The following is a 125,445-nucleotide window of genomic DNA, read 5'->3' as shown; positions in this document are numbered from 1 at the left end:
CCCCATTTTTTACTTTGAAAAGAGGTTTGTTTTGAAGTCAACCGTCATGGCCTTCTCCAAACTTAAACAGGAGATGAAATGTTTCATTCAAGATGCTTTTTCTCCCTCCTGGTATTTCAGTTTAACGAGCAAACTGATAAAATCAATTATTTACAGAGTCCTCATGAGTACAGAGCCTGGGGACCCTGCTGCCATGATAAATGAGTTGGCTCTTGCGCTCTGTACTGCTGGCCTGCGTAAGGGCTGCAGAATTTGGCCCTGGGAGACGAAGAGACTATTCTAGCCCCGGCCCAGGATCCCTCAGACCTCATGAGGTTGGCAGTGCTTTCAAAGGGAGCTCTCCCATACCCAGAGAGTCCTGGGTGAGTCTTGGCACATCTGCAACCTGCTCTGAATCCGACTCTTTTCTCTCATAAGCTCTTTTGTGGTGTCAGTCGTGAAATCTGTGCTGGCCTCTCCAGTGCTAGTGGGTGCTGTTTACAACTGCAGGCCAGAGCAGAAGGTGAAGGCAGAAGGCAATGCTCTGCCCTCCTCTTCCTTGTGCAAGGACCTGGTCACGCCTTGTCTCAAGAGGTGCAAAAGCGATCCGTCTCTTGAGTGAGGGCACTGTCATGCTCTAAGGCGACTGCTTCTCTCTTGGGCTTTGTCAGGGGTGCTATATTGGGGGAAAACTGATGCGAGTGGAGAGGATTAATAAAGCAAAGGGGTTAGGAGCTAGGTTCTGAGGCTCTTGACCTTTTCAGAGGGGTCTTTCAGTGGTAGAGTAGCGAGGTGCTCCAGGGCAGGAGTGGAGGCCTCCTGGCAGAGGCACTCCTTCAGAGGTCTGCAAGGCTGGGTTGGGCCCCAGAGCACTAATGGCAGAGCTGGGGACGCTGGGCAAGGGGTGCCCGAGGTGTCTGCAGGACAGCCACTGCCAGAACCACGGCAGACAGCTTGCAAGGGCTGCGTGGAGGTAAGTTTGCAGGGCAGCAGTCAGCTGCCTTCCTCCCCTCCTCCTATTGCTGCTCCACATCATCTCTGAGGACACAGCATGGTGAGAGCCACTGTCCTTGATGCTCAGTCTCCTCTTGGTGACAAACAAGGACTTGTGCTGCTACTGAGCCAGCTTGGCCTCTGGGAGCGAGGTGAGTTCCCATGCCGAGCTTTCCCATGGATTCTTTCCCATGCCAGGAGCTGGAGCCAATGGAGGGCGCAGCTGGTGAGACCGCGGGTCCCCCATGGCTGCATCCATCAGGGCTGAGCACGCTGATATGGCTGAGACAAGAGCGGTAAAGGACACCTGAGGAGAAGCAGCTTATAAGGTCCCTTTGGAAAATTCTGAGGGTGAAAAACCTTGTGGAAGCCTGAACACTCTTCTCCAAGGTTGAGCACGTCCTCTACAACAGAAACATTTGTTTCCTCTACCAGGGCACTTGTTCAGCATAGCTGGGGTTTTGTCTTTTCAGGCTCACTGGACAGGCCAGGCACCGCAGCAGATGCTGCATCTGGGCTCATGTGACATCAGTAATCACTCCAGCTGGGCTCTCGCGTCCCACCATTACAGACAGCATTGATATATGAAGCAGATAGGACACAGTTTGATTTTTAGGTGCTGGATTGAGCTTGCAGTGTTGACAGATAGAAAAAATGTGTTTGGAGCCTGAACAAATGTGACGTGAACATTTTCTAAGGAGAGTGAAGGGTGTGGGAGGACAGCCTAGGCCATAGCAAGAACTGGTGTGAGTTGTCCCAGAGGGTGACAAGACTGTTAATGGAAGCAAGACCTTACTTTCAGCATCTGCTACTACATCAGGCCAGGCCTGAAGGAGTCTCTACAACCTCTTTCACTGGGGACAGTCCCTCTTTAAAATTAGTTTATTAGTGGGAGAACTGATAAGTAATCTTGGGTGTCAGTTGGTTCCTGAGGACGGGAAAGATGCCATTTCCTACTTTTTTATGGTTCTGCTTTTCTAGCTTTCCTCAAAGCTCAGCACTTAAAAGGCTACATTCCTCCTAGGGAAAAATACCTGTAAAGAGAAAAAGTGCATGGGAAAGAGAGGGGAGGGGAAGAGAACTGGCAGGCATTTTAGGACAAAGGGAAAAATCCAGGCAAACTGAGCACCAGGTGTTTCAAAGCTTTCTCCAAATGGGAATTCACAGCTATGCCATCCATACATCTGATGTCATATGTCCAGTACAGGACCATGAGCGGGCAGCTTGGCATGTAGCTCAAAGAATAACTCCTGAATGGTAAGCCCCTATTCTAAATACAGTATGACTGCTGCCGTGAACTTTTGGGACATGCAAGCTGCAGGAACAGGAGCAATTGCTCCCCGTCACTGCAGAAATGCAGCTGCCTCTGGATTGAGACACACCAGCTGTGTGTGTCACCACCCCCACTACAATCATTCAGGATAGTGGAAGAGGAATGAGGAAGGTCAAGGAGACAACAAAAGCTATCATGGGGGCTACAATTTGTATTTGACACTGTTTCCTACCAAGGCTTTTTAATAACTGGGGAAAACCTGGCCTGGGAGCTTTCCAAAGGACACACCTGGAGTCAGACCAGAGCCCTCACACACCAAAGATGGTGTTCACGACCAAATGCCACAGAGAGACATCACTAGCACTAACCCTGCCTGGCCCTTTCAACCCTGCAGCTCCGAGAGGGTAGCTGAGGGCACCCTCACCCCTCGCCTGCACCGGCAGGATTTAGGACAGTGAGGGAAGGAGGGAGGTGCAGGTGCCTCCTATTATTAATGCCCTGATGCTTTTCTGTCCAGACATGTGGGGGTTTCAGTGACTTCTCTCTACACTGGTTCAGGAATGTTTCTGGAGTAGTAAATTAACTGCTCACCTGTGGCTGAGTTTAGCTGTTGCAATTGCAGCAGTCACCAGGAGCTGGGCCTGAGTCCCAAGCTGCACTTTCCCTCCTGTCCCGGCTTGGAGCAGGGTGCTCTCCAGTGGTGACCCTGGTGGGGTTTGACATTTCACCAGCCTGAGGTTTACTGAGGGTAACCAGCAGAGGGAGGAACAAGTGACAGAAGTTCTCCCCGAGCTGATGCAGAAAGCTGTCCTTAGTGCAGGAGGTGCTAGGTGGTGGGAAGGACACACAGGCTGTGTGCCCCAAAGCTGCTGATTTGCTGCCTGGTGAGCAGGATTTACCTGCTTCACTACCATGAGGAGGGTTCATCTGCAGCCCTGCCCCTCCTGAAGATGGATCACTTCTGGCTTTAGTATGTGTGAGGCTGGATATAATTTGGAAACATGCCTGAAAATTGGTCTCCTGGCCTATTGAGTGGGATTGACTCGGATGCCTTGGGACAGGCATGGACAGTGAACCCATACTCTCACACCGCTCTCCATTTTGGAAGCTACTAGGCTTCTGCAGAGCCTCTTTGTTTCATTTTCCTCCCCTGTGAAGCCCTGGCATCTCCCTTAGCATGGGGGAATGTTCTTCTTTCCCAGGTGCCTGAACTCGCGGGACGCATTTCAGAAGGGCTATTTTTGTTGTGGTGTAGGGAGGCAGTGCTTGGGACTGTTTCACTGTGGTCCGAGGTGCTGCCCAAACAGGGCTGGGTTAAGGAGAGCTCAGCAGCAAGGCAGGCTTCCCTCTGCCCTGCGCCGAGCAAGATCACTGACCCCAGCTGAGAACGGGCTTGGCATACTTCAGTGCACGTGCCCACCCTGCTCGGTGCAGGGGCAGCTCCTCCTTGCCTGCACCAGCCTGACAGCCTCGCTCTTCCACAGCTGCCAAACACATCATCTGTTCAGGGAGACAAGAGCATCCCTCCCTGCTTTGTCACCCACTCCCAGCTGTAGGCAAGCTATGGGATTGCTTTTCTTCCATCTCCTCTTGGCCCAGGTGGGACACAGCGGGACAGCTGTTCCCCAGTAGCCCCAGGAGCCCCCCTTGGTCATGCCACCAGGGTGCCTTCGAGTTCACGGCAGAGCCAGGCTGTGCTGCCCTTCCAGGCTCCATCCAGCAGCCAGTTGTTCTCCCAGGCTGACGCTGCCATTTGCAGCCAGTTTCACCTCTACACCCTCGTACTCCTCCGTGATGCTCCTCCGCACCATGCCCTCCAAAACACTGCAAGAAACACCAGCATGGCACTGTTCCTCCACCGCAGGATCTCCCGTGAAACACTGACCTAGATCAGCCCTGTGCGGCGCATGAACTCAGCCTGTGCTGCTGGGGCTGCTGGGGCTGCCGGGCACGGCGGGCCCATTCACATACCCCCACTCGTTGGGGTTTTACTCTCCCACCAGATGGTCCTCACAGCCTGTCTGGTCAAAGTCGGGACCCTATTGGGTCACCACAGCCCACGGTGCAGGACACAGCATCCACTGTGCTCCTCGCCCTGCGTCCCAGCCCCTCTGGCTGCCAAAAGCAATCAGCCGCAGCAGACGTGCAGAGAAGACGACACTGTGAGCCGTGGCTTTCACGCTCGGTGCCCTCTAGCTTCTGTGCTCCAAAACTAATCGGACCAGAAATGCCTGCACGTGCACGCGCAGAGGCTCTCTGCAAGAGAGATGCTGCCACTAGGATCTGGTAATTGCCAGCAGGTCAGGAATGAGAGATCTTCTCCTAATACTCACTAAGCTCCAATCTTAATCTTGTTCGTCGCTGTTAAGTCTCAGAGAAATCGGGCCAATGCGTTGAAAGGAGGTGAAATAAAAAGACTCAAGTGGAGCCTGAAGTCTCTTCAGGAAACTGAAAAGAAATAATCTTCAAAGGTTCCCACGAGCCCGTACGCCCAGGCCTGGAAGAGCTGAGCAGATAAACAGCAAGAACGGCAGCCGGAGCTTTGCAGGGCTTGTTTTTTCAGCCTGATATTTCGTGGGAGGAGACAGAAGATTTGAGGCTGGAATTTTAAAAAGCGCTTATGGGAATTGAGCACCCGCCGCTCAGGCCCCTTCCCTGCGGCTCCCAAAGCCTCAGCCCAGTGCTGTCGGGGGCTCAGTCCCAAGGCAGGGCCTGGGGACCCTCCCTGATGTGTCCCACCTTGCTGGGGAGCAGCGCGCGGGGCCGGACGCTTTTCCCGGGGGAGGTCCCTAAGGAGCTCAAAGGTGTCCCTCCTGCGGTTGCACCTGCAAGGAGCAGGGCAGGACCGGCAGCGTGGGGATGGCCACAAGCGCACAGCGTGGGCCGGGGAAGGAAGGAAGGAAGGAGCCGTGCAGGCAGACTGCTGGGCATTTGCACCGCGTCGGCCAGGGCTCTTGGGTCAAGGCGCTGCGGTGGCCCTTGCTCCCACCCCGCTGCCCAGGACTGCTGCAGTCCTCAGGAGCACTGCCTCTACCTTTCCCCTCCGCCGCTGGGCCCCTTTCCCATTCCCCTTTTCCTCCTGCTCGGCCATGGCACAGAGGTGACAGCAGCTGCCGGGGGAGCAGGACATGCTGGGTTCCTGTGCACATGGCCCTGGGAGGATGGCTGCCCCCGGTGCCCCAGGGTCCCTGGGCAGGTTCGGGGCCTAGGGTGGGTAATGCCTCGTGCTGTGGTGCCATGCATCGCTGCCCCCGACCTGCTCGGCCACCCTGCCAGCTAAGCCGAACCGGGCTGCATCTGTGCAACGAGTGGCAAAGTGAGCATGGTCCTGCCAGCCCCTGGCAATGGGATCTGAGGCTGGCTGGGGCCAAAGGCAGGGAGGCAAAACACCAGCTCTGCAAGGGGTTTTGCTGGCCCCAGCTTGAGGCTTTGCAGCAAATTGTCACCTTGTCATTGCATTGCCCATGTGTTTGGTGGACAGGGGACTCCTGTCTTCTCGGCGGCTGTTAGAGAATGCCTTTCAACAGCAGTCAAATTCACCAAAAAAAAAAAAAAGAAAGGCAAGCCATAATTACACCCACACAGCTCTCCACACTCCGTGCTAAGCTTCACCCCCTGTCAGAAATGCACCCGCACTGATAGAGTAGATCTGTTGATTAAAAATCCCCAAAATTGAATAGCTCAAGAGAAATCTGCCATACCCCTGCAGCAAGGGTGAAGTGCTTTTTAATTAAGGACAAAGAGATGCAAATGTCCTGAATCATCACAAGCAAATAGCAAAATAGCACCTGTCAGAATATTAAAAAACAAGCACTCAGCGTTCCCTTGTGATCAGCTCGAAGGAGGCCTTGAGTTTAAAAAAAAATAAAAAAAACCCACCGAGAGTTGAGAAAATGTAATAGGCTCAGAGAGAGGAAAGAAAACGGATAGATAAAAACAAGCGCGTATCGCTAGTGCTTTCAGCAAGAGAGAGTGCCATCGCAGCTGCCAGAACGGTCTGGTGTGTCCCCGACCGCGGACCTGCCGGCCTGAAGCCTCCCCGCCGGGGTCGCACGGGGACCTGCTCACCTTCCCCACCCACCAGCATGCTCCTTCCCCTGGGCAATGAAGTCCTGCTTCTCCCAGGTGCCCGGGTCCCCTGCCGTGGTCCAACAAAGCCCGTAATCACAAGCGCTCAAATAATCCTATTCAGATCAGAAAAATGGCTTGATGAGTGCTGGACCCGCGGCTGGAGAATGGGGCCCTGGGGGTCCTCTCTCTGCCAAACCTTCACCCACGTGAGATTTGCCTGTGTCTAGTTAGAGGGGGTTAAGTCTTTCCAGGCAATGAAGACAACAAAGCTGCATTTAATGGTCCTGTGCAAGACCCTGGCAAACTGCTTGCCTCCTTGCTGCGTGTTTGCTTGCAAGGCAGCCAGGGAACCCGAGCGGAGCGTCCTGAACGCGTTCAGAGCCTTCGTTGTCATTAGGACTGATGAGAGGGGAAAAGGCTGGAAAGGAAGCCTGACTGCCGCTGCCCGGGGAAGGACACTGCCGGGGGACAGGCAGGAGGTCTCAGGCTCATCAAGGCAGATTGCAATGCTACTGAGAGCATACACATAGCCGTTTCCCCATCTTCAAAGGACCCCATGCCCAGCCTGTCCTTTAGCCCCCGACGCAGGCGAGCCCCAACGCGACAGCCGGGAGCATCCCCAGCCCCACGCATGCTGAGCACTGGGGCCGCCCGGTCCATGGGGACACGGCTTTCCCTGTCCCCGATCCGCTGGGGCAGGGGAAGGTGGTGAAGGGAGTGAAAGGAGCAAGCGCTGGGAAGTGCGGCACAAGCCAGCGCGGTCCAAAAAGAGTGATAAAGAGCCCTGGCTGCAAAAGGGAGGCAGCTCGAAAGACGAATGCCTGGAATAATAAGTGACGGACGGATGCCTTTGAAGGGGACTCGAGTATCTTAGGTCTCCAGCCTGACCTACTTAAAACTGTCGTAATCTGATGAAGGAACGTCCTCCAGTTCTAAATATAAACCGCGCTCCTTTTGATTGAAATTCCTTCCCTTGGCCGCCGAGAGGCAGGACCGTCGTTGAGAGCTAGGTGCAAGGCGCTGTACGTGTCCTGCGGGTCCCAAGGGCTCGCTCGCAGCAAGGGGCAAGGCCAGGGACCCCTGGGAGGCTCCTGGGCTCCTTTTCTGCAGGAAAGGGCCACGCGGCAGCAGGGGGATTCGTGGGCTGCCCTGCTGCACTGGGGCTGGCGTTGGTGTTGCAGGGTTTTAACCCCAAAAGTGAGTGGTCTGCCGTTAGCTCCTTGCACATGTGTTATTAGTAGCCAAACATTTCTTATTTCAAATGAACCACAGATCTGGTGCGCAGCAGAAGCCTGAGGGCAAGCAGTTTTGCAAGCAATTTACAAATTTAGGCAGAATTTGGCAATTAGTTTAAACTAGAAGAAAACCAAAGCAAGCCACACTTCAAGAAAGAACAGGAGCAATCAAAACACTTTTTTCAACTTGTTTTAAAATGAAATGTTTTGCTTAAAAATGCCAAAATATTTCATTGATCTGTTTTCTAAATTAAATGCTTCAAGTTTTCTCCACTTCAGCACACCATTGTTCATTTAAAATCTGACCTTCCTTAGACAAAAAGGGTAGAAAAAACCCCACTGTTTTGGTTTGAACAAAATACTGAAATGACAAGATGAATTTTTTTCATTTTTCCTTTTTCATTGGAAAGCCTGAAAAAAAAAAAAAAGATGTTATGATTCAATCTAACCCAAATTTAATCCATTCTTCACTCTGCCCTAGTGCAATTTCCATGTCTGCAATGTGTATTCCCTGGAGAGCTGGGCCTTGCCATAGCCACAGCTTGATGCTCGCTCTCTCGGAGCAAACAGTCACAGCCAGAGGTTCAAGCAACACTTGGCCGGTTTTGTTCGAGCTGCTCAGCAGAGCGCTCGCAGCAAACTGGTATCTGGAACGGGGCTGGTTTTGTGCGAGAAATAGCAACTGGAGGTGGTAAAATTCTGGCAGAATTTAAGATCCCTAAATAGCAAAAAGGCCTAGGGCAGAGAGGAGGGACCGGGGGAAGATGTTCTGCTGGAAGCAACAGCAGGCAGGAGCTGGCAATGGGGCCCGTAGGAGCACCCTGAGGTGCCCCTAAGAGGCCAGGGACCGTGGGCTCGCCCGGCAGCGCTGAGCTCTCGGGACGCCAGTGGGAGAGGCGGCATCGCAGAGCAGAGCCCAGCACCTCGCACCTTCCCGCCTGCTGAAGGCATCATCCGGCTCATGATTTCCAGCTCATAGACTTCAGCACTGCACAAGCTATTGAGAAGTTTCATATGCCTTATCCAGCTTCCTTACTTTGGTGGTGAAAATGTATGGTGAGTTAAATTGGAAAAATAATTAAATTAAAAAAAAAAAGCCATTACAGAAAGCTAGCAAGCTGCACATCTCTCAATACCACCAACAGAATTAGATGAGTTTGTTCCCTTTGTGTAGATAGGTCCCATTAATTTTCTTGGCAGGATCTCCCATGTTAAAACAACAATGCAAATGTTTGCTTTGACTTTTCAACAGTGTTTGTGAACCCTTGGAAGGCTGGGCAAAAAAATAGAGAAATTCCTCTCTTAATCTGAAATGCTGTACATGTTAATTTTTGCAAAGCTCAAATTTAGGGCTGAATTTGAAATGACAGGTTCTCCTTGAAGGAAAAAGGAGGGACAGAAGATAATATTTGGTACTGAGACGAGAAAGATCAGACAGTCAAAGTGGATTTCTTTTTTAAGCTTGCAGGGACTTACTAAGCTCAATCAGAGGAGAAAGGCAACAAGCAGCTATCAAAGCAACAGCCGTTTTAAGAGCTGTACTCATCTGAAAGCAACTTTTAGTTCTTGTGAAAACTGCCGCCTTAACAGCTGTCCCAATTAGAGCCAGCCGGAAATTTCCCAATAAACCAACATTTTGTCAGAAAATAATTCGCTGAGTCTGAAATGCTCCAAGTTGGCTGAACTTTTGCTGAATCTAAAAGCGGGGCTCCAACTGGGTCCGGCACTCAGCTGGCAGGTTTGTGCGAGGAGCCGGAGCGCTGACGAAAAAGTCAATTTTGCTGAGCAGCTGCAGACTCCAGGAAGCGCCTGGTTCACATAATTTAGGTTTGAGATTGTTATTTTGGGGAAAGATGAAAAGGCAACCGAGTTTCTTATAAACCTGAACTGCAGCCAGCCAAATTCCCTCGTGGCAGGGTCCCATATGCCTGGCCCGTTTTAGGATCTGGCGGCTGGATCCGCCTGAAAGAACCTGAAGTGTCAGGAGGAGCTGCCGTTGGAAGACCCGAGTCCGACAGGAAGAGCACAGGCAGCGCCTGCACAGCACTGGGGGAGGTTTAAGGGCAAGAAGTGTCCTCCTTACCACTGTTTTGTTTTTTAATACAGCAAAAGTAATAACTATAATTACTAGCCATTTCAGCTACATCTTTGAGGACCAATGTGTTACCACTGGACATGCCACTGGATTTGTTCCAGTTGCATAACTGGATGAGAAACTCAGTAAGAGATGGACAAAGTCAAGAAGCCGAGGAGACCCTGTGCAAAGCTTTGCATGACCATAGAGGGATTTTAACTAGCAGTGAATATTACATCAAAAAAAAATCCTCAACCAGAATCCCTCTACATGATCTCCAAGTGCCATGGGGGCTCAGGCACTCGTTCTCCTTAACGTCCGCTCAGCTCTGGGGCCAGAGAGGTCTTGGGGAAACGGGGAAAAACGTTGCTAATGCTCAGTGTGATTCCTGATCAGCAGGGAAAAACCTTTCTGTGAATGGTGATGATTGATTACTAATGATAATTAACCTGTAACAACAGCTCGGCGCTCAGAAGCAAGCACACTCAGAGGCACACATCCCTTCGTGTGCAGCTCTGAATGAAAACAGAGTCCCTTCCCCAAAGGGATTTCCTTTTAGAAACGCTTGGAAATGATCATTACCGACACAACTAGAGCTTTTCCCAAAGCAAGCCCTCCCCGGGGAGAGCTTTCCCCAGCTCCTGCCACAGCTGTACCCTGTTATCACAGCGCGGTGCCTGCTTACAGGCAGTGATTTCCCCCCTGCGCTGCCTGCTTTGGCTTGTGGAGGTGCTCCAGCGCCTGTTGTGCCCCGCTGCCTCCTGCCGCACGGAGCAGGGCTGGCAGCAAGCTGCCATCCTGTCGCCTTGCTATTTACTGGGCGGCTGGGTCGCTCTGAGGGGTCTCTGTGCCAAGTCTTTTTGCGGACGAGGACAAGCCGTTTCATAAAGGCCTGGGCTGCCTGGCCGGTGCTGACTCTCTCCCACCCACACCTCCTGGTAAAGGCTCTTGCTGACCCCGCGCTGTGCCAAGGCTGTGCCAGTGCTGCTCGTTTCGTTTCTGTTCATCATGTGGTTACTTTCAGCAACAAAAATTTTGGGGCAGGGGCTTGAGTAGATCCCGCTTTGGTCCATTAAAGAGATGCTAAATGCTTCTTGGAGTTACCCTATTAGAGTTAACATCCTCTCTGAAGCTAGAAAAAAAATGCATCTACCACCTTCTCCGTTTCATCTAGCAAGCTGTGAGATCCCACCCCTTTCAACGCCTATCCCTACTGACAGTCGTGCTTCCTACAGAGCAAATGGGCTTGAAACTCTGTGATCAAAGTCATTTGCATTGATTTCCATGGCCTGGTTTCTCTGCCTAGCTTCTCCCTGTTGCCATAACGGTGCTGCCCCCTCAGTCCTGGATCACTACTATCCAGGGTTTTTAGGGCTTTGCTGTGTTCTTATTTGCTTCTAGCAGGTAGAAAAAAATTCATGCTGAACCCCAGCATTTACATGCTGGTTTAACAGAACATATGCGGAGCTCCTTTGCCTTGACCCAATCTTAATATGGGGGCAGATGTTTCTGTGCACATCACTTCCTGGCCAGCTTTCCCCAGCGCTCTGCTCCCTCACAAGTGAGCCCTGCTCCCATCCCCAGGCTCTGTTTCCTGCATACTGCCTCCCAGAGCAGCCTCCTGCTCCTGCCTTGCGACCAGCCTGCCCCAGGGAAACTTCTCCAACACCGAATTTAACCCTAAGCAGGCTTTGCTGTAGGGCCAACTGCCCTGAGTGGCTGCTGGTGTCCCCAGCTAGGTCACTCCCTAAAGGGCTGGTTGTGCTTTTTGTCCTGCTCAGAAAAGGTCCAGAACAGGATCTGCCACTGTCAGAGAAAAGACAGTCTCCAAGGCAGCCAAAAAGAGCACTATTATAGCAGTATATCTGTGCAAGAGATAGAAGCGTTTTCTCTAAGAAAATAAAACTATTTTTGACAAAAAGCCTTTTTGAGGCATGAAACCTCTTACGAAACTTCTCCCACATTAGCACTTTGCATAAACTGTTTTGCTGTAATTGTTTTATTCATTGCACGTATTTTACACCATTAACGTAAATAAGTTTATCTCAGGAAAATGGACATCAGAGCCTGGCTGCTAGGCAGGACATCCCGTAAGTCAGGTCCTCAGCTAGTCACCTGCTTTATCACTGGGGAGGTTTCAGAGGTGCGAGGCCACGAAGAAGGGGGCTGCACACAAACTATGCTTACCGCTAACAGCACATCAGCTTGGCGTGACTCCTCCAAACAGGACTGAACCGTGCTACAGAGCAAGAATAGGCGCTCACCAGCACAAACATCACCTTTAGCCTCGCAGGAGCAGAGTGTAAACAGGACAGGAAACATCACATAGAGGCACCCTGGGAGGGAGGGAGCTGCAAAGGTGAACAGCCTTACGCTGGCTTGCTCCTGAAGAGCCCGTGGCCCTGGAGTGCATGGAGAAGACAGCCAGCTCCACCCACACAAGAATTACAGGGTGAAGAGTCCATTGGTATCACAGCCTTATTTTTTTTCCCCTGGGCCTGAGTTGTCAGGGCTGATAGCAGCATAGTTTGTTTCACACCGAATGTACAGTGATAGGTCAGGGGAACAAGGGAAAATGCCACCTCTGAGGGGGAATTAGATCATTAAAATGTCACAGTAGTATCTTGGGAAGTGAACCTGAGACTTCAGCTGCAGCTTGTTTCTCACTTTGCTAGAAAAAGTAAATAAAGTCTGCCAAGTGAGGCCAGATTTTTTTTTTCCCCCCCCAAATTACTATTTTTTAATTCACTATTGTCTCACACAACTCTGCCAACAAGAGAATTATGATCTCATTTTCCAGTGCCACAAAGTGCGATTTTCGGGGAATAAAATCTCTCCTCCAAGCCTGGACTAGAGGAGAAAGGCCTGTGCACTGGGGAGGATAGCAGAGAATAACACGTGCAGTTCCACCTGGCATCACATCTAATGAAGATTAAATTAAGGACAGTGCTGCGATAGGGTTGTTCACTTTTCAAGCTTTTCACCCTCACTGCATTCTTCCCAGCAGTAATCTTACTCTGTGGCTCTTTGTTTCTGTCCCTCAGCCCGACTGCCCTTGGGGGCTCTACATAGCTCACCACCTAAACATGCATGAGACTGTTAGACCCTCCTCTGATCATGTGAAGAAGCCTCATCCATTGGAAATCATCACGGTTTAGGGCTGTTTACAGCTCTGAGGCTGACTTGCTGGGAGCCTGCAGGAGATAGCTTGGTGCCCAGTTTCCCCAGCTGCGTAATGGAAAGAATAATCCTGATCTTTACCACTTGCCTTAAGCACTGAGGAACACTGGGTTGATACTGTTCATAACTATCCTTGTTAGCTCAGAAATTTCCTTTCCAAGCACACGGGAAGGAGAGCTATCTGATGACAGGACATTTTAGGAGAGGCAACAGTGGGTCAGACCTAAGGCAGCCAGGCCCAGCACCCCATCTGCCACAGCTGCCCAGAGGTGCTAAGGAAAGGGGGCAGGTATAAGGGCTCTTCTTCCCTTGCCGGGAGGACCCTCCACGTTTCAGTAAGCCATCTCTAATAAGCCACCATTGCCCTGCTCTCACTCCGCTTTTCCAGGCTCTCTCCTTCCTCTCCCTTGGCAGGGCTGGGAATTGCTTCCCTCCAGCTCAGATTCCTCTGGGCAGTGTGGAGGGATGGAGGAGCCAAGCACAGCACATGTGGCAGTCCCAGGGCTGCAGCTTGGATTTTGACCACGTTAGGCCACCGTGGCTGGTTGGCTGTTCACAGGACAGGGGAAGGCAGCAGTTGCCACTGCTCCAGGCTTTTCTCCCCCTTTCCTTCTGTTGCTTCCTCTTTGGGAGCTCCTCAGCCAGCTGCCCCTCAGCCCACCCAAACCTTGCCAAAACTTGAGCACTCACACCCTCTAAATGATGTCCCCTCCCTTCTCTTCCCCCATGCTGTACCTCAGTGTCTAATTGTCCTAATAGTTTTCCCAAAGACTTCATTCATCTTCTGCCATAATTCAGGTCTTTGTTCCATGCTATGGCACAGAGGGAATAAAGCAGTGCAAGGACAATGAAAAATCAGACACTGAAGGGCAGATAACTCCTTCCTTTTGACTGTACACACAAGGAAAACTACAGCTACCTGGATTTTTGTTTGTCAACACCAATCTGGTCCAGGCAAGATAATAACCACAAATGTACAGGGCTGGGGTGCAAAGAATAGGAAGGAAGCATGCTATTGTGGCTGCCTGAATGGTATGACTGCTGGCAGAGCAAAGCCTGTTGTCCACTGCTTTTGTTTTCTTGCAAATTATTTTACCTTTACCTTTTGCATTTTCCTCTCTTTCCAAGTACCTTATTACTCAATTTGGAGGATATTTCCAGAAGTTTGGGGGTGCCCAGAAGAATGTAATTCAAAGCCAGGGCTTTCCTGATACTAACCCACAGGGGGGTATCCTAAGGGGGTATTAATTTTGTACTGGAGATGGACAGCATCAGTTTAATTCACACCTGGCAAAATTTTAACTCTTTGCACAGTACTTTTGATAAGCTATTTTCAGCCTGCCAGCCACAGATTAACTATTTGGTTCATTTGTCTGCAAGGTGAGCTCTGTGCTGCAGGATCGGCCAGCCAAGCCCCGGCTAGCCCTTTCCTGTCCTTGATTGGATGATTTTCAATCATGAGAATCACAGATAGCAAACAAATGAAATATTACAAAAAAAATAATATTTATGCTAAAACTCACTATGACTTTTACTTGCAAAACATTCATGCTTCAGATGGGCTGCAATTGTTTTAAACTTCTGACCAGCTATAGCCCTCAAAGGAAATAAAGTAGGAGGATTTGGAGATGTGCCATGTAAGCACGATAAGGCAGGGGGACACCTTAAAAGCCAGAATATGTTCACATTTGGGGCTTTGATTCTCCAGTCCTCCCCCTGGCATTCACAAGAAGGGGAGAGGGATTGTTTAACTTTGAAACTCAAAAAATGGCCTTGGTGTCCACAAAGGTTTTAAGAGAGCACTTGCAACACAGCAAGACCCAGGGATTAAGCTCTAAATCCATGTTTTGTCCCTGAAAAGCTGTCCTGATCACGAATAAAGCAAGCTCTGTGCTCTCAAGAAATATTTATCTACATCATTAAGACTCCCTGCTATTGTCAGGCATGACTGGCAGTCAGCAGCCAGGAGCAAAACCGTAAAAAGCCCTTCAGTCTGAGATTGAAGTGCCCCTGCTGCGTGGAGCAAGGGCGAAAAGAGGACTGGAGTAGCTGGGGGGTGCTGAGGAGGACAGAGGGGCCTCGGCAGGGCTGCTGACAGCACCATTAGCAGTCCGAACCAGAATAGCAAGAGAGCTGAGGTCAGGGCAGAGGTCCGCTGTGGAGCTGCGGAGGGAGGCTCTGGGACCATGTCTCCATGTACCACCACTGGCCCATGTAGCTCTTGTCAGCCCTGCACTTACATAAGCCTCATTTACCTCCAACATTGCAAACAGCAGAAAGAACTGCAGCATGACAGTGCTCATTCAATTGGCTTCTGGAAAAAGCACCACCTTGCAAAACAGGCTCGGCTCTTCCTCCACACCTCCTTCCAGAGGACGGAGAGCACTGAAACAAAACAGGTTGTGCTTTTCTATCCCATGAGATAGTGGGGAGAGGTGAGATTTCAGTGGAAAGGCTACTGTTGACTTCCATTGAAATTCAGGATTGTCCAGGCTGATGCAAACCCATCTTTGGAAATGCTGCCCTAGGGCACAGAAATCAGTACTCTGATGTGCTCCAACAGGAGCATTCCATACTCTACTCATAAAAGGGGATGCTCTGTTGGGAAAAAGCCACAGCCAAAGGGACTCCAGGAAGCCCAAACACAAAGTCAGACTCGAGCACCAGACCCTCAGCTCAATAATGCAGAAGGGATATCACATTAATCCTGCCTCTGTGGGCACTGGCCACCAACACCCCAAGCTGCAGCTTCACCAGCCTTTGTTCAGGAGCAGCTTTACTTGGAGTTGGGAGGAAGTGCAACACTACCTCCACCTTCCTCGCTCGGACCAGCCTGTCCATGGGGATTCCATCCCGCAACCATGCGGACCCCACATCTGCCCTGGCCCCTGAGCCTAGCTACCCCCCAGGCTTCAACCCTTCCAGCTGGAAGAGAGTCAGGTGGAAATAAGTGTATAAAGCCCAGGTGTATAAATGCATGAGAGGCAGGGAGAGGATGGATAGGGATCAAGGACCCTCCTCTTCCAATGCAAGTACCAGGGGATACCCAATGAAAGGGGAAAGACATAGCTCAGAAGACCTAAAGGAAGTGGCTCCTCATGCAATAATTGAGCCGGGCAACTCCTTTCTGCACTGCGTTATGGACACAAAGTTGGTATGAGCCCGAGGAGCAGCTGCACAAGTTTACAGAACAAGAAGTCCACCGAGCGCTATTGAACACAAGGATGCAGCTTTTACTGGCAAGTCCCCGAGCCACAGATTGCTGGTTGGGAAAGTACCCTGGGAAGTACTGCAAGATGCTTTCTATAGTCTTATGCTATGTCTTTCTCAGGCATCTGCTGTTTGGCTGCTCTCAGAGACAGGACACCATTTAGACAAGCCTGTTGGGCTCTCCCAGTATAGCTGTTCTTCTGTACCTGCAGACTGTGAGCCCAGGAAATGTTTGCACTAAAGCTGGGTTAAATTTTAGGAATACCTGCCTTTCCAATGCACAGAGCTGGGCAACAAATTTTTCAGCAAATCACTTATTTGCTTTAAATAAATGCAATTTCCAGGCATCCAAAGTGATGTGAAAATTCAGGTCAAATTCCCTGAATAGCTTCCGCCACCCGAAAAAAGCAACAGACGCTCTGAAGGATTGAGCAAGTCACATGGAGAAGGGTTGGAGTCCTTCCGAAATGCTCCTTTTTTGCTATTTCCAAAATGTTTCTATTCCAGGCACTGTCTATATTCACCAGCGATATGCTCCCTGCAGGCATGAGAAGCACAAACTCAACTCCCTGTCTGCACTGGGCTCGTGCCCGAGCTCCCTCACCAGCACCATGCTTCATCCCACTGTGGGAACCTGGTTCCACCTCACTGGGGCCAGCACAGGCAGCAGGAGCAGCCTGCAATGCCCATGGGGCTGGAGCAGGTGCTCCAAGGGGCACAAGCAGACTCCTGCTCTGTCCCCATCCCCATGCCAGCACCTGTCCTCACCAGCCTCCACCCACATCAGCTTCAGCCATGGGCTTATTTGTCTCTGTGTGGTGCCTCTGCTTCCTGGGGAAGCCTGATTACAGGGTTCAACAAGCTGCCACCTGGGCAGTCTATTTTTACAGACTCACCTGTTTTTTTTCTTTTTTTTTGTTCCTTTTTTCCTCCCTTCTCCTCCAATAATTTCTGTGCCTTCCCCCCACCCCGACCCCAACCCAACCCCATCAGTTGCAGCTCAACTTCCTTTCTGGTGTGCCTTGAAGAAAGCGGCATTTTGTATACGTGAGTTAAAGTGCCAAACAATTATTTTAACTTTGGAGGGAAGTTCTTGGAAACAGTCACCACATTTCAGGCAAAGAAGAGGTGCAGCATTTCAGAGAGATATCGATCATGCTGAAGAATGTTTGAAAAAATACCAGAACCCATACCCTGCTAATACTAACAGGCCTGTTTCTCCTTACGTGCAACAGCTGGTCCAAACAGCTTCCCTTGCAGATCCCTGCACATCCTCTTGGGAAGCATTTTAGGGTTGCAGAATCAGACCCTGACCCAAGTGATGCTGGATCCAGATGCTGGCTGGCAGCATTTACGTTTCGTGGCATGCCTTTGGTTTTCATCCAACTTTCATTTTGAAGTGAGGACAGCATTACACAGCTTTCTGCTGATTTCTCCAAACTGGGAATCTCCATTCAGAAACCCAAGGATTTCCAGTTTGAATTGTCAGGAGACATTTCCAGCTAGTATCTCTTCACTGGGCTAATACCACCCAGGCTTGATTTTCACATAAGCCACGTGTCTGCACGATCCGACTTCTCAGCTCTCCAAATGAGCATGTAGACATCTAGACCCGAGTGAGCCCTGTGGAGTATTTTGGCTAATGTAATACACAGAGACCCAGATTTTGGTAAGAGAAAGGGCCTTCGATCCAGACTGGGCACAGCACGTTGTGGGGGATATTTTTGAAAGTTGTTAAAGATTGCTCTCACCAGACCTGCTTTCCCCTGCTCCCTACCGAGCCCCTTTGCCGACTGCCCAAGCCTGGTGCTCAGAGCAGCCCCCTCACCCCAGCCAGCCGGGGAGGCTGCGTCCCCCTCAGGGGAAGGGCTGCATTTGGGGAACAAGGCAACGCTAGCACAGCCCAATTGTGTTTAACGCCCATTATTTCATAGAGTGCTTTAGGAAACCTTAGTGTAAGTATTTTCTCCAATGAAATTCCATTCCTTTTTTTTTTTTTTTCCTCCCAGCAGTAAACGGATTTTGTTTACAAAGTATTTCAGCAAGACTACAAATTTCACTTACTGAAAGTCATCCTTAGGCTTCCCAGGCATTTGAAACCATGCTGAAATATGGCAATTTCAAGCACTTACCTGTCTCTTTCGCACAAGTCTCCAAATCAAAGGTTACCATGACAACAAAGCCCACTCTCTGGCCAGCAGAATGAATTGTTTTTAAGCGACATCATTATTAGCCAGATCCCAACAAAATTACGCAAATGAGCTCCCCAGACAGCAGGATTGCAAAAAGCTCAAACAAGCAGCACAATTTCACTCTAAACTTAGCACAGGAGTGTTAAGTCACCCAAATCCCAATCACTAGTTATTTAAAAGTCATACTAAAAAGGCTGAGCTCCTCTGAACACCCCTGCAGGAGGACCACCCACTGCAGAGAGCACCCACCATTAAGGCAACCTGCGGGGCTGAGGGCAGGGAACTGGACTGCAAGATTCCCATTTCTCCCCTGAGCCAGCACCCCGCAACCCAGCTGCCCCGAGAGGCCTCCCTTTACTTGCATTGCCAGGTGACCCCAATCCCATCCTCACAGCAGCCCTGGCAGGGCAACAAGGTCCCCGACTGAGGCCGTCTGTCGCTTGAAGGTTCACACTTGAAAAATGGATGTTTTCTAGCAGCAGCTGTTTTTTCAGAAGAGGGAGAGGGCTCAGCACTCCATTCCTATAGCTGGTCATTCAAATTTAATAAACTCTTATCAACCCTGTCTCACTGCCCCTCATAATTTAAGCTGGGTTTAATAAGGCAGTGTGAAGGCAAAGGTTAGCTTTACAGTTAAACCAGGGATTACAGCCTGGTGCAGGTATCTAACGGATTCACAATAGCAAAGAGAAATTAAGAGCATCCCAGATACCTTCCCTCAAATGCTGGAGATGGGCCAATGAGTTATGGTCATTTCCAGCACTGGCCTGGCTTATGTATAACATGGCTGGGTCAGAACTGCAGATTTACTGGTCCCAGGCTTGTGTGTGAAAGTGCAACCTGCATGTGCTGAAAAATTACAGTGATTTTTGATGGGGTCTCTGCTTGTATTATATGCATTTTTATTGCTTTCAAAATTGTAATCGCTGCATGCTTTCCATTCTTTCTGTAATAAATAAAGTTAGGAATGTTATTTTGTTTCCCATTCTCTCCCCTTTTTCACAAAAGACTAAGAAGTACCTTTCCGCCTACAAGCAACTTGCCCTGCTGCACGAGATTAGGAACCTCTTCTCTAATTGCTTCATTAACGAAGCTAGCCCAGGCCAGTCCTTCCCAAGCCTCAGCCTGGAGTTTATGATATCAGATCCAAAGAAGAGCATGCAGGCTTGAGAGCCTGGCTTCTTTTCCCCAGCTGTACCATCAATGTAATAAAAAAAAATATTGCTTCTTCCAGCCAGCCTGCCTCATTTATGTCCTTAGACTATCACGGCTGCCACACTGCCTCTACTGAAACTGCTGCTGTCAATTCCTAGATTGCTATTTATCAGGTATCCCAAAGTGCTTTTATAAAATGCCTAATACTCGGCTAGCTCTTACATGCTTCCCCTTCCAAAGAAAAGCACCCATGGTTGTTTTGCAGGCGCTGGCTCTGCTATGATGTCCTTAGAGCCAAAGGATTGGGGGTAAGGCAGCCTTCCTGCGGCTGAAACCCACCCCATGGCTTCACACTTGTCACCCTATCCTCATTCAGGATCATGTCTTCATCCACACAAAGGAGAACGGGGATCGACGGGAGCTGGGAGAGCCTGTGCCAGGAGGCAACCCCTCGTCCCAGCAGCTCCGGTGGCTGTTAACGCACATCCGTCCTCTGGGTGTGAAAAGGTGGTGGGGAGAGGAGAAAAGTCACAGCTACGTTTCTGCCACCTCTGGTCTCAGTGAACGTGTGCTCCTGGCAGAGAAGCCTGGGATCCCCCTGTGCCTCCTGCTAGCCCATGAAATCCTGAGGAAATTAAGGGAGAAGAAAACCCAGCAAGCCACAAATCCATCAAGTTAGGCTGTTCTCTGTGAAGAGGAGCACCCACAAAGCCTCGGGTCATGTTGCTGCTGACACACTGCTGATGGATGAGCTCGGTCAGGAGAAATCAGGCTTTCTGGAAGAAAGCACCATTCATTCGCAGGCAGCTAGCATGGTGGTGGGCCTGAGCAGAGCCCCATGAGCAGGGCTGGTGCAGCACAAGACCTGCTTGGCTTGCGGGGAGCGGGGATGAGAGCCGCAGTCAGGCTTGCTGCTGCGGTTTCGGGTCTTAGTGCCCTGGGTATGAGCCCGTGCTTGTGGCTCCAGCCCAGGGCGCCCAACCACCGCATGAGGAGGGCGTCTGCAGGAGTGGTTTCTGCAATGACAGAAAGGCTCATGGCACAGCCTTTCCTCTAGGACTTTGCCAGGAGTTAAGAGTTTTCTAGTTGCCAGCTAAAGGAAACCAAGCTCTGTTTTAACCTGTCACGCACCCATTATTTCTTGTCTCTTCTTCCACTGCCTATCTGTCCAGCTCCGAGCATGCCCACCACCTTAGCCTGCAAACTCTTCAGGGCTGAGGCTGTGCTATTTCATGTAAAACCTCTGGAGTGACCTCTCCTCCTTGCCCTGTCACTGACAGCACAGCGTCTTCATTCGGCCGCTGACGTGGATGCCTGTCTGGGGGTACCAGGGAGGCCTGGGGCCTGGGCAGGGGCAGCAGACAACGCCGGTGCACCAGTTCCCCGAGCCCCCGCTCCAGGTCATGGGGCTGTGCCAGCCCTGGGGCCATGTGGCGCCTGGCACAGGGGCACATCCATCTGCTCCCAAACCCTGTGCACTCTGAGAGCTCCCCACTGGCAATTGCCCCTCCGAGTGCTGCTTTAGTTGTAAGCACCTAATAATAAAAACTGGCTATTGCTTTCCTGAGACACCTGTCAGGCTGAGCACTAAGTGCCAGGCTAATACATGCTTGCTGTGCTATGCCTCCTCTTCGTGAATTCTCCGGGCTCTGCATTTTTTCATTAGCATTTTTTTCACTATGGGCACTGCAATTACACTCCGTTCCTCTTCAGAGCCTTTGTTCCAGGTTCAAACAGAGAAGTGATAATGCAGAGAAGCTTTATACATTGCTGTTGATTTTTGTATTCTGAGTCAGGAAGAGCTTCTCAAGATAGGGCCAATCCTGTGTGGGGGGAAAAGGAGTGAAAACTTCTGGTTCCAGCTTTTCTTATATAAAATATGGTCGGTTCCTCCCTTGACTGTTCTTGCTGAGGTCACAAACCGTGCTCCTTCCTCGGGAAGACATGAGTATGCAGCCTGTAACTCTAAGACCTGCGGTAACTATCCATCTGCCACAGCAGCTGTGAGCCCTGGTGCTCCCAAGCCTTTTCTGTCATCCGAACCTCTGAGGAAGAGGGAGGATTCAGCTGAATACAGCAAATTCAAACACGTAACTTTTCTGTTCAAGGTTGCAATGTGTTTGGAGATATTGTCCTTCCAGCCAGTCCCTAGTGCAGCATCCAGATGGTGTTCAGGGAATCCAAGGAAGGAGGGAGGGTGTTTTGCACCTTCTTCTGGAGTGGAAAACAACTGCTGATGCCCCTGGAATTATTTCTTTCTCCTGCTATTTTCCAATGGTAATTGGGAAAAAAAAAAACCTTTATTGAAAAGGTGAGATTTAGGTACATGATAAATATTTTAAAGAAAAGATAGGGAAAAAGTGTATAAAAAAATCACAGAGTGGGACATGGGCAGTTTCAAATTTTCTAAAATAGGAAGAACTCCAGCATTTCTTGCAAGTGATTTTTCTTCTGCTTTTGTAGTTGCAGAGATTTACTCCACTCCATGCCCTCCTACCCAGGGAGAAAAAACAAAGCTCTTCATATTAGTTTCTAATAAGGGAGATGCAACTGAAGTGTCCAAGAAGCCCCCTGCCCCTTGAACTTCCATGCTAGCAGACACCACAATCACCTGGACATACGTTGTCACTGGCTGAGTGACACAGCATGGCCAGCTACGTGCCATTAAATCTCCAAACCAGGATAGTCAGAGCCAAAACTGCCTACCACTCTGGTCTCTGGGCCATGGGAGATTCCAGATCATGCCTGGAAGCTCTTTAGAAAGGTGTTAATTTTTGTGGACTGAAGTGATGCTGGAGGTCATTGTAACAGCTGGACAATACAGCAGGGTGGGTAGAACTGCCCGCAACCTTTTCTTGATTCAGTTTGCCACATGGTCAAGACATTCGGGCTAAAGGCCCAAACATCCTTCTCCTCACGCAGCATCTCCTTAAGGCTGAGCATGATTCATCTGGAAAAGTGTGTTTGGTGGATCTGGCCTGTGACATGGCCTGAGAGCAGGGGAAATATCCTTGGAGAAGGTGTCTATTCCTTGAAGGAGAATTTCCAGAAAGTGGCCCCTCTTTCCAGGCTCCAGATCCCAAAGTCTGAGCATTGCGAGAAAAGCAAGTTTTTTGAATAAGGGAATGTGAATGTAAGAAGAACCAGGCACCTTCCCGTTTGTACCTAGAACAGTAGGCGAAGGCTTGGACAACCCAGCACCTTCAGCCAAGGCCTGTTCTCATTGCACCTAGAACAGCAGAAACCTCAGAAAGCAGAAAGTTCAAGTACATGAAGAAATGCTGAGGAGCTGTCCTGGAAAAGCAAAGTTTAACCATGGGCCATTCGCTGAGGAGGAATGGACCCACCAGGATTGCTATCCTTTCAGATAAGCCTCCATGACCCTCTGTCCAGCCACCACCTTCCTTATCTTTGAGTTGGCCTCAAACTCCCTAGACTATCTGCCTTGAACATTTCTTGTGCCCTCCCCTCCCCTGCCATTTGCGGGAGAAGCATTTTAAACATGATATGATGGAAGTAATGGAATAGTTTCAAGCTCTTTTTTTTCCCCTGGAATATTTATTTTTTTCACAGGTAGCTTGTTTGCTCATCACTGGGACAAACTCTCCAGCTGCATAGGTAGCCTGAAGCCCAGAGGACTGGTTCTCCTGGCTCCCCATCCCTATGTATAATGTCCTTTGACTTTGAATGTAAGACCCTGGGAAAAAAAAAGGCTCAGACTTTTTTTAAAATATGAATTTTTATTTGTTTTGATCAGAGTTCAAGAGAGTGGGTAGAGTGGAAAAGCAGAGTGATTTAATTCAGTGAAGAGGTCTAGTCCTGCCTTATGTGTTAGATCAGCAGGTTAACGGGTGGTTGGAAGAGTCCTCCTTGTCCACTCAGCTTGTTCATCTCATTCATGTAGTTCTTGTTTCCGATGTTTTCTAATCTCTCTTCAGAACTTCACTGTAATTTCTGAGACTTTTTTTTCTTGCTTTAACTTACTGAAAATGCTAAAAGCTGAAAAAAATTGCAGGACTCAAAATCCTGCCAATTAGAATGGCAATTTTTTTCCAGCAAAGGTTGAAAAATACGATTCAAAAATACAAACAGGCATTGAACATTGCACCAAAAAGCATTTGAAACACTAATCTTAGAGAGAGAGAGAGAGAGAGAAGAGAGAAAGAGCAAGAAAAAGAGAGAGAGAAAAAAAAAAGGAGAGAAAAATAGAGAGAAAGGTCACAGTTCCCATGAGAAATCCCTTAAGAAAGTGGCTAACAGCTAGTCAATAGAGAAAATAAAGTCAACAGAAATTGGAAAATGCAGTTTTCTTTAGTTATTAATTATTTACAGGTGTAGTAACAGGATTGTCATGCATAAAACTGCTGCCAGCTAGACTCTTTCTCATAGTGGAGTGAAGAGAGTACCACAAGATGGAAAAGAAAACAGAAGACATGGGCACAGATAACATGGGCACAGACTGAGCCTGAAGCAGTGGAATGAATGTGTTCTCTGGCATTTTGTTGCAGTGTGTTCTTCCTTGTGATGGGCTGCCCTAGGGCTTACTCAAGCAAATTTCCCAGCATGGGACACCAGGGCTGCAACTAAGGAAATGGCTGGTGCCATCATCTTCAGATCAGATATTTGCCTGTGGATATCCCAGAGTCAGTCAACTGGGAGATTCTAATTGATGTAAGGATACATGTGGCTACTCGACAAGATGGCCCGGATGAGGTTTGGAGGATTCAGAGTCCCTGTCGTGCCTGCAGAGAGGAATCCTTCATCTCAAAACACAACCTGGCAAAGGGGATGTGGCAATGACTCAGGTTTCAGAACCCTATTCCCACTTTTTAGTGGTTGCAAAATTAAATTATGCAATATATAATTGCCTTTACAGTTGCTGGGTCCCCTTCAAACAGACAGGAGGAACTGACAGACATTTAAGAGGAAACGGAGTAGTGCCAGCAGTATAAAACGAGCCAATGGACTCTTCAAGTTGACAGGACCTTCAAGCAGCAGTGAAGAGCCAAGAGCCTTCGAAGACTGTGGGAGCATCCTGGCTCACTTCAGCAAAGCTGGGACCAGGCTTCCCTCTCTAGGCAGACGGGATCCTTAAAACTGTGCACAGATCTGCATGGGTGGGGGCTGGGACAGTGAGGAACAGAAAAGTGTGATGGGGAGAACCATATTTTGGCCTAGAGCCTTTGAATAAAAACCAGCATAACCCATGCTGTGGTGATAAAGCTTGCAGGTTAAATGTTAGGACTAGTCCAAGCCTAAAGAACTCCACTCTCTCAGCAGACTCCCTTCGGGGGCAGAGGCACATACAGATCCAGGAAGAGAGCTGGCCTCATTTGCTTGTGGATGGTGATGTTCTTTGCTCTGATGTCTGGGACGCCATGAGGCACAGGAGGTGAACGCCGCTGAATACAACAGCCTTCCTCCAGCAGGAGACAAAGGAACATAGAAGTTACGAGTGCAGGTGCAGTGCTACTGTCTAACCATTTCCCCTAAGATGGGGGAAGACGAAGGGTAAGCTATGGGAGCAGAGCTGGGTGCCGTTGCTAGGGGACTGCACACTCCTCACTGACTGTGGCCCCTGTGGACTACCCAGCATGGCTGTGCAGCTGCTGACGCCTAGCTTTGGCACTGCTTGCACTGAAGTGAGATCAGATCCAGTCCAGGAGACACTGTCAGCAAAGGCCTATGATTTGCCAACCCTTCCCATAATTAGCACATCAGTTTGTACACAATTCATTTCTATAGCCAAGAGCTGGCATGGCTTAGAGGGCTGGCCAGCTCATAGCTGCACACGGCTGGCACCAATGTGCCGTGCAGCGGCACAGAGGCACCACTGGGCCAAAACGGAAAGTTGCTTCCTGCGCCTCTCCCGTTCCTCCAGACAGCCTGTGCAACCACTTCTGCCTCCCCATGGAGTAGCCAGAGGGGCCTGGGTCCATGCAGCTGTAAAGGCACCACCTTATCATCCAGAACAGTGCTGGAAGGGGTCCTGCAAGGTCCTGCATCCTTTCCCCTGGCAACTTCCCTTCCCAGCTCTCTCCTCCTTCCTCAAACCCTGCAGTTGCAAGGCTCACTCTTCTGGAAGGCCTCAGAGAAGTGGTGTCACAGACCACTATCTGCACTGAGGTCAGGGTCTTGCAGGGGGTGGGGTGGGCTGTTGCTGAAGGAGAGAAACAATGAACAAATGAGTGGGTGAATGTGGACGTAACAAAGGAGTACTAAATGGGGAGGGGGAGAATGGGTGCAGGAACAGGTGGAGGTTTAACTGAGGAACAGAAAAGGACAAAGGAGAGAAGAACTGGGGTTTGAAGGAGGCTAGGGGGACAAGGCATATAGTTCTTGGAGCAGAGCAGATTTCGGAAATCACCAGCCCTTGCAGCTGGGCCAGCAGAAACAGCCCATGAACCCAGGGAGCAGAGGTGAGGCTCAGAGCTGGCCCAGCCCTCCAGCAGCACTGGAGGGATGGCTCCTGGGGTGCCTGGGGGCCGGCAGCCTGCTGCCACGCAGCCGCTTGGGCGAGCCAGTGTCTAAGGTGCTGAGCCACCTCCTCGCCTGCTCCTGTCTTGCCATCTGCCCGATCCGGGTGTTTGCCCGTTCCTGGACACCTTTGTGGGCAGTAATTGTGACATTACATGCTGCTTCCTGCCTACACGGGAGGAAAAGCGTGCTGCTGGGTCGGGAGCGGCCCCTCTCCACAGGTGAGAGTGCCACCCAGGCATGCCGGCAGCTGACTGCCCGCAAAGCCACGCACAGAGGAAGCACACCAGCTTGTGAGCGTAGCTACCACCGGCATGTCACACCTGGGTGACCCATACCAGGAGAAACTGTGGCCAAGGAAACGGTGCCAGCATTTCCCTTTCACTGTCCCCTGTAGAGAAGAGCCCAAGCGCAAGCCCCGTCCCTAGCTCTGGTGTTCCTCTGGCAACGCAGAGCCTGAAACAGATCCAGCGAGGTTCCCCATTCCCTCCTGAAATGGGCACAGGGCAGAGACGCAGGCTGCCTTTGCGGGCTAAAAGCCCTTTGCAATGCTCAGCTGCCCACAAGGCTAGTTGCTTATGGCATTCAAGACATCTGAAAGTCATGCTGCCTCCCTGGGAACACCCTGGTGTCCAGGGCAGGGACAAATGGGCAGTGTCAGGAGAAGCTGTGACATGTGCCACTACATTTCCTAAGAGCTGCTCGGTAGCGCTGCCAGCAGCGGCCATGGTCCCAGGCAGCAAGCCGCTGCCCAGGTACCACTGTGGAGGGAGACTCTTCTCCCTCGCTCCCTCACTGCTGGTGGCCCCCAAAGAGCTTTAGGAGCCAGCTCAGAGGGAGAGAAGCTGCTGAGGAGGAGACACCTCTTTGCAGAAGATTTAGCAAAGGGAATGAGAGGTAAGTAAAATAATTAAAAGTAATCATTTTCTCTTCCAAAGAGAAAACAGCTTGATTTTCAGATACAAAAGGTTTGTGAGTCTAAACACACACACATACACATAAAAACCCTTGACTGACTGAACAATAACAAGGCTAAATAGTAAATATCTATACCTTGAAGCCATCAAACTCATCTGTGCAGTGGCCTCTTGCCAAAAATGCCTTCAGGAGCAGTTTAGCTTGATATGGAGAGAGGACTGGTGAATTGTTGCTGTTTGGGTTGTTTTCCCCTACTTTGATATTAACAGAGCGTTTACAGTTGCATGAGCATGCCTCTCGCCTTGGCTGAGCTCTGCCCACTCCCAGCAACCACCAAGGATTCAGGGAACCGCTGCTTCCCTCCTCTCCCGTCTGCAAAATCCACATAGATATTTGGGGAGGGGGTAAATCGTGGCCCCGGGGACCCATAAAATTTGGAGAATTTGCTGCTGTGTGCTTTGACGGTCTGCTTCCACAGCCCATGCCGGCCTCTCCACCCCCCACGGGGCCATAGATGCAGAGGGGGACAGCTAGCAAGCCCCTGCCACCCCTTACCTGAGCCAAGCCACCGGGGGCCACCCTGTCCCCCCACCTCTCCCGCTAACGGCATCACCCGGCAAGCTGGCCAAGTGCTGCTGCTGTCTTAAGCAGCCGCTCTCCTTCGAACGTATTCTTTCCTTTAGCAGTATTGTATATTAAATTGCTCTATTACTCCAACTGCCTCATGCACACCTAGCATTGCAGAGGCTGTTTTTACAGCACTGCCACCCTTTGCATAGTTCTGCCTTTCTACCTGTTCAGAAAGCAGGCGCTTTTCCCCTAGAAAGCACCCTTACAAGTCCCTCCTCTCCCTTCCCCAGCTCTCCCAGCTTGGCCTGGGCTGCTCTGAGAGGTAAAGCTCCAGGTTTCTGAAGATTTCGGGAGAGGTTCTTAGCAGAATGGAAGGCCTTCCCAGTCAAGATGATCTCGAGCAAGAGAAACACCTTCCTGATATCTGATGCAGCCTTATAATCCTCCCTAGGGGACAGCCAAAAAGAATCCAGTATGTGGGCAACAGAAGTCAAGGTAGCAGATGAAAAACGAATGTCTTGTGCATCCATAGGATGTGCTGCTTGCAGAAATAGGCTGGTCCAAGCCCTGGTCTGGATGCCTGGCTTATGTCTGTGAACAGTAAGTGTGGGGTCTGGTCCCACGGGGGAAGGTCGACAGTAAATGGAGGGGGTCGCCCGCCAGTGCCACAAAGCTGGTGGGGATTGGGACCAGGGTGAGATATTCTGGCCACGATACTTCTTTGTAAAACCTAGGTAGTGGCAAAGCTGGCTTTGCTCATGTTGAGTGCGATGCGTGGAGGAGAACTGGAAAGCTCTCTCAGGTGATGGTGCCCTGCTCTGTGATATTCAAGCCTTTTCACAGAAGTGAGCCTGGGAGTGGGGAGGGATAACTTAACGAGCCCTTTAGAAGAAGGGCAGCATTAAGGGACTGCTTCTCTCCTGTCACCCCTCAGAAATATCACAGCACTAACACGATGCTTGCAGCCACCACTCGTTGCCTTCCCTGTCTGCTCAGAGAGCTTCAGCTGAAACGTCCCCCACCTCTCCGGGAGCGCAGACCTCCCGAAAGCAAAGCCCTCTGTGACACTACTCTTGCCAGTGTGTTGTTTCAGAGAGAAGAGGCAGGTTGCCAATGCCAAAATGGCATTTGACATTTTTAGAAGGAAACATTTCAACTTTTCCTTTGAGCACTGTCTTCTGTTCCAGTGAATTAGAATACAACTTTGTTTTCGGACTGCACTGTCTCAGACAGTAGAGGTTATAAAATAGGAGTGCAGACCGAGCAGATCATTCTGATCACCCTCAAAGACTCCTTCAGTTCCTTTCCAGGAGAATCTCATAAAGTCAGGACGGCTTTGGGCCTTGTCAGAAGAAAAACAAACATTGGAGTATCAAGGCTCGCAAGGAAATGAAACGCCCACTCTCTGCACAGCTGGCTTTCCGTGGCTTAGATTATCAACCCTTCTCAACAACAGCTGTGTACAGATCTGTTCATATATAGTACCAGTCACAAAAATGGAGCTCTTAAATAGTATCGTAACAAGGATACTATCATAACAAGGCACAAACAGCAGTAACTTATGCTAGGATAGCTCTGACCCAGAGTTCCCTTAGAAAAAGAGCCCCTCAACAGCCTAGTGTTAGCTGGGAAGGAAATGTCCCAATTTGAGCCTCTGTAAGACCTAAAAAAGAAAAAAAAAGAACATTATCTTCTCTGTGACTTCTGCTGGCAGGAGATGTTAAACCATTTATTTATAACTATCTTCCCGAAATGCTTCCCTGCTTGGAAGCCAAACTACAAATCCTGCTTGGTTTGTTGTTTCTAACCAAAGGATGCCAGTACGTCTGCTTCCAGCTGGCAAAAAGGCTTGCAGCCAGTGCCAGGCTTTGGTGGGAATAGACTTAGTTTTCAATTAGTGCTAGCACAGATCCGAAGAGTGAGCCTTTTATCAGGCAGAGAGCAGTGTCTTCAGAGTCAGGGAGAGCAAAGACGAGAGAGCAGATGCGTATCACCAGCAAGCCAGGTAGGTGGCTGTGCTACGAGGAGGAATAACTGTGCTGGAGCTTGAAAATACCAGGAGAAAAGGATCAGTGTAAGAAAGAGACAGGTAGGAAATCCACCCTGACAGCTCTGAGTGAAACAGCAAAGATCACCCATAGTCAGGGAGATTGCTTAAAAGCTGTCCTGGGAACAGCTGCCCTGACACCTTGCAGAAGGAGCCAGCTGCAGGGCTCTCCCAGCATCTCCACTGAGAGGGCACCCGGCACCGGCCCTGCTCTGGCCCTGCTGGGCAGGAGAGCAGCGCCCGGGAGCGGGGCACGCCTGGGCTGCTGCGGAGCAACCGGAAAGACCTGCTCGTTCAGGGTGAGCTCTGCCAAGCAGGCACCAAAAGACACCTGCAGCAGGTACCGCTGGTGGTGGCAGGCAGGCACATGGTAAGGCGATACATGGCAGGACTTGGCTTTGAGTCAGAGGGGATTTTGGGGAGGGCCCAGGCTAGCAGAGGACACCGCCTCCGCTCCCAGTCCTGTGCAAGTCAGCTAAGTCACTGGATGCCGTCTTTAAACTTGCATTTGATATAATTCCGTTAGTAAACACTACATACTCTTTGCTACCATTTTATTGTATTTGTTTTGCTTTTTATAGGGTTTTCTATTTCATTCACTTAGGCCTGAGTATTATATTGACATGAATGTTTTATGAGATACACTTCATCTAGGTTATTTAAGAAAACGACAGCCCCGTAGTTTCTGAAACAAACCGCCTCGTGGCTGGTTAGCGAAGTGGTTACCGCCCGGAGAGCCCCCGAAGCCAGACGGCGGCAGTGACAGCCTTCGCTCCTGGAGCGGGACGGGGCGCTGGCGCGCCGGCCGCGGCAGACACGCAGCCTTGGTGCCGGGGCCGGCGGCATGGGGCAGCTGCCGCAGCAGCAGCGGTGGGGGCCGATGCCAGGAGGAGCCGGCCACCCCAGGGTGCAAACGCAGCAGTGTGACCGCCGTTGGGGTGACCGCTCGCAGGCTTGCTGCTGGGGACCACGCGCCCTCCCTCTGCTTTTCGGACCCACGTTGCCCGTGCTGCGATGCCCAGGGCAGAGCTCCCCGCCTCCCCTGCCGTGCACAGGCGGTTGGCGGGCCCCGGCGGGAGCCCCCCGGCGAAAGGCACTGCAGAAATGTCACAGGCGGTGCGGGGTGCGGATGCGAGGGGATGTGATGGGGAGATGAGGTGAGGGTCGCTGGTCGCTTTAGCTTGTGGGGGGCTGCGCCCGTGCGCCCGGTGCTGCCCGTTGGCACGGACATGCTCTCAGACCGGACACAGGTGGGTCAGAGTTAAGCTCCCCGCGGCAGCGAGAGGCAGGGAGGGCGGCTGCACTGCTGCTGAGCCAGCAAGAGAGCTAAGAGACTGCAGGACACGCGCAAACATCACCCTCGCAGGAGGACAGGGTGCCCAGCCTGCCCCGTGCCATCCTGCTGCCCCCATGGATGCTCCAGGTGGGGAAAATCCTGCGCCTTGTGCTCTGTCCTGCTTCCCTTTGGGAAGGGTGAAATAGCCTGGCGCAGGGGCTCAGAGCAATGCTCAACACCACCGTGGGTGTGTTGGGGCTCTGGGCTCGTTACAGGCACTCAAAATATACTGGGGCCAGCTTACGGGACAGCAGGAGGGTCAGAGAGGTGACACAGGAGGACCAGTGCTGCCTGTGGGCCAGGACAAGCACTCAGCAGATGCAGCACGTAATTCCCTGTGGCAGTACACTGCGTCCCTGATTCCAGGTACCGGTGAGGGAGGGAGAAGGGACAGACAGCCTGGATCCCCTCGTCCCAGCGCTACGCCTGGAAAGGGGCACTGCTGGTTCAAGTCCCAGCAATGCGGTGGCTGTGAAGGGAGAAAAAGCCCCTCTCCAAGGCACTGGAGGGCTCTTCTGGGAAGAGTGTGCAGGTTTTAGACCTGGGTCACATCTCAGTGACTTTGTGGGATGGAACCTGCCTTACACGGCTCTCAGGGACAACAGAATCACCCTCCTGGTTAAAAGAGCCCCTTCTCCTGTCATGACAGGGCACTGAGGATGCTCAGCTGCATTGGGTTCTCCAGGTGCAGGCAGGTCTTTGGGGACTGCCCATCCCTCTCTCATCCCTTACTGGTAGCACAGTGGTCCCTAAGTCACCCCTGTCCCTGAGGCTGGAAAGAGTCTATATCTTTCCTAGCCTGCACCAACATCACTGCTGCTCCAGTGATCAAGAGCAAAAATGCTCCATGAGCTGAACTTCGCTGGGGCTGTACTCCTTTCTGCCAGTGTGGCTAATCTCAGAGGCCAGGTGCTTCACTGCCTAAATGCACCTGCAAGCAGTGAGATTAGTAGTGAGGGCTGCTGAGCAGCCAAAGGAAGGAAGATGAATGGAAATGTAGAAAAGGGGACTGGGATCGAGAAGAGATGTCAAGAAGGACAAGGGGATATGGCCAAGAGAGAGCAAAAAACCATGCATCTGAACACGAGCTCTATGGCTTCCAGCCCTGACGCTGAATGCATGCACCCTCACAGCTTCTATCTCCTCCAAGGTATTGGAAAACTCCCATCTTGGCTTCTGTCACTGACTGACCCTGAAAAAATATTTCTCTGGTAGGAAACACCCCATCCTCTAACATGAATTGCCCCAAGAGTCCAGGATGGCAGACAGACATGACCTTCCTCGCCTGTTCTTGTCTGGGTAGAGAGAGGGAGGAAACCTTAAGCTAGGTTTGGTGAAGACAGAGAGGAGGAAGCCCTGTAGTTGCCTACAAGGCACTGCCACCCTGCTCCACCCTTGCAAGGGCTCCACAACACCTGACAGTTGCTGGGTTGCCTGCAGCAGGTACTCAGCTACATGCTGGCACATGCAGCACAGTTTCCTGAACACAGCCCAGCTGACCTGCACCCACGCCTGCTGCCCTGGGGAGTAAAACCTGGCGTAAAGTGCCAGACGCTGAAGACTAATCCAGCCGACAGGCTGACTCTGGAGGCCTCCACGTCCTTGGGCTCGAGCCACCAGAGTGTCCACCATGCTAGGGCAGTCCATCGCAGAAGAGGAGGAGGGAGGTAAGTCACACCAGCAGGCCTTGGCAGAGCGTAGCGTGGAATGGCAATGGGTGGCATGCAGGCAGGTCGTATGGCACGAGGTTGAGGAGGAGAGATGGAAGCAAAGAGTGACCTGGACGGATGGGGGACATCAGACTCATGATGTCAGAGGCACAACTTGTTATGATCCTTGTTTTCCTTTCATCATCAGAGACAAAATAAAATGAAACTATATGCATATGAGATTAAATTAAAAGTTTTGTTTACATTAAAAAGAACCATCTAATAGTAGTACTAATAATATCAAATGAACAATAATAATAAAACAAAACAGGAAAGAAGAAAGCCCTGGAGAATTCCTGCCTGGATGGTGCTCACTGATGGAAGGTTTGTGTGACCACTTTTACTGTTTAGGGATCATTCCCTTGATAGCTGACTCCCGGTTTACATATGTGGCCCAGTAGACTAAGTTGAAAATGGCAAAGAGGACTGGAAAGACGATGCGGGACATCTTGTCTACCTTGCTGACACTGTTGTATGTCTTCTTACTCTCCGGGAGCTTCTCCTCTATGCGGGGCATCTTGGGGGGCACGTTGGTGGCAGTAGCAGTGGCAGCAGCACTCTTGGAGATGGTGGGCAGGCCAGGGTCCTTAGCAATGTTGAGGGCATATGTGGTGCCAACGATGTTGTAGGTGTTGTTGGTTTTCTTTGCTAATGCCACTGGCTCTTTTTTCTAGGGAAGGTGGAAGAAAAAACATAAGAGATGAGGTGACGGCAGAACTGCGTCGAAAACATTTTGTCTCCTGAGTTTACCTGCCTGTCTGGATGAGAAGAAGGAGAAGGGTGCAAGGAGCAAAAGCCCAAGAAGCCATTGTGGAAGGGAAGGAAGATGAGCTGAGAAGATGGCCAGAACCCATGACATTGCTGCCACGTGTGGGCTGCTGGAGCAGAGGGACGTGGTGGGCTAGGATGTCCCCATTACACCAGCTAATCCATGCAGGCCTGGTACGCAGCACTTAGCATAAAGTGGTCCCGGCCTGGCAGCGAGGTGCTAAGCCCTGCCATAAGTGAAATAACTGAAGTCAGCTAGCCTCATTGTGACCACTTAGATCAGACCAGTGGCATGGAGCTGCCAGTGCAGCAGCTGCCCAAGTTGGGTGACTCCTCGCCTGGCGGATTGCAGGCATAGCCAGGTCTATGCTGGTACATTGCAAGGCCAGTGTAAGTGAAAGCAGGCTCAAGAGATATACACACTCCTTGGGCTCTCTCAATTGGACAAAGTGTTATGCTGTTGCACATAAGGTTCTGACATGGGGAGCCGATGCAGGCATGTAGTCTTTAGAGAAGAATGAGACCCAGTGTGGTCAGCCTGGGGGAAGAACTTGATTTTCTGCTTAGCCCACCTGCTTCCTGGATCACATGAGAGTGGGACACAACACAGAGGATCATATTTCTTTTTCTTTTTTTTTTTGGTAGGAGAAAGACAGTAGCCTTAAGAACGTGGGTAACAACTTTATAATATTTTTGGACCATGATATTATGAGACAATATCTTACCCTGCCTTAGTGCTCTGAATACCTCATATAGTGATGCACAACATAACATCACAACAACCACAACGCCTCTGGGCCCCTTTAGAGCATCTCATGACCTACCTAGGTAAGATACAGAACGGACTGAGGACATTTCCACTAGCTCTGGATGTCAGGATTGCTCAACATGGCATTTTAGGAGAAAGGGAAGCTTTTCATCCTTTGTATCTAAGGGTTGCTTCAAATAAAGGGAGGTAATGCACACTTCCCACAGGGCTCCCGGGACAACCATGCTGTCCATGCTGAAGGGAAGAGAGCTTGTATAGCAATTGGAAAAGATGTACTAGTTATGCATTAGACGTGAGGTACTGACAGAAGATGGAGGTTGCTTAAGATAGATGGTTCAGGTGTTAATGAAGGTGAGTGGACAGGAAGACGGGGGCTAGGAAGTCATAATAGATGTTGCTTCCGCTCTGGGGATCTTTCTGGTGCTGTCAGGAACTTGAGACTAGCTGCTATATTGTATAAAGCAATCCAGGTCTACTGAGAGAGGCCCATCAAATCAAATCTATTTATACGTAGACAACAGGCACCCTATACGTCCCAGCATCTGTGTACTCCAAGCTGTGTCTATGGCAATTACCTTGCCAAGAGCCAGAGTTAGACACAGCGATGACTCATGGTGGGAATCTAAAACCTGAACTCAGAACAAGGTGTAACTTTGGATCTCATTTTCTATTCAAAACCAACCGAAACACAAGTTAAAACACGGCCAGGCATCTTCCAGGGGTGCTTTACATGGTTTTGCATGTATAAGAACGTACAGGGTAAGAGTGCCGCCAGCTCCCTGGGGATGTCTGACCCAACCTAATCTGCTCCCGGTGCCGCAGGAGCCTGGTGCCCTGGCAAAGGTGGCAGCTCAGTGCAACCTCTGAGTGAGCCATCCCGCTAGCTGGGGCCTGGCTGAAGTCTGCAAGATGAAGCACATCACAGGCTGCCTGCAGAGGGAACGACGTGCCAAGCGATGCTTCAGCCAGGAGAAGGGGAGAGTGAGCAGCCAGCAGGATCTGGCCATCCCACTCCCTCACCTGGGAATTAGTTGCAGGAAGTATCTCTGGGTAGCGCTGAGAGCCGGAAAGCCCAATTCATCCAGTCTGCCCTGCAGAGTTACTTCAGGGCTTTAGTTTTCATGCTGTACTTCCATTTTAAATGTGTCTGCAATCACCATGGATATTTCTGGTTGCCTTAGGAAATGAGTTTTCCGCAGTGGGGCACTAAAAACAACTTTTGTGCAATCTTTAAAACCCTGTCCAATAACCTCATTGCTAGGCCTGCAGTCTCATTATAATTCCAGCAATTACAGAAATTAACCTGCTGTTAGAAGGAGGTTGAAATGTCTTTAAACTCCAGATCAGACTAAACCATTGATCACACCATATTCACAGTCTTTTACGGGCAAAGCAGGAAGGGTTGTTATGCTCTTCAACGATTAACTGAGTGACTGATTTCTGCAGTCATTAGAGCCATGTTAACTTCTACCCCCTGCACAGAAGGTGAACTTTTCCTGCTAAATAGCTAACAAGAAGCAAATAAAGGACTAAAAATGTTTCACCTTCTAAAGCATTTAAGTTTGCTTAAGTATGATTACTTATTAACATAGCTACAGCAGACAATAAAATAATTAATAATTGGTAATGAAATGAAAAATAGATTGTTTGCTGTTTGCAGAATGTAATTCGAAGTGCGCTATGATAATTACATGAATAAGATGACTACGAGTGACATGACATTTTCAACCTGGCTAGCTTTTCTGCCCTAAAGCTTGGAACGTGACTCTGTCCTGCTGGGCCAAAGGCATTTGACAACAGAAGATTGAAATGGGGAAAAGTCATGCAAATGTGAACGCCGTGTGTGGCTGTAGCAAGCCAATGCTCCTCTTAGTGTGATTCAGAGTCTGAGCATCAGCTTGGGCTTCTCTGGAAGTAGTGCACAGCTTTGGGAGGCTAGAGCCAAGGACCTTTTCCAGCTGCCTACAGATGTTTTCTGCTCTGTTCAGAGCGGGAAGCCTGGGTAGCCTTTTGAAAGCATTCAGAGGACCCCGCGCCTACCAAGGCACATATGTGCAAGGAAATAAGCTCCTGAAACATCAGAAGAAATGGTTTGGCCTGAAGTTGACTGGGGTGTGCTTTATAAATGAAATGTTTTGGGCAAGATTGCAACAATCAAAGGAAAACATGTTTACTGCTTTCAGCTATGAAGTAGCCCTCAGCCTTCCCCTAGCAGTTTACCTGGGAGGTGCTCAACTTCCTACTGAAACAGAAGGAAAGAGCAGAAAATCAGGAGGAAATCTCCCATTTACATTCAAAACTTGTCCCATTTAAAACACGGTTATGTTGAATAGCACGTCCTGCGTTTATGGCCCATTTTGGGCCCAGGGAGACCAAGCCACTGCACAAAGCTTCTTCCTGCGGTGCTCTCCGGGGGGAGAAGCTGTGAAAGCTGGTCTAGAGATGCATATGTTCCCTGGATGACGTAGGTCTGACACAAGTCCTTCTACAAACACACAAACTGAGGTACAATAGCATTTTTGTTGACTCTTTTTGTCTTCAAGGCTCTCTGTTGAGGAGCTAAAGCCTGAACATCTAAAGCTACGGGACCTACTGGGTCTGCTTATGATCTATTGGAGATTTCTCTCTTTGCGTCTGTTCCCTGGCCAGAAAAGAAGGCTGGAAGCACTTTCTCTCTGACAGGGCACTCTGAGGGTCACCATCGCTAATACATGAAATACCTGTGGGTCATGGGTTGTACTGAGAAATGCAAGGTATCTGCCACTTGACATTCTTTAAAGTGACCTCAACATCCTCTAAGCAGCTCTATTCTCTGACATACTTTTGTCCTATAATTCAAAACCCAGCAACTGCAGTTGCTGTTCTAGCAAACATGTCATTCCTTCCTTGTGCCAACCAAAGTTATCGTCTGCAGCATGCCAGAGGCTTGGTCCTATCAAAGAAGAATGAAGTGTTTTACACTGAGATGCATGTACCTGGAGCAGAGCCAAGGGCTCAGAACAATGCAATCTTGCATTAACAAGCCAGCTGCATCAATGCCAGATTACTGTCACTGCTAGTGTGACCTTTGGCATCCCCCATCCCTTCCATCTTTTCTTCTTTCTGGTTATGTGAAACTCAGCCCAATGATCTGATGCTCCCTGTATCTCCAGAGGAAGACTTAGAGGTTGGATGGAGTCAGTAATAAGCCCAAGGCACCATACTGCAAGGGTTGAAAGAAAGAGGATGAAATGTATCAAAGAACGATACAGGGGGTCTAGTGAGAATGCTGAGAATATAAATCACTTGGAGTGCTATGAGGAGCCACAGGTGATGGCAAGTACAGTAGGACAAAAGAGACATGGGCCTGCAGAGCGCTCTCAACAAGGGAAAGAGTCCCAGCAAACACATATTTACCCTAGCGAGGCAGAAAAAAAGAGATAGGCCTGAACCACTCTGTGAGTCTGTACCACTTTAAACTGGTTGAAAATGGTGGCCTCTGATGGTTGTTTCTCATTCCTCTCCACTGGCAAGGAGGAGAATGAAACAAAGATGCCACAAACTGAAAGACATAAAAGAGAAAGAAGAATGATTTCCAAGTGACCTGGACCAGGGGGCAAACTTCAGAATTACTGATGAGTAGGTGGGACAAAAAGCTTGGCTTAACACAGTCAGTGGAAAAGGTACATAGGGCAAATGGTGAAAATGCCTATCACTTCCAAAACACAAGAAAGCAAACCGAGATGATTGTATCAACTGAGAGGTCTGGAGGATGCTCTTCAGCGACTTTCGCTTGGAGAAAACCCATGTGAAAAGTATATGAAAAGCCTGGACCTAACCTTCTCACCGTGTTCTACAGGACTATTGTCTTGAGGATGAGAAAGGAAAAGATCCAGGACTATTCCCCCATCTAAAGCGTGTTCCTCCTTGGTCTCATGTGTATGATTGTAGCTATTTCTATTTTTTTGGTTGGATCTTATACCTCCCAGAATTTCAGGGCAATGTCATATAAGCACAGATACAGAGCTCAGTCAGAGTTTATGCACAGCCATGACACTGCAGATGGAAGTGGGTTTAGGTTGGCATCTTCCAAAGACGCTTCATCCTGAGGAACAGACACGACTCTGGGGGGGGAAATTTCCCTGGTGAATGTCATCCTTGCAGGTTTCATGAGTTTCCAGTGGGAAAGACACTGCTAAGGGTCATCTCTCTGGATCCCAGCTGTAACAGTCATCTGGGAAGTGACCTTGTTGGCTCCAGAGATGGCCATCCCTGTGCATGGGATGGATGGGATCCAAAAGGGCCTCACTCTGTTTGGACACACTCCCTCTGTCCCAAAGCTCTGCATCCGGTAGTGAAGCTCTCCTGAGAGGTAAGCTGGCAGCTTCCCAGTGACTGTCTTGGCTGAACAGTCCCTCCAGATGCCAACTGAGAGGACCCTTTTAATGGGAATCTTTGAAAATGCTGGAGATAAGGGGCTTTGGTGGCTACTCATCTTTGATTCACTTTGGCCTCTCACTCCTTCCTGACTGCCACCACCTCCCACCTTCTGCCTGGTGATGGTTTTTTAAAATCATCTTTACTAACAAGTTTTCTACATTGCACCCAGATACTTCTTGCTAGTTTGATCTGTACCTCTAAGTTGGTCACAACCACTCTACCTCACAAAAACAGAGGAAAATCTTTTACCCACACCCAGCAATTAGTGATGGCGAGCAGGAAAGGCTTAGAAATTCTCCAAGAAGCATTTGTTAAACCTTATTAGAGTGAGAGCTACAAGGACTTTCTGGTAAGATCTATGGTGATAACTGCCTGGCTTTCATTAGAGAAGAACTGCAGAAAAAGAGTAGAATAGCTCCTAGCCAGATCCCAATAGATCAGCTGGCTGTAGCCAGGATGATCATTTATGATGCAGAGATCTGTGATCCACCATGATAAAGATCAGCCCATCATTTTAGATTCTACCTCAGAAACAGTTCTGCCCCAGAGAAACCTGTCTCAATGAAGGGATGGATGAAGGGGAGAAAGAAAGGATAGAACAAGCCCTGACAGAGAGAATGTAGCAGGAACACCTTTTTGTCACCAGCAGCTTTTGCAAGGTAGCCATTTCTTTTAAATGTGATGGGATGCTGCCTACATTTGAGATGAGGGGATGCCTGCTGATTTTTTTCTTGTTCAGGCAAGCAAGCAATTAAACCTGAAGTAAGGGTCCTTGCCATCATATCAACAAAGAGCATTCTTTTTTGGCGAGGAGGACAGTTCTCCGGGGACCGGAGCTCAAACCTGGACTTGTCACCGGTAGTTTTACTGCTGGCACATACACTTAAAAATGCCAATAGTCGTTCTTCTGCCTCCTCTTGCTTTTGTGGTTTCAACCACCTGGCTTGTCAATTGTTTTAAGAAGAGCTAATTAGAGGATGAAACAGAGCCAATGATGCACCTTCATTGTGTAGTGAATTCTCTGCCTGGAAATATGCAGTGGAATAAAGATAAAGGGCAAATACGGTAACACATTGTATTTGCAAACTCCCTGAAAACCCACCACTCCTTGGGGAGTTCTGCTTGCGTAGGTGCTTCCAGGTGGGAATATTGGCAGTGGATATAAAACATGTGATGGAGAGGACAGGGAAGAGTCAGAATTCCCGAGCTGCAGAGACATCAGAGGCAGGTTAGCCTTCTAAGTTTGGGCCTGATAAAGATCAGTATTGGCTTGAAAAGGTGCCCAAAAATTTGGAGTTCTGTCTGATTCTCCAGCCTGACTCCAATTCCAGCATACTTTCACAAGGAGTGCTCCCATTTCCATTTCTGTTCCCGCTTTGTTTTCTCATTCAATTACCATGAGTGCCAGCTTTTTGCATGGTCTTATCCTATTGTTTCAGCACTTTTACTTTTGCAGTACCAGGACAAGGACTAAATCAAGGTCCGTGCTTTTGTTTAATAATAAACTGAAACTTGAGCCTCTGGTATTTTTTTTTAACTGGGCTCTGTTCACATAACTGTCCCAGACAGTGTGAATCCTGACTTTGTGCTGATACGCCCATCCCTAAAAAGGACATAGTTGCTTTGAGGACCTGCTCTGATCCTTCATTCATGCCAATGACCTGGGAAATGGTCCTCTCGTCTCTAGAGGCCAAATAAGTGCTATTGCTCATGATGGAGGTGGAAGACCATCAACCGGCCTTCTCTGGAGCCCTTCTGCCATGAACCTGGTTCCCAGATCACAGCTGCAAAAGCAAACGGGTAGAGAGACTCCAATAAACACAAGACAGAGGCATTCAACACCCGATGATGGCTGTGGTTCTCCATTAGACCTCCACTCTCCTGCTGTGACCTCCATACCAGTGAGATGACTGGGTGTTGTCCTCCCAAAAGTTACTGCAGTTCTGCCAGATATTCGCATACAACCCCACAACAATTTTAAACAGCACATTAAAATGTTAAGGAGAAAAATATAAAGGCTCCAGAATCAAGAACAAGGACAAAGGTGATTTTCAAATTGATTCAATAAATATAAACAAGGAGCAGCATGCTACAGTAAGCGATTTCTCTGTGCAGCCTAGATTAAATCAGCTCGTTGGGAGGGGGTACGAGCATGGGGCAGTGGTGGCTGTCAGGAAGGAAGCTGCCAGAAAGGCTGATCCCAAGCCAGAAGGGAAAATGTGGGTGATGCCAGGCACTAATTTACTGCCAGTTGCTGCTTCCCATTGCTCGCTTCCCACCCACCCTCTTTGCCCGAGCGTACAAAGCAGCAGCTGCCGGCAGCTGTGGGTAATGCAGCACGAGTGGCACACCCTCCCTCGCTGCCCTGTGCTTGGGGAGACTGATGGTAGGGACTGCCTGCTGCCAGGGGCACAGCGGAGTGGGACTGTTTTCATCAGTAAGACCAGCATCCCGCAGTGTGTCTGGCTTTGTGCAGCATGCTAGGAACGTGGAGTAGGGCATTTATGAGTTAGAGGAAGAAAAATGAAGAGAGGAGGCCATCAACAGAGCAAGCCAAAGACAGGCAGAGCTGCATGCACGTTTGCACCGGGCAACGGTCATGCAGGAGAGAAGAAAAAATGAGCAGTCAGGTCTGGGTTTTTTTCTCCAACTAACCGCAGCAACTGGCGCTCCAAGCCCTCCCTCCCCTGGCCCTCAAGAACCACTGCAGTCGAGACCTGAGCTGAGGACCCCAGTAAGTAGCATCCAGCCTCCTGGAGTACTGCGGGGCTGCATACTACCCACTCCTGGTCCCAGTGCAGCTCTCTCGTGCAGCGTTTCTTCACCGCCCCCTCCCTGGCCTCGGCTGTGGTGCTCACCTTCATCTCTTGGGCCTCCAGCACCTTCTTGCCATCCCAAGCCCAGCTGCGCTTGGTGAAGTAGTTGACAGTAGCAAATTCGATCAGCGCAGAAAACACAAAGGCATAACAGACGGCTATGAACCAGTCCATGGCCGTCGCGTACGCCACTTTAGGTAAGGAGTTTCTTGCGCTGATGCTTAACGTGGTCATGGTGAGGACAGTGGTGACACCTGTGGAAACATTGCGGGAAACAGGGATGCTGACAAATCTCACACACATCATCCCCCCCTGCAAGGTCTGTCCTCTGCTTTTACTGAGGCAGAGCCAACAAGCAAATTTGTCATGGGTCACACTAGCCTGGCCCACAGCCGTGTCGTCCCCAGAGGCGTCCCGTGTCGCCACCATACTCATGTCCAAAGATGCGAGGGAGATGGGCATGCCCCTGCCCCAGCGGCTTTACTGCATGTGGACCCCACCTATGTCAGAGATGATTTGGCCATGACAGGGACACGAGAGAAAAATTGCTAAGGATGAAAGGGCAGGAACAGGCCAGGATTAAGAACTGAATTCTGTTCCCTTCTCTGTCACTGACATGCAAGATAGCTGTTAGCAAGTCATTTCACATCTTTGTGCCTCAGTTTCTCCTCAGACCACTTGGTTGGCATTTTTGTCATCCATCTGTAGGTGCTGTCCCCTAAGCTACGTAGCCCATGCTCCCTCTGTCATTAACGGAGCCCTACTCAACATGAGTCCGAGATGCAGTTCATGGAATCACAAAATAGTTTAGGTTGGAAAGAAACTCTGGAGGTCAACTAGTTCAGCCCTGGCTCAAATCAAGGCCTTATCTGATTGAGTTTTGAATAGCTCTTATTCATATGACCAGTGGTAAACACCTACATGAGGATGAGGTGAAAGGGCCCTAAACTCCTTTGACTATATCTCTGCTCACTGTAAAAGAGTTGTAGCTCCAAGGTGGACATTTCCTTCTCCCTTCCATGGAGTCTGGTGTGGAGAAGCCTGTGCTTGCTACTGTGGCAAAATAATACCAGTAAAATAATGTCTGAAGGGACAGTCATAGGAGTTTGGGATCTTCACAGAGGAGCAGAAACTAGACCGTCACACAATGTGGTTCTCAGAACATTTCAAAAATCTTGCTTTGCGAACTACCTGGATGGACAGCAGGACCCTGTGTCCTCCAGCACAACCAGATGCCAATGAGCAGCCCAAGCTGCCAGAATGGGTGTCACAATGATTTCTCTAAAACAAATCATCTGTTGAAAACTGCTTTTTAAAGCTTTTTTGTTAAAGCAAGCAACCATTGCTATCCCTTTTCCCTAATAATGTACTTTCCAAATAAAAATGCATTAAAAACATTATAAAAATATTGACTAATTCTCACTTCCTTCAAGCCATACTCCTGCTAATTGAAGAGTTTCAGTAATATTGTTGATAACACTTTCTGAGGAGAAAAAAGGAATAAGCAATTGCCATTAAAAAAAATAATGAGAACTCCAAAGTAAGGCAATTTAGCAGCTTAGATATTTTTCACAAAGGTAGGTTTTAATTTTTCAGTCAGCTCTTTCCTGCTGAATCTGAGCCGCTACTTGAGGAAACCTGTCTAATTGCAAATATCAGAATAACACAAGAGGCAATCAAACATCCTTGATGAAGGGCTCACTCCAGGCATCAGGAGTGCATGGACATCCAGAATGGGTGCAGCCACAGGAGCCTGCCCGAGGCTTGGACAGACAGTGGGATAGGGTGTGAGCTGCATGGGGTGATGTTACAGAGGATATACAAAGAGGTGAGCAGGGAAAGTTCACTGGTGAGTCTCCATATGACTGAGCTAGTCCTATTTCCCATTTGACTTCTGTCTGAGCTCCCCTTTTTCAGTCTGCTAGACGAAAACACCAAAAAGTAGGTGCTTAAGGGGCTGTACCTGCCTCTTCTCCACTGTTAACACTTCAAAGCAGTTCTCAGGGTCTGGATCGTGCAAACCAGTGTTGGCCATATGGGCCACCCCATTCTGCAGCTGCACTCGGCCCTGGGAATTGCTGTCAGATTTCCCCCGACTGGAAAAAGGGAAAGATGGAGCGCATTACAAATTTTAAAGCTTGTTACACTGCGCAGCCCCAATAAACATGGAAACCATCATGATTCCATTTTATCCACTTAGGAGGGTGCAAAACAACCTGTGGCCCTTTCTGTGCCCTGTTCCAGGCCCTTGCCTGAGAACCTGAGAACAAGGCCCAGACCTGTCAAGAAGGAAGCATATAAGCTTTGTTGGGTTTTGAAGGGATTATGACTCTTGCCACAGAGGAAATGCTTTTACACCACTTCCTGCCTTATTCAAAGGCACTGGGAGGTGGCTACATATATCCTCTCTCTGCCTAGATACTTTCGCCCAATATACGCTCTGTTAAGTGGTATCTCCAGGGCATTATTATTTCCAGGAAAAACATTCCTGCTTGGTATCAGCAGAGTAGAGTATTGGGACAGAGAAACAAGACCATAGCCAGAACCTGCAGTCTTCTGCCATAGATATGAATCTGCCATGGATATGAGAGGAGAATTAATCAGCTCCTCTGCCTCGGTGTTTCTGATGTGCCAGTCTGCATCCTCCCCTTTTCCTACATGAACGTCGTGCACAGGATCTGCCTGCTCCCACAGTAGAAGGGTGTTGGGGGAGAAGATCCTGAACTCAGGGCCTTGGCAGGAAAGCACAGAGCAATTCTATCAAACATCTGTTAAAGCTATTAATATACGTGCAATGCCAGCTTGACACTTTGCCTCCGAGCAGGATCTGAAACCAGCTGAAGAAAATAACAACAATATATTCAAGATGCAGTTGTACTGACTCAATCCAGGAACGTGTTATGTGGAGGTCTGACCAGAGGCGTATCAGCCGTTTCAAAGGGAGATCCTTAAATGCTTCCCCACGCACCTACCCTCTTCCCAGCTCAAAAGCCAACATAGATAAGCAGATATGGCCAAATGCAGACAATCAGATGATTGATACCTTGGTTACTGTTAATATTTATGGCTGGGCTTGCAGCAGGAACATGCATAGATGTGTTTCTGCAGCAGTTCAGGGGAAGCAGGAGCACAAGGAGGACACAGGGAGCTATTTTGGGAAGTGGCTGATGCCACTTCACTGATGCCAGTTGAAGCCTAGACAAGACCAGCTCTGGTGTCCGGTCCTCATCTCGTAGCCACTCCCTGGAGCTGGCCTCTTTCTCGGCCTTTCTGTTCTCATGGGCTCTTTCTCCTTCCAGGCCTGCTCCAAGCAGGATGTGCTTGGCCAGTCTGTGTTGGGGATCATTTGTCTCTTGATCATTCGTCTTTGCTGCCAGCTACATTCACGGAAGGATGATCAACTCCCGGGAGCGCAAGCCAGCGAAGTCGCTGCAAGGTGCAGCACACCAATTCCTCACCCCTCCTCACTGCGGAGTGCACACCACTGGCTGCCTTTCAGCGCTGACACCATCTCCAGCTGTCAGTGCTCCCCGCAGCCCATACAAACCACTCTGCAAGCCACATGGGTGGCGGCCAAGAGGGCTGAGCTGACTTCGGGAGTGGTGAACTTGTTCGTGAGTGCCCAGGTGCTAGAGGATGGTGGAGTCACAGATCAGACCAGGAGGCAGAGCTCATTGCATGCACAGAATTGCTCAGTGCTGCAATTCCAGGTGAAGCTACATTTTCCTGTGGTTTGCAGTGCCTTTCTTCCCCTACCTGACAGGACACGACCATGCACAGACTCACCAAAAACAGTTCGGGCAGGAACAGACTCCCTGTTAAGCCAGAAGGAGACCTGCGACAGGATGACCGTCATGATGCAGGGCAGGTATGTTTGGATCACAAAGTACCCGATCTTCCTCTTGAGGTGGAAGTGCGTAGTCATCACCACGTATTCCCCTGCAAGACAGTGGGTCATAGCAGCAGGAGAGTGGTTATTTCCCAGAACAGGGCCAGCTGAACACCAGCCCATCTCCAGAGTGCTAAGGTCTGTCTTGAGCAAACTCTCAAGCCCTCTGGGTCCATATGAGATGAAACTGCAGCCTGTGTGTCCCATTAACACTGGCTGACATGTCCTAGGACCTCACAGTACTGATGGCTGCCCGCACAGCTGCATGGAAAAGGGACACATGCCGCAGCACGTCACTAGGGCTAAACTGCACGTGGTGCGTGCACAGGGGCTGTGCTGGGCCAGGTGCCCACCTAGGCGTAAGGCCACGGTGGCTTCCACCAGCTGGGAGGACAGAGCATTAGTCCTTTCAAAGCACTTTTCTGGACACTTCTTTAATTTGCTGTCAAATGGTAGGGGGACAAAGGCAGATCAATGCCAATGAACAAACAGGCACGGGCTTTCCCTTTTCTGCCCCAAGTACAAGATATGCCTCTTGGGTTTGCTCCTGACACAGCTTCCCCTCCCTTTTCTCCCTCAGCCCAGGCAGCCACGTTGTAGGTAAGGCCCTTAAACCTAGAGAGATCTTAACATTGTGTCAATAGCCTTTCAGGACAAAGGATTTTGTTTTCTATGACAATTCTGCAAATATTCCACCTTTCCTCATTTTAACCATCCCAAAAATCAGGACAAGTTCTGTATTAACGGTTTGAGCCGTAAACCAAAGGACCAGCTGTCCCCGCTTTCCTTCATTGCCCTATTCCTCCACTCAAAACGATGCACTGAAGCTCTGGATATTTTGTTGGATTATTGTGCATTTTTGTTGTGAGCACGACTCTGCTAAGTCATTATGTACAGGAGCCTTTAGCAGCTTTCTTGCCATTTCAGGTTGTTCATCTGTATATTTTGCTGGGCCAGATATTATGATGGTTAGTTCCCTGGACTCTCCGCATTTCTCCAAGGAAGGTGATATGAGTTGTTACAGACAGACACTATTAAAATCAAGTGCACCAGAGAGGAAATATCCTCAAACGAGAGAACTACTGGTGCATACAGAAGAAAAAATAAAAGATGAGAGATATACAAGATAACAGAAGCTACCAGTACCTGGATTCAGAGGAAAAGGGAGGAGCAGCAGATGGGAGAAAAAGATGATTAACATTGGTTACTAATCAGAGGAAACATTTGTTTGGACAATCTTCTATTAGCTATGATAATATTTGTCCAAGAAGATGCAGTGAAAATTATATTGAACATTATGTTAAATTTATCTCCCCTGCTGCAATACTCTCCTGAGGGACTGAAAAGAGATCCAAGACAAATGAACCCATGGTATGGAGAACCAGTTGGGCAAGACGGGGCAAATTTTCCACACCAGAAATCATTTTTTGATGCTTGAAACTAGAATTTTCCAGAGGTATAGGCAATAAGGCTCTCCCAGTGGAAGCCACAGAAAGCTAAGCACTTTACTGCCTCTTGGTGATTGCCCCAGACATCCCCAACTACATTCTCCAAGAGCACACGGCTTGGGAAGTACAGCAGTGTTTCACTGTCTACAGGCACTGCCTCGACGTTTATGCCAAACTGTGTCATTAAAAGTTCACAGGTCCATCCCACCTGACAAAGCACTCAGCCCAGGCATCTCTTCCTGGTCCCACAAGTACCTGTGCTGGATCGAACCATCTCTGTCCCAACAACATGGCCCAGCAGGTCATACTGGTTCAGGCGTGATCCACCCTTTGCTACTTCTACTGATTTATCCTTCCCCAGTGTCCAGGTGTAGATCACCTCTGTCTTCGTGTAGGCATCTGCAGAGCAGAAAGAAGAAAGAGGTTCATGCTTCTGGCTGATCTAAAATATACCAAAATTATCCTGCAGCCAAATTAATCCCTACTGCGTATTCCTTGGAACCACATGGATGAGCACAGCCAAGCACGGCTAGAGACAAAGGCAGTTTAGAAAATGTTAATCAAATGAGCAAGCGGGGGCTGGAGTTTTCGGAAAGGAGCTGGAAGGAAGAGAGAGGCAAAATAGGAAGCTGTTGAAGCCAGCAGGTTGTGAGGGAGCAGGACAGCCACAGCCCTGCCTGGCCAGAGCCTGGAAGAGCCATGCTGGCAGCTGCTGGTGAGAGAAACATCAGCCTGGGGGTGATGGATGCTCCATGTAGATGAGTCCTTCCAGCCGGAGCCTGGCTGTCTCTGGGCCCTCTCATTCCCCTGGGGCAATGGGACTCTCCACCTTCATTTCCCTGCATGCTGCCTTTTGCGTGTACTCGAATGCCCATTGTGGTAGGCTTCCCTCAGCTCCAGCATCCTCCTTTGGGCTTTGGGTGCAACATCACATGCAGAACGCAAACCCAGGTAGCCGAGGTCTCTGTTTTTGCCCAAAGAAGAGGTCCGAAGCTTAGCAATTTGTTTCTGGAGACTGCAGGCTCCTAACTCTCTTTGTCCTTTGGGAAGCCCCACTCGTGACTGAAGTAATGTCATGGATGCATGCATGAAGCATCACCTTCATCCTTGCAAAGAAACTCAACTTCCTCTTGCTCCTGGACTTTCTTCTCCAGGGAGGCAGCCTGCATCCGGCACCGATGGGTGCTTGTTCCCTGTGCTGCTCTGCCCCCATGCATCTGCTCCTCCAAGGGTTTCCAGTTCCTGTAACTCCTGTTTCGGTTAGGCTAATTCACTTAATAATCCACAAGTCTGTGGGATACATCCACTAAAGGTTGAACGCAAATGGAGTTGAATTTTAGGCTTTTTAGTTAAGGAGAGAAAGCTAAAAATCTTTACCCTTGCACAGAAGCAACCCTCTTCCAAGCCACTCAGCCTTAGAGGCAGCGTTCCCTTCCACCAATAGGCTTTTTCCATGCCCCTATGCTTGCTGGCCTGCAGGCCAGTCTGCCAGGCAGTGAGGGAGCACAGCGCTGAGACGAGCCTGCCTGCACACTGCTGCAGAGACAGTACGCAAGAGCTGCTGAGCCAATGCAAGAGGCAGTGCTGGGCCCAGAGCCGGGGCAGCCCTCCAGGGACTTGCAAATTCCCCCCTCTATCCCATTTCCCCAGCTCACCATACAGGCCTAAACATGCAGACATGTCTAAAACACACATTTAAAATCACCTTCTCAAGCATTTGTGGCCAAACCCCTGCTTGTCCCCGTGCCAGCTCCCTTTCCCAACGTCATCCACATGCTCTCTGTACTGCTAGCCCTATGGTGTTCAGAAATAGGGTCTCTCAAGACTTTATTAGGAGCTATAGACTCCTCATAAAGTCCAAGCCTCATCTCCACTCTGTACCACCTTTTTAGACAGGAACAAAGTTCACTGTTCAAAGTTCAAGAGGTTTTTCATTCATTTGTTCTATCAGTTTCTCCTGTTAAGACATTAAGGCGTTATCTGTGTGGTTCACCAACAGGTCAGTTCTGCTCAGGAAATCTCTCAGATCCTGCTTTGTGGAAGATTGTTTCCAGAGACAAACAGATTTCTTTGAAATTTTTAAAATAATCATTGTTACGTCTGCACTGTAGGTTTCGGCAAACCTGTCAAATGCTAAGCAGGCACTGTGAGAAGCAGGGCAGAGTGGTTTTGATGATCAGCCAATGTTTCTGAGCACGCCACAGTGCTGCCTAAGCGCTTCTGATGCAGGTCAGCACCTCTTGCCTGATGTGCAACACTTCTCCAGCCCCTCCTTTCAGCTCTCCAGATGCTCCTGGAGAACTCGTTTCCCCTTCAGGCTTTGCTTTGTACAGCTCTGCCAATGCACCTCCACACTGATGGGTAGCACTCTCTGCCATACAGGTCATGGTTCACCCAGAGCCAACCCTAGTCAACAGAGGAAACCTGCCTGCAGTTTCACTGCCAGCCACTTTGCTGTGATGCCTGAAAATACCGTAGTCTAGTAATCTGGTCCTCTGGGACAGAAGTGTCTCTGGTGTCATGTAGCCAAGGCATGGGAACTTGAATCCATTCAATGCCAGGAAGCTATTTGGTTCTGTTTAATGCCTAAGCTTGCAATGCAGACTAGTCCAATCCAAACAGGGACAGTTCCCTGGCATTTAGTCGAGATAATTACAGCAACCTCTTCTGCTACTCTAGTGTCAGGCAGTTGCTGTACAAAACACCTCTACGACTGGCTCAGAAAGAGTGGCTCTCTGCCGTGTACACCCACCTCCTAGGGAGTATGGAGGCTGGTAAAGCCATCATGTCCACTGCACCTCTGGTCCAAGGAACAGTGCAAGCACAAGGCCTGCAGGGGGGCACTGAAGCTGCTTTAAACGCCTGGCCCCCTTACTTCCCCAGTGAACTCTTTGCCTTCACTCTCTGTGTGGCTACCACCATGGCACAGGGCCAGGAGGCCACTGAAGGGCCATTCAGCTTGCTGGGATTGGTGGAAAGTGGTCACTGAGGCAAATACAGCTATCCTTCGAAGAATATGTGTGGTGAAGTAGAGGCACACTGGCAGTGCCCTTCTATGTACAAATCTAACCCACCATAAACTTACTGCATATGAACAGCTCCTAGCTGTGGAGGGCTTTTCGGTGTGTACACTGCTTTAATCCTACTCCATTATACCAGAAGTGTGCTCAGATGCTATTCTGATGGGCTCTTTAGAAATACCCATGCAAATATTAATCAAGGGCAGCTCTCTGAGCTGCTTTTGTCAAAACTTCCATCATTCAGAGGCTGAATCAATAAAAGTACCCAGAAGAACCCCAAGGGGTGTTCCAGCAGAAATACACATATTAATCTCTTTTCCTCACCAAGAGACATTATAAGCAAGTAGATGTGCAGTAATCTGCCTTCATGAAAGTCTTATAATAATCCCAGAGTTTAGGCCTGAGGTATGAGGTTTAACATCCCTTCTCACAAGGTCAATTAACATTAATAATTCATCCTTCTCTAAGGCTTGCTAATTTACTGGCCTTGGTGATGTCTTGTGGCAATGAGTTCCACATTTAATTAGGTGCTGCATAAGAAATTACTTCCTTTTAGTAGTTTTGAACAATCCAGCTTCACGGATGCCTTGTGTTGTGAGGCAGAGAGCAGATGCACGTGATAAACATGATCTCTTTTGGTGTCAATCAAACTTTTCAGCTTTCTCCTTAGTTAACTACAAATCCAAAATGGTTATAGGATGGGAAGTATCAGTTTAGAAAGGCTGTGCTTTCTCAGAGTTCAGAAGGGAGCTTGTTGGGGGGGGGGGCTCATTCAGCTTATTTAGCCGTAAGTAGGTAACGCTTCCATGAGAGTAGGTAACTCTTCAAGTCAGGCGTAGGTTGAGAGTGGTGCTTCGTTCGTAGGACCTGCAGAGCTGGACCTGGAAATTATTTCCACATTATGGTGAACTACTGTGGTTTGGAATTTGGTTCTCACTCCCTTTGGATCAAAACCAAAATAAAAGATGTGTAATTTGCACATAGGAGAGAGGAGGGAACTTTGTTCCCATTAAAGATATGGGGAAACCCAGGCAGACAAGCAGTGGCAAGCCTGGAAAGCCGGGAGCAGTTTTCAGTTTGCCATAAGCCTGCGAATCCTCCCTAAATCAGGACCCTTGGGTGCTGGGTCCAGGATCAGAGCGTCCAAGCCTTTCACTTGCAGGCAGCCTGCCTTACAGACTGGAGTTTGCCAGATCCACTGGAGCGAGCCTGCAGCCAGAGAAACCAGAGCTTTCAGATCCCCACCAGATTGGCAGGAGTGGTGCAGGGAAGCTGGATGGGACACCAGGCAGCAGATAACACTGCTGTTTTCACAAATTTGAGCCCAGGCCCCAAGAATCGTCTGGTGATGAAAGAAAAGCATTTCAGTTTTCTACCAACGCAGATACTGCTGAGAGGGTACTGAGAGGCGGCGTTGCCTATAAAGGCAGGGAGGGCACTGGGAAGCTGCTCTTCCCACTTACTTATCTAGTAAACTTACAGCAAAATCAGAGGTGCATAACTCATCCTGTGAGCCTGAACCACCCGTGGGTATGCTCTCTGTCCATTCCTCATGATGCCAGAAATTGTATGTGTGAAATACTTTGGTTGTGTTATCATTAGTGATAAAGCCAACATTAATAACACTGTTAATAAAATACGAGACGACACTAGCCACATAAAGGACTGTTCTTTAGCTCTGTACACTCCTCCTTGCAGAGGCTGATCAGGGTACTTACAGCTCCCAAATTTCAGAGGGCAAGCATGCACGTCCATTGGGAAGTCCTCCAGGTGCATGGGGCACTCTGCATGAATCGTTAGCCTACAAGACAAAGGACAGGCATGATCAAAAACACATGGCTGCGGAGGCTCCCACCTGGCCCTTCTGCCATGCCATCTCTGCCCTGCATCTGTCAAAGGCGGCAAAAGCTTCAACATGGTCACTAACCTGTGGGTCTCTGGGCAGCAAGCCATCAGCTGTGGAGAGAATGGTAGGCATGCAGATTTGGCCACCTTTCCTATTTTATAAACTCAGCCCTATTGACTGAGTTCATCTTTATCTACTCAGTGCAATCAGAAAATCTGCCAAAGCCCAGGACTTCTGTTTGCTTATGCACTGTGCACAAAGAGCTCATTAATGCCGGGTGCAACTTGTGCCAGGGGACACCTCATGGACCACGCTGGAAAGCAAAAGGAAAGGGCTTCCAGCGACACAGAACACGGCCTTTTCTTCCAGATGGTTGGAAGGCGCCGAGGGCTGATAGACTATTTAATCAGGAAACTACACTGTTGTTGGGCTTGTTGAACAAAGTTAACCACTGGAGCAAAACAGAGTCATGAAGTCACAGCCGTTGCACCAAGGTGCAACATGCACATGGTGGCTGGTGGGAGAGGAGCAGCTTAGCCTCCCTCCCCGCTCTTCCCTTTTGCCGGTAGCACTGCAGAGGATGCACCCAGGAAAACGCACAACTGTGTTGTCCTTGTGCTGTCTGGGAGAGCGCAGGACAGCTTGTGCATGTTACACATCCACCAAATCTCTATGGGATACCTTGTCATGAAGCAGTTGCTTGAGGGAGGCACAACCATGACAAGAGCAAGGCAGAGAATGCAGGGCCAGACATAAATGGATCTATTGCAAAAGCCTCTCAAAAAGAGTAGCTCTAAACTCATGCTCTTTCTCGGGGTACTGTAAAATGTGCAGTTTTGGAAAGGGAGTAGGGCATGTCAGATATGATCTCCTCTAAAGGATCTGTTTGGTCAGTAAAGGAAACCACTTCTGATGGCTCGGCAAAATAACAAATAAAATGTGGCAGGAGCAACGGACAGATGCAAAGGGCAAGCAAACAGAACTAAGGCTGAAGGTGGCTTGTGGAAAAGTCAGGTCAAGAGGAACAGCGGAAAGCTTCTACTGAGACATTTTCCTTCAGCTGGAAAATGGCCTTATAACAACTGGAAAGTTTCGGGTAAGTTATTCTTCACAGAGAAAAACTGAGGCTTAGGAGAATACAAAACAAACCCTGCAAAAAAACGAGCAGTTTAGATTTTGCTTAAGCAGGAAAAAAAAAAAGGTGTGGGTTTCTTTCATGTGGACAAACCTTAAATGATTTGGGAAAAAAATGAAGTTGTTTTTTAAAGTTGGCATCAAAGAGTTTTGCTGGACAAAAACAAGCACTCCTCAAATCACTCTAAAAATCTCTGCGGGAAAACAAAGTAGAAACAGTGCGGCTTGGGGGCTCTGTGGGCCTCTGTGGCCGTGCAGGCTAGGTGCCTGCCAGCTGCCTCGCGCCCGGCCAGCCTGCCCGGCTTGGGCCCTGCGAGGACAGATGCTGCAGCGATGGTTGTTGCAGGGCGGCAGATGGTGCTGTGACAAGCAGGACCTGAGCTCTGTACAAGGCAGGAGAAAAACAGCGAATTGCCACACGACCGCTTGCTGAGGCTGCGAGTGCACTGAAGAGACTGCGCTGGAAACTGCCAGCTAGAAAGTTTGCTCCAGCAGGTGAGGACGCGAACCTTGTGATTTCAGAGCTGGGTATTGACCCACATCCAACCTGAAGGTTATGGTAGTTTTAGCCCCTAGGAATCCTTATCTTCCTGCAGGGCTAAGAAATGCTCCTGGACAGAGCTTCAGAGCATCCCTACTCCTGCACTTCCCTCAGTTGCTTTTCAGCTGGTCCCAGCAAAGCGCAAAACACAGGATGCACCACCAGAGAAACCTAACTTCCTCCAGTCCTCCATGTCTCCCTTTCACCCCATCAAATCTCTAAGACTTGAAGACACATCTGCTGCTTTTAAAGGAGCAGGTATTCCTGACCAGACCTCCCCGCAAAGGACAGGCAGAGACATTACATCAAGAAGAAGAGAAGCAGAGCTGGAAGCTCCGATAACTTTGATGGGGCCAAACCCTCCTGCATGACCAGGAGCCCCTGCAGCACCCACAGCAGCAGTTTAAAGCCCAAACTGTGCCCCAGTGAATCTGCTTTCCACAATGTCAGAGAGGTGAAGCATGCCATCCCCTTGCAGTGGTCACAGGGGTACAGTGCAGCAGAGCAGATTATACCGCGGGGAAATCTAGGACTTATTCTTGTACAAGCTCGGCAAAGGAAAGGAGAGGAAAGTACAGTTTCCTACTGTGCTTCAGTGCTGCCTTCCTGTCTCTTAATGCAACAGAGGTAAATGATCATTTCTGCTCTTTTCAGTGCCAGATATCACTGCCCTGTCTCCACTGGGTACATCCACCCCACAGGGAGAACAGGCACCACTGTGCATGGGAGAGAGCTAGAAAAAAACAGCTCTGCAATAAGGACTGGCTCGGTTCTGGTAAATGGCTCTTAACTACTCAGCAACAGCAAGACATGGTCCCATAGCCCTCCCAGGGACTAGCTATGCTGAAGCCCCGAGGGGCTGGCTGTTGAGTCACTGTTCACTCTTGAGTCCCAAGGGCTCTCAACCAACCCAAGCATGACTGAAACAGTTCTTCATACTCTGGCCAGGTTAATCAGAGCAGGTTTAACGAGTCTACACAGGCAGTCTCCACTTCCGGATGCTTACAGAGGAGTAAGCATCTCCAGAGGAGTAAGCACTGATCCAGACGCGTTCAGAGCAATCTGCTCCTTGCTCTCCTCTCCCAGTACCCAGTGGCTTATGGTTTCGTGACTCAAGGCTGCATCCAGGCTGTTGAGTGCTCTAGAGACCAAGGGCCTTCCCTTCTCCAAGTTTGACAAATCCTTTCTAAACCCATGTATGTGGTTAGCAACCACCCTGCCCTGTGGGAATTGTTCTACTAACCAAGAACTGACAACAAATTTTTGGCCTGCATTACGCCCTGCCCAGCTCAGCTACCTCAGCTTGCCAGAGACCCACTGCGTGGTCCAAAATGGCTTCCTTGGAAACAAACCCCTCCCCCTGACTTGTGCTATTCTTCACCTCTGGATCGAGGGTATCTGTTTCGCGTGACAAAGAAGCAGAGCCGATCTCTTCAGATTCTCCTCCAAAATCCACTAAAGTCAATGGAAAGACTAACAGTGATTCCACAAGCCTACAATCACACTGCTGAAATGATTCTCTTCTCAAATACCACCACCAACCAACTGGTCCTTCCATTTGATGCCTCTCTTTAAGCTGGATGAAGATTAGGATTTCAAGAAGCAGGTATAAAAACTTGGCAGCAAACAGTAGAATAGGCAGCTTTGCTCTTTGTGTTCTGTTCCTTGCGTGACGCTTTCTTCTGTCAGCTAGAAACTTACTTGGGGAACGTCATCGTTTGTAAGCGCTTTGAGCACGTCCTCACAATCTCGCTGTTCAATTCTTTGTTTCCTTTCCAAGCGCAATGGATTTTTTGCTTCTAATATTTGTCACTGTCATTGGCATAAAGATAATGTTGGTGCCTTTGCGCACAAAATACAGTATTCCCCCTGCCTCCCTCAGGAGGTCACGCAGGCCTTTTCCTTCCTTGGTTTCACTGATTGCTTTGTCGTTTCAAAAGGATCTTAGCTGGGTGTCCCCAAAGTCAGCCTTTCCAAAGAGCCTCTCCTCCTGATCAGCACTTTTCTTCTGACACGTTCTGAATTCCCAAAAACCAGAAAGACCTTTTTCATCCACTGGTCTGGCTGCAAATTTTGGCTGTAATCAACAGCCCCTGGATAAAGCTGAAAACAGAGAGCTGAAAGGCACCAAGGGGCAAGTCCAGTGCTAGAGTGCCGTTTAGTGCCACCAGAAAGTGCCGCTGAGGCCTTTGGCCTGGGTCTGCCCTCACGAGGGCCAGGACAGCAGCAGCAATCAGCTGGGCACAAGCCAGCCCTGGCTATGCCCTCCTCTGCCTGCTCTGGGCCACGTCCGACAAGAGCAAGCACTGACAAGGGAAGGGGACAACTTTATAGTGATGCTGGAGGACTCCAGAGTCGTGTGGGAAAGTAGCAGTCACCATTTTAAAACTAAAGTGTGTTTTATTAGCTGAACCAGTTAACAATGACAAAAACACAATAAACTCATCAACAAACCACTAAAAAAGCAACCTTATCTGCCACCTTCTCCACCCGCAACTGCAGGAGTTTTTAAGTCTCCTGAAATTAAATAAAAAAGAAACAGCCAAAACACTCTAGCAATATGAGTCTGTTCAGCATTTTTGGCCGGTCAGAAGTCAGCACATTTACAGATAATTTGCGAAGAGAGTGAGCTTTCTTGCCGAAGGGGAAAGGCGTACAGGCGTTCCCTCTCTTGGATGCTCTCCCTCGTCCGTCCTCCCTTTGCTGTGGTCCCGCGTGTGCAGGGCATGCTGGCTCTCCAAAACGTCTTTCCCACGGTTCCACCAGTGCGTGCTGTCACTCAGTCCTCTGTGGCCCTCGGCCCCTCACACCCCTCAGCTACCTACTACCCCACCACCGGGTCCTTCTGCTCCAGCCCTTCTTGCACACACTTAGCTTTCAGAGCACTAATTAGCAGAGGTATTTATGTGGGTTGGGGAGTCAACCACTGCTCGGGAGCATACACCTCACCCCCCTTCCGCTTTACCCCCAGCCTTTTCTGCCCCAGCTGGTTTCTGGCTAAGGAGTCCTCAGCACCATATGCTTCGCCTAATGAAATGTCAAAACTTCAGACTAAGAGGAACGTGTCTCACTTCCCAGGCAATTACCACAGCCTCTGCAGTATGTGGGCAAAAGAGCCTGTTGCAGAAATGTTCTTTACCCCGACCCTATACAAGGGAGCTTATGGCCAGGTAGCCGCAGAGGTTTGCTTCATTGCTCTGAGGCCCTGTTCAGGTCCAGACATCTGAGCCCTGACACGTCATTTTAAAGCCTAAACAGCATGTGAAAAATGGCCAAGCTGCTAGCAACCGCATAATCCAGCTGTTCTATCCTTCGGCTCATCTGTCCCAGTCTTATTCAGAACTGTCTTGAAATCAGACTGCAAACTCTTTGTGCTCTCTCATCGCTTCACTGGCACAACTGCACTAAAAGTGGAACATCCAGGAAAGAAACCATGTTTTTCTCTTTAAAGTCATGGGAAGTCCTTTGAACTGCTCAACACAATGGCAAGAAGCGTGAATCAGGCTAAACGTACCTCTCCCAGGGCTGACGGTACAACAAACCTCTTCAGCTTCGTTCTCATGGTTACCAGGAGCTTAGCAAAGCCTTTGATGTGTCATTAGAGCCCCTGTCGTTACCTGCGTCGTGCTGCAGGATGAGCTAGAGTCTCAGTCCAATTTCTGGGACGCAAATGTAATAATCCCTTGGTGTATACGTGGTACAAAAACATGACAGCACCCTGCACGGCAGAACTCACTTTGTTTATGCCAGAGATATTGCCTGAGCCTTGTCCTGATTTCTCCTCTAGGAGGTCTGTTAATAACCAGTCAGGCTGAATAGGTAGTGTTTATGGTTTAGGCTGTGTGCAAATCTAGGTTAGGTTTAATTGCTCAGGTTTGAGTTTGAAGCCAAATTGCTTCTAGGATCCCTGAGCTGGATCTGACCACACTGAATTCTCACTACATCCTCCCCCAGCCCCAGGAGATTTCAACTCATGATGGCAGACATGCAGGGAGTTAAGGAGATCTCTGAAGATTCCTGCCTCTTGGGATGACTTATTTTCAAGAGTTTGCCTGTACAAAACCAAACCTAGAAAATAGATCACTTCTGCCTTTGGACCCACTCTGGAAACTGTATGGCAGAAAAAAGCTTCAAACTGGCTGTGCACATTTCATATATTCAAACGCTTGTGTGGTCAGCATGCTAGCTTTCGTCTGCTCAGGTCTGTTTACACTATTGTCTAGAACCACCTCCAGTGAGAGCTCAAGGCAAACTAGCTGCCCATCCACATTACCAAAGAGCTGGGGCGGTGATGTCTGAGCTGGTATTCTTGAAGAAGGTGAATTATGGTTGCACCTCAAGTTTACAGGCCCCTCCGTCGTGTGGATGGGTTTTGCATGCTGCAGCCTCCAGCTGTCCCCAAGTGCCCGGGGTGAAGACACCAGGCAGTAAAGGCAGCCTATGACCTTTGGTGGCAGAGACCCAGCAAGGTCCTGGGATTTCAAAGGGTAGTCTGAAAATCACAAACTTCTGAGCATGCTGCAGCAGGTACAGGACTTGCTGCCAGGGGTGTAACGGCACCAGTGGGTCTGCCCGCGTGACGCTGTTATGCTGGGCAGAGACTGGACGCATTTGTGTCAAGCCTTCTCTGCTATCCTGCCTCCACCTCAGCAAGGGGTTCACCGACTGTCCTTTTCATGTCCTCACACACTGCCACTAAGGACTTTGCTTTGTCTTTAGTAATACAGGTTCTTAAGGCAAAGTCTTTGGGCATACAGTTGAATGCATCAGCTCAGCAGTTGGAGAAAACATCCTTTGAGTGCACAGCTTGAGCACATATTGTCTGGGAACCACTCTGACAATAACTACAAAGCCTCAACATGGCACTGTGACAGTCGCTGTGAAGAGCAGAAGAGCTCTTTAAAGCCTAGATTCACAAGTTGAATCCCACTGGTACAGCATCAAGCTTTCACTATTTTCATGTGTTTCAAGGCCAGGAAGAATCAGAAGATCATCTGTGTGCTTCACACAATCTGAGCCAGAGATTCCATCGAGAGACTGCTTCAGCAGCTGAGTTTTTGTATGTACCTTAAGTAAATCCACAAGCAATTCCCAGTTCGTTGCACTCAACTCTGACACCAGAGCGCTGAGGCCCTACCTCGGCTTTTGTGAACTACTCGGATCTTGTAGAAGCTCCAAAAACAAGCCTGCAGAAGCAGCAGGGCTACATAATAAAAATATGTTCTTCCCCTGACCCTCTGAGGCATGCAGAGTAGCAGGGAAGAGGCAGAGGGAACAGTAATCCTGTCCATTACTAAGCAGCTGGAGGGGGAGTGGAATAGAGAAACAGTTTTCCAGTGCAGTCACAAAGGCCATCTCGTCATCCAGGTGCCAAGGCCTGAGTCAGTGATCAGAAGTTTGCACTGTGACGTCGCACTGAGCTACAAGAAGGTTGTGTTGTGACAAAAAGAAATCCTTGGACGCTCAGCTACAGCTGGCTTGTAACTTCTTGAAGCGCAGGTCAGTGATAAAGAGGCTCTCTGCAGGATCTATAAACATTGTCACACAGGTGTAATTTTGTTGGATGCCTGTGTCAGAGCTGCTGTTTCACCAGAGCAACTTCATCTATAAATGCTAGTCTTGACTAAGAGAAGTTGGCTCTCACAGCAGGATAAATAGCAAGACATGTACCTCTAATTGCTCATCAGCAGAGCTGATCCCTCAAGGGTATGGGCCAATACAAGGTAAAGGAGCGGGAAATATCTCAGGAGTCAAACTGCATGGCAATGTACACCAGCAATGTACCGGTTTAGACTGAACCTGCAAGGCACAGCCTGGAAAAGGGCAGCACATGGTCCTACCAGCCCAGGGAAAATCTGATGGAGGTGCAAACTTGCCCCAAAACTCCCTAGTCAGCAGGACAGAGTGTGCCAAACCAGTGGCAAAGCCAGACGGGACCCTGGTCTCTGAGCCTCCATCTGATATACAGCCCTGGATCATGCAGCCCATGTCCTTATACCTTCTTCCTTTTGAACCTCCACCCCAAAAAAACTGCAAAAAAATTTGTGTGTGACCCAGGGCAGGCCTTTCCTTCGGCAGCACAGAGAAGAGCAACCATCACATACGCCTGTCCCGAATGCCTCAGACAGGAAACCTCGCGAAGCCCTGCGCTGTCCCTGACACACTGTCTGGTGCGGTGGGCTGTGCTTTCCCAGTGTGCTGTCCGGCTGGGACTAACCACACCTCCAGCTGTGGGTATCTCTGTGTGGCTTCTTAGCCACTTGCAAAGCCTTAGAGGTAACAAAGGAAAAGCTACCTCCCAGGTCACCTTGCATTTAAGGGGAGGCAACAGCTGACACACAGGCCCAAACTCTCCTTCATCCACCCATTCCTTAGCAGCGGGTTAAATTGAAGGGTTTGTTGAATTGATTTAAAAATCCTATGACTTCACTTTCTTTAAGAGGTTCATTCTCAATAGTCTCGTGATGCTGCCATCCCGACACCTTCCAGCGTTATTGCCTAGCCCTAAGTGCAAGAGCAAATCCAATACTTTCTCAGCCACGCAACACTTGCTAAAGCTAATGGTTGTTTGTTGAACAAAAAACAAATGAAATGACATAAAAGTCCTAAAATTAGGCTCTTTTTTGCTACCTTCTGTCAATAGCTCCTGTAAGATTTTACCATTAGACAATGATACAAACAGGGGGAGTTTTAGTCACCCACATGCAGACCAGACAGCCAGGAGCAGTACTGAGCCCTTCAGCTAAAATGGGCTTCCCCCTTCATTTACCATGTCTGCCTCAGTGCACTTATCTGTAACATGAGATCACTGACGTTCAGAGACCTAAGCCCCCAGGGTGCTGGCAGAACTAGCTCACATCAGAGAACTGCTGCACAAATGCCTGTGTTGTTTATCAATGGTACTTGTAAAACTTGCTGACATTATGTAGATTCACAGCCAGCTCCGCCATGCAGAGACGAAATTCTGTCTGGTCCTTAAAAGCAGGTGAACGTGCAGCATCTCAGCACACAGAATCCTCAGTGAAGTGTGTTCTGAGTTAGGATCTGCTTGGAGATAGATGCACAGAAAATAATTTTTGAAAACAAAGATTCACACCTCTCTATAAATACCTCAATATCTTTCTCTTGTGTCTATGAGTAGCTTGTTGTTTCATTTATAGGCCTGCTTACCTTGGAAGGTAAATCAGTATATCAACCACAAGTGGCAAACATTATTTACGTAGACGAATAGCTTTCAGGCACACAGGAACATCTGACGAACGTGTGTGTGCAGGGACCTGGAAGACCCTGGCCCAGGAGAAACAAGCTTACCTCATGGTGTACAAGAGGGTGCCATTGTCCACCAGACGCAGCAGTTTGTTAGGTGTTGTCATGTTATGGGCTACAGACTTCTTGCCGTTGTGAAAGAAGGTATCAGGAGTCCAGATCTTACTGGCCAGCAGGTTGTTCAGGGGAAGTATCTTCATGGGCCCATCAAACTTCAGCCTCTCATCTCTCCAGGATTGCCGGAAAAAGACATCAATGGTGTATTCCTTTGTGGAGAGAGGAGAGAAGAATAACTCGTTTTACCCAGCTCTTCATTGCAAGCAAGGTGGTTGAGGAAACGATAAATGTCTTCAGTCACTGGGTATACCGTGTTCAGGCACCTTCTGGTTGATAATGAAGCATGATGCAACAAGAACTCAGGATCAACAACAGCAGAGAAAATTGTAGAGGATAAAAGACATTTGCTGCCTTTGTAAAATGACTTTAACACAACACCAAAATTTGCATCTCGGTGTTTCTGACAGCAGTGGAAAGCGGCCAGCCCTGGGGTAGCCCTGCTTCTCCCTGCTGCACTGGCACCTTTATACAGACCTCGCAAGAGAGGGAACCGTGGTGTGCAGCTGCACAGGAATTTGAACAGGCAAAAATCAAGTTACCTAGGATGGAAATTGGGCAGGATACTGGTAACTCCACCCTTATACCTAAAATAAACAAAGTATCAGGACACCTTTTAAATGATGTGCTTCCCCCAGTCATCTTTGCATCAGTGCCTTTCAAGCAAACCACTGAATGAAGGCCTTCACAAACTTGTCATTACAAGATATTGCAACTATTTTTTTTTTTAAACCAGCATAAGCATAAAAAACTACTTCTGAGCCCAAATTCCAGTTGGAGTGGGATGTCACCTCAACCCCGCAGCCAGGGCAGTAGCCAGTGGTGTTGACAAATTTGATTTTTGCCATTTGAGCAGAAAGGCAAAAAAACCCCCCAAAACTCTGAAACACACCTGAGCCTACGGGAACAAAATAATGCCGTGGGCTGGGGGTGAGTGAAATGGCTGGTCTTCAGAACGTTGCTCTGCGCCTTTGCCCCTCTCCTACCATCAGGACGCCCATTGACTGCCACCTCTTCCTCCCACACTCTGGTGCCAGCGCAGTCCTCGCTTCAGTGCAGGGGCAGGACATTGGGGCACCACCATCAGTGGCCCTGCAGATTCACCCACGGTTAGGATCTGAGGGCCATTGGGTGGCCATGTCCCACCGAGCTGCTCACTCCTCTCCTCTCCTGCCTGCCTCCTGAAGAGGAGCTATGCCGAAGGTACCACAGCCATGCTGGGGCAAAATTAATATGAGGCACACGGGAGTACCATTCCCACTAACCCGAGCCAGCCCCATACCCGCCCAAGGTTGGCGTCACTTGGGGGAACCGCAAGAGCTGGTTGGCATCAACTTCACCACTGCCCAGGCAGGAAGGCAGCCTGGAGCCGCTCGCCTGAGCTACATGCACCTTGGCTTGCTAACGAAGCAGGGCTCATTAGCTCATGAGGCTGGCAGAGAGATATGAGGGCTTTGGAAAATCTATTCCAGTTCTTGTTGCAATGCCGCTGCGGATTCATAGTTGTTATTTATGGGTTCCCGGAGGCTACTGGACTAACTAAACTTATCTCTGTGAATGATTTCTTTCCTGCAGCTCTTCTCAGCAGAATTTAAGAGCTGCAGCACATCAGTTTCCTATAGGTCACAGAAATTTCTGCAAGATTTTGCAGCAGATGGTAGCTAAGTGAAAGCATCTAAGTAAAGAAATTCATCCCTGCTCCCTGGCCATACAGGCGCTCCTGCCCAAATTTGAGGTTTCTGCATTCTGGCCTGAGGAAAGGAAAGAGAAGATCCTACTGTCTCACAGACTCTGCTCTGTATAAGATACTCTTCCCCTTCATGGAAGGTTGTCCTCCCCTTGGGGTTTTAAGCTCGGTAAAAAAAACAAAACAAAAGAACGAGTCTGTGTGCAGCCACAGGCGGTAGGTTTGGGAAAAGCCCTTATCAGGAGAAGGGCTATCTTACTCAGAACCTTCTGCTCTTATTAAAAAAATCAACCAATGAAACAAACAAACAAAAAACTTGTTATAAACAACACCTTCCTAGGTCCTAGTTTTCTTCTTTTACATTAAGGAATCATTCCTGAAGGAAAGAGAAATCATACTGAGATCCTACCCCTCTTCTCTATTCTTCTTTCCAGGAGAGCATCAATTCCAAGTCCCCACTTCCAAGGAACATGCCTAGCTCTAGGTCATGTTCTTCTTCCCTCTACAGAAATAACCAAAACCATCAAGATCCAGTCCTCCTTTTGAGTCTGCCCTCCAAAGCATAAAATTTCTTTGACTTTCTTTTTTTTTTTTCATTTCCTGGGAACTAAGGCAAAGCTGAAAAGCTTACTACTCAAGATTTGGGCATACGTCAGGTCCAATCAGGCTTGACTTTACAAGCCAAATGGAAAGTGAGATTAGAAGTCCCTCGGAGCATCTTGGGGAAAAGGTCTACATGTTCTCCTCCATGGTTTGTAATCAGCTGCTCTCCTCCATTCTCCACAGCAACTTCACCTGCCTCTCCTCCATCATCATAATTGCAGCCTCTGTATGCATCAAGTTGCACAAGAAAGGCTTTCCATCGCAGTGAGTAATGGCTGTGGGAGGGATGGGATCAAGATCATCAGGCAGATGTGAGCATGGAAGGAGGGACTTTCCCACTTTCCAAGATAAAAGGAACCACAACAGAAGAGCGGGCTCTCCCCACGCTTCCTGAGGAGATGAGGTTTCTCTCTCTCACATTTCTGACTGCATTTAACACCAGGACTGCATGCTAAAACACATTCGCTATGCATTTGTAAAACACACGGAACTAAAGCATGCAAGGGGGGAAATAATTTATTATTCTTTAACTGTCTTCCTAATTTTAAATTCATTTTGTCAAATCACATTGCAGAGAATACCTTCCTCTTTTCAATACCTCATATTTCTTCTTCACAGTTCATTATACACACTCCCTTAATCAAATATGCTCCACCTTGGAAGTAATTATCAGATACTCCCCAAGGGGTGAGATTGCTGAATATATTATGTGTCTCTGCTGTGGTATGAAAGAAAGCGAGATAGAGAGAGAACTCAGATGAGATTAATACTCTCAGCTACAGTGACAGTAAGTTAGCCTTTAACCCTGGAGGGAGTGGTCCTTCCAAAGCAATATGGGATTGTGTGATGGGGCTAGCACTGGCATGAAATGCATTTAATTCTCTTCAAACTCCTCCGCTCGCTAGAGCAAGACTGTCAGTGGGGTGGTTAGAGAGATGTTCATGGCCAAGGGAGCACAGAAAATGAAACCCTCCCAGCCTCAGAGGGGCTGCAGAAGGCCTCAGGACACTGCTCCTGCCTGTGAGAGCAGTGCCTGCTCCCCGCCTCGCATGGGCTCCCTCCAGCTCCAGACTCCCCTTGGTGGGTCCAGGAGTACTGCAGCATCACGTAACCTCCAGGACCGGGCAAGCAGGAGGGCCTCAGCCCCTAACGCACGTGCCTGGCCTCACGCGGCAGCCTTGAAATGTAAAGCAACTACCACCAGCCAACTCTTGTGTGTGGGTCTGGCTGCATGTAGAATACAAGCTGCAAGAAATGCTTCCGAGAAAGCTCTCTATTAATTATGCTCCACAGTCCTGCTTTAATTAGAAGACAAACTGTTGTGGGAATACAAGCCTAGATTCAGACCTCAGGCCTTTTCATTAATAATTTTCCCCAAACATGTCAAAATATTCCAATCAGTTCACTCTTTTTTTTCCCTCTTTTGCCTCCCTTCTGGTTCAAGAACTCAGGACAGTCAGTGGGGGGGAACTCTCTTTTGGCACCGTCATCAAAACAGGCCAGATTCGGACATTCTCCCTTCTTCCTATGAAGCACCTCCCTTCCTCCATGCGGTCTGACTAAGGAAGACTGGCTACAATGAAGGTGCTTCTCAACGTATGCGAGCAGTGCAGTGTGCTACATACTGTTTTTGGTCTCTTGGACCTGCCTCCCCATTTCATTGCCTCAGGCTGCACTTACAGGAAACAAAAAGACCCTAAAGACTCCAGAGTGCTCAAATGATGCAAAGGTGTCAACCCTCTAAGTTTGGATTTGGCATTTTCATTTGGTTTTCAGAAGTTAAAACACATCTAAGATATGATATGTTTCTATTGCCTGCACCAAGAGAAGATGACTAGGCACGTTCCTGCCCAGGCAGGCAGGATGCTTCGTTATGTTCCTGCCTTTACAGAAGTCCTGTTTTTTCCTAGATCATTGGAGCTGAGAGTGGGACACCTCCGCCATCAATGCCACACGTACTGCCCACCCCCTTGGGGGCACACCTGCCTGGCCAACAGCACCTACCATATCCGTGTCCGAGACAGGGCCGAAACTTGTCACGTAAATGTCTGTCTTGACTTCAGTTACACTGTCTGGGACAAAAACAGAGAAAAAAGCAATTAGAGAATTGAATGCATTTGTACAGGGAAGGGTTTTGCATTTTTTCGTGTGTTGTTTTTTCATGTCAGGTGCCACCCTGGCGAAGCCCTCAACAAGTTGGTATTGCGCTCAGTAGCATACCCTAAACAATACCTGATTTGACCATTCATAGTTGGGCAAATTCATCTTTGATGTAACTATACTGCTTTCCACGCTTACACCATGGATGAATATCCTGGTATAGTCAGAGTATGCATATTTACAAATTATATGCAGCTGTACAATACATAACACTGTAGAGACTCACATATCTTCAATACAGAGGTAAACCCCGATGTTGCGAAATTCTCTTTAATTTGAAATCCCTTTGTGTCTCTCAGCCTGATAAATAGCCTAGGAATGTCCCACCAGTTTTAGGAAACCCAGGTTTTCTTACAGCTTCAGGCTTATCTGTATGTAAAAGAATCAATATTCTGATTGCTTTTACTCCCATCACGTTTGCTGCTTTCCTAAGTGCCTCAACTCCTGAAGAACAGCTGCTCTTGCAGAGGTAGTATTTATATGGATCCTATAATCATCTATAGACAGACTATGCTCCTCTTGCAGATGCTGAAAAACAGTTTCCCTCCGGACACTGCCCCAACAAAATCAGGAGACCTTAATTCCTGCTCCAAGCACTAAAACTCACGGGCAATTTTAATCATATGCCTCCAGGTAAAGATACACTGAAGTGCTTTCCAGAACGTGGCTATCATCAGGTATTATTCACACCGAATAGCACATGCAGCTCTCATTGTGACTTCCATCATTATCATCTCAGCACGCCTCCTAAAGGAGATCTCTATCATGGCCCTATTTTGCAGGGAAATCAAGGCACAGCAGGATGGGGTGACTTGCTGTGGTCACCTGTCAGAGAATACTCTGCCTGCTAGGACATACTGAAAGAGCCAAATGAGGTGCCTTGAGTTTAGCACTGCCACCGTAAATCTTCATCACTTTAGGGACAGAGCACATGATTGTGCTCCTTTTGTATGTTGTTAATTGGCTCAGAGCTGCATTCCCAATGAAAGAACCTCTTCAGAGCCCCAAAGAAGAGTTTGCGTTTTATCGGTAGTATCCTATTTTGGCCACTGCAGCAGCTATGTTACTTACTCGACTGGATGGCCCATTGCTCAATTCAGTTATGGGAATTCCTGTGTCCTCTGATAGTTATTTTGAAATATCACGAAGCTTAGTCTTATGCTTCAAAGTTTTGCATATAAAAATAAGATAATGCATTCTGGCAGAGTTTTCTCCTTAATGGCTAAAACATACATACACATGCCTTCAGTTATTATGGCTGGAGAGCTTCTGACACAGCCTGTGGCTGATATTGCTGTGCTATATATGTAACCCTTGATCTTGTCTTGATGCGATAAAAAGAAGGTTAAAGAGAAATATGTATGCAATACACTTTCTGAAATGCATAGCAGTCAATGAGGCAGCTTTTTAAACAAAAGGAGATACTTTTGTAAAACTTAAACACTCCGGGTTTTCTCTCTGTGTGCCTCCAAGCAAGCCCCTAAAGGAGATATTCAGCAGAGAAGACAATTCTAGCGAAGTGATGTTCTTCAACACATGCAGCTAGAGAAAACTAACTGTGTTTTAGAGAAAAAATGAACTCTCTCTCTGCTCCCCTCTCCTTCTCCCTTTTTGGGTGTTCAGATTGCCCAGCACAAATAATTTACATCAACAGATATCAGATCAGGATACGTAGCCACCCATGACCAGTGAAGTCAGTCCTTGTGATGCGCAGAATGAATTACCTTGCAAATCCAAGAGGAACTGAGCTGGGAAGAGGGACGGGGGGGTCCTCGAAGGACCTGTGCTATATGACATGACCTGCAGGATCCAAGCATTGGAGAAGTGATTCAGGAAGCGATGAGCAGGTGAAAAGGCAGAACTAATTTTGGACACTCTTTTATATGACCCTGCTCTTTTTATTTGTTAGCTGGTATTTGGCATAAACCCAAGAAAACGGAGCGTGCACAAGTTTAATTTTACAAAAAAGGGGGGGTGGTTGATTGATTTTTGCTGACGCTTCTCAGAAAAGCAAGGGAACTAGGCAAAGATATTGTCACTGTATTCTTATGAAGCAGAACAGCAAAAACTGAGAGAAAGCTGGCTGGTTATGATTTAACCCTGGATGGGTCTGATGTCATCTTGGCTTTTGTCCCAGTGCAGCATACTGTAAGCTACCAGTCAGAGAGCTTCAAAGACCCGTTCCTCCCTGCAGCCTACTGGCAAATCTGATTAAAGACAAAAGAGATAACATCAAAGACAATATCAAGATCCTGTGTTAGAAAAACTTGATGTAGATTCTCCCGTTCTGTTAAATCCCTGCTGACCATCGCTCGCGGAGACTTGCAACGCAGGATGGAGCCATGCGCCCAGTGCCAGACCTGACACATTGCTCTGAGGAAGACCAAGAGATTGCTTACAGCAAGTCACTCGCAGACATGCTCCTGCACAGCATGGCAAAGGAACGAGATCCCCTGTTCGTGGAAGCCCTTCAGGGAGCCCAGTGAAGAAGGGACCAAACGCACTTGGAAACACGTCATTTCCAACTTTTCAATATGAGCTGTCAGGGTCAAGAGGTATTCCTTGTCCTGGGTATACTCCTTCCAATCTCTTAGCACAAATAATGCGTATTAACAGTGCCTGCAGTGAACAAGACTTTCACTGTGCCAGTGATGGCAAAGCAAATCATAACAGAGACAGACAGAATCAACCGTCACAACATGTAACTGTCGCCTTCCACCACCGTAACCCAGGGACCGTGGAGAGCATCTGTTTAATTCAACCTGTGAAACCTCATTCAAATGGCATTAGATAAAGTGCTGTGCAACCTTGTCAGCTGGGACTGAGCTACACTCGGTGCCATCACAGGAGTTAGATGATAGAGTTAAATCCAGTATAGCCATCTGCAAGGTCTTCAGCCCAGGAGTGGCTGGGACATCAGCCTGGCTTCCAAAGCTACCTCCAAAATATCTTCAGCTGTCCCTAACTCTTGGAAGAGGTTTTAATAGAGAGACTTGGCAGGGTACAGGGCCATAGCAGTTACGCAGTCTGTTTCCCCGAGACATCTTCATCCAAATCCTCTTTAATCCGTCACAGTACCAGCACTCGCCTATCTTTCAGCATGGGGGACCACAAAACGGTGTTTCCTCTGCCCAGCCAGCCACGGAGAACAAGCTCAGTAGGAACACCCTACTTCAGCTACTGTCCTTTTTGGAAAGAAGGGAAAGAGAGGTCAGATTTGCACTTCCCAGCTCACAGAATAAAACCCACCCGATTGCTCAGCTCTTCATCCTAACACCACAGATGTCTGGAGAGATCTCCCATTTCCAGACTCCGTTCTGCCACTCTCGCCTGCCTTCCCAGTGGACAGACATGCCACTCGGGCAAGGCCATGTTGACCCACTGAAGTCAGTGAGATCCCTTTGCACATGCAAGGGCAGCTGCAGCTGGAGACAAGCACCAGAAGGCTGGAGCTCTCCTCTCTCAGGCCACTTTTTCTATGGTACAGACTTAGGTAGAGAGGGCACAGACTTAGGTAGAGAGGCTCCTTGCACCCTTGATGTCAAAAACGAGACTAAACTTCCCAGCTATTTTGTGCTCCCAGGGCAGGGCAGGATCGGGGTGGGATCTGGAGGGATTTCTGGAATTAAATCATTGCTGTGCAAGAAGGGATTCCAGTAGAGCAGGCAAATCCAGAAACCAGTAAAAAACAAGCAGAACAGAGTGAGCTACGGTCTTAGAAACGCACTTCCCTTGTGTTCCTATAGCAGCATTACATGAGCCCAAACTTTCACATTGGTCATGGCACTGCATGAGCCCATCAGCTCTGTAAAAGTGAGACGTTCCTCGTGAGAGATGTCACAGGCTGCTCAGGCAGCTTCCCCGCTTCTTACCCTCATATGCACACACTCTTAACCCAAACAGGAAGAAATCGTACCTATTTTTGCAACACAAGAAAACTAAGAGAGGAGCATTTCCTGCCTAAGCCCAGGAGACATGGCAGGGAAGTCCTTATCCCCTTCCTCATCTGCAGACCCAAACATCTGTTTGCTGCACCCTGACCATCTTGCCCAGTTCTCACCAAAGAATTAATAGCTGAGGGCTGTACCGTAGAGGGTTAGGTATTTTCCCTAGACCTGTTACAGAACGTTAAATAGCACTTCTCCTTCCCAAGCACCTTCCTTCCTTGTATCTCAAAGTTTTTCACATGCATAAGTGAATCAGCCTGCTGGGGGGCAGGCACATGCTGCTAGTGCTATTTTACAGGTGAGGAAACAAGACAGGAGAGACTTGAGGCAGGAGGCTAGTACAGAGCAAGGAATAGCATCTAGCTCCAGAGCAACAACCCATGCTGGTACACAGGGGCCTGGGGGAGGACCCAGTATTACTCTCGGCATATTACAAAAGCACCTCCAGCTGGGCTGTGGAGACTCACCATGCCCCCAGCTGCTGGGAACCGGGAAAGAGAAAAGACCATAAGGCACTTAAAGAAACTAGAAGAGCAAGGGATTTTCAGGATCAGCATTTAAACATAGACAGAATTTAGACACCTAAATGCTGTGTCATGATCCTAGAACATTTGTGCAAGGGTGACTCCTATCCCACTTATTATTACAGGCTTAGTTTATTCCCAGGCCTCAGCGTACTTGAGCTTCTAACCCCATCTGTAGCCAGCTTGTGAGCGAGGGCAGGCCGCTGTGGGTTGAGCAGAGCGGCCCCTTCTCCCACACGGTGCAGAGCTCTTCGCCAGCCTGTCCCTGCAAGCCAGGCAATGCTGCTTCACTCCTGCGCACAGAAATCCCCCACAATTGGGCAGATCTGCAATGCAAATGTAAAACTAAAGCTGTAACATCCATTCCCCCAGTGTTACCATGGCACTCCCTACACCTGCCTGCTCTTTAAAAGCTACCCTTCTCCAAGAATTTGCTACACCAGATCTGGCTGCTTGTACAGGCAATAAACGTCCCTATTAGCACTGTGTGGAGGGCCGGATCCTGCCACCCTGATGCAAGCAGAGCAGGTTGCCTCCCTTTCACTCACAGAAGGTGTAAAGCAGCAGCTGCCAGGATGCTTTGGGGTTTCCATTTCACAGCATCTGGGGACATGCCTCACAGAGAAGGCTGCAGACTTGCCCTCCCCCTGCCTCTGCTGCTGCGAGCAGCTCCTCCGTGTCCCGGTGTCCCTTCTTCGTGGGCGCTGGCTGCCTGCAGCCCTGTGCACGACAGAGAGGCAGACACCCCCCCGGTTCCCGCAGTCTCCCTTTTAAGTGCTCATGACTCCCTGGGCCAGTGAGGAGATAGCTATTATTTACAAAATGACTGAGTGCTATTTTTACTTGCTTCTTGGAAGCACTAGGAGCCGTGGCAGAGCTGGAATACAAATTACCCTGCCTCTCTCCTCTCCCCGCTCTGGCTGCTGATTGCAGGGCTGCCTCCACAAGTGATTACAGGAGACGGGGGACATGGGGGGATGAGAAGGCTCTTATTAAACATCCCGCTGCACTCATCAAGTGCTGTTTATTTAAGAATCTCAGCCATAATATAATCTACGCGTCCGGTTGTGTTTCAGCTCTTGAGGTTTGTGGATGTACTGAACACAGTCACGTTTCCCAGATGGGGTTCCCAGAGGCTATGCTGTAAACGAGCAGAAGTGATGTGCCTGCATCTAAGCACTGGAGGTTCCCAGATGATGCACGCTATTAAAACAGGAGCAAAACCAGGGGATTCCTGTGACTGTGCTGACGTCGGAGAGGCTACATGGTCTTATCTCATAGACAAGCTGACTATGCTAGGGGACAGGAACATCCCTGAGGCTGTGCTGCGGGTAGCAGCGGTCCCACTTGGCCCTCTGCTGAGCTGGGACCGACGTGATCTCGGCCAGCCTTGTCCCCATGCCAGTGCCCCTGGGTCCTGGTTGGGCGGGCAGAGGCCCCTGCACCGAAGAGCGAGGCTGGGGCCATGCCCTCTGGAGGCTCAAGCAACATTGGAGGGAGGCAGGCTCGCGAGGAAGGCACCAGCCCAAGGCTGTGCTCAAGCCTGGGTGCTGTTCGAGATGGCCAGCATGAGCTGAAGCAACCCATGGAGGGAAGAGCCAGGTTAAACCGCAGCTGTCTCACAGAGGGTGACAAGTCTGACTGTACTGGAGTTTCTGAGATGAAGGCCCAGAAGAGACTGGAAAGGTGCACAGTGCTGCTCAGGCTCTGTCACACCTGGGTACAAACCCTAAGTCTGTACTAGGGCTAGTTTCTGGGGATAAATGTTTCTGCACTGGGCTCCTAAGCACAGCTTTACTGGTTCAGATTAGGGCTCCAGCTTGCCCAATATCATGTCTCCAACCGTGGCCACAACCTAAAAAGGTAAAAACAAGCTGATAACACCCCTTAGCACTCTCTAGGCTGGGATTAGTCTCAGCTCAAGAGTTTCTCAGCTTGATGAGAAAGTACCTCTTCCAAGTACTTGTCCAGTCTCCCCCTAAGCACACAAGCATCCTCCAGGAAGAACCTGGGCTCTCTTCTTGGTGGTCCTGGAGGAGGGCCATGCTGTGCAGGTAGAGCCTGACACAGCATTCCTGCGAACAGTCGCTGGGTTGTTGCTGTGTCACATAACCCAAAGCAAGCACGCAGCACAGGATGGTGCTTTACAACGAGCCCAGTGTCCCCAGGAGAAGAAACATGGGAAGAGGAGCTTGTATTACCAATTTCCAGCTCCTGCCTTCTTCCAAGCCCTTGCCACGCTAATTAATAAGCAGCAAAAGGTAATTTTTGCAGCTGCACACAGAGGCTTTCTGGGTGTCTCATTCTTCATTTTCTCAGCCTCTCACTGTGGGGATTTAATTTCCTTCCAATTTTAGCCTCTGGAACAAAAGAAGAATAGAAACATCTCTTCCTTCTGCGACCTTTGCCGCAGCCCCAGGAGAACAGTCTCTGATGAGCGTGTCAGAGCCTTCCTGGAGCCGAGATTGCACTACAAAGCACATGGGAAAGATGGGGTAGCACTCTGCCTTTGGAAGAGGTGCTACAGCCCCCAGCCAAGAAACTCCACCCTCAGCTCCCTCCTCTCTCGCTCTGACAAGTCAATCCCATTTCACCAGTGCTGCTGTTTTTGCCATCTCCTACCTTCCCTTGCACCTGTAGTTTAGCACAGCATCAGTTTGACCTCCAAGAGGCCTTCTCAGGGTGCAAGCTAGCTCTCAGGGCAACAGACTTTGATCCCCAAACCAGCAGGATGCCTTTGTCCCCCTGTGCCCCTCATCCCAAGAAGTCTCATTGCAAGCACACAATGCATCATAGAATCACAGAACAGTTGAGGTTGGAAGGGACCTCTGGAGATCATCTAGGCCAATCCCCCCCTGCTCAAGCAGGGTCTCCTAGAACACATTGCACAGGACCACGTCCAGACAGCTTATGAATATCTCCAAGGATGGAGACTCCACACCCTCTCTGGGCAACCTGTTCCAACGCTCTGTCACCCTCACTGTAAAGTTTTCCTTCACGTTCAGACGAAACTTTCTGTACTGCAGTTTGTGCCTGTTGCCTCTTGTCCTGTCACTGGGCACCACGGAGAAGAGACTGGCCTCATCCGCTTGACACCCCCCCTTCAGATATTTATACATGTTCATAAGATCCCCCCTCAGTCTTCTCTTCTCCAGACTGAACAGGCCCAGCTCTCTCAGCCTTTCTTCAGAGGAGAGACCCTCCAGTCCCTTAATCATCTTAGTAGCCCTCTGTGGGACTCGCTCCAGTAGCGCCATGTCTCTCTTGTCCTGGGGAGCCCAGAACTGGACACAATACTCCAGGGGAGGCCTCACCAGGGCTGAGAAGAAGGGGAGGATCCCTCGATCTGCTGGCAACACTCTGCCTAATGTACCCTGGGATAGCATTGGCCTTCTTGGTCACAAGGGCACATTGCTGGCGCATGGTCAACTTGTTGCCCACCAGGACTCCCAGGTCCTTCTCCGCAGAACTGCTTTCCAGCAGGTCAGCTCCTAGCCTCTACTGGTGCATGGGATTATTCCTGCCCAGGTGCAGAACCCTGCACTTGCTTTTGTTGAACTTCATGAGGTTCCTCTCTGTCCATCTCTCCAGCCTGTCCAGGTCCCTCTGAATAGCAACACAGCCCTCTGGTGTATCAGCCACTTCTCACTGTTTTGTATTAGCAAACTGGCTGAAGGTGCACTCTGTTCCTTCATCCAGGTCACTGATGAATAAGTTGAACAATATCGGACCCAATATTGACCCCTGGGGGACACTGCTAGCTACAAGACTATCTAGACTTCGTGCCTCTGATCATGACACACTGAGCTCTGCCATTCAGCCAGTTCTCAATCCACCTCGTTGTCGACTCATCCAACCTGCACTTCCTGAGCTTGCCTATGAGGATGTTATGGTAGACAACGTCAAAAGCCTTGCTGAAGTCAAGGTAGACAACATCCACTGCTTTGCCCTCATCTATCCAGCCAGTCATCCCATCCTAGAAGGCTATCAGGTTGGTTAAACATGATTTCCCCATTGTGACTCCATGCTGACTACTGTATGATTCAGCTATGGGCCAAGCCCCCTGCAATAGTGGGTAGCAAGAAGATAGTGTCCAAGAGGCTGCAACCTGGTTGTCTCACGTGGTAAGTGACCTTCCCCGTATACATCACCCTCTTCCCTGGCAGCAGGGTGCTCCAGTGGGCCCCTGTGCCTCCACATACCCTGAATGAGGCAGAGCCCAGGGCTGAGGAGATCCAAACTCTCAAGGCCTTTTCTTTCCTCATTACATAAGCACCAGCTACTCTGCTGACTATGTGAGCTCTTCTCCTGCCCCCCACACCAGCCCAGCCAGCCCTGCCTCCTTCAAGCGCAGCATTAGCTGAACGCCATGGGGAGGATGGAAACAGCACCTCATGCACCAAACCCAAAGATAGACCTCCAGCATACTTGCTTGTTCCAGGGGTAGTGAATGCGGCGGTTGCACGAGGCCAAACGATTGTGTGACCCAGCTTCCTTGGGTCCCAGGGGCTCCACCCTCATTGCTGATGTGAGAGAACTGCAAACTGGAGCAACAGTCCAGGCAGCCAAGACACATGGATCAACCACTGTCCAAAGGCCAGATCTACAAATTTCCTTTCAATAAGAAGAAATTGATCTACCACTGCCACAGGCATTGGAGAAGGGAGAACATGTCTCCAGATGGTTTGGCACAGGGTACCCTGTCCATAACTTTGGCCTTGGGCCTGCCTCTGCAGCGCTGGGAGAGGACAGGGAGGCACAGTCAGAGAGGGTGGACGCACAGAGGTGACAGGAGCCTTGCCTCCCCGCAGAGCCCCCCTTGCCCCGTGCAAGGGCTGCAGGAAAGGAGACAAGGAGACGTGCTGTCTTTTCCCCCACCGCTGCACACAAGAAATCCTTGATGTTACCTTCACTGCTGTCCTCCCACTGTGGGGCCAGTGAGACTCTCCCACAAACGTTAGAGATGCTTTTCTTGTATTTTTTGCCAAGGACCTCAGGAATAGCAGCACTGAAGGAATCATTTCAGCAAACATTATTGCAACGCTATTAATGCCTCCCAGATTTGTTCAGCACAGCCAGAGGATAAAGCTGACTCTAGAGGACACAGATTCATGGAGCTCCAGCCATCCAAGCCCATGAACCAGCCTGAACTACTGATAATGCCAGGAGCATCCCAACTGCACCAACGAGTAAGTTTTTCATCAAGAATCCTGGGACAGAGGTAGTGCACAGCCTTCCCCCTCACCCCCACCCTTGGAAGGGAAGGCTGGGAAACGGAAAGAACAAAAAAAAACCCCAAAACAAAAAAAAAAACAAAAAACAAAATGGTATTTCCTCCAGCATCAAACCAGCATCTGCAAAAGGGAAAGAAGAGCTGGAGCTCAGAAAGATCTGGACAGCTCACAGGGCTGCACCTTCCTTCCCCTCGACCAGTTTTGACTTGGGAATCTTTCCTGCTCTTGCCCTGTGTGCCCGTAACAGGGGGAAAGCATTCAGATCAGCCACAGGACCTTGTGAGGAAAGGTCTCTGGGAATTAATTCAGCACTATAATTTACTGGAATCTTCCTTAGCTTATGTTAGCAGGGGATCATTGACCCTATTCACCCTACTTGCCCTCTTTCCTTAGAAGAGCGTTGGGTAAATAAACGGCTTCCTAACCCACACAAGAAGCAGAGCACATAGGTACTCTGGAGACAATGCCACATCAAAGGGCAATTTGTAGGCTCAAGAGAGGAACAACATCACAAGCCACTTCAGATAGGCACAGCTGTGCATCCATCCCGACCTGCAATCATTGCTTGCTAGCCAGCGACCTCACACAGATAGTGGTAGGAAAGCGATCCATGAATGCAGCCCCCTAATTGAAATGAATAAATAATTGTTTAACAAGTCCTTTCATTGCTAGCCCTCCAAAGACCTCTAAGCCTTTCCCAAAAGGGCACGTGTCCCTACACCCTAGATGAGAAACCAACACGTAGAGAGGTCACAGTCAACATCTTCAAACTCTCAGCCCCAACGCTGGAGACAAAATATGCATTTTCAGATGTCAATCGACTGCTTTAGAGCCTCAACATCCTTGAACATGAAACTACTTGTTTAGAAGCAAAAATCGGTCTCACATCACAGAGCCTCACCCAAGTTTTGACAAGTTCAGCCTGCGTTTCTTTTCCAGAAGTGGACTGCAATGTGCACATGTATGTGAGAAAAATTATCCAGAATATAGATAGATTGTTTGGTCATGCCAGCAGCCTTCCGTTACGTTTGAAAGCCCCTTACATGAGAACCAATTGTAACCACCTGCACAAAAAACACAGAGACAGCAGTACTTTGTGACTAACTGTGCCATCAAAGTGGCCGTGTGCCCTTGTCTGCAGTGCCATGTGGCGGTCAGCAGGGCAGCCCTACCACAGAAGGACCAGAGGTGCAGAAGGATATGGAGAGGTAGGCAGGTCATGTCTACTCACCATCTCTTACAAGAATATTGTAAGAGATATTATATAGAATTGAACCAGCTGAAACAGCATAGAGTGAAGGATTTTGGTAGCATACCACACAACTGACCTGCAGAGCTTCATGCCCTCAGGCAGTGACCATGGCCAAGAGAGTCTGGCAGCTGGCCCAGCCCTTCACCAGCGACACACAGCTAATGGGAGAGTCACGCTCAATTCCCTGACCTGTATGACACCAACAGGCCTTCAGGAAGCATTACATGGGTGGAAGGACTGAGACACAGTAGAGGCACTTCAGGCCCCTAGGTTGCCTGTGGAGGGGGAGGACTCCAGGAGGCCAAACCTGAACCTCCCTCTGGTTGCATCTTGCTCTCTTTGCTGAGTATAGAGGGAGTGGAGGGTGACCAGGGTCCCAAGGATGAGCTAGCCTTGGCCTCCCAGCTCCCACCTGTAAAGGGCAAGCAGGACACCAGGGTTAAAGATGACAGGACGCTTGCACACTGCAAAGTGGGGTCAGCTGAGGACTGTGCACTGGGAAACTTGTACTCTGCAGAATTAACCATGCAGTGAGGAAGGAAACAATATAAGTGTTTGAAAAAAATGTCTTATCTCAGCAAAAGAAGGGGTGCGTAAAAGCCTCCAGGGAACTACCAATGAGACCTTTGGATCAGATCCTGATCTAGCTTTGCTATGTATCATGAACTACTTGTCTGATGCAGTTTGGCTTGGTGACTATTTGCTAGCTTACAGAAGAAGTCACGCTGTGTCACTAATAAGGCTGGAATAATTCAGTCTGTATAATGGATCTGACCTCTTCCCCTAGTTATGCTTCCAGTGACTTCTGAAGACTTATGATCAATAAAGTATCATATTTACATAGGAAACAGGGCTACCTACTGCTCTTGGGGAAAAAATCAGGCCTGTGCCTCCAATCCCGGGGTGCCCAGGCATCTTTTCACAGAGGTTAGCTTATCACCCACAGCTGCTAGAAGAATCCCCTTGGAGTGCCAACATTATTACAGTACAGCCAGTTCCCAAGAAGCTGCACTGTGAGCTGCAATGATTAATCACTACCTTCTCTCTGGTGTGATGGCACATCAGTGTCTAGAATTGCATGTCCTCCAGCCAGACTGGAGAGAAGTGATCAAGTCTGTAAACACAGATACGTATGTGTTACCACTTCTAGCTGTGCTCTCTCTCCTTTCTCCCCCCAACTTGGATATTTTGGCGCAAGAGGAGCAAGAAGCTAAAAAGAATTTCAGGAGGTGTCTCAAGAGATGGCTGACAGTGAAGCCAGTTAAACACGACAAGAGATATCAGCATGTTCTACAATTACACATTGTTAATTTTTCAGACCAGAGGAAGTGAAATGGTGTCTGTCAAACCCCTCAAAGAGAGAGTCTGCTGCCCTGGCTCTCTTGCTTTGCAGGGCCACGGGAGAGCTGATGCAATGAAGAGATATATTCCCTATCTTATGCAGAACGCAGCATACAGAGCTTTCTAACTGAACTGTATCCAGTGTCCTCCACTAGAACTAGATGCAGTGCCAAGAAGTAACCTAACTGCTGCTTGGACACAGCTAGTCTAGGATTTACAGCACGCCACAGCTCCTGGATGGATGTCTAATTCCAAGGTGGTCCCTACTGCCACCTGGAGCACAAGCTGCTCAGGCTAAGCAGAGGAAGATGAGCTCTGTTCTAGGACAGGAAATCACTAAGCGGACTCCAAATGCACTATAAATGGGCTCATGGCTCTGACCCAGGTCATAGCTCTCTCTATGCCTAAGTTATGTTGGCTGCAGAGTTCGGATCAAAGCTTAACTACTGACGACAGCAGCTGAGTCAAGTGACGACTTGTCCTCCTTACATTCATGTGAGCAGTGAGCCAGTATCCCAGTACAGCAGTAACAGGGGTGCAGGGCACCTGCTCATCCTCATTCATGGACAAGAAACAGTGCTCCTTTCCTAGCCTTTTCACATGAATAATGGCATAGGGTAGCCTGGATTCCTGGTCTGAACTCTCTGCACAGCCACACAGAGCATGTTACACGGCCCCCTTGTCTCCACAAGCAACAGTAAAGGGATTCCAGACTTACCAGGTCCTGTTCGTAGGTCCATATGCTTCTGTAGAAGGTGCTGTGGGGATTTCACACCCTCCCATACTTGAGAAAAAATTGTTTTTCAAGGTTTACCAAGACTGGGGGATGCTGGCAAGACAGAGGCTCTAGTCTGTGGAACTCAGCCTAGGGGAGGTGTTGCTCCATCGCAGCAGAGCCAGTGAAGCCGGCTTTCCCGCAGATTGGTATCTCCTGCATGGTTGTTCTCACATCTAAAACTGGTTGATCCCATACAGCAACCTCGCTCTACTTTGGGTCTTTTCCTACTCAGCTGCATAATTTCACAAATCTTGCAGGGACTTAAAATCTTTGAGAAGAAGAAAGGCAGAAAGAGAGATGTGATAAGCCTCAGTCCTTCAGGAGCCCAGGCAAAACTACCATGAGACTCACAGAGCTCAAATAGTTTAACTTAGCTTTCCCTCCTTTCTCCATGCAGACATGTGCATGCATGTATTCTTATTACTGCATTAGGTGAAATGAGTGACATTCAATACATATCCAGAGGTCAAAATGAGGATATAGTGCAGATCTTTGATAAACATAAAGGCCAGGCAGAGTAGAAGAGAGGCAAAAGAAGTAAACGTGAGAGGATGTGCTGTCATGGAGGCATTACACACACTCCTCATTCTCGCATACACAGACTACAAACAGAGACTACAAATTAGCTGAGCTATTTTTGCTACTGACAGAAAAGGAAGAACGAACAAAGCTACTGTAGTTACTATTTTAAGGACTTAGGACACCCTCAGATGCTATGAAGACAGAAGAGGAATATGTATGTATGAGCATGCTTTTTGAGCTTCTACAGCGCTTTGAGACCCGGTGGTAATGGAAAAGAGATGCTACATAAACATGTTTATTATATATTATAAATACAATGAGAAAATGTGTGAATATAAATTAGCATACATAATTTAACATATTCAGTATTAAAGTCTGTCCCTGATTGCTAAGCTAGAGACACCAGGGGAAGGGAATCCCTGCCAACCCCAGTGGACTGGGGAAGAGCGTACGGACAACGCTGCACTGCCAGCTGGTATGAACAGCTGCGGCCCTAAAGAAGCCAGGACGTTTTTGCTGAGCACAGTTCTACCGGGTGCCTGCATGTATGAGGGGCATAATGAGGTATGGGCAAAAAAGCCCAGATTGATACTTTAGCATTAGACAAACTGCACCTAAAATTTTCCATGTTACCTGCAAAACATCTTGTGTTTTAGTCTGAGGCTGCTTTCCTGATCCCATGTTAAGTTTATTGCCCTCAATAAGAGTCAACGGTGACAGTCCTGGTGACCACATCACAGGATCTCCGTGAAGAGCACCCTCAAAAGAAGGACCTGCCCCAGTACTGTGGCTGGAGTCACATACACAGAATAGAGATAAGGCGCCAGAACAAACCAGACTTTCACATCATATATAGCTCAGCTGAGAAAGAATCAATCATTAGACCATGCTTACTCAAAACCTGCACAAACTTCACGCATTTCTGAAGCACCTCCATCAAGGAGCAGGTACACTGGTCCTAGCAGGTTATCACACAATCTCTTTCCTAAAAAACACAGAAGCTTTCTTAACTCATTCTCAGTAAGTCTTTTCGTAGTGCGAGACATCACCTCTGAAGTCCGGCTAGGCCACTCACCTGCTTGAATAGGAGCTGCAAAAGCTTGAGATCACGTCTAGTAAAATCGTTAGCATTTGTAAAGCAATTATCGTGCTCTGCAATTCATCAGAACTACACGCAGATCCCCAGGAAGAACGATAACAAGAGCCCAATACAAAACTTGTATTTCTAACCTAAGAACTGCTGATACATAGAAAACGATGAGAAAGCTGGAAAGGAAGCAAGGAGTGCAAGAAAAGTCAAATAGAGACACATGCTGCATTGCATTAATTATATGTCATCACAGAGGAGAGAGAATAAACAAAAGTGCTAGGCCATGTGGATTGCAGGCCGAGCTCTGGGCTCCAGCCTCCTCATCAGTGCTGATCTGCACTACGGGACTGCGTGTGCAAGGCACTTCTGCCATGCCTCAGTTTCCCCATATGCCTTCTGGCCTCAGCCCTGTTTTCCCACGTGTCTTGGGCATACTTTTGTTCCAGGCTGCTCTGCAGGCTGAAGATTGCATGGTGGACTGTAGTGCACAAAAACAAACAAACAAACAAAAACCCCAAACCAGAAAAACCTCATGGGGTTTGCTGTAGAGCTGAGAGCAGGAGCCTAATTCTTAAGCCTGTCCCCTGAGACCAATGCCAGGTACTGAGATGAAGATACAAGAAAACATTGCTGGGAGCATCGCAGTAATTTGCAGTCTAGTTCCCTTATCGCCTCCTGTAGCTCCTGGCTGGTATTTCCTTCAGTGGGGGAACTTAATCAGCTCTGGAAACCATGTGCCACAGGTGACACTTCTGGCATCCTTCCCCCGCTCTCGGCAACAGCGGACAGATGTTTTCCCTTCCTCACAAACCCCAGGGTTTTCTTTGCCTTTTTGACTGCTGGGCTGCACAGAGCCAAGGTTTCCACTGAACTCTCTCTCCTCCACGGGTCATTTGGCCTGCATGGTCACTGCTCATTTAGATTTCAGCAGAGCCAACACATCATACAAATAAATTCCTCTAACTCGCATGGCCTTGTAATGGTCAATTTAGCATTTCCTCTGATGCTGGAGTCCCGTCAGGCAGTAGGGTAGGCTCTTGCGCACTCCTTGCAGCCCTGCCTAGCCTGGAACAAGCCGGCTGCCAGCGTAACCTCTGTGTATGTTGTCCATGTGCCCACACACCGGGAAATATGCTAGAGAGCACCTGCCCAGCCCAGACTGCGACATCCTCTCCTTCCCTTGCACCAGGATAACTCATCCTTTGGTTTCTGTCCTAGAGCTGCAAGGGTAAACAGAGAGCCTCCAAAACGCAAGATAAATCCCTGGACATGCGCTACGCCCTCCTATCGTGCTCCTCCTTGTCTGGCTTCCCTGTGCCTCCTAAGAAAGTCCTTGGCTAGCAAACAGGGCAGGTCGTCCGCATCTGTTAGGAATCGCCGGGTAATCAAAACCCTGCGAGACAGGCTTATTTGTTTGCTTGGGCTGTTGTTTTACCCCCGAGTGAGCAAAAATCCTTTTAGAGGAAACTCCATTATGGCTCTAAATCTTTCAATCCACAGCAATTTTTGGACAATAGCATTGTCTGTCCTGCAGACAGCAAGGCTCTTTGTTTATCACTATTACACAGGGCAACAAATACCAAATTTTCAGTTCTGCCCACTACATGAATTATGATACGCTGCATAACGCTCTGATACTCCCATCAGAGACAAGGAGAGGTACCTCTAGACGTAATTTTTAATTTCCTCTGCTGGGGATGTTGTCTTGTTTTAGAGACATGCATTCAAAGCGTTCCAGTTCCCATGGCAACTCTCTGCTTCCATTTGGGATGTCATTTTTCATCCCATCCCTTCAGAATTAGACATCTCCTAGCAGAAGTTTTGAAGAAACATCTCTCTCTCTTAAATATATATTTATTAGAGAAAGTGAATGCAAGTATGCTTTACTGACAGGCTTCTTAACTGATCCACAGCCTGCTGAGGAGAAAGCTCCAGAAATATGCTGGCTGCCAGGCTGCCTTTTCTCAGCTTCTGTTTTCAACCAGACCTCTCTATTTTCTTCTGCCACGTAAATATTAGCCAGCACTCGCTCTTTTTCCTTCCTTTCTGTTCCTATCATTCCCTATTCCACGTCCACTCTCAGCCCAGCTCCCTGGCAATGCAACCGCAGCGGGAAAAGTGCCATCCGACTTGGTGCACTCCCTGCCAGCACAGACCCCGCTGGGTCTGGGCCCTGCAAGACAAGCCCAGTGGTTGTCCCACAGCCTGGCTCCTGTCTCCTCTGGGCACGGGCACAGGCACAGTGAGCCAGGGGGCACCAGGACATCAGCACTCGGGAAAGGTGTTGCACTGGGGGGTCCGTTGCCAGCGCCAGGGGAATCCCGGGTGCAGTGCTGCATCGCCCTTCCAGTACCTCTCCGACCTTCCAACAGGGGCACGTATGGACACACCTCCTAACATGCCTGGCGTTGGTTCCTTCCAGGCAGCCCCCGGCCCCACCGGGGAGCACAAGCTGGGTTTGTCCCTCGCACGCGAGGCATTCCCACACTCCCCAGGCTCAGTCACACGTGACCCTTGCTTGCACTGCGCTCAGCTCCCACGAGAGCTCCCAGGCCTCTGCTTGTTGCAGGGATGCAGGCCTGACCCAATGGGAAACTATAGCAGAGCTTTTTAATAGAGCTGTGACACTAGAGTTCCAAAGCGTCTTCCTTCGGGAGGCAAATCCAACCAGGCAAATTGCTTGGAGCTGAGTGAATCCAGAGGCTGATGGAGCTAATCCCAGGTGCATTAAAATGCAAAGGCCCAGGGAGCATCTGTCAAACCCTGCACCATCACTAAAGCTGTCTGCTTAATTCCCAGGTGCAACCTTCTAGGTGTATGTGAAAGCACAGAAAAAGGCAGAGAGTCCTGGCACCAGAAGTCACACCAGCTGCAAGGCCAGGACAGGGCCTTGCCTCGGCCTTCTGCTCCAGACTGGGGCCCTGTGATAAAACCACACACCAGCCAAACAACGGTAAGGGAGCAGTTCGTATTCACCCTCCCATGGAAACCAAGTGAATGAACATTGCTGTTGTACCTCCAAGACAGTTTCTAAACATTTTCTTAGCCCAGCCTCCAGCAGGGACATGCTGGAGCTCAGGGGACGCTTCTTGCTGACTCTAGACTTCATGTTAATTGTACTGTCCCACCAGCCATTAATCAAGTGTCTTCCACAGGCATTTTTATTGAAAATCAATTTAATAAAGTAGGTGGGAGACCAACATGCTTCCATAACATCAGATAAATATTCATGGGCGCTTGTGCTGCTTTAGCTAAATGAGTTTTTTAAATTTAACTTGTGCAATTTCCTTGTTCCTTAATATATAGCTTGGCTTGCCCTTGTTCAACGAATACAGACTAGGCAGGACTCAGTCCAATGTTGGCTGGCCCTCCAGTGTACCAAGGAACAATCCTTTGTTCTCAAGCCAACAGCTTTTTGCAAGGATGTCGTCATCTGTAATAGGAAATATGAGTTTGCTGGGATCAGGGTCACCTGGTATAAATTCACAGTGCCAAGGCTGACTTCAGAAAGGCCATTTGGAGTTCAAAGCTCATTTACATCTGTTAGGAACATGGCCACCATCTCTACCCTTGCAGGGAATGCTGTTTGATTTCATCTTATCCTTCCCTGTCTAAGGAGATGCGGTTCCACAGCAAAAACAAATGAAAGCCACTGAAAGCTCTTCCTCCCTTCCCTAGATGCTTACTCCAGGGGAGTAAAGGGCTTCCAGCAGCCAAAACATTGAACGCATTGGGGAAAGAACCAAGATAGACCCATATAAAGCTTCAACATCTACAGGAAACTCCTGTCCTAGGAGGACAGGCGAGTCCAGCTCACCCTGGCAGAGCCAAGCTCCCTCTGAGACCTGGGAGCTGCTTTTTGCAGCCCTTGCTCTGAGTACCTGCTCTAGGGGAGGGATAACAGCAGCACAGGCTAATCCCTCCTCCCAGAGTAGGTGCCGAGGAGCAGCAATCGTGGCTCCTTTACTCAAGTGCTCCTTCTCAAATGCGGTTATTAGTGTCCAGATGAAAGAAAGTAAAATCTGACACAATGATCAAATTTAGTGGAAAGGCAGGATTCAGACAGCCCTTATCAGTGAGAGATTTTAGAGCATATAACAGCTTCTTTGTTAACTGGAGCAGTGAGGATCTGCAGCTTCCAAAAAGCAGCAATGCAGGGCAATTTAACCACCGCCAGCAATCTTGTCATGTTATCCTAGTGATACCCTTCTCTTGAAAGCGAGTGCTTTAGAAATCAAGTGCATCATCATTTTGCCTTTGTTATTAATGCAAACTGACTTGTTTTCATCTTTAAAGCCTCGATCTAATTCCCCATGCACACGCTCCCTACAGCAGCTCAGATCTCTGGACAGGATTTGCTTTCTCTGTGCTTTGCAGTGCTTTAATGACGTGAAGGTTGTGGCTAGCCCGCATATGCGTGCAGAGAGGGTGGGCCCAGGAACAGGGTGCAAAGAGCACTCTGCCCCATGCACCTCTGCACACAAGGTAGTGACAGTCATGTTTCTTGTGCCCCAACTCCAGGATGGAGATAACATGAAGAACAGGGCCCATAAAGGGCCATCGCAATCATCTCCCCCATGAAGGGCCACCATAATCATTTCCCCTTGTCCCCAGCAGCTAACGACACAGCAGAAATGGAAGATGCCCACCTTCTGAACGCAACAAAGAGACACTCTAGTCACTTGGTTCCTCCAAAGATACAGACCTCCTGTTGGGACAGTTCTGCAGACCTCTGAGCCTCCTGAAACTGGCCACAACTGGCTGCAGAACCTCACCCTGCTGCAATTATTCATTTAGGTTCGGAGTCTGACACGACTACACATAACAAGTCCATGGGACAAATACATGTTCTTTCTCTAATACCTAGGCATAGAAGTTAGGCAAGAACATGCATGCGTCTGTGCACATATATTCTACACTTTCCAGCTTGGATCTCTGATTTCTCCTCTATTAAAACAGCAATCCCTCTTTTGAGAGATCACCCTTGCTGGAGACAAACTGTCAGTCAGTCAACAGCATTAAATACATGGTATCATACTGGACAGATAATGGCATGCTTTTAGTTTATTCTCTTGGATGCAGGTCACACAACTAATGTCATCTCTAAACACTGAAATCCTTGATGTGAAAAGGTAAAGCTTAATTGCCTTGAACAGCAACTCTTGTATTGACTCCAACAGAAGGTCCATTAATATTAATACAGCTATATTTAGCCCCTTTCAATTATATATACAAAATTAAACATCTTTCTGGGAACAAATCAGTCAGGACAGGGTTTGGGCTTTTTTCTTTTTAATGCATTTTGCATAAAATAACAACAACTCTAATGGAAGTAAGGTTTTAAAAAAGAACAGTGGATGGAGGCAAAGGCTTAAAAATAGTTTTGCCTGGCTCAACCAACTTGCTCTGCAAGTATTAAGAGGCCCTTGCACGCTCCTAACCTTATACCTGCCCCACCTTGTCCCCCATTTTCTTAATGGTTATATTCAGTCCCACTTCTGGCTGGCAGTGCCTGGGGACATGCACCTCTTGCTCTGTAAAGAGCTGAGTGCATGGGGGAACTGGTACCTCCAGCACCACTGGAAGGAACACACTAGAGGAGGACCTCCTTGCTCTCCTGCTCCTGCCTATCCAGAGATGGGGAGGTCCCGTCTGCAGTGCTGCCATGCCAGAGCATTACCTTCTGTAGCTAAAAACACTCTTTTGTATAAAAATCACATCCATTTTCCTGATTTCCAAATTAATTATATGTTATCTTACCAGTAAGTCTATTTCAGCAAGGAATTAACATTACATGATATAAGAAGAACTGATCAGAAAGCTTCTCTCAATGTCAGGGAGATTGATGAAGAAAGAAGAGACAAGGTTTTCTTGCTTCTACTCTTCAACCCTTCCTCATGCAAGGAGACAGGATCTTTGTCTATGAAAAGGCTTCTCCACATTCTCAATGCTGAGATCAGGTGCATCTCTCCAAAGGGGAAAGAGCTCTGATCTTTCAAACATGAGCTCTCGCACTTCAGCTCCACATGTGCACCGTTCGTTTGCAGAGAAGAGGATGACTCATGTGAAAAAGAGAAGCTTGCACCTTTTTTTTTTCTTTTTTTTTTTTTTTTAAATCCAGGCAGTGGCCTTCAATGACTAAAGCAACATTCACAGTTGTACCAGAGACATGTCTTCGGTGAGTAAATAGGAATACACAACTGCAAAAATCTGATCTGTTCTGTATGGACACTAACAGCTTCCTCGACAAGAGTTCAGGTAACTGCAGCAAGCCTTCTGCAGAGCCTTTGCCACCTTCCCCTTTGCAAATTGCCAGGCTTTTATTTTTATGGTCATCAAATCCTTTCTTGACAAGGTTTATTGTATCAGAATTGCAACTGATCCTTCCAACAAGGAGGTATCTGAAGCTACTATTACAAGGTTGAAATAGCGTCTCTTAATTTTCAGACACAATTTACTTTGCTCCAATCATGAATCATCCCATCCACTGATTCAGTCTGAACTTTGTCATCAACAGGAGTTTCCAGCAGGTTAGGAAAAAAAAAAAAAAACACACACACATTTTTTCCAAGCCTGTATTTTCACTTTGGTTTGAATTATGTTCTCCCAGAAGGTAAAGTGAACAGGGTGTCCTTTTCTCACAATGCAAATTGCGCATTAAAAACTGTCTCTATGCTATAGCCTGTGCTTGCCTTTCCCAGTACTCCACAAAAACGCTACTTTTTTTTTTTAAACCTTAGCTGTGCGTCCTTCAAAAGGCACATTTTTTAAAGTTGATAACAGGTTAGCATACACAGACATATAACTCATTAGAGCAAATTCTTGGCCCCTAACTCAGTGAGAGTTTTGTCATTGACCTCGACAGCGTGATAATTTCACTCCTACTTTTAACAGTATTTCTTTATGGGATCCTGTAGGGTTCAGTCTGCATAGTTCTGCAGCAGTTCCCTCCCCAAAGCCCTAGGCACCTTCCAGAGCCTCACTAAAACTCAATGCTTTTATTTAATCAAACAATAAGCTTTAACCAAATGAAACAACATTAACACTGTAACAGATCTGGATCAGCAGCATTAATCCCCCCACAGCGGGGACTGAGGTAGAGGCAATTTGATCTCTCCTTCCAGATGGAATACGTCTAAAATTCACCAACACAATCAATGACTTCGCCTCAACAGACATGATCAGTGCATCTATACAGGTCCATGGACTGCTGTAAGCATTTCATGCTCCTGCTCAATGTTGTTTGTCTACTAGCTTCCCAGAATAAACTAAAGCTGTTCTTAAACTCAGTAATACCTAAAAAAAAAAAAAAAAAAAAAAAACCTAGAGAAAAAAAGAAGTCTTACTTCACAGTCTGTATTAAAGACACATTATAAATCTTTTACATGGGATGAAATGAAGCAAAATTCTAATAAATGGATAGTTGCCATAGTCCAACTGATCAATAAAGACATCTTTGCAAGCAGTTTATAGACCTCTAGGACACCATCTACTTATATTCTTAAAACCATTTAACCTATGTTCAACATGCTTAAACATCAGCTAACCCCTTCCAAACTCATTAGAAACAAACGCTGTCATCCTGTCTCTAGCCCAGACCCACTGTATTCCCCTTGGAGCAGACATGAGCTGCACAATGCTTGCTCTGGTCCAGTGCTGGCATCTGATTTAGGATTAAAGCTCTGAGATGCTACAAATTACTGGGGTGAAAATTCCTCCCAATCAGTTCACTCTCCTTGAACAGTTTCTCACCCTTTGGGAAAATCTTACTTCTTATCTATATACACACATAAAGGGGTTAGAGGCTTGGAACAGGCTCCTCAGAGTGGTTCACTGGAAACATGCACAGCAAATTAGGTATTATCTAAAGAAAAGCATCCAAAGGAGCACGAGAAACACCATCCCCTCCCCAATCCCTGCAGCCCTGGAGGCCTGGATATAGCCTATCTGCAAGTCCCAGGAGAGTGGAGCCCAAGGACAACCTCGTCTTTGGTGACCTGTTTGGGCTCTGTGACTGCCTCCTGGAGGGAGCTGGTGGGCTCAGACCTGCTGCAGCGCCCACAGCCCCTCTCGCACTGTTGTGGACGCTGCTGGGGCAAAAGCTTGCCCGGTGGTGCCGCTGTCCCGAGGGATATTGCGGGGACCTGAGGCCCAGGTGTTGCGTCATGCCAAAAGCAATGAATCTCTTTCACAAAGGGTTTCTGACCCCTCCGGAGTGCTTGTGATATCCCCAAAGCTTTCATACAAGCTTGTTTGCCCTAAGCAAACTCATAACTTATTTAAGAGAAGACTTTCACCCTTAGGCATAGCTGTCAAGCCTGCATTGCTCACATGCCTTCTGATGTGTACATGCCTCCTCACACAAAACTCCCTCGCCCTGTACAATGCGAATTTAAACAGAAGCACAACTGGGATTTGCACATAAGAGAAGGGAACATCAGGGTCCGTGCAATGCCACGGCAAAGCTGCCATCAGAGAGCTGTACCCCAGGGGAAGATGACCTTTTTCTATTTGTTCATAGACTTTAACTTCAGCATTTGACAAGATAGAGCAGGGTCCCTACTGCCCTGAAAAGTAAATAGAAGAAAATGCTGTTCAGACAATGCCTCGGCTTCAAATTAAAACTCATCAAGGAATCCCACAAAAAGACAAAAGTCTGAGATAAGACACGAATTTTCTCTAAGAAAGACGCAAATTCCTCCCTGGAGTAATCAATATAAGGCATGAAGTCAGATCAGAAAGAAAAGATGAGAAGTTAGGAGAGGTGGAACATTAAGCCAGAAAAACAGATAAAACACATAGTCCTGAAATCTGGGAAGTCATAACAAAACACAAGGGACAACTGGGTTTGACATCCACAGTTTCTAGAGCACACATAGTAGATATAGATAATGCTTATGATACAGACCATGGGTAGCTTCATGATGCACAGGTGAAAAAACACTTTTGTGAGGTCATTCGTGGGTCTCTGCAGTGAGTCGAAGAGGAAAGTACCTGGGTGCTTCATTCAGCTGAGGGACAAGCAGGCACCCTACCCCAGCCCTCAGCCTGCCACAGACACCAGAGAGCTGGCCTGCTGCACCCCACCACTTTCAGCAAGCATCTGTCCCACAGGGAACTCTTGACATTTCATCCACAATTTAGGAAAGAAAACTTCGATTCTTCAACTTAAAATTTCAATTTGGACAACTTAACTTCTACTGGTATCACGGCCAAGGCTACTCCCATTGTAAACGAATGGATCTTGTCAGGTAGATAGGGCCTCACTAACGGTTTCAGCTTCAACAGGTTTGACAGCGGGCAGTCCTATAATTGTATTATTCCAACTATTTCAACCCGTCTGCCCTGATGGCCACAAAATAACTGGCAAGCCCTTACCTGCAGGAGATAGGACAAGACAACAGATGCACCAAGGTGTGACACCCTGAGAACCACGTGTCTCAGGGGAACACCTCAACTTCAAGGGAGCCACTGTAAACCCAAGACCAAAACCCAAGCTTTGGACATCAGCACTGGATCACTGAAATATAAATGTCAAGGCAGCAATACAGAAGTTTCTTGCTTAAAGCCAAACTACAATATCATTAAAAAAATAGGGAAAAAACACTGCGCCTTGGAAAGAAGAGACAAAAAAAACTCCAACTGAGGTGCACTTCACTTACAAAAGAATAAAGGGAATATATCAGCAAAATAAATATTAACAGGTGGCTACAGATCAAAATCATTAGCTGGGAAGAGCTGACAGAGCAAGGCCAGATAAAAGGCACCATAGGCCCATGTTGGGCATCCCTGATTTGAGCCCTATTGCTACAAGGTCTGAAGCGAGATCTGAGAGAGGCAGCACCAGCCGGCAGCACCGCAGCCTGCCTCAGTCAAGGGGAGTCTGCAAAGAGGGATGGGACAGCGGGATGCTGGCACCAAGACACAAAGGGCGATCTGGCGGGGGCGAGGAAGAGGAGGCAGCCGTGAGCCCTGGCAGCTCCCGTACTCTAGATACCCCCAGCTGTTCAAGTACAAACTGGGGCCTCCCCTCTGCCCCGGGGGAGCCTCTCGGGGCTGATCCTGAGGAGGAGAAAGGGGTGCCATGCCCCATCCCTGAAGAAGAGGTCGAAGGGCCAAGTGCCATGTTCTGCTTAGCAATTGCATTGCTTTAATCCAGTTGTAACCATCTGTCTGTGCTTACTGGCCCCAGTAAACCTGTGCTCTGAAGATATCAGTGTGCTCCTAACCCTCATCTGTCCAGAATAAAGCACATCAAGTGGACACCAAAGCGCAGGACACTTGCCCAGTGACCGCTCCACCAGTCAGGGCAGAGTCAGTCATTCAAAGACTCCAGAGAGATGTGGCAGGGCACTTCAAGAGAATACTATGAGTTACCTTGTAAGCAGTGCTGCATCCAAGAGGGAGCACAACAATCAATACTGGCCTATCTGCTTAACGTGGTACAAATTACTTTTTAATTGCAATTAGAGAAATCAGCTCATTTAGAAAGTTTAAAGCCCATCTTCTAAATAACTGCAAACAGCCTACTCTCTCCTTTTGCTCGCGGCAAAACCTTTTCCCCCTTGGCAACCCCAGAAGGGGGGCTGGTGAGGAGACTTTGTCCAGCACAGCTCCAGATGCTCTCTGGATACCTCACCCTTGCACCAAATGGCATCTCAGAGCACCCCAAAGTAGAGAGCAGGCTGAGATGGAAGAAATCCCTGTCCTGTTTTGCAAAAAAGAAGAAATATAGAAAGATCCTGCATGCCTTCTCCCAAGTAACTTGTTCCTTGATTGCAAAGAGAAGAGAAGAAACATCAGAACATTCAACAGCTTTGCATCTCCAAGGTATGTTAAAAGGATTCTCAAGACCATAAGGAAGGCTAAGACAAATCTGGCAAATCCTCCCTCACATCCTTTCCTAAACATTTACAAGCTGGCTGTGTTTAGCCTGCAGCCCAACAGACCCAAACTTCCCCATCTAAGAAACGAGGCTCAAGAAAAAAAGCTGCATGAGGACCAACACTGAACCCCCAACAACCCAGAGACTGGCACTACATACCCTCTCAGGAGAATGCTGCAAGGCACCACACGAGCTGTTTAAGGGCTACAAAAATTCCAATAACTTTTTACAGTAAGCAGCACAAGAGTATATGGGGTGGGGGGCTATGCATCAGTCATTCTCTGAGGGCCACTCCAGGTCCCATCGCTCATGTCTCTCTTCCTGACCATCCTTTCCTTTCAGATAGATGAGGTCTCTCCCTTTCTCCGTCAATTTTACCTCATTCTCTAGCCACACCTCCTCTCTGCCTCTTGCAAGCAAGGCAACCTCCAGGTTCAAAAATGAAGTCTTCTGCATGCTAGATCTACAGGGAGCCTCAGCAGCAAAGAGGATTTGTGAGCTATAAATAGATTTGCCCTGCCCCTCACTGCAGCCCCTTCAGGCCATGTTGCCACGGGGCAGGGCAGAAGATCCGCATGATCTCACAGACCCAGACTGGGAGAAGAGGCCAGGATGGTCCATAAAAATGCTCTCAGTGGGAGACTTTTTTATTCTGCAAGGTTGGCCATTACAACAGATGTCTCCATTCCCTCAGGGTCTGCTTCTGCTCCTCTTCTGACTTAATAACCAATCTGCACTGTGTTTCCCAGGGGAAACACAGGTTATCCACTGACAGCTCCTTCCTCTCCTCCCCACTCCATCTGAGTCCCATAACAGGACCTATGTATTCAGCTACCTCTTTCCAAGCCTAAACTGCATTTCAGTGGTCATGGGGCCCTTTTGCCAGAGCAGAAGACCCAGCTTTGTCCCTCAGAGCTAGACAGCTCCCTTCTGACCTGGCCAAGATAGGAGAGAAACCTGAAGAGGTGATGGCAGAGGGGAAGCCTCATATCAAGCACGGGAAACTTCTCTTTAGTGACATAAAGAGTTACGTCCCCCACTGACACAGAGCACTCTCCACACCGGACGGCATGGAAAGGTGCTTTATAGCAAGCACATGATCCAGGATCCGAAGAGTCCACTGCAAGGCTCCCTACAGGAACGGCTCAGCTCAGCCCACAGAGCAACCTTTTCACGTACCCAGGCCTTATTCTTTCACGGGAAGTTCTGCCACAGCCCCACAACGCGGCCATCCTCTCGCCATTGGGTCCTGTGGGCAACGATAGCCAGCGAGGCCCCTGGGCTTGGGCAGCAAGGGATCCAAGGAGGAGATAAGGCTTTCTGATATGATTTCCCTGCCATGCTAGCCCCAGCTCAGATAGGCTTCCATGGTCAGGACCTGCCCTCTGCAGGAAGGACAGCTGCCAGTGCTTACGCAGCACTCCTGGTGCCGAGCTGGCTACTGTGGGCTGCGAGGCTTCATCCTCCCTTGCCTTGCAGAAGAAGGGGGCTGGCAAATACCTTCCCGCTCTCTGCCAGGAAATGGCTTTTCCCTTCTCTAACCCAGCACTGAGCGCTCCCACAGCTGCACATGCCGTCGAGGCCGCAAAGATGTGACCGCAGACCACGCACTTGAGAAGACGCTGGAGCCATATCGGGGGACAGAAGCGGCAGCCAGGGACAAGATTGCCACCCCGGAGCTGGCTCTGCAGCGCCGAGCACTTGAGAGCAGCCTCGGCACTGGTTTGCTTCAGCTTGCTTCGGCGGCATCCCAGTAGGATGAGGAGCTCTGGCATGGGAGCTATTGGAGTGGGTGGCAGCAGATGGTGAAAACAGAGGGGATAAGGAAATAAATACAAAGAGGCTATCTTGAGGGGAGAAGTCAACCACACCATCACTCTGTTGCTTACACAGTCTCTTTCCCCAAAGCCTAAACAAACATTGCTCGGTTCCAGGCAGGCAAGGAAAAGGCTCTGCCAAATGCGGGAGATGGGCAGCCCAGGCGCACGAGGCACCGTGCAGCCAGGAGAGGCAGCCTGCAGCCTCGTGCCAAGCTCAACACTTCATATCCTGACCAAGTGTTTTCCAATTGGACCTCTAAATCTTTGCAGGAAGTTTGCAAACATTTCACATGATGCTAAAAATCAGATGCTGGCACCGGTGCCTTGCTCTCACTTCCCCCCCTTTCACTCCTCCAGCTCCTGCTCTGCAGGACTGAGCTGGCCACAGGCAGATCTTGCATTGTTTTCCTGCTGGTTTCCCTGTCCAGCCACAGCTCTGGCAGTCCTGGGCTGAGCCCTCCACACAGCCATGCCTGTCCCTCCGGGTGCGGGGCCAGCCCTCCCGCTCCCGGTCCCTCCAGGTAGTGACCCTGCACAGCGCGTTCCAGTTATCACAGCCCTAAGTTTCTGCCCCACTGCACCATGTGGCCAGGTTGTGAACTCAGGGCTCCAAAGGCCTTTTTAAAAAGGCTGACTTATCCCCCTTACACAAAGGGCACCGTAATGAGATTTCAATTTTTATTAATGAGCCACCGCTTACCTTCAAAATAGCTTCCCAGAGGCCAAAACTTGGAGATTTGCCCATCTGTCCATTTATGTTTCCAGTGATAATGAATACCTCTGTGCTACTTTATTGACTTTCTGGATTTTTAAATTCTCAACACATAGTCGCTGAACATCACCATGACCTAGTGGACAGGCACCATTTTCCTCCACTTACAACTGAGGCTAAGAAGTGAGCCTGCACATCCCACTTCCCAGTTACCCACTATTTCGGTCAGGCCCTCTTCCAATCAGCCTGTGCACAGACACAGCAACACAACAACATCTGGCCTTTCCACAAACACCAATGAAGGCTTTCTCCTGGCATCTGAGAAAGAAAATCCAGGGGAAGACATTCCTGAGGGAATATGGGGAGAGTCAGTGGCGGGTCTGCAGGGACTGCACATTGCTATCTTACCAGTAAACCAAAGTACCTTGTAAGTCACCGAATCAACTAGTAGTGCACTCGCTAATTTAAACAGAAGCAAATCGATCCCTTTCACAGTGCTCAGCTAACCTGGGACAACAGGAGCCTATCTTTTCTGACCATTACCCCAAAATATTTCATTATCTGCCAATACTCTCTGTAGTCTGCCATAGGATCATTTCTGCCTCTTGGGTCACCGGAGGCAGTGCGAAAGGTCTCTCTGATGCCTGTCCTAACTGTTGGCAGTGGTTCCTGACAGACTTCCAAGGAATGAGCACCCAGATCCAGGGAGGGAGCAGATCCAGCTAAGAGTGGAGGGAGCCTGGCTATCCGAGCTCCCCCATACACACTCACATGCTGAGAACAACTCACTGTCAGCCCAGAGCCCCCCAGACCTGTAGCCTCTGTCAAAACCTCCCCGCTGGTGCTGCTGCAAGAGTCCTCCACGAGGAGAGAGAAGAGGTGAAAGCAGCCTTTGACTGAACACACGAGGTGTGGTTCAGGTAAAGGCAATTTATTATGCTAAGCACACCATTAAAGGATCTAAAGCATCAAAGCAGAGATGTTCCAAGGAAGCTTTAACTTCCCCAGCAAGGGGGCTCCTGGGAGTCCTCCTGTTAATAGTTTGCATGGGTGGGGGGGTGCCTGCAACTGAGCCGAGAGTGAACATAAATGCCCCTCAGTCCCCTTTCAGCACTCGTTTCAGTTAAATCAATACAGCCATTGGGGAGACTTGAGAAGCAAAGCTATTAGTAGGACCGCAGTTAATTCTGGGGGAAAGAAACAAGCAACAAAAGCAATAAACCTGATGGATGGCCTATGCAGATACAGTAATCGCCTCCCTTCTGGGCCCTGCAGCTTGGCAGGCTGTTGAGGTAAGGATGCTCACTAGAGAAATCCTCCTCACCTAGATTTTGCATGGTGTCTGCTTGGGGCTAAAGCACTCCTAGACAGATGAGAGGCAGTTGGCCACAACACGTGGGTGGGCAAGGGGCTGGGAAGAAGGAAGGGCATCTCAGGGCAATGCCCCAGGGAAAAAATCCACCAAGATAACTGAGCCAAGCCTCACTGAATAACTCGCTCATCTTCCAAGATGCTCATGCTCATCTTCCCCACATATCCCCTTGTTGCTTCTACCTCCTCATCTCATGCTACATGCACATCAAGCACTGGGAGGAAGGAAGGGAAGGTGACTACCGTCGTTTTGCTCGCCTTTCTAAAGCACCTTACACATCTGTGGGTGCTTGCAGAGAAACTTAGCAGCAGTAGCAATAATGGTGGGGATGTTAAAGCCACGTCAGGACACGTCAGTCTGGCTGGCTGGTACCCAGACCCATATGCAGAGAACTCCCCAGGCAGCTGCTAAACAGGAAATAGCTGAATAGACATTAAGATAAAAGCTCTGCAGCAAACCCCACTGATGCACTTCGGTAAGAGCAATGCCAACAGGAGTTGAAGGACCTGCAAACTGGGGATGTTGTCATTTTTGAAATGCTAACCCTTATAGAAGTAGTGGTATTATGAGTAGTATTATACTTGCTCCCTCTACAAGCCTATCAATGTAACATCACAGAAGGCCACAACAGCTGTAGAGACTTGCACCTCTCATCTCACAAAATATCAAAGAATCGCATAGCACGGACTGAAAACTGGGAAACCAGCAACAGACTGGCTGCAGCACTGAAACAGCCTCTCCTCCATGCAGGACCAGGCTTGTTAGAAACACCTCCAAGTCTTGTCGGTGCACACCCTCGTTTCTAAAGCTATGCAGCAGAAGAAAACATCATCCCCTCCACTCAACTGACCTCCGAGCCCAGGCCTCAGGCGGTTGTCGTATCCATCCAACAGCCTGTCCAGGATGCGGGTGAAAATGGTGATGTTATCTTTGCTGTCATCAACAACATCTGAAACATGCTTCTGCGAAAGCCTGGCACACAGGGGAAAGAGGAGAGAAAAAACACAATCAGAACAGAAACCTATTCTTTATACGCTCTGAGCACTTAACCACAAAATAAAAGGACGGTTGTTCACACCACGGCCCACCACTGCGGCGCAGCCTTGGACCGCAGAATGCAGCACACCCGTGGCAGGGTGATGGGTGTGCGAAATGCACCGCAGGGCACCCCAAATCTACTCCCGTCCCTGCCTCGGCCACCACCGAGGAGGCAGAAGGGTCCCGCAGCTCCCTTCCCCGAGCTTCCATGCTAACCGCGAGCGGCACCACAGGGCACGGTCTCAGAGCCCTGTTTTTAAAGACACCTTTCCCCTGCCCCAGCATCCCTCAGCTAGCACCCAAAGAGAGGGAATTTTAGGAGCCAGAGGCTTTGTGAACCTCAGAGCTACTCCAGTGCCAGCTTCTCCATATAGGAGACACAGCATAAATGATACCAGTCATTTACTGGGCCAGTTATTTACCGTATCAAGTAATTCTCAAGTACTCTGCTCCTGGGAGGAAGGGGGGCAGGCAGAAAAATAGGAAATAAGAAAAGCAGGCTGGGAGCTTGAATCCATCATTAAAACTCCCTGTGAACCATTTCTGCAGTTTGGTGAACCTTCCCTGTTTATAAAATCAAATGAGTTTGGTCATGTTCCTATCTCTGTTCAATGCAAGAAGCCTAGAAGCCTCCAAATAAGATGATTTCCTCAGAGTATTTTCTGCCCCAGGTGGAACAAAATAAGTAGCAAATTTCTCAAACAAAACTCATCTCACCAAACAAAATCTCCAATGCAATTTTGCAAGCCCAAGAGGTTCAAATAACACATTTGCATTTTGCGTCTCTCTTTCAATCAACAAGACAGGAGCCTACAAATCCTGTGGAAATCAGCTGTCTCTAAGAGAAGAGGCTAGGAGAATTTCGACAACCCAGAGCCCCCGCGCTGCGCAGTTATAAAGCCTCTTGGAAAGTCCTGTGGCTCCAAGCACAGCTTTCCCCAGCAGAAATAGCTGTTAGGATCAAATCAAATGGAAAGGGCAGCAGATTAAGTAATAGAGAAAATCAGAAGGAAAAATCTAGAGACACTGCAGCAAAGATAGAAAAGGGAAAAAAGAGACACCAACAAAGGCAAAAAAGATGAAGCAGTGCAGACAGGCAGCACGACGGCTGCAGAAGCCGAGTCAGGTAGGATGAAAGGCTGCTGGGGCTGATGGCTTGCCAGCAGTAGTTCAGGGACCTCCTTGGGTCGGGGGCAGCAGGGCTGCCAGACCCATGCTGCGCTGCTACCAGAGAAATAAGTGACAGGGGAGCATCACCTTGATTAACGCGAACAAACACAGCAAAAGCCATAGAGACACTGGTGCCGGTAGTAGAGGTGGCATAAGGCACGAGGGCGATGGCCAACCAGGGCCCCTACAATGTTTTCAAGCAGGGTCCCCCTCCCTGCAGCTGGTCAGGTAGAGACCCCAGAGCTGTGCTAAATCATTGCTTCCCAACTTTTGCATCCCTTCCACCCCTGCAGCCCCAAACCTTTCTTGCCCCCATCGATCTGCATGCAGATGTACATGCGCAAGCACTGTGCTGTATTAGCACTGCTCCGCGCAAAGGACGGTTTCCCCTCCGTGGTGCGGAGAGCACGATGAACGACAACATGATGAAACCCGGGCATCGACTCTACTCACTCCCTCACCACGTGCCTGCCCGGGAGGCGCTGGCAGCCCCAGGAGCGCTGTGCTCCCAGCGCGGGGCTGTGCTCCAGCCTGTCATCTCCCCGAGCATGCTGGACGAGTCACTGGTTTGAGCTAATGACTTCTTGCCCAGCGAAATCCTCACTGCCACAGCTCAGGGTGACTGGATGGGCTCGCAAGGGTTTCCAGAAAGTGAAGGTCTCTCCGAACCTCCAAGTTGCCACAAATCACAGCCGTGGGAGCTGTGAACCAAAAATTTCACAGCAAACGTTCCCTCAAGAGATGTTGATCTGATTTTATACATATACATACATATATATAAATACATATAAACCCTTTGTTGTGTCATATTTTGCAGTTTCTGAGTAGGAAAAATCAGAAACCAGGAAGAAATTGGGGGTGGGGGGGAAGGAAGGGGGAATATCAGTTAAGCAGGTCAACACTTAATCCCACAGTATCACCTCTAGTTAGACTAGTTACCCTTGACATTACAGGTCTATTTGTAAATACTCTGTGAAGGGTTAGTAGGGTGAGAAGTAGCAGAGGTGGCTCAGAATTTTCTATCAATGTTTTACCAACAGAAAAGCCATCATCTAAAAGAAAAAATATATATATTTTATATCAGAAAAAATTGGGAGAGGGGAAGGCTGTGAGTATTTTTAGAGTCAGACTGAATCAATACTGTTCAGTGTGCTGAACCTAATTAAAATATTTCATCTGGGGCAAGTTTGACATTAATTTGTGTCTGCAACAGTGACCACACACTCGAGGAGATTGCGTTTCAAATGCTTAAGGCCCGTTTCTCCACGGGCCAGATCCCACTTCTCACAAGACTTCTTGGCCTCCAATTTTTAGCCAGGCAATACCCACTACCACAGGAGAAGCGGTCAGGCCAGGAAGCTCAGCCGACAAAAGCTGAATGGGGGCATGAGGTGCTCAAACTACAGCTCCCTTAAGGCATAGTGGAGAAAACACCAGCCTCTGGCTCTGAGGCAATATGTCAGCTCTGAAACATCAAAACACTTCGATATTATGAGCTGCATCACAGCTTTTGAGAGTTCCCATTCAAAACAGAACAGTGATTCTCGCTTTTCCTCTGGCCTTGAACATAAAACAACCTTAAAATATCTGAACTATCTGCGGAGAAGTAGAATTTTGAGGAATCCCAACAAACACCAACTGGAACTGGTGAAGTTTGCACTGTAGCAGCTTTCAACAACATCTGTACCAGTGTCTGCTGATGGGTACGCAACAATCTACAACTTATGAATAGCTAGCTTGCTCATGAAAACTCACTTGTTAATGTTTTATAACATTATAACATATATATAACATATATAATGTTTTATATCTTTAGAAATGTTCTGTAATATAAAGAGCAAGAGGACACATTTTGTGAAGGAACTCCTGGTGGAGGTTCAGCAGCAATGGGGGAAATGAGTTTACAAATTGCAAAGCTGTTTTACTTAGCTTCCCATTTGAGATTTCAACTTCAGCGTAAGCACCACGGGATTCGCTCAGAAGGGACCGGGGTAAAGCAGCACGTGCAGGGAAAAGGATCGGCAACGACAGCAAAGAGCCAGCAGCATCTCCACCTGCACTGATTCACAACATTTCCTTGGTCCAGCTGAAGCCTGGAAGGGCTCACCTCACCTTAACATAAAGCTAAAGCTGACCTTTAGCGAGGGTGAGAACGGGTCTCATTTATCCCTGGCAAAGCCTCAGCAAAGGAGTCAAAGGAACTGCCAAGTTGTGTGGCTCATGGTTTTAAAATAATTAAAAGCCTTCAGGCTTTTAACTTCTGTTAAGAAAGAGGTTTACAGTGAATTTAATTAGGAGAGGCTCAGGTAGAAGTCATTACCCCTCCATCTGCCCCCTGCGCACACGCTCTTCGGGGAGCCGGCTCCCACAGCGGCGCGTTAACCTCTGAGCGAGGGTCTCCTCGTATTCAATTAAGGAAACGAACGCGAGAGCCGACAGGAGCTTTCCCTGCGCAACGAGATGGGAGCCGGTGGAGGGACGAGCTCGCGGAGCTGCAGCAGGGCCGGCAGGAGCAGCGGGCTGCCCGGCAGGCGGCACGGCACCGGGGAGGGCACGCGCGGCCACACGCAGTGCATCCCCCCGCCGCCGGCGCGGCGGGAACCGGACCGCAGTCCCTGGCCCGGCGCCACTGCAGCAGCGGCAGGGAAGGCGCGAGAGCGAAGCCACGTACAGGTGCGCGCAGGATGCGATTGCTCGTGCACAAAGAGGCGCAAGCAGAGGAAGCGGGGCCGGCAAGAGCCGGCCGGAGGGCGCACCTGGACGGACGACCGCATGCAGAGGGGTGCAGGGGTAAGGGAGAGGGGCGGCACGGACACTCTTCATACACGAATATCCTTGATTGCTGCTGGACGTGTACTCAGCAGATAGTTTCGGTGTCCGCACCCAGCACGCTCAAGGCTTAATTTTTTTTTTTTTCTTAAACAGAAGTCATGTATTATCTGCACGTCTCCCTTGGTGTGGGGCACCTTCCCCCCACCTCGAATAACGCTAACGTACATCGGCGACCCCCATGGCAAGGGAGCGCACCGTCCCCAGGCACGGGGACAGGGAGGAGGAACACGTGTTACGGTTTCATGGCCACGAGAGATGCAGGAGCCCCACCAGCTCCCCTTCCCCGGGAAAGGCCAGCCGAAGCCAACTACCAGCAGGTCTCGGAGCAGACAGGGACGAGAGTGCGTTTATACCCCGGACTGCTTGGAGCAGACCCAGACGGGGCCTGGCAGGCCCTCGCCACCTTACCCGGCGTGGGCGGGGAGGGCAGCGACGAGCAGCAGGACGCCCAGGCTGACGAGCGGGAGCGGTGCCCGTCCCGGGAGCCGCGGCGCCATGGCCTCCACGGGGCAGCGGGGCAGCAGCGTCTCCAGCACCTGCTGGCAGTAGAGAGGAGAAAAGAGGTTTTATTTTCTAGGAGGAAAGAAACCAGCTTATTTCATTTTTTCGGTCACGCAAATGGTGTTCTGTCCAGGTGGCTAGAAATCTGCATTTCTGGGGTCTGGCGTTTGACGTCCCAAAGACCCCAGAGCAACCAAAGGCAGCGGCACCCGCTGCGCGCCGCCAGCCCTGGAGAGCTCGCAGTGCAGGGGCAAAGCCAAGCACCCGAGAAAAACCACCTCCCCACCTTTTACCGCCTTACGGGCACTGATCCAGTCCTTCCCACCCCGTTGCAAGCCTGGAGCTGGCTAAATCTCGTGGGGATGCAGCAAACGGGGCTCCTGGCCACGCTGCTGCAGCGGGAGCAGCCAGACACTGCTACAGATCGAGCCAGGAAGGCTTGCATGGCACAGGCATGCACACCCACCCACCCACGTTCACACCACAGCCAGCAGCTCCCAAGGGCCTTCAGCACCTTCCAGCAAGGGCAAAAATCCCCTTCTAGAGTGGGTGTAATCGTCCCAGCCTGCCCTTGCCTCGCAAAAACCCCCAGCTGCGTGGGGCCGTCACCTCCTGCCCCAGCCTATGCTGGCTTGCGGACACCTATATGGCAGAAGCTTTTCTAAAATCTCAGATCCACATTTTCCAAGTGTCTTTTTCCAGACGGTTAGGCCCTCACTTCATCCGGTGATGACTCTGCCAGAAATTATTAAGTTTGCGTGCTGAGGCCCAAGGTAGCGGGAGTGTTTGACTGCACCACATTTATAGTATGTTCAGATTTTTCATTAATGGTCAGTTTTACTTTTATTGTGATGTTATTGAGCACTTAACTGCCTTTTCTCTTTTATGGATCTCATTACATTGATGCACCTCAGAACAGCACTGCCAAGCAGCAGCCGGCACAAACGCAGCTTGTCATGATGTATCTCCTCCGCGACACCTCACATTAGGCACACCTGGACAACGCAGCCCTGGGGACGCTCAAAACCACAGCGGCCAGGCACGACTGGTGGGCACGAGCCCCCGGCCACTAACTCCAAAAGGCTGAAAAAGAGCTGTCAAAAATCTTTTTTTCCTTCCTTCGACATGTCAAGAGGTGCAAAGAGCTCCAGTACAAATGCAGTAACTATAGGTAAGGTGAGAATAAAGCCCTCCGCCTCTGGGAAGCAGTGGTACAGCAGGGTCAGGAGGCCACTGTGCTAAACACACTGCTATCCAGATTATGGCCTTTGCAGGGACAGGGAGCCGTCTCACAGCCAGGCAGCTCCGCACCTCTGCAAACGCGTACTGGACTAAACAGCGATCCATGCCGAACCCGAGGTGCCAGCAGATACTTACATATTACTCATGCTGGCCAAAGCGGAGGGAACCAGGAAGCACTTTTGCAGCGCTCCTATACCTGATCATCCACTGACCATCTTTCCTGCATCACCCAAATGCTGCGTGCCATATCGCAATTCTGCATTTAGCTACCCCATGGTTGTCCTGCGATGCTCTGGCCCTATAGTTCTCCTGGATGCAGTGCATGATCCCTGCTGTTCAGCTCAGTACGGCTCTAAGAGGACATATGTCAGTTGCCATGCAAGCAGAAAACAAGAGCCAGACACTGCAAGCTCTTATTCACCCACCCCAGGTTTTTTTCCGGCAAGTTATTCACTTGTGGCAGGGATAGTAAAAATTGCATTGGGCCCCAGCGCTGCCTTTGCATAGAGCACATTTCAGAGGCACACATTGTGTTTGTTTCCTCCCCGTTAATCACTTAAAGCCTCAGCAAATATCAGTGCATGGATTGATTCAATGCACATGAGCATTTATCAGGGGATTCAGGGGCTTATTTAATCAGGATGTTACCTAAGGAAATGCAGCCCTCACACCACCAAAGGAGCAAACTCGTAACAGCAGCTGCTGGAGTGTCCGGGCACGGGTATTTCTGCGCCGCTGGGAGAGGAGAGCCCTAACTCGCCAAGACTTTGCTGGCTCCTCCAGCTGAGGAGGGACACAGTCTTGGAAACTGAAGTATTTGCTGATAAAGCACAAATTAGGAACTGAACATCTGCTCTGTGGGAAACCCAACAGTTAGGGGAGACTCATTCCAAATCAGAACAAGGAGAGCTAAAATGTTGATGTTTCTTACAAGGCAAATTCAAAACTCCTTCAATTAGCAGCTCCCTCAACAGATTTCCTTTCAACCTTATCCTTTCAATTCACTTAAACTTGCATATTGTACAATACGATTTAATTAAAATATTTTTTCTAAGGCAATTTCGAACACTAGCCAAAAGCAAAAAACACTGCTGGCTTCCCTCTCCTCTCTTCTCCCCCCCATTGAGAACTTTCCTTGAAATCAACACTTTCCCACACTTTTTATCGATTTCAATAATCTGTTTGTTTGGGCAGAATTTGCACCTACAGCAGTTTTTCACTAGCAATATGCACACAAACCAGGACCCCCCCATTCTGCAGCTGGTGCCTCCTGGCTCTGCGGAAGCTCCTCTGTCCTCTGGGACATCCTGGATCGTCTTTTGCAGATTTAAGACCAGGACAACAGTGGGATAGAGCAGCTAACACAGAACAGGACGAGGTAATGAGGCGGCAGGGTAATTCAGAGTTATGGCCAGGAACAGTGACAAAAGCAGGAGGCGCTTACACCTTCCCCGGTTTAACCTGCCTGTTTGTACCAAGAAGCTCACAGCAATCATGCTTCCACCAAACCTCGTTTGCGTCACCTTCGTTCGTTATTACACAGAGGTGACCGCTGACCTGACACTTGCGCAGCCCTGCTGAGGAAGGCGCTAGCCAAGGATAATAGGGCTACCTGAGTAAAGTTAAATATGTGCTTAAGTCTCATTTCAAACCTCGGAACGAGTTCTGTACACCTTCCCTGGGAAAACAGTAGCTTCCACCCCTCGCCCCAGCAGCTACTTTGCCAGCCACAGCTCAGTTTTCTGGTGCAGAGGATGCCAGCAAGGTAGGGCCTGAGACTACGCGGGTTGGTTACGGGAATGCTGTTCTTATGGACTCAGGAAGGACTGCATAGCATGGAAAATAGCCTGGCACTATTTTCTGCTTGTCTTTCCTGTGGTTCTTGTCTCATATTTTTACTGGGACAACCCGAGAGAAGAGGTTGTGTTGCATTTAGCTTCCTTGCTCTTCTGTTCTCTTGCACTTCTGCTTAAAGACGGAGAAGCAGACCCAGTCCTGAGGATCACGATTGATATTTTTGATTAACACAGGAGCTTTAACAACTGTTAGAGCAGTGGAGACTGGCAGCCTTGTGACCCTGAGCAACAGCCGGCCCAGCGGCGCTGGGAGAGCTGCAGCCAGCCTGCTGCCTGGGGCAGCCGCTGTGGGAACGGCCGCCCTTCCAGCGCTGCCGCTCACCACCCTCGTGCCCGGACACAAAATCACAGAATGGCTGAGGTTGGAAGGAACCTCTGGAAATCATCCAGTCCAAACCCCCTGCTCAAGCAAGGTCACCTAGGGCACGCTCTGGAGGGCGCAAGGAAGCCTTTACAGATGAGGTGGTTTTCACCTTTCGTGTGGTTTAGGGGATCCTTCAAATCTCCCCAGACACACACAGCTTAGCCAAAGCCTTGCGTGATCACCATGGCACAACAGCTCCCAGTGCCACCTCTCCCCACTCCTGGGGCTCCTCTGCCAACTGCAGGGCCATGCAAAACTTCAGCTGGTTCAAACGCTCTATAAATCTAATAGCTACTGCCTGCACAGCCCGAATAGTGGCAAGGCTTCTGGACTGGCCGCGTGTTAAAATCCAGCCTGATTTCAGCAGATCAGTAACTGGGCTTCCCAGATTTTAGTACAAAAGTCTTTCTTGGAGAGGCCCTGCCCCAGAGCAGCCACCGCTGGAGGCAGACGAGGCAGCGAGGAATCCCTCAGTGCTCAGCCGGGATCTCTCCAGCACAGGCAGGGAACGGAAACACCCACGAGTCTGCCTTGGGAAAAGCAATGCTGGGGTGTCTCCAGCCTGAACTGGTACGACTCTGGCAGGAGATGCTTAAACAAAATGCTATTCAGCCATCGGTTTTCCATCCAGGAAGGCTCTAAAACAGACAACATCTTGATCTGAAATACCTGCAAGGATCCCTGATCCTCTGAGGAGGGGAGGAAGGATGCAGGGGTGGTGCAGGGAATGCTCATTTATAACCGTGTGTAACACAGAGCAAGGGTTTAGGAATGTTAATTGGATGGTAATAGTCCTAAGGAAGAAAAAAAACCCAAATCTCTTTTTAGACCTTGATGGAAAAGAAACTGCATAGTATCTGTGAAGAAAGCAGAATGCGAAGATTTCTAAGATCAGAAAAGATTGGTACGCTTCCCTAGACTGACTCCTCTTTCATGCAAGTTAAAAGAGCATCACCCTCTAACTGCTGGGCCCCTTCTATGCCTACCCAAGATGGAGTCTGTCAGGATAGTACGTGTTCACAACAGCTCCGTACTTCCTTCCTCCATCTGCCCATTGCTCATTTCTTAATGGTACAGTTAGCGCATGCATTCATCACTAACTCTGCAGTTGCTGGTAACCTCCACCGCTGAATCAAATGCAGATTTTCTAAGGAGCCCTGCTAACACTTTGCAGCTGGAATTCAGCAATAGTTGAAGTTTACAATTCAGCGCACTCTGGATTTTGGCAGGTCTCTCTTTATGATCAGATACCTAAAGGCATCATAAACATACCCACTCCTCTCCAACACATGCAGTCTGTCCAATCTCTGGAGCATCACAGCACAGCAACACTTCCAAGAGATACAGCTTTCCTGCTTGAGGTGCAGTTTCGGAATGAAGAACTGGAAAAGCCTCCTTCTCCCCTCCTCCAGGCGGCAACATGCTCCAGTATCTGCTCCTATGTAGGTCTGGGAACCATAAAGGTGCTGGTACCTTTTGGACCAGCAAGGTCCCCTAGTCACTATATGGACATTAGGTATATCCCGATTTTGTATAGTGGGCTTGATCTTTCCAGAAGCCATTAAATATTCTGAAATGCCTTCTTAGGAAGGAGTGATTAGCACAGGCTTACTGCTGACAAGGGAAAGACAGATAGAGCTCTGGAGGTGGAGACTGAAAGGTACAGCTTGCAAAAAACCTGGGAGATCAACCCAGAGAGATGGAGATTGCAAGCAATGGAAAGGGAGTGACGAGACAGAGGCCCACAGATCCATTCGGGCATACGTGGGCATTTGTGAGGGAGTCGCATTTGATCTCTCCCACGTTACTGCCTCTTTGAAATGCGTGGCCAAGGGAGCAATCACTTAGTTATGGCCCCATTGTGCAGGCGGCGTTCATGAAGCAGCAGCCCCAAGGACACATCTGCCTCTGTTATTACACCAGCAATGCCGTGCATATACAGCATGATCAGGCCAGTGTGCCCACATGCCAAGCACCTACGGAAGCAGCCTCAGCTGTAGGACTGCCAGTCACTTACAGCTCCCATAAGGTCACAGCCCCCAGGGCCCACAGGTGCTCTGCATCACAGCCAAATCAGGTATCTCCATGAGGACTGTCCAGAGAAGAATTAGATGCTGGGATGCCAGCTGGGAAACAGACTTGGATATAGAGGCAGCCTCAGTCCACAGTCCCAGATACAAGCACTTCCACCCAGGGAGAGGAGGCAGATCCAGACACAGTAGGTGCTAAGCACATCCGCCCACCTTTGCCCTGGCACATCCAAGCAGAGCATGCTAGGTGACTTCACAGCACCTGCATACTCATCCTGTAAGTCAGGTGCATTTGCACAGCACAAGCAGGTCCTTAAAGCCCTTCCTTACCGCACTGGAGCCTCTGCAAAACAGGTTCAAGATAGGTCCTCTGACATCTCTCAAGGACTCCAAAATCGTCCAACCTGCAGCACCTCCATAATCCTCTGTGGAAACACTAGCCTTGTGGTGATCACAGCTATGCCTCTTCCAGTCCCCGTTCTGGGTAAAGCTCTAAGCTCTGCAGAGACGGGCAGTCAGCAAGTGCTCAGTGCTGCAGCAGCAATAAATGCAGGAGATGGACCAGCTGCACTCTCTCCCCTTTGGGGAGGTTTTACTTCAGTTCGCAATAATTTCAACTAAAAAGGGCTGTCACTTGGACCAAAGCTATCTTTTTATTTAGGGGAAGAGGGAAGCAATGAGCAGACATGGTTGTCTGGCAGCCTGGAAATGGCAGATTACAACATCCCGGGTGTTTCACAGGACCCTTGTCCTGCTGGTTCTCCCCAGCCCTTTGCTCTAAGATTACCTGGGATGTACACCACACAACACAATGCAGGGACGCACAAGCTAGTGCATGCACTGGATGCAATCCAGCCACACTAGCGTAGCCACACTGCCAGTACTGGCGAGCACGGGGGAAAGCTTGGTTTGCTGCCTGGACCAAGGGGGGCATTCTGCTTCCACCATCCGAGACAGTCCATAGTTCTCTGACTGGGCTCCCTGTTTAGCACTGCCTCGTGCTGTGCAGATGCACCCTGGAAGACCAAAGCTGCAACAGCATTTATGAGAACCGGAGGACAAGAAACAGGCAGCAGTACCTCTATCTACCAGAATCAAACTTGCTGTTTATCGTCTACGTACAGAAGCAGCACTGGCTCACAGCAAGAGGCACATGGCAGAAGAGCCAGAGTCTTCCTTTCAACTCACTAGCACAGAAACGTTTGTGCTTTCCTACCCGAGAGATGCACATTGACTAGTCCCCCAAAACACACTGCACAAGCCATAAACAACCCTCCCAAGGATCTGCCACACAAATAAGGTACAAGGCCCACGTGACCATTACCAAATGCCTTGTCTGCAGCTCTGCAAGAGATGCCAGGAGAAGAGGACACTCAAAACAGGAGGCACAAAGGAAATAAATTAAAGGTTCAGATCAACATAGAAATCTTGAGAGCAAGCCTTAAACGGGATCTCTTCTGCCGGAGGCTGGTGATAGAGTTAAACAAGCTCTGTGCCCGACTCAAAACCAGCTTTAATTTTTCAAAATGAGAAGCTGCTCGACAGTTTCTCTCATCAAAACAAAACTAATCCCAGTATTGCATTTCTCTACTTGAAAACACTTCCAGAGGGACTGTAGAGAGTGATTCACACCCACAACCGCTACAGGAAACCATTTGCACTCACAAGTGTAACAAGCCAACACTGATTCACCCACATAATTACAGGCAGACACTGATTCACAGCTACTGCAACTGCAGACAGACTGACTCACAATCAAAGCAACTGCAGACAGACTCAGGCTCACAAGCACAACTGGAAATACAACAGTGCTGGCAACGCTCACAGTCTGCAATCATAATGTGTGCATATGCAAAACCCTGCAAATTTATCTAGCACCCTGACCATGCAAATTCAGCAAACCAACCCTGCGCGTTTTGCTGGTGTTCCCGACCTTCACCCCATGGCTATGTTTCCCTTGCTGATGGAACAATATCTACAATTCAACAATAATTCTTTCCCAGACCTTGCGTTTCCAAAGCTCTATCGTTACAGTGAGAACAAGAACAGTACTGTATGATGCATATTCAGACACACAGTGCATGCATGCACAGTACATACATATGTTGTCAGACATCAATGCGTGTTCACTTTGATACCATATATATGTGCACTGACTGTGCTGACTTAGTGTTTCCAGAACGTAAGTAAATGCAAGCCAAGTATAATACATTTAGCCCAGGGGCGAAGGAGAAGGCAAAAGACTCACCACTGGGCAAAAGCTTGAAAGGCAGGATTATTTACTACACTCTCCGGCTGGGTATGCAATTATGTCAGCGTTCAGCCTGGGTATTGTGCTACTTTTTGTAAACAGTTGGCAGGAATACTCCTACTGAGATGAGGGGCTGGGCTTCCTCTCTAGTGCTGAGAGGGAGCAAACTGAAGAGGACAAGGTCTACTTAGAGAACAAAAAACTGAGGAAAAAGAATGGATTAAGCAGGAAAGAGGAAGGAGAAGGTGAATGGGAAGTGGGACAGGCAGCAGCCTACGGAAAGAGAAGAAGAAAGGAAAGGAGAGGAACAGGACGAAAGCTGCATGATGCAGACTTGAAAAAAAAGAAAAGCTCCAGGAACAAGGAAAAAGCAGCAATCTCCCAGTGCTGAGCTAGTCTCGCAGCAGTGCAGGGAATGCATCTGTGCATACCCATGCATCGAGCTCCATGCTGTGCACTATGAACCCAGAGCAGATTCTTGAGGAGAGGATGCAGCCTCCAGCCAGACATGTGCGACAGGACCCAGGTGCAGCCACTACCCCTGCAGCTGCTCCAATCACTCTTGGAAAAGACCAGGGGTGAAGGGTTTGCGCTCTTCTGCCTCTGTGCATGTGTGTGTGTGTGTGTGTGTGTGTGTGTGTGTGTGTGAGAGAGAGAGTGCATGCTGCAGGGGACCCAAACACCACAGGGACAGTCTGAAGGGCAGTCAAGCAAACAAACTCTGCCAGAACAGCAGCATCACCTGAAGACAGTCTGAGATCCTTCATCCTCTAGGGTAAAGACAAAGTTAAGAGACAGACAACAGAGAGAACTTGCCTGAACCGCACCTAGCATCTACTAGTTGTGGGCTGGACTTGCCTTACCACCTGTTCTATTTCTTCTTCACACTCCCCATATGGAAATGTGATGATCCAGAGGTTAGGGAACAAGCCTGCTTTTTAGCCACTAAAAAATGACTGAGGTGAGCAGTGACTCAGAGCTGCTCTTGCCAGCTGGCCCATGAGAACAGGAGTCTCACCAGAGGGTCTCTGTTTCTGCCTGAGGATGCTGCTGCATTTGCAGCCAGCCAGCAGATGCAGGGGAGAGACTAAGAATGCAACTGGCCAGGGAAATGAACTATTTGTTCAGTTACACTTCTCTAGTCCAGATAAGAATTGCTCTGGCAGAAGGCAGAACAAAAAACAATAGACAAATTTTGCAGTGGGGACTGTCTACCTAATGCTTAATTGCATTACACTGCTCCTTTTAAAAGATCCATACCACAGTCTCAGTAACTCGGGGGGAGGGGGAGCATCTGGAGCCCTTCTCCCCTTTCTCCCTTCCCAGGCTCAGAGCTGGCAGCTCTGGAAAGCCCCTTTGGAAGGAAAAGGAAAAGGGGGGTTCCTTCCCTCCCAACTCAGCATCAGTGCTCATCAGGCCTGGCTGCAGGATTCAGGGGGAAATTTGACTTTGCTTTACTACGCTGTTCTCCCCTCTAAACCCTTCCCCCGTATTTGCCATCCTGCTCTAGGAACCGGGCTCAGCATCATCCTCGTCCAGACGTTTTCCATCACAGCCTCTTACCCCTCTTCCTGCTCCTTAACCTGCTGCCACCATCGCTCGGGCTGCGAGCTCGGGTAACCCTCGGGGCGCTGCCCGGGCCCTGCGCCGGGGGCTCCCCCCTTCCCAGCGGGGGGACCCCGCGGGCACCGAGCGGGTCCCCGGCGCTGGGGCAGCGGCACGCTCCAGGGTTGCAGCGAGGGAGCGCAGGGGCTCGGCCACCGCAGCGGGGACCCCCGCCGGGGCGGGCGAGCGGGAGGAGCCCCCTCTCCGGGGCCGGGCGGGCGGCGACCCCGCGCCCCCCCGTCGGTCCCCGCCCCGCCGACAACAGCCGAGCGGGGGCGGGGGCGCGGCAGCACCCGGGAGCCCGATGCCCGCCGGGGGTCTGCACGGCCCCTTGCAGCCCCCATCGCCCACTCCCAGCGGGGCGGTTAGCGCAACTCCGCACAGCTGCCCCGGCCCCGCGCCGCGACCGGGGGGGCACCCGGGGAGGGGGGAGCAGGCACTCGAACCCGCGCCCGCCGCGCCCCGCGCTCACTCACCGCTGCCCCAGCCGGGGCGGCCGGGGCCCGCGCCGCGCAGCAGAGCTGCGCGCACCGCACCGCACCGCGGGGCTGCGCGCCCCGAGCCCGCCGCGCCGCGCCGCCCGGCCGGGCTGTCAGCCGCCGCCTGCGCGCTCCTCCGGCCGCGGCGCGGAGTGAGGGAGGGAGGGAGGGAGTGAGGGAGGGAAGCAGCATCCCCCCGCCTTCCTCCTCCTCCTCCTTCCTCTCCTCCCTCTCCCTCCTCCTCCTCCCCCCCGCTACGCTCCGGAGGAGGGTTTAACCGCCCGCTTTGTGCGGATCTGCCTTCCCCGCAGCGCGGGCGCGGAGCGCGGCGGCGGCTCCCGACATCTACCTGTTGAAGGGGGGAAGCTGCCCGAGGCGCTGGGGCACGGCCAGGGGCTGCTTTGCAGCCCCCCGGACAAAACAGCGCTGCACAGCTCAGCCCAGCGACCTCTCCACAGAGCGGGCTGCACGGCCTGGCCAAAACCTGGGGCCGCAAAGTTTGGCCCGCAACTCGGGATTACCGAGGTTTGTGTTGCAATAAAACAGAGGAAAAACACACGCGGAAGAAGGAAGGAGGAGGAAGAGAGGTTAACACGCAGCAAGCAATAGGCAGTGAAAATGAGGACCGTTCAGCGTGGCAGCATGGGGATCCCAGAGGAAGGGTAACGCAAGCCACGCTGGCCAGAGCTGTCTGGGCTGGGGAGGTTTTGCCAAGCTGTGCAGTGGTGAGCTGGGAAGACGAAAGCTGACAGCAAGGCACACTCAAAATATATTGTCCCTGCAGAGCTCTCCTTGCGAAACGCGCACTGTGAGACTCAGCTGCAGCTGCGACTCCACGCTACATAACTTCCTCCATCACTGAGGATTTGGGATGAGATAAGGTAAAAGGACCAATATTCCAGCCACCCCTGACCACCTCAAAAATACCTCTAAAGTACTCAAAAACAAGGGTATTTAAAAATAAGACACAGGCATACTTCAGAGCAGGGGACCTGAAGGAGGGACACAAAAATGGTTTAATCTAGTCCAACTATCTGTTCCCTCCATTTTGATGTCTGAAACATGACCCAGTTCTTGCTTCTAGGAGAAAGTTAGAGCAGTGACTGCCCTACCTTATCCCTACAATTTCCATCATCCCAACTTTTGTGAGACAGGAGCATTCACCATTACTTGTGCCTGGACAGCAGAGAACATGAGCTCTCTTTCAAAGCAAAATTTCAACAGCTTACGCTCCCCAGCATGGTCTTTGCTAATCCAGGTATCCAGAATTATTTCTGTTAGCAGCTGTTCAAATGCCAGGAGATTTCTGCTTTCCTCTACTGAATAGAGGCCAAAGGCAAGAGAGCTATGGGTCTCACATGGCCTCACCACACAGACCTCAAGACCAACATCTCCAGCAAGGACTGAGCTTGGACCAACACAGTGCCACTACAGTCAAATCCAACAAGCTCTTAGAGTAGAGAAGGGAGAATCCTCCATGTTATTGCAACACTTGGGTGACTTATAGGCACCTCGTGGCTATCACAAACCGTAAGTGGTTGAGATAAGTTTCTTCAGCCCTCAACACCACATCCAACCCTAGCCAAAGGAGGTGAAACACCCAGAAGGTGATTTTGGAGCAGCAGCAACCAGGCCTACAGAAATATTTTCCGACATGTAAAAGATTTTGTCTGAGCTGCAGACACCTTACTTCTGAGAACCCGTGTGGACAGCTGGCATTCTCATTGTCCTTAGACTGCTCCTGCATGAATGACAGCAACCACCACATGATATGAGGCTGTTCCCAGTAAAAAAAAAAGTCTATTTCTGCATTGGATTCTTCCTGTTACAAAAAATAAGATGTCATGCAAGGAGCTGTGCGCGCATGCCAGCAGAAGGAGCTTTTTTATTATCCTCCTCAACTGTAGGAAATCAGAGGATCTTAGGAAAATGCAGAGGTTGGAAGAGATCTCAGGAGATATCTAGTCCAACCTCCTACTCAAAGCAAGGTCAGCCAAGGAAGGGCCTGACGACGAACACAAGTTGGCCATACTTATTCATGCTTAGTTTCTGCTTATTTCAGAGTCTCTTCCAAGGCACCTCTCCTTCCTTTCCTGATATCTACCTTTGTGAGTACGAGGGCAGTAGGAAGGGAATAGGGGAGAGCTCAAAAGGAGTCCCAGGGCACAGTCATTCCCTTGGCTAAAAGCCGTCGGCTCTGGTCTACCTCTTTCCTCGTGGGAGGTAGCACTCCATCAGACATCAGTGAGATGACTATGCTCGGAGGTGGGACTATAGACAGGACCTGGCTAACTCTAGAATATTGGTTCCCCGCAGGCTCAAAGCAGAGGTGGCCCTAATATTTGTTCTCCCTCCTTTTCAAACTGACTCAGCTGCTGGCACGACCCACCTTGGGCACGAGAACAGGCATGAAACAGAATCAGCAAGACAGGCATATCCGGAGACAGAAATGACTCAGGATTTCAAATGGCTCATATCGAGAAACATTTACAGGATTTATGGATTTAAGTAGCGCTAACAATAGCCACAGACAACGGAAACCGTGGTCCTCTTGAGGCCTGTTCATCCATAAGCAAGAGCTGTACAGAGTTCCCCAAGAACAGCATATCTCACTCTACCGTCAGAGGTGCCCTCCCCAAAGACTGCGTCCTCTGCTTGTTCAGTGCCTCGTGGTCTCCTCTGACACAGCCAGCAGCTTGAAATAGTCTCAGACACCAGGCCTAAATTTTATCCTCTTATCCTACAGGGCCACCAAACAATTGCAAAATCACAGGCAGCTCTAGGGTGCCCCAGAGCAGAAGGCCCAGACATGGCCTTGCAGCAACAAACTTCACCCCAGCTATTGATGTCTGTAGCCCTGAGGAGCCTTCCTTGGTAAAGCTTATCTAAGAATCCAAAATCAAACGAAATCCTCCCCTTGTAGCCACACCAAATGCTGAGTCCCCCTTGCAAAGGTGGGGGAAGTGGCCTCAAATGGGGTTAGACAAGGCAAAACGCAGGCTAAAGAATCACACAGATGTAGCCGCACAAACAACACGTTGCTACCAACAGAGCACGAGACACAGTACCTGCAAGCCCCCTAAACGAGGACGACGCCAATGAATGTGCACACTGCAACCCCTTCCCTCTGTGCCACCCCTCCAGATGCACTGGATCCAGGCGAATCACATCACACAGACCCTTGGCAGAGCAGGCACCTATACACCATAGCAAGGCCTGCTTCTAGCTAGCCAAAGAACAATAACCAAAATCCCTGCTAGCCCAATCGCAGCCATCTCCCCTCCTGGATTGCAGAAGCCGCCCCTGGCAGACTTCAAAGCTTCCTTTGAGCTCTGCCCCTTACAGTTTGGCCACAACGCCAAGGGCAGGCTGGCTGGCTGGCTCCCTCTGCCAGCTAGCGCTGCAAGGGAGGCTTGGGTATCATGTGGGCACCAGGAAGGCTGTTTCTGAGAGGTCTTCCCTCATCCCAGTGAGCAGAGAAAGCCAACTAACCTGTAATGGAGGCAAGTACTCCTGGCATCTGGGTGCCTTACGGTGACGCAGTTAATAAAAACACAAGGACTATTCAGCAGTGGTACAGCACGGCTGCTAGCAAGAGGGGATGCTGTCAGGGGAGAGACTGACCAGGGAGAAAGGCACTACCTAGCTTGGGAAATCAAGGTTTTGGGCAACTTTTTTGGGGAGGAGGAAGTGTTATCGATAGCTAGTGAAAGCTAGCTGCAATTATCTTGATCTCTGCCGTCTCTGGAGGGAAAGGTAACCCTCCACTAAGTGCAACAGTCCCTGCAGATACATCCATCAGTTCAGGAGGCATAAAAACATCTCATGAAACCTATGAGCAATTATCTTTTAATGCATTCCTCCATCATAAGGCTTTTTATTTCTTTCTTAAAATATATAACCTCCCTCCCTGCCCCCTCCCTCGCCCTCCTTTACCTACTGGAACACCCACCTGAACTGTAGCACGTGCCAGGGGAGATGGCTTTGAGGCAGAACCCTTCTTAATGAGGATCAAGGTTAAACTTCAAGGCTGTCACCCTATAACTGAAGAGTAATCTCTCAAAATGGAAGTACAGCAGCCTAGGAACGTCTTGCTAATAATTAGCTAAGCCTCTCCCTCCCACCAGCCTGCTCGAGCAGCCAGAATAAAAGTAAGCTTAGTTTTGGGGCCATGCTACAGGTACCCTTGAGCAGGGTGGGACTGCAAATTTAATAACACCTGGTCTGGCAAAAGATTTGGACAGGACAGTCCTTTCTGCAGGTGACGCCGCACTGCTCTGGCATGTCAGGCTCTTTGGAGACCAGCCCATGCTGGCCACTGCTCATCCCGCCGGACACCCAACTCTGCGCCCCAGGGAGCCGGCGGTGTCACGCTGCTGAAGCAGCCGGGCGGCAGGAGCAGCGATGTGCCGAGGGTGACGCACCCGGCGCCACGCAGCTCCCGGGGCGCTGCCCCTCGTGTGCCTCCTCCGCCGAGGCCGAAGGCTCTTGGGCTCGGGGGCTGCGGCAGAGAGAGGGCACCACAGCCCAGGAGAGGTCCCCAGGGCCTCACTCGCAGACACCCACCTCAGCGCGGGCAGAGCGGGGCCCGTTTTCCCCGCGCATAACCCAACGCGGGGCACCGCTGGAGGAGGAGAGCGCCAGCCTGCCCGCGCTGGCCCTCCTCTGCTGCTCCTGCCAGCCGAGCGAGCGGGGCGCCTTGTCAGAGACGGCTGCTGCCTCGTGCTTTATTAGCCAGTCTCCATGGCAACTCGCCTACAGCTTAACTCGGAGAGACCCCTGTCTCGCTGCGGCCATAAACCAGCCGCCCGCCCGCAGCCTCGGTCGGAGCTGGGGTCGCTCCTCACCCCGCGTCGCCAGGAGCCCCGCGGCCGCCGTCCCGGCCTCGCTGCCCGGCCCGCGGGGGAGCGGTGCTGCCTGCGGCACCCCCTCCGCACCGCTGCTCGAGTGGAGTCTCGCGGCAATCCAAAGAGACAGCCCCAAAGCCTTCCGGCTATCCCACTTCCCAGGCAAAGCGGAGCCACCCGTGCAGCCCAGCGACGAGCCGGCGCTCCTCCTCCTTTGAGCGGGCAGCAGCAGCCCGCGTCGGACGGGGCACAGGCACAGTCACCAAGGCCACGGAGCGAGAGGGCCCCGCAGGAGGGCGAGATGCCCGTCGGTTCCCAGAACAGGGCCAGCCCCAGGCCAGCACGCACATCACGGGGCGGAGGCACGCAGCAGCATCGCCCTGGCTGCCCCCTCCGTGCCTTCCTCCCCGCTCCTGCAAGGGCAAACCAACCCTCCCAGTCCACGACAGTCCAAAACCTGCTGGGAAGGGACAAAGAGACATCTAAAATCCCTCGTTTCCAGAAACAGCTCAAAAGCAACCTTTCCCCCGGCGCAAAGCGAAGACAAGGCTCCCCTTTACAGTGCTTTCTGCTCAGGGCTGTTCTTTGGACACCCACTGCACCGGTAAACCCACTGGTTAACAACAACTAGTGCATTTCGGCAAGGTAAAACCAGGTGGCTGATGGAAATCCTCGGGACGAGTAGCCTTTCCTGCACACCCATGCCCTACGGCACTGGGAATGTGTTTCAAGACACGCTGCTTTTTCCACCCTCTCAAACACACACAAAAACACATTCTCACTGCTGAATCTCTCCAGCCCTAAACCACGCACTTGGTAAGGATGGAGACAGCTTTTACCTCATACCCCACAGTATGCACTGCTTGGCCACATCAGCCATGCTGCCGATAGCAGGAACTCCCCTGTAGATTTCAAGATCTCTTAATATTTGGGGCTAAATCGCTGAAATTCAAATGCACAAAGGTGGCCTTCACCACTAGCAGTTTACAGAAGCAGTCTGCAGAAGCCTGGAAAGGTGTGCAAGAAAAGGTGCATTATCTGGCAATGGTCAGGGAGATTGCAGGGCTAGGTTGGTAGACGGGGACAGAGGCTAAAGCATAGGAGTCAAACAGCTCACTGAAATCACAGAGCAAATCCATGACAAAACAGACCTCAAGGCTAGTATGCATTGGTGCAAAAGATCGTTTTTTCCTCACCTTTCCACGTTCCCTGAGAGGTACTGATCTGCCTATATAATCCCAAGAGGTGCTTGAGGCTCAATACTGTTTATGTATAGCATTGCATAATCCATGCTGTTTCAAGTAAGGGCTCCAATATGTTTGGGGTTTTACCTATAGCTTAGATATGCCCAAGTAAGTCCAGAAGTGGCCATCAGGATGGCTAAATATCTCCAAATTATATATATGTTCAACATGTATACACACTCAAACAACTCTAAGAGCTAAAAATCTCTTTCTGCAGGACATTGCTGAGCTCCAGACCTGTCTCCCAGCACATCCTGGCAGAGGGAAAAGCTGGAGTCTTGTTTCTGTGACAAAACACAGCAATCCACATCTCTGATAGCCAAATCCAACTATATGGAGAATTACCAGAGCTCTTTATTAGCAGGGCTAACTCACCATCTTGAATTTCAAAAACCTACAAGCTGACAGTGGAACAAATTCATAAAAACCAATGGGCCTGAAAGAGACTGTATATGTCCTGCAGTCTCTTGGCAAGGGCAAAAAAGGCCTGGAGAGAAGAACCTGTTCACATACTCTTCCTCTCTGCTTCCACGGTTACAACAGCAGCATCAGATCAAAAATCCCCCTGTAGAGTCAAAAGGTTTTAGATGCCTCAGCACTTTTATTTCCAGCACTGCACATGCTTGTCAAGTCCAGATATGCTTAAGCAATTGAGGTACCTAATACTCATCTAAATCAGCTGCATAAGGCAGCTGGCTTTAGGAGTCCTGCTTGTTTTTTTCTAATCAGTGACCCACCTAGGTTTGTGTTTTTCTCTCCATCCATAAAGCTGTGAACTAGTTAGTTTTAATTTGTTTTAAAATTAAGGCGGATAGAATGGCATGCTCAACCTGAAGCCTCTGCCTGGGACTTGAAACAGGACCAAATAACAGGAGATTCACACTAAAAAATTGCAGTTGACAGTGCTAGCCAGAGCATTTTGGAAAATGCTCTATGGTCATATTACATGGAATACATTATTCCAAATCCTCCTTCCCCTCTGAATGCTCTCAGCTTCCTGTGTCAATGGAAAGGAGAACCTGGTCTCATCACAGCTCAATAAACTGAGCTCAGTTTGCAGCTGGACACCAAGCAGCAGCCAGCTTCCTGTCCCAAAGATGCTGCTGAGCTACAGGTGCGAAGGTAATTAGAGGAATAAATCTCCAAGGGAAGCATGAACTCTGGTGTACTCAGGAACCTACCAAATTTGGAGAACATGGGGCCTTTGATGGCTGTACTTCCATGGAAACTGCAAATTTAAAATCCTCTCCATCAAGCAGGAAAGCCAGCTAGACAGTATGGTTGTTAACCAGAGCCTGCCAGCAGGAGGGCAGAAGTGTCTTAAAGACATCAACTGGATCAGGAGTGAACCTGCTACTTTAACAAAGCCTCTAAATGCCATGTCACCAGTGCTATAGTCCCTGAAAGGATTAATATCTTGCTACTTTTGGTAAACTTCACAAGGACAATGGGAAGCAAAGGGGCAGCAGACTGCCTAACACTTAGTGAATCTCATTAGCTCTAATTAGCTGAAACAAAACAGCAGAGAGCCAGGTAATAAGAGCTCTTCATGATATTAAGGTCAGCAGTGGCAGTGGGAGACGAGGCACCCCAGTCTCTGGCTCCTGGAGGCAGCAGTGTGGCGAGTACAGGGCTGAGCCCTAGCTAAGTGGTTAATGACAGGTGGCACTGCTCAGAAAGGGCTCACGTGCTAGCCCTGTCCTGGAGCATGTCGGAGTGCCAGAAAAGAGGCAGTTGAAAGCATGCCCAAAGGCTGTCTCCTTGTCACTCAAAGAGCTTCTCCTATGCATACAAGATCCAATGTCAAGGCTGGATGTGTCCTAGAGGACTGGCTTACCAGTCAGCCCACGTCCCCTAACTACATTGCAGTTGACTGTGAGCCCCACTCTCAGAAATGCCTTCAGCCAAGTGTGCACATCTCTGCGTTGAAAACCAGCAGAGCAGGGCTGACCCCAAGGCTGAAATAAGCCCGATGTGCTGCAAGAAGAACTGGGCTCTGTCAGTCACAGTCCTCTTTGTGTCCCTTTGCCACAACCCCTCAGCGGCCTGCCAGACCCAAAGACCGACGATGAGGCTGCAGGTCCTGGGGCAGGCAGCGCTCCAGCGAGGCTGGGAATCCTCCTCGGCAGGCAGCTTTGGAGCATCCGGTTGTGAATACAAATGCACTGCTGATAGGCAATGCTCTCCCTGGGCCTGCCTGCTTCAGGAGGGTTTTTAGTGTAAACAGATCAGAGATTAGCACCAAGAGCAGTTGTGCATTTGCTGATAGGAGGCGCGTGGCAAAGCAGAGCCGTTATGCACAGGAGGAAGAGCCGCAGGGCACTGAGACAGGCAGATGTTGTGCTGCCGCTGTCGGCTGCCTGGCAGCGGCTGCAGAGCCTCTGGGAGCACAGTTGGCCTCGGCCCAAAGCCGCAAGGGAATCATCAGGCCAGGGAATCAAAGGACAGCTGAGATGAGAAGGTGGATGCAGTAACTTCTCCAAAGCAGCAATACTTGGAGACCTGGCCAGCCCTCATGCCTAGAATAGCCCCAAGGCCGCTGGACCACAGAGGGTCACCTCTTCTGCTCAGACCCATGCCCCAAACTGGCATGGGGCTGCTCTTCCCCATGGAGCAAACTGGGTGCTGCTCCTAGCTTCCACTACCTGCAACTTTGCAGCAGCACCTTCCTCTAAGCCTTCTCCTTCCTGCACCAGCTGAAAGCATCAGAACAAAACAGTCCTACATTGGCTTGTTCCAACACTTACCACACATTCAGGGTAATCATTTCCTTCACACAGCTCCCCAATCTTTGGCTACTCAGGGAACTTCAAGGGAGAGGCCAGTCTGAGCCAAGGTCCTGTCTCTGAATTACCCCCAGCTGTGATACACGTCAGCCACAGGTCTTGACTTAGATCCAGGCTGTTAGAAGGACCAGCTACAGCATCCAAGTACCAAACCTTGCAGGATTTACCCATGAAAGCTTTACTTTGTTCCTCCTGGCTGCACAGGATGGAGGAAAGGGTAACAAAATTAGCAGGGTCCATGCTGCTTTTCCCAGCCCGGCCAGCCCAACCATTAGGCAGGAAAGCACCTCTTGTCTGGAAACTGCTGTGCACACCACCCTCTTGATTTGTAATTAGTGGAATAAGAATACTCAGTCAGCTGGGAAATCTGCCTGACTAAATGACATCCTCAAGTGCTTTCTAACGCAAAGCAGGCAGCCTCTCACTTTACCACTAATGGGCTGCAGTGGGAAGCACCAAAATTTCTGCTGTGGACTCGCATACATCTGGGAACACCTCTTCAGCTAATTCTCTTCAGGACCCATGCCAGTATCCCCAGCCTGGGGGAACCTGCCAGCTCCTGCCAAGAGGCTGTGTCAATAATTAAACTCCCTCAGTCTCTCATCTGTCCCTCAGCCCTTGTTTCCTCTTCAAAGCATCATAAGCACACGCTGTTCAAGGAAGGATCCTAGCAAAGGACTCTTGGTCAAGAAACATGGTAGCTATGGAAAAACTAGGGGCAGGTTCAAGGACCACCTGCAGTGCTATTTCCACAGAACGGGTGCACCAAAACCAGGGCAAGGCTTCAGAACTCAAAGCACAGAGGTTACAAGTTGAGACAGAAGCCTGCACAGCACCTGGCATGTCATCCACTGAAACATTAACTAACATAACCCTGTACCTCAGCTCTTTTAAATTCAGATGCATGGGGGAATCCATCAAGGTAATTTATGGCGTGTAGCCACTGATACGCCAATCAAAGGAAACCCAGAGTAACAAGTGTGTTAAGAGAGACCTCATTGATCGTTTTCTCCACAAACACAGGCTTAATTCCTTCAATCCCAGTTAATCAGGCTGCTTTGTTACATTTCTTATACAAAAGGGTAAGCGATCAGTAGGAAGCATTAGGCACTAGATGTGCAACCCCCAGACAGCTTCCCTTGTCTGGAGGGAAGACATGGAGGTGGTATTTAGGAGGGCACATATTCTGAAGCAAATCTGAAAGGTTTCCAGTCAGAGGTTTTCAATAGGACTTTTTTTTTTTCATAAGCAGAAATTTCTCCACATACAACAAACCCAAGATTTTGATGAAAACCTGATAATTTGCAGAGGAAGAGATGATAATTAGGAACACAGAAAGAAAAGAAATGGCTTTGCTAAATTCCAGGAGCCTACAGTCAGCTTATACAGAGAGTGCAGGCTCACATAGTTTGCCAAGAGCTACAGACCCAGCTTCGCCCCATGGGCTTCACAACCGAAGCCATCCAAGGTGTCGGGAGCTGCATGAAGAACACTGCTACAGCACCTTCCCTTTCCATTCCTATTTAACAGCAGGTCATATATTCAAATGCACAAGCAGGCATCTCTACCTAGGTCTGATATATTTTTGTTCTTGAAAATAAACTTATTCTGACCAGATTGGTAGGGACCTCCTCACATGGACTGATGTGGTAATACCATTATGTTGCAGCTTACAGTAATGTAAACTGAAAACTAGAAAGTGTCCAGAGCAGAAGGTGTAGAGAAGGCGGTAACGCACAGATCAGGACTATGTCTGATCTTATTAAATATCATAATTACTAATCTAGAAGAGGGAATAAGCAGCACATTAATTAAATGTGAAGAGGATCAGAAAGAGAGCAGCTGCCAATAACATGAAGAATAGAAAAATCATATAAAGAGGAGCAAGAAAAATTAGGTGAGAAGAAAGCAGAACAACCCGTCAGCAAGGGAAAAGGCACCCAAGAAGGATGGGGAGAAGGATGGGGAGAAGGACATTCAAGCCTCCTTAACCCTCAGAAGTCCAGAGTTGCTTATCTCAGCTTTCTTACCCAAAGCCTGAGCAACTCTCAGGAGAGAAAGGGCTTTGAAAATCGCTATATGAAGACAGTTCCTTCCAAGTTGCTTGCTTTAATACTACCAGCAGGAGGGAACTATGGAAGCTTTGTCCCAAAAATAGAAGGGAAATTTTGGCCCACTTTGAGCAAAGGACCATTTTGGGAACCTGCAATGATTCATATGAATTCTAGTTTTTTTGCTGCATTGCAAGGCAATAAAGTGCAGAACTTCAGCCTTGCACATAGCCCAGCACAAAATTGCTTGCAAAACCGTGTTCCTCCCCAAGCAGGAAAAACATTTTTTTTTAAAGAAAGGTTCAAAAGCGATACCAAAAAAAAAAAAAAAAGATTGTAGTGAAATGGTCCTCAGATGCAGAGGAATCCAGGAGGTGGCATTCTGCAGAAAAACATTTGCCAAGAAGCAGGCCAGCCAGCTGATGCCAGCACCCAGCCCAGGACAGGGGTGTACGCAGGGAACCCGAATGACCATCCTAGTTCAGACAGGCAAAAAACACGCTCTGCTATCTGGTTGCAATGCAACAGGGCAAACCCCTGCTCTATGCCCAGATACATAAGCAACATTTCCAGCTTTACTGTAGGTGTCAAATCTGCCACACTTTTTTTTTTTTTTTTTTTTTTTAAATCTTTCAGCTGGCCTGCCCCAGAGTTGCTAGTAAAGTGGCATTCACAGCCACTTAATCTTGCCCCTGCCCTAGGTGTTTCTCAGACTCCCTGGATCCAAGGCACAGCACAGCAATTCCTCACTCACTCCAGCAGAAATTCTCACCTTTCTTCTACCCCATGTATTGTTCTGCCACTTCCTGCTCATACGCACACTCAGTAGCTGTGTTGCTGAGCCAAACCAAGCATCTTCCCACAAAGAAAATCCCTTGATACTGATTAAAGCCAATATCTTTGCCTTGCCCATCACCATCGTTAACATCGCGGTGCTGGTCAACATCAGCATTAACAGAAGTGGAAACAAAGGACAAAAAAAATTGAACGTTTTCCATGCTGCTCCAGAGAGCAGGGCTCAGCTCAGCCTCCAAGCAACCCTCCTGAATCCCCTTCAAAGGGCCAGAGCATAAGCATATAGTAAGTACATGCAGCTGAACCACATGGGAAAGGGACCAAAGTCCATGAAAATGCTGTGGCCACACAAGTGTCTACTGCCAGCAGTCTATGAAACCTCTCCAGAAGCAAGACCTACAGGGTTGCAAGTCAAGTACTCAAATCAGGAATGCCAGAATTCAGAACATCCCTCACGTATAGATATAAGAGCAAATTGTGGTATTGTTTAATTACACAGTCCTATTCGTTTCACTACAGGAACTCAGCTGTTTCAGTGAGCCAGACACACCCATTCAGGGGTAAATTAGCACAGTGAAGTACCAGCAGCTCTTGTGTATGGGAACCTCCTTTGATGCAGGTGAGGGACAGATAGAAAGCTGCAGGAAGATGGCGGCTACTCCTCTAGCAAGGGCACGCTGTAGGATCAGGCTTTTGCTCTGCCTTTGAGCTCTTACAGAATACCAAGGCAGCCACTCAAACCCAGGTTTCCACAAGAAGCCACTTATTCTGTGCTCTTCAGTTTCTAAAGGCAGAAGAGAGATCCTAAGTCTGCCTTACGGACACGCTGGGCACCCGCTGCTGTTACGCAGGAGGAGCTGCACTGCAGGCAGCCCTCTGGGGTTAAATATTCCAAAACTGTGACCACAGATATATTCAGGTCGACAGCCAAAAGCATTCACTGCTTTTCTGCTTTAAGCTCTGCGTGTCAATTCACCCAAATGTAAAAAGAGGATAAAAATAACCTGCCTTCCAGCAGGGGTGTTGTGAAATTAAGTTCATTACCATGTGTGAAGTTATCTGACACAATGGTGATGAGTACTACCGTGCAGCACCTGAATAGGCAAAGAAACAGATCATACAATGGGCACAAATTAAAAAATCCTACTGAAGAGCCACGCTGAATGTGAGCACGGGGTATCCTGTATGCTGAATGAGGCAGAGGAGCTTTGAAGAGGAGCCATATGGGGGGAAGTCAGGTAATTGGACTGCCACAATACATACACGCTGTATAGAGGGTGCAAGTGTTTAAGGTAGGACAGGTAGATTTATCTCTCCAAACTCTTGAACATACAACTTCACAGTCTGAACATTTCAATAACATCAGGCATGCATAGTACAGATTGAGAAGCTTGGTTAAGAGCAGAAGGTTAAAGATGAAGCTAGAAAAACAAGAGAGAGAGAGTTGCACTAGAAAGACTGTAATGGAATTAAGGAAGAGAATATCAGGTTTGGGGATTAAAAAAAAAAAAAAAAAAAAAAAAAAGCCCTTAACATTCAACAAGCAAAACACTTAGAAATCTACTCACTTCTTTGCTGCTTACAGGGAAGTGTGACCTCTTGAAAAGGCGGTTCTAAGAGAAGGTAATTTGTTTCCTCTAAAAACTACAGCCATAACAGAAAAAAGAAGTACAGAGCGGTTGCGGGAAAGGGAGGAAAGGTGTGTCTATAAGAACCTCATTGTCTGGAGTTCTGGAGATTTCTGACACAAGACTTCACTGAAGAGGAATAGGCTCAAGGATTCAAAAAGAAATCAAAATATTCTTTTCCTCTATCCATTGTTTTCTTGTCACTCTTGTTGTTTAAATAAGCGAAAATGAAAAGCCTGGTTAGCACATACCCTCTTTCCCAGAAGGAGGGAGGGATAATAAGATATGCCAAAATAACCCCAAAAGCTGAACACTCTCTCAGTTAAGCAGGAAGAAAGATGCAGTGAAAGCAATAGGTAATGCCTATAGACACCCTCTGCAGTCACCAGCAGGGATGAACATGGATCTCAAATGACTGGAGACACTTGTCCCTCTGAGCATCTTGCTAGGGCAGCTCCTTCACAGGGACAACCTTTAGGGACAGGGAAAGCCCATATGTGAAAACCAAGACCAGAGAGGCTCTATGCATTGGTGCAGCTGAGCCTGGCAGGCTTGGGGTGTACCGCTAACCTCTCCCACAGGAGAGCACATCTGCAAGGACCATGGGAGGCAAACTGCTGCTGGCCAAGGAAAGAGACTCTGCCAGCCACACGGGTTTCCTTCTCTACTGGTTTGCATATGATGCGTTTTTATTGCAAGCAGTATAAGGCAGCCAAGATTTGGCTTCTGGTCATTGATGCAGCCAGCCGGCTGGGCTCAGGACTGGACATAGAGCTTTTTGGTGCTGGGGAGCCCCTGAGCCCTTGCTGGACCACCTGCAGCTCTTGGTTTGCTCAGTGAGTTTAGACTGTCTTCCAAGTCTCCTGCAAGCAATCAGACTCCTCTCCTTCCCAACCCATTTCTTTGTCAGCAGGTTGATTTGTAACCAGCCAAAGCTGTTTGACCTCAAGTCCTAGGATCAGAGGGTCTTGCCTGTGACTACAGTTTCTCTTCTGATATTTTGCCTCCTATATAAGGTTCATCTCGTGAAAGCCAATAGCAGTTCACACTTACAAAATGGCAGCACAAGTCAGAGTTGTCTCCAGCCACAGTTCTTTGTCTCCATCTCTCAGTATCCCTTCTGCCACTAGCATGAGAAGACTGAAGCTTGCACTCAAGGATGCTGGTTAGTACCTTTATAAGATTATCTGACACCACTTTCCTGCCTGCCATGAGGGGAGACAAGACTGAGCTGGTTTTTTGGCCCATTTTCACTTTCAGGGAGGCAAGGCAGCTGCTATCAAGAACCAAGCAAGCCCCACTGTGCTTCAGCATCACCCTGCTAGCAAGAACGAAAGGTCAAGAACCTGATTCCAGCAACTTTTTCAACTAATAACAGATTATTCTGGATTTAAGTCCACCTTTTTGAAAACCAACAACTCAGTGGCTGAAAAAATAGAATGAAGTTTTCAAAAAACTACATTTTTTGTTCTGAAGTTCTTATATTTTCACCTCAATCTCTTCCCCAAACAGAAAAGCAGCAAGATGAAGCTTCCGGAAGAACCAGAACCATTTTTCGTTTCTTTTTCATCCTTCTATCTTCACCTAATCCACAAAAGTCAGAATAATTTGAGTAGCTACCCCCTTAGTCCCTTCCTCTACTCCCATTTTACCAACTAGAAGAGTGATGAGGGGTTGAGAAGAGACTGATAAGTCCTCTAAGTACAAAATAAAAAATAAAACCAGAACAGAAGAGCTTTTTGTCTTACAAAAATGGATGAGAAACTTCAAGGAAAGAAGGCTATTTCTCACCAAAAAACCACCCATTTGAACTAGCTCCAACTCTTGCGCAAGATTTCCCCTAAATAAAAAAAAAGAGAGCTTAGCATATGCTGTTAAAGGCATATTTTTACTAGGACTACTACTATCAAGGTCTTTAAAGCTTGTGAAACAAAGCTCTGATTTATAGAAACAGTAAATCTGACCTCACTCCCTTGCAGAAAACCCTAAAGATCCTGAAAGCCAGGCAGCAGTGGGCACTGACTGCTGTGCTGCAAGGAACAGCCCCAAGTCCTGGTTCTGGCCACAGGACAGGGCTTGAGAAGAGGCACACCACCTGCCCAATCAGGATGGGATTAAACACCATCTAAAGTAACTCGGATAATTGGGAGGATATAGCTAACAACCAAGCCTTCCTAAAATGCAGAGGGGAAAAAAAAAGCCACAGCTGGGGCAGCATTAGTTGTGCTGATCAGGGCCTCTTTTTCTGAGAAGGACTTCTGTCCTTTGGAAGTAGATGGCATAGGGGGAACCTGTTTTAGAAAGCCTAGAGAGCCATCTGTAAAAAGGAGGTTATTGAGGGATTCCCTTT

The 125,445-nt window shown here is 49.2% G+C and overlaps 1 protein-coding gene across 3 annotated transcripts; it reads right to left on the bottom strand.

Annotated features, from left to right (window-relative positions):
* Window positions 1–29,911: 29,911 nt before the first annotated feature.
* On the bottom strand, window positions 29,912–114,466 carry LOC104140917 (gamma-aminobutyric acid type A receptor subunit alpha3). 3 transcript variants are annotated; one of them, XM_068957033.1, is made up of 11 exons: window positions 114,311–114,466; window positions 113,697–113,788; window positions 99,825–99,955; window positions 95,227–95,348; window positions 64,744–64,811; window positions 60,381–60,601; window positions 51,267–51,349; window positions 46,784–46,927; window positions 44,978–45,130; window positions 41,234–41,445; window positions 29,912–33,089 (listed from the first exon to the last, which is right to left on the bottom strand). In XM_068957033.1, exons 3-11 carry the CDS (start codon window positions 99,911–99,913, stop codon window positions 32,760–32,762), a joined length of 1,422 nt encoding a protein of 473 aa, XP_068813134.1. In that variant the 5' UTR covers window positions 99,914–99,955; window positions 113,697–113,788; window positions 114,311–114,466; the 3' UTR covers window positions 29,912–32,759. The 3 variants fall into 3 exon arrangements, with proteins under 3 accessions (XP_068813134.1, XP_068813135.1, XP_068813136.1); XM_068957034.1 differs by lacking the exons at window positions 113,697–113,788; window positions 114,311–114,466 and adding an exon at window positions 109,742–109,814; XM_068957035.1 differs by lacking the exons at window positions 113,697–113,788; window positions 114,311–114,466 and adding an exon at window positions 107,658–107,781.
* Window positions 114,467–125,445: the final 10,979 nt, after the last annotated feature.

Source organism: Struthio camelus, chromosome 11 (assembly GCF_040807025.1).
Source record: "Struthio camelus isolate bStrCam1 chromosome 11, bStrCam1.hap1, whole genome shotgun sequence".
Lineage (NCBI taxonomy): Eukaryota > Metazoa > Chordata > Aves > Struthioniformes > Struthionidae > Struthio > Struthio camelus.
Note: the sequence above shows the minus strand (reverse complement) of the source record. Positions and strands in the feature narration are given on the sequence as shown.

What these genes read in the sequence shown, in the direction of transcription:
- LOC104140917 (XM_068957033.1), bottom strand. Translation starts at nt 99,913, where the DNA reads ATGGCGCCGCGGCTCCCGGGACGGGCACCGCTCCCGCTCGTCAGCCTG. An exon ending in GATGGTTCGATCCAGCACAG is followed by an intron (nt 45,131 to 46,783) that starts GTACTTGTGGGA and finishes ACTGTCTTGCAG; the next exon opens with GGGAATACGTGGTGATGACT. An exon ending in TGGAGGCCCAAGAGATGAAG is followed by an intron (nt 33,090 to 41,233) that starts GTGAGCACCACA and finishes CACCTTCCCTAG; the next exon opens with AAAAAAGAGCCAGTGGCATT.